Source organism: Cynocephalus volans, chromosome 2, assembly GCF_027409185.1.
Source record: "Cynocephalus volans isolate mCynVol1 chromosome 2, mCynVol1.pri, whole genome shotgun sequence".
NCBI lineage: Eukaryota > Metazoa > Chordata > Mammalia > Dermoptera > Cynocephalidae > Cynocephalus > Cynocephalus volans.
This window is the reverse complement of record NC_084461.1, coordinates 1187907-1329076: the sequence shown is the minus strand read 5'-3', so window position 1 is coordinate 1329076 and position 141170 is coordinate 1187907. Positions and strand designations below refer to the sequence as shown.

The 141170-nt window shown below is 53.6% G+C and overlaps 2 protein-coding genes across 2 annotated transcripts; both read left to right on the top strand.

Annotated features, from left to right (window-relative positions):
• Positions 1-23147: 23147 nt before the first annotated feature.
• Positions 23148-84641, top strand: LPCAT1 (lysophosphatidylcholine acyltransferase 1). The gene is made up of 14 exons (XM_063086583.1): positions 23148-23282; positions 41700-41842; positions 53115-53329; positions 60453-60565; positions 61920-61980; positions 66167-66225; positions 68439-68473; positions 69672-69726; positions 71573-71655; positions 75350-75475; positions 75883-76036; positions 78197-78295; positions 80597-80738; positions 82353-84641. Exons 1-14 carry the CDS (start codon positions 23148-23150, stop codon positions 82535-82537), a joined length of 1605 nt encoding a protein of 534 aa, XP_062942653.1. The 3' UTR covers positions 82538-84641.
• Positions 84642-103993: 19352 nt separating this feature from the next.
• SLC6A3 (solute carrier family 6 member 3) lies at positions 103994-139121 on the top strand. The gene is made up of 14 exons (XM_063087175.1): positions 103994-104279; positions 105703-105834; positions 112125-112356; positions 118202-118340; positions 119302-119436; positions 121555-121658; positions 122872-122996; positions 126118-126230; positions 127302-127430; positions 127938-128037; positions 130488-130588; positions 132545-132712; positions 134833-134904; positions 139098-139121. The coding sequence occupies exons 1-14, from the start codon at positions 103994-103996 to the stop codon at positions 139119-139121; spliced, it is 1860 nt and encodes a 619-aa protein (XP_062943245.1).
• Positions 139122-141170: the final 2049 nt, after the last annotated feature.

Sequence of the window (141170 nt, the reverse complement as noted above, 5' to 3'; positions counted from 1 at the left end):
GAAGGCAGAGGTAGCCGGGCCAGGGCTGAGAGGCCCTTTGTGGGCTCCGGGACCCGGACTCCTTCTTCCTTCTCCCTGGCTGCTCTGCTGGTGTGGTTTTCATTCCCAAAGTTGTTTCGCAGCCCATGGTGGATGCTACAGCTCCAGCCATTCCATCCACCTTCCATCCAGCAGGAAGTCACTCTCCCTTTAAGGGCACTTTCTGACAGCTCCACAAATTTCATATCGTATCCCATTTGCTGCCAGAACTTGGTCACCTAACCACACCTGGATGCTGGGCAGGCTGGGAAACACGGTCGTGATCCTGAGTGGCCACACTTTCAGCTTGAACAGGCAGCTCGTGTCACTAAGAAGGCAGTGAAGACGAATGTTGCAAGATGCCAGCAGGCTCTGCAGTGCCTGGCCCCTGACTCCCCTCGGTGAATCTCCTCCTTTGGAAACAAAATGAGGTCTCTGTCTTTGCAAAAATATCTTTCACACTGAATTCCTCACAAATGACAGGGGTATACGATAAGAAACCATATTTGGTTTTTAGAAAATACAAGATTAAACATGCTTTTAAAATAGGAGACAAATCTCCCTCAGTCGATGACCGGATGCTGGTGCCTATGCAGGAGGTCAGGACACGGAGATGCCCCGCGCTGAAACACTCCTGAGCAACGAGGCCGCAGAGCCAACGTTATGCCCCTCTCCCCAAGTGTGACAAAGTACACAACAGCATTTTCCAAAGCCAAGTGTAAAGAGTTACTGTAAGCAATCTTTTCGTACGAGAGCACTTTTTGAGACTATTTGTTTTCATATTGGTGCTTTTTTTTGACATTTTAGGAAGCAGAATTGCATGCAAACACTTGTTCTGCAAACCCAAAGTGGGAAGAAAGATGCAGTCAAATACTAAAAATGTTCCGTGCCTCCGCATTCCATAATCTTTTAATTTGCTTAATGACCCACTGAAGAGATCATCATTCCAGCTCATGCTAAAGCGAGGATCATGTATTTAACACCGAGGAAAATCGGACAGACACAGCACTGCGGGAGCCACTGTGTTGATTACACGAATTTTTTAAACCGCTAGGAACATTTAAACCTGTGTCTCCATGAAAGTGGCTGCAGATGGCTGACTTTGTGGTCAGCATCACCACCACGGATGTTTTAAATGCATATTTGAATATTAACTAAAGGCAAAATTTCCCAAAATAGTGTCAAGTATCTAGATGCTTATGTGGTGTCAATTGTCCTGTCATTGAGGAAAATGCTTTTCTCTCGAAACCAAGTATCATAAAACTAAGATCCCCTCTAAAAGTAAATAAATAAATAAGACCCCTCTGGAAGTGGTCTACAGAAATGGGCGACCTCAGGTCAGTGTCCATTGGGGAATCATGACCAGTGAACAGAAGGAAAGAACCCTGAACGAAGGTGACAACACTGAAGAGGAGGTCACAGCCGTCCTTTACTGGCCCTGGTTATGGCCTTGGTCACAGTCTCTGGTGCCTCAATTTTCGCATCTATAAGATGGTCCAACTTCGCTTGTTCCAGGTACCTCGGAAACTGTTCCATACCAAACAAACAGAACTTCACAGAGACTGCGCATAGCACGCAAGGGTGCAATGGAGGGTCTCATCAGCATGACTTTGGGTCAAGACTTAGAGGAAGTGGCAGAGGGAACAGCAGGGTGAGAGCCCTGAGGCCAGAGCACACCCGCCTGAGGGGTTAGGATGGGACAAGGTCAGAGGGAGCCGCAGGGCAGCCAGGTCCTGGGAGCCTTCCTGCTGGTGGGCCGGCGCTGTGCCAGTCCTCCCACCTGCATTTAGGAGGGTCCCTCTGGCCACAGAGGTGAAAACACGCTGCGACAGAACAGGGTGGACCAGCCGAGGAGCCAGAACTGAGGTGGTGATGCGGGACCAGGTGGGGACGAGTGCTGGACAAGCTGAGGGCCTGCGTCAGGCTTGTCTCTGTGTTCTGGTGCTCTGACACGGGGCCTTCCTCATCTGGAGGGACTGTCCCTCCTGGTGTTAGCCACTTCCTGGAGACAGCCAACGGCTCGCCTGTGAGCACACCTTTCCTGTGGAAACCGACCAGTCCAGAGCCCATACCCACCTCCCCTGGGGCTCACACTCCAGGCCACTAAGTGTCCATCTGCCTAGTAGCCCCAGGGCTGGAACCCACAACCAGGGATGGCTCCTGCGTGTGCCTGGAGTCCATTGAAGCCGTTTGCACAGGCTGGTCCCACACCTGCTCACCCTGCCCGGCCCATCGGCTCCCGAGGGAACCACAGGTAAGGCTCTTGCCCACATCTCCCCCTCTGCCCTCTGCCTGCTGACCGGGTGCTGCCCCACGTGGCCCTGTAGGGTGTACTGCGCCGCCTCCTCTTGGGAACTGGGAGGAGCAGGCCATCTTTCCCAGCGGCCGTCCCAGGTCTACTGGACTCACCATACCTGAACAATAAGACTCACACTTTAAAACAAGGCCCAGCCTTCAGGAAATGCAACTGGGCGTGAAGGAGGGAAGGGGGGTCAGAAGGCACCGAGTCTCGGCCTGAGCAACCAGCACGTGGACTGGCCCACCGTGCCCCATGTGCAGGGGTGCCGGCTTGGGGAGGACGTCAGGGGTTCAGCCATGGGTATGACAGATGTGAAATGCTTGCTGGACCCTGCTACGGACTGAACTGTGTCCTCTAAACTCACCCGTTGACGTGATCACTCCCAAGGCATTGATCTTGGGAGACGGGGCACCTGGGAGGTGGTTGGGTCACAGGGATGGAATCCTCATGAGTGGGATTAGCTCCCTTATGGAAGGGACCCCGGACAGCTGCCTGTCCCTTCCCGCATCTAAGGACAGTGAGAAGACACCACCTATGACCAGGAAACAGGTGCTCACCAGACAGCATATCTGCCATGCCTTGATCCACGTCCAGCGGTGACTTCCCGTGACCACTTAGGGGTCTGTCTCGGTCCGTGCGGGCTGCGGTGACAGAAGGCCACAGACCGTTCCTCAAACAACAGACGTTTGTTTCTGACAGTCGGAGGCTCTCGCAGTTCTGAAAGTCCAAACTCAAGGCGTGGCAGATTCCGTGTCTGGTGGGGACCCGTTTCCTGGTTCACAGACAGTGTCTTCTCACTGTGTCCTCACGTGGCGGAAGGGGCAGGGGGTTCTCTGGGGTCTGAGCTCAGGAAGGACGTCAGTCGCCAAAATAGGGACGGCACGTACGAGACTGGCTGGGAGTGCCCAGGGTGTGAGTGTGCAGAGAAGGGGCAGGGACAGGAAGGGCCACGAGGGAGCCCTGGAGAATGCCCCACACAGAGGCGGGCAGGTGAGAGGAGCCCTCGGCCATGACGAGGAAGAGGGGCCGGGAAGGTGGACGGTTTGCTAGGACGCTGTGTTCTCTTCCCCTGAAGTCCAGGGGAGAAAGGCCTTGGAGGAGAGGTCGGCGGGGGAAATGCCGTGACAGCCCAGATGACGATGAACCGGAGGTGACTGCGTGAACTCCCGGCCACGGTGCGCTCAGGAGGACGGGACACAGAGGACTCTGCCTGGCAGCCTCTGCTCTGACAAAAGGTGTCCCGGTGGTCATCGCTCCTGAGCTCACACCGGAGAGCGCTGTGTTCTCCTGAGCCTCATGTGACAACTCAGCAGTCTCCAGACACTTATGCCAGAGAAAAGTCCTGTGCTCACCTAGACAGACATGGAGTGACGTGCTGCAGGCTGACGTGCTATTGAGACGGCAGGGACAACGGGCGTCACTGGAGCAGCGTGGGAACATCAGATAGAACCTGACATCGGCAGCAAAGACGTTTTAATGCAATAAGGTCCTTCCCTCTACTAAGTCCAGGAAGAAGGAGGAGGCTTCTGAAAGTAATTCCAAACACTCTAAAATAGCTCTTTGGTATTCTATTAGCCAAGACACGTCCGGGCACTCAAACCCGAAGGCAAATCTGGTTCAAGTGTGCTGATTTGTGTGCTCCGCACGCAGAACCGCAAGCGTGGAGCCCGTCCAGGAGAGCGCACGAAGTCCTAAGCGATTCAAGTCTTATTTATTTTAAGGAGCCGCATAGTGTAAATTCCCGAGTGTATGAAAACAATCTTTTCTTGGGTTTTCTAGATTTGTGTACCTGCAATTGAGCCAAGTACAGAGAGTGACTTTCTGTGCACTCAAAAGACTGCTGGGTGCCATCCTCATATGCGTCAGAATTGTCACTTTCCATGGCTGACACGTATTTCCACATGTTGAAGTTCCAAAATGGGTCATGTTTTCTTTCTTTTCTCTGAGTGTGCCAGCACTAGGTGGAATGAAAAAGCAGGATGGGGTGGGTGACGCGGCGGCTCAGTTCTGTTTTTCCTTGGAAGCAGGGTGCTCTTCTGCTCATGCTGGGCGTCGTCTCCCGGAGCTGTAGAGTGACCTTGGGGAGTGTGCAGCCATGGCAGCCCCGGTCCCCACCATCACCCGCAACATCACAGCCCAGGAACCTCCCTCCTCGGTGCATCTGGAGATTCCACGGGCCGCGAGTGGCCGGGGCCTGCCAGGAGCTCACCTCTGCTTCCTCGGGGCATTGCTCCCGCCATCAGCATGACAGAATCGCGAAGGGGCAGGAACAGGCCCTGGGCATCGTCGCCCCAAACTCTCCTAAACCCTCAATGTGGCAGAAGAGGAACAAGATCCAAAGAATCTGCAGCAAACAGTTTGGGCCTTTTATGGCTAAATTTGTACAGAACACTTTGATAAAGAGATTACCAGGCAAAAGTAGCAAGGATGGTGGGGAACTCGTCGTAGACATGGGCCCAGGCATAAGTGGGGCTGCCACACTGAACAAGAACCTGCTAGGACGATCACGGGGAGACACCTTGTTTCTCAGTCGCCGTTCACAGAGCTGGGCGTCTGCCACGCTGCTTTCTGGGTGCGGGCGTTCAGCTCAGCTTCTCGTCAGAACGATCAGAGAGCTGTTCCCACCAAAGCGGTGACAGCTGGCACGGCTGGAGGGAAGCCTGAGCACGGCCCTCAATGGTGCAGGGGAGTGGACAGCAAGAGGGGCCGCTGGGAGCTGATGAGGAACATAATTTATCTTTAACACCTATTCATGGGTTTCGCCTACACACTTCAAGGTTAGATGCTATCGTGGGTTGGATAGTGTCCCAGAAAAGACATGTCCAAGTCCTGACCCCTGGTACCTGTGAATGGGACCTCATTTGGAAACAGGGTGTTTGCAGATGTAACTAAGGTAAGGATCTTGGGATGACACCCTCCTGGATGCGTGGTAAGCCTTAAATGCAGTGACTGGTGTCCTTATAGAGAAAGAAGAAAGCAGCTATAGACGCAGACAAGAGAAAGAGGCCTGTGACCGCGGAGACAGAGATGGAGCGATGCCTCTACAGGCCGAGGAATGCCCAGGGCTGAGAGGGAAGCCTGGAACGAACCAGCCCAGCTGGCACCTGGATGGCGGGCCTGTGGCCTCCGGATTGTGAGACAGCCAGTGCCTGCTGTTCTAAGCCACCCACTTTGTGGCAATCTGTACGAAAGGCGTACACCGGCCAGTGCACAATTCTGTTGTTAGTTAATCCAAATGCCAGCGAAAACCCCTCCCACGAGTCCAGACTGCTGAATCGCAAACCTCTGCGGCTGACTCAGCGGCAGACGCCAGAGCCGCACCCCGTGGACACGCCCGTCCTCCACTCCGAGTCAGAGGGGACAGTAGCGTCACAGGCTTCAGTAAGTCAGCTTTTTCTTTCCTCTTTGCCGCCTTGTCTGTTTTTTAAGTCCACCGTTACAATTGCCCCGCAGTGAACGTTCAGGAGGGAGCCCCTGCGCTGGGACGGGCACTGGGTTTTGAGGCATAACCTGGTTTCTGACCTCTGTGCTGCTCCTGCCTGCTCCGATGCTCCAGGCTACTTGCACAACCTGCAGAAATTGCGATTCCTCTGCTGAGAGATGGGCTCACAGCTCTGCGTGGAGTCTAGTGAACACTTAATAACATGGCTCTCCTGAAAGCACCCAGGCCACCATCGATGCGAGAACACTGATCCTGCACGCACAGGGCCAAGGGGACCAGATGCACCTCATTCCCATTATCTTACCACAAAGTCAAGGTCTCAGCTCATTTGCAGTCTTTCCAGAGATGAGAAAAAGCCTAAATGGTAGGCGACTACCTGGTGTTTCCCTGTTCGGTAATTTATTGCAGTGTGAATTTTTAACTAAATTTGAATACTAATTTATCTTATATGAGAAATAACAAGAGAAGTTTACAGGGCTACAACTGATTCTATTTTTAAAAATTGGATAAATGCATAAGATATACGGGGAGAGAAGAGCACTAATCTGCCCTCAACTACAGGATCTCTGGGCTTCCCCTCTGCGTGCAGCCGTGTCAGCTGCTAGCTTGCAGACCAGGCCACAGGGATTCATTTTAATTTTAATAACCTGAGTATCCTTGAGAATGAACAGAAGCCGGCAAATTATGGAAGGAGGCAGAACTTGGAAGAAGAAACCCACAGCCTAGCTTTCTCATTTTGCAGCTTTGAGCCCGAGATTAGTACCACAGGGAGTGGCTAAAACTACGATAGAACATCCAGTCGTTCTGCTTAAAAAGCAGAGGATGGAGTGTGGGGCAGCCACAGGCATAAGGAAGTAAGGGGGAAGCCCAGAAAGAGGGGAGTCTGTAGGGGGAACCCCGAATTTTACACATAAGCCCTGTCCAAGTCACTGGGTAACACCAGAGCCCGCAGGTGTGGGGTGACCCAAGGCTGCTCAGCTGAGGAGGGAAGAACTGACCCAAAATTCAGGCTTCCATCCAGGAGACAGTTCACGTTTGAGTCAGACCAAGGTACATCCCTGCAGGGAAATCACCAGCACTCACTGGGAGAATGAACATGAAAAACAGAGAGGCGCGACCCCGTCTCCACAGGAACAACAACCCGCTGAGAAAAGTTGAGAGCAGCCAGGTGTGCACATCAGCAGATCAGGGCTTCGAGGCAGCCTTTCCACTGTGCTTGCAGCAAAGGAAAACATGCCCACAATGAATGAAAAGGTGAAAAATACGAGCAGGGAAAAAACTTAAAAGTGAAAAACGCAATATCTGAAAATAAAAACGTACTGGGTTGACTTAGCAGAATGGCAATGACAGAGAAATGAAAACTGAAGACAGATTATTAGAAATTGTCCAATATGGAAAAAAAGAGAGAGAGAAAAGTTGGGAAAAAATAAACAGAACCTTAAGGACCTGTGGCACAATATCCAAAGGTTTAACATGTGTGTAATGAAAGCTACAGAAAAAAAGAAAAGAAAGAAAATATAGCAGAAAAAATACATGAACACATAGTAGTAGATAACTCCTCAAATTTGGTGAAAGTTACACATTTTCAAATTCAAAAACTCAGAAACTACATAAGCAGGACACACTCTCAGAAAACCACAGTTATGAAAATTAAAGTCACACTGCCAAAGACCAAAGATAAAGAAAAAAGAGCCAGAGGAAAACAGCATGGCATGTGCACAGAAATAGTGACTTCAGTCACCGCTGTTTCTCTTCAGAACTTGTGGATGCTGAACTTGCATTACAACAACACTCTTCAAGGTTCAAGTGCTGAAAACAACTGTTGGCCTAGAATTTTAAAACCATCAAAATATCCTTCAAAAATGAAGGCAAAGCAAAGATAGTTTTAGAAAAATAGAAGAAAACTAAGATAATTCATTTGCAGCAGACATGCACTACAAGAAATGTTACAGAAAACCCGTTAGGATAATTTTACCTTATCAAAACAGGGAACTTCAGAAAAGAATGGAGCCTTCAGAAAAAGTAAATAAGGTGATTACTGACTTACTATTGATTTCTTTAAAACATATAGGGCCGTTAAAAACAAAAATTATTACATTCTTTTGTAGGATAAATAATAAATGCAGATGTAGTACACGTGAAAACACAATAAGTTTGAAGATTTGAGCCACGCAAAATATGTTCTCTGACCACAATGGAATTAAATGAGCAATCAGGAACATACACCTGGAAAATTTCCAAATATCTGTAAACTAAAAAACACTCACCTAAGCAACCCATGGGTCAAACAATAGGTCAAAGTTGACATTAGGAGGTATTTTGAACCAAACAAAAATAAAAACACAACATATTACCATGTGTGGGATGCAGTTAAACTACAACTCACAGGAAAAATTATAGCACTAAACACCAATATTATAAAAAGAAGAAAGTTCTCAAATAAATGACCTCAGCTCCATCTTAATAAACTAGAGGAAGAGCAAATTAAACCCAAAGTGATCAGAAGGAAGGAAATCATAAAAATCAGAGAAGAGATGAGTGAAATAGCAAGCAGAGAAATAATAGAGAAAATCAGTGAAACCAACGCCACTTCTTTGAGATCAACAAAATTGGAAAACCTCTAACCTGATGATCAGGGGAAAACATCAGGAATTTTTGCGAGTGGTAACATCAACACATATTCTAAAAATATCCTTTTAAATTAATAACACGAATTATGACAAGCTTTGTGCCAATACATTTGACAACTTACAGGCAATGGACAAATTCCTGGAAAGAAACACTAAAGCTCACTCATGAATTGATAACCTGAATAGCCTTATATGTATTACAGAATTGAATTTTAAGTTAAAATATTTCTACAAAGAAAACTGCATGCCTAGATGGCTTCACTGGGAAATTCTAACTAACATTTAAACCAGAAATACCAATTCTACACAAACTCTCCAAGAAATTAAAAATGAAGGAAGTCTCCCCAGCTCATTCCATGAAACAAACATTACTCTAATGCCAAAGCAAGATACCAACCTTTTTTTTAGAAAATATAATTTTATTAATATTATTTTTTACATCCTAGGATATTGCGGAGCAGTTGGGAGGGAGGGGGAAGGAAATGGGATGGGAAGGAGGAGGAAGCAGGTGGGGCGGGATTGAGGGTGGTGGCACCCCTCTCATTCCCACAGGGGAGACCAGGGGGCTTCCAGCAGTCATTGACAGGCTGGGGGCTTCTTGGTCATTGACAGGCTGGGTGCAGATGTCAGGGGGTGTGGCAAAAGCCCTCACCCCCCACCACCACTTCTGCTCAGGAACCCAGGGCCCTTCTTGCTGAGGTTTGGTGGTTGTCACTGGGCTGGCTGCACCTGTCGGTGATATGGCCATGGCCCCCCACCGCCCTGGCTCAGGAGAGCCCAGGGTGCTTCCTGTGGTGGCTCACTGGTCACCACTGGGCTGACTGCACATGTTGGGGGGCAGGCCTGGCCAAGGCCTGAGGTCCCCCACCGCCCTGGCTCAGGAAAGCCCAGGGCACTTCCTGCAGCAACTCAATGGTCACTGCTGGGCTGGTTGTGGGTGTCTGGGGGGGGCATGGCTGAGCCTTTGGCCCCCCCACCGCCCTGGTTCAGGAGAGTCCAGGGCACTTCCTGCGGCAGCTCGGTGGTTGCCGCTGGGCTGGCTGTGGGTGTCAGGTGTGACCAAGGCCTTAGAACCCCACTGCCCAGGAGAGCCTGGGGTGCTTCTTTCAGCTCTTCAGTGGTTTCTGCTGGGCTGGCTGCAGGTATCTGGGGGACATGGCCAAGGCCCAAGGCACCCCACTTCCCTGGCTCAGGAGAGCCCGGGGCACTTCCTGCAGTGGCTCAGTGGTCACTACTGGGCTGGTTGCATGTGTCAGGGGGTGGGGTGTAGCCAAGGCCCTTGTCCCCCACCCTCGGGACTGGTTGCAGGTGTTGGGGGGCATTGCTGAAGCCCCCAGACCTTCTCCATTTCTGGCTTGGTAGCCCAGGGGACTTCCAGTACTTTTAGGTGTTATAGGTGTTCTTTGGTGAAATGAGACCTTTGCTAGTTAATATCAAACTTTATTTCTGGCTATGGGTACTTTGATTTTTCTTCCAGTTCTTTGTTGGATTATTTGCTGTTCCCACCACTTAAATTCTCCACTGGAACTAATTTGTTGTCCTTTGCTTACTTCTAAAATGGGGGAACTTCCTGTGGGAACCAGTACTTGAGCTGTGTGGTTTAGCTAAATTGCTGTTTTCCTGCTGATTTCGTAGGGATGGCTTTTTGTGCAGCTCAGGTTTTAATGGCTGACTTTATAGGTACTTTCGGCTCTCAAGAGATCCAGTGCACCTGGGTTGTGCTGAAACTCTGGTCTAGGCCCTAGTCTTCTCAGAAAACTGCACCCCATGCGATTCTATATTCCTGACCAGTCTCCTCTGAGTGGTCCTGTGCTGATTGGGAGGCAGATCAGCTGTCCTTGCTGTGCCCCAGTGTTCCCCAAGTGGACCCGTCTCCCCCACTGCCTGTGCTGCAAACACTTCCCATGCGACAAGCCGTGCGCTGGTCCCTTGCAATGACTCACTGGCCTCTGAGTGGCTCCCTTTTTTCAGTTGTTGTGGCCCCTCACTCCTATGTGGGTTCATGGGAACCCTATTAGTGGTCTCACTGGCCTGGGGGCCACCAAGGCCCTCTTCTCCCCTGCCACCTCCAAGCAACTTCATCTGAAGGGCACAGCTGTGGCTTTTGCCAGCTCCTGCTCCAAGCACTCAGCAGCTCCAGTCTGGAAGCATCCAGGGCTCAAAATGGTCAGAGTGTTTTTTTCTTTCTCTCATCGTGGCTTCTCCTGCCTTCATGCACTCTGTAGGTCTCTCTTCCTCTTCCCCTGAGCTCTAGTGGCCCCATCTTGGCTGTCATTGTTTTTTTATAGTTGTAAATTGGTTGATCTGTGGAAGAGAGTCAATACAAACATTCTAAGAAGAGAAACTACCGAGCAATGTCCCTCAATGTTATAGATACAAATATTCTCAGGAAAATATTTGCAAATAGATTCCAACATGTGAAAAAGGATAAGACATCATGCCCGAGTGGGAAGGATGAGGGCATTCATTCTCACCACGTCCACTGAAAACACTACTAGAGATTCTAGCCAATAGAATCACACAAGAAAAAGAAGTGAAAGGCATCCAGATTAGAAAGGAAGAAGTTAAACTGCTTTTATCTGCAGACAACACGATTTTCTATCTAGAAAATTTTAAAAACAATGAGAAAGTGACTAGAACACACAAGTGAATCTAGTACAGTTTTAGAACACAAAGTCAATATACAGAAATAAATTATACTTCTAAATACTGGTGATAAACAGTCAAAAAAATTTTTTAAGTATTATTTACAATAAGACAAAAATATTAAATACTTGGTGATGAATCGGACAAAAGGTGTGCAAGATTTGTACACTAAAAACTACAAAACGTTGCTGAAATTGAAGAAAACCTAGACAAACTAAGAGATTGCCATGTCAACAAATCAAAAGACTGAGTATTGTTAAGATTCTATTTCTCTTAAAATTTGTGTGTACAGTCGATATAATTCCAATCAAAATTACAGGATTTTCCTGTGGAAATTGACAAAGTGATTCTAGGATGCATACAGAAGTGGAAAGGATCTAAAATAGCTGAAACAACTTTCCAAAAGAAAAACTAAGCCTGAGGACTAACACAATCTGATCTCAAGACATATTACAAAGCTGTAATCATCAAGATGGTGTGGAATTTGCATCAGAATGGATAAGTAGATCAATGGGACAGAATAGACAGTTGAGAAATAGAAGCACACATCTGTGGTCAACCAATTTTTCATCAAGGTGCAAAGGCAATTCTGTGAAGAAAGGATAGTGTTTACAACAAATACTGTGAAGCAATTGTCTATCCATATGCAAAAATAAAAAATAAAAGACCTTATATTTACACCTCATATCATACAAAAATTAGCTTATAATGCATTATCAACTTAAATGTAAAATATAAACTATAAAACTTCTTGAGGAAATCATAGGAGAAAATATTTGTGATCTCAGGTTAAACAAAGATTATTTTAAGATACAACACCAAAAGCATTATTCATTTCTAAAAAGATAAATTGAACTTCATAAAATTAAAAACTACTTTTCTTTGAAAAATACTCTGAGAGTGAGAAAGCAGCCACAGATGGTAGAAAGCAATTGCAAATCACATGCACTATAGAGAAATTACATGCAGAATACATAAAAACTCTCTAGACCTATTAATAATAAAACAAACAATAAAAAGTTTTAATGATCAAAATGTTTAGACAGATCATTGAAGATTTATGAATGGCAAATGAGCACATGCAAAGATGCTCTATATCACTACCGTTAGGGAATGCAAATTAAAGTCATCATGCAATGCCACTACATATAAATTAAAATGTCTGAAACTTAAAAACCTAACCACACCAAGTGTTGGAAAGGGTATGAAAAATTGAAACTCTCACACGCAGTAGGAGGGAATGTTCAATGACCCAACAACAGTGGAAATTAGTGGGATGGCCTCCTTAAAAGTTACGGCCCAGCCTTCCCACTTAGATCTACCCAAGACAGGCGAAAGCACGCACTTCATACAAAGACATGTACATACACGTTCATAGCACTTTTGTTTGTAATAGCCCCAAACTGGAAGCAGCCCGAGTATCTATCAACAGGAGAGTGGATGAACGAATTGTGATATATTTGTACAATGGAGCACTATTCATTAGTAAAAAGAAATAAATGATCCACAAACAGGAGAAAATGGGTGAATCCCAAGGAGTTGCACCCCATGAAATAGCTGAGCAAAACAACTGTATGATTTGCATAAAATTCCAGAAAAATGCAAACTAACCTACAGCGACAGAAAGCAGAACAGAGGTTGCCTAGGATGGGAGGGGCAGGGGTAGAAGGAAGGGACTGCAGAAGAGCTCGAGGAAACCGGGAATGACGAACACGTTCCCTGTCTCGACTGCGGTGATGGTTTCACAGGTATATACATATGTCAAACAGAAGAACGTAAGCTCTAGTTTTATGTAGGTTATTATATACCAACTGCACTTTAATAAAGTCATAATAAAAATAGTCATGAGCATAAATTTTCTAAAGTTCATTAAAAGTATAAACCCAAAAATCCAAGAAGCTTAATGATTTCTCACACATACAGGTACATCACAATTGATTTGCTGAAAATCAGTGATAAAGACAAAAATCTTAAAAGTGGTGAGAGTCAAGTCAGATTCTGTATAGAAGAATGAACAGAAGAACCACTACATACTGTCATCAGAAACCGAGCGAGTCAGAGGAAAATAAAACAGCATCCCCAGCTTGCTGAAGCAAACAGAAATACAAACAAAATAAAAACATGAGTTAGAATTCTATATTCATCAGGGAAAAAAACCCTACAAAAATGAAGCTAAAATAAAAATATTTCCAGACAACCAAAACCTGAAAGATTGGTTGCAAGCAGCTCTGAATTTAAAAAAAAAAAAAAAAATAGTAAAATTTCTTCAGGAGGAAGAAACCAATACAAGAAGTAAATTCAGATCTAAACAGAGCGATAAAAGTGCTTCGAATGGCAAATATATAGATAAATATGAACGCCTTTTTTTAAAAAAAAATTAATCCCTTGAAACAGTAATTGTGTTCAAAGCAACAATAATAAGTGTATCTTGGGGCTTGTAGCATATATAAAATTAAAGTATATGAAAGCATTAGCACAAAACATGGAGGCAGGAAATGGAAGTATAACAGTGTAAAGGTCTTTATATGTGAAGTGGTCAATATTATTTGATATGTCTCCAAATAATACACATATTGTGAGCCCTAAAGCACATACTAAAAATTAAAGCAAAGAAGTATAGTTGACAAGCTAATGGTGGAGATAAAATTACGAAATACTAAATTAATTCAAAAGAATACAGTAAAAGAGAAAAGTGTAAAGCAAGACCATATAAGACAAATAGAAAATAAATAACATTGTATATTTAAACCGAACCGTATTGATCCATCAAGTGCATCATTCCTATTAAGACTCCTATATGATCTAAACACTCCCATTAAAGGACAAAGATTTTAAGATTGGATAACAAAGCAAGACCCAAATCTATGCTGTCTACAAGAAATCCTCTTTAAACATGAAGTGACAGAAAGATGAATATAAGAGGATGGAAAAATACTCTATACAAACACTAAATTTGAGAAAGCTGGAGCTGCCATACTAATATCAGAAAAGTTGGATTCAGAACAAGAAATGTTACCAGGGTAAAAGAGAGACATTACCTAATGATAAAAAAGTTGATTCACTAAGAAGACATAACAATTCTAAATACATGTGTACTCAGTAACACGGCTTCAAAATACAAGCATGTAAAGCAAAAACTAACAGTATTGGAAGATAAAATAAACAAATTCACAATTATATTTGGTCTCTCAGTTATTAAAACAGAAAGTAACAAGAAAGCAGTAAGGATATCCAAGGCTTGAACAAAATTGTCAATCTATCGGACCCAGCTGAATTTATAGAACACTCCACCCACCCACAGAGTACATGTTTTTATCGTATAGACAAGAACATTCATAATTATAGACAATGAAAGGATTGAAATCATACAGAGTATGTGCTGTGACCCAAAGGAATTATACTAAAAATTAATATCGGAAATATATCTGGAAATTCTCCAAATATTTGGAGATTAACACCCAGCTAAAAAAAACATGGGTCAAAGAAGAAATCACATGGGAATATAGACAGCAAATTGAAAACTGAATGAAAATGTAAAAATCAGCACACTAAATATGAAAATCAGCACTACCAACATTTGTGGAAAGCAGATAAAGTATTATTGAGAAGGAAATTTATGGCATTAAATAAGAAAGGTCCAAAACCAATGATCCACACTTTCATGTTGAAAAAGTAGAAAGAGAAGAGCAAGTTAAACCTGAAAGAAGGAGAGGAAAGGAAATTTAAAAAGTAAGGATGGAAATTAATGAAATTGAAACAGAAAAATAGTAGAAAACAATCATGAATTCAAAAGGTAGTCGTTTTTAAAGATCAACGACATTGATAAACATCTAGCCAGAGTGGTCAAGAAAAAGAGAGAAGACACTAATTACTAATATCAGACATGCAAACAAGGACATCAATCCAGATCCTACAGATATTAAAAGAGATAATAAGAGATTATGCGAACAATTTTATGCCAATAAATGCAACAACTTAGACGAAATGAATAGATTCCTTGAAATACCTAAATTACCAGAACTGATTCAAAAAGAAATAAAAAAGATTAATAATGTCATATCTATTGAGTAATTCAAATCCATAACTTAAAACTTTCCTAAAAAAGAAAGCTCTAGTTCCAAATAGCTCCACTGATGAACTCCAACAAACATTTGAGGGAGACGTAACGCTAACCCTGCTTCCTTTCTGTTCAGCCGTAGAGAATTTGGAAAACTTCCTAACTCACCTCACGAAGTCAGCATTACGCCCTTTGGAAAACTAGACAAAGACGTTATGAGAAAAGAAAACTTGGGCCAGTATTTCTCATGAACATAGACATGAACATCCTTAACATACATATATCACATTAAATCCAGTGATATATAAATGGATGGTGCACTATGATCGAGCAGGGCTTATCCCGGGAAACAAGGTTGATTTAAAATGGGAATATCAACTAATTTAATTTACCATATTCACAGAATAAAGGGGGAAAAATATATAATAATCTCAATAGATGCAAAAAAGGTTTTTGACAAAATGGTAAAAACTCTCAGCAAACCAGAAGTAGAAAGGAACTTCCTCAAAGTTTTTAAGGGCATCTGTGTAAAACCTATAGCTGACATCAGGAGTGAACACTTTTCCCCTAAGGCTGTTAACAAGACAAGAAGCCCAGCCTCACCACACTGTTGAGCATTCTGTAGAGGAGGTCATAGTTAGTGAAACAAGAGAAAATACAAACAAAAGGCATATATTTTGGTGAAGAAAGAAATAGAACTCTTTACTCATGGTGGCATGATTGTGAATGGGGAAAATCCTAAGGAATCTTCAAAAAAGCTACCAGAACTAATAAAGGCATTTTGCAAGGTTAAAGCATACAAGTAAACATACAAAATTCATTTGTATTTCTACATACTAGCAACAAATTTTCAGAAGTTAAAAGAAACAAACAAAAAAATAGTATCCTTTGCAACAGCATTAATACATGAAACACTTAGAGACATTAATAAAAACCTATGTAAGGTCTATACAGAGAAAATTAAAAAACATTGCTGACAGAAATTAAAGAAAACCTAAATAAACAAGTTATATACCATGCTCATGGATAGATAACTCAATATTACTAAGATGGCAATTTTCCCAAATTGATCAGGAGATTCAACACAATCTCATTAAAAATATCAGCAAACTTTTTGTGGATATTGACAAACTGATTCTAAAATTTACATGGGAAATGAAACAATCTACGATAGTAAAAAAAATTTTGAAAAAGAGGAACAAAGTTGGGGACTTCCATTATTTAATTTCAAGACTTAATATAGAGCTTCAGTAATCACATCAGCGTGATGCTGGCATAGTTGACGTCTACATCACTGGGACACTGAATACAGAGTCCAGAAACAGACCCACGTATGTATGATGACTTGATTTCTCACGAAGCTGCCAATGTCCTTCAATGGGGAAAGGATATTCTCTTCAACAAATGGTACTGAAACAGTTGGATATCCAGACCAAAAAGTAAAAGAAAAAAAAAATTAAAAAGCCCCTGCCTCCACCTTCACAGTATGCCATATACAAATGTTGACTTGAAAGGGGATGTAGACCTAAATAGTAAAGCTAAAACTATAAAACCTCTGAAATAAGAAAATCTTAATGACCTTGATGTAGGCAAACATTTCTAAAAGAGGACACCAAAAGCATGATCCATGAAAGAAAAATGCTGATAAATGGGACCTCATCAAAATTTGAAATATCTGGTCTTTGAAAAACACTGGCACTGCTTAACAAACCGTCTCAACCTGTAGTGACTGAAAACCACCACAATACACTGTCTCCCTTGATTCTAGCGTTGTCTGGGAGACTCACCTGTTGCCCGGGTGGGGGCCCCTCCCTCCAGGATGCCTCCACCTGGCCTCCGGTCCCCTGGTGTCTGTCTTTATACAACCTCTGCAAGACCAGCACAATCGATAGCGTTTATTCATATGAGCCATGAATAAGTAGAAAAAGTCATGAGAAAATAAGATTATTTTACTACTGCAGAAGTATAATGGATCCAGGAATTAACCTAATACAAATGTGGAATCTTTACGTAGAAAAATTGTAGATGCTATCAAAGGACATAGAAGAAGACCTAAACAAATGAAAGAATAACCATGTTGGTAAAAAATAATACTTAGAGTTGCAAACTGCCCACTCGGCGTTATTCATTTTTTCTCTGTATTTTCTGATATTTTGATGTTTGAGGGCCCTGCTGACCCTGGAGGGAAGGCTCCTCCCAGGACTGGCCAATTCCTGAATGGTAAGCGCTCACTGGGAGAGCAGAGCACGCCCTTCAAGGCAAACCCACGCCTCCTCCGACAGCCTCACACTCAGGGCCCCGATCCCCTGCCCTGATGGCCCCGGGGTGGGTACCAGACAACTAGAGACAGCCTCTATGCCCCAGAGCCCACCGGAGTTGTTCGCACCAGCCAGTTCTAGGGCTGTCTGCCCTTCCTTGCCCAGGCTCTTGCTCCCTCTGCCTCCTCACCGAGGAGCTGCTTCCCGTGTGTCTCCCGTGCCTTGGCCCCTGTTTCTAGGGTCTGTGAGTATAATGTAGGGGCCAAGGGAAGACTTCCTCTTTACCCCTGTAGGTTTGCTAAAAGTGAACTGACAACAGATTAATAGGAAAAAGAGTCATAACAGATTTTAACATGCATAGCACGAGGGAATCGCAGAAGCTGGCCTGATAACTCAACAGGGTGCAGAGCTTACACATCCATCTTCAAAGAGAAAAGGGAGCTGGGGGTGAAGGAGTCGATGATTCTTAGGGACACAATGGGCCTGGAGAACACACAATGGCCTGGGACAAAGTCTATTTGGCTGCAGAGCAGACAGTGACTGGTAATGATTCTCTTTGAAATACTGAATGGGACCGAAACAGAAGACAATGGTCTGTGACAAAAGTCCGTCCAGGTGTATTGACTCCACTCTTTTTTTCTGTGATATGAGTTAAGTTAAGGAAGACTCAGGAAAAGAACCAGAGGTCATTGTCTTCTTGGTCTGGACTTTGGGCAGATGAGGGAAAATCTTCATACTGTGCTTTGGAGAGAGACAGAGAACTGAGAGATAGGAGGAGGGTCAGACAGACCTCGAGGCTGCATCTTTTTTCCAGCACGTCAAAGTGCCATATTTGGGGGTAACAACCTCTGAGCCCCAACAATAACAAACTTCTTTCTCACAATAGTCATTTCTGTGTCTGTGTGTCTTACCACACCTGATTAAAACAAATCCCCAGTACCCTGAACACAGTCTTACCAAAGTAACCTGCACAGTCAATGTGACTCAAAACAAAACTTCCAGTGGGAATCGTGAGCAACCATACAAGCCAATTGCAGCGTTTGGATGGAAGAACAAAGTTCTGTAAATTGCTGACATGATTCTTGGAAAGGAGCACCAGCAGGGAGGAGTTCACCCCACTCAAAAGTGAGGTCATTAAAACGGTGGAATAAAATGGAGCTTCCAGAAACAGCTTCACAAAGACTCTGCTCATGCTGGACGTGTGCCCACAAGGGGGACAGAGAGACCGAGAAGTGGTGTCGAGAGTACTGGGTCACCATGTAGAGAAAAAATTTCAGATGGGTTAAAATACAACCACGAAAGATAGAACTAAAAAAGTATTAGAAGAAACTCTGACCCCACCCCTCACCCTCAGTCCGCAAGAGAAAGCTGACTCCTGCACACAGGAAGGAGCCCAGCTTTCCACCTTTATCTCCCATCGGAGCCCCGCCCTGTGAACCACCCTTCCTCTTTCCAGCTGTAGCAGAGGAGGGGTCTCCACTCCTGGTCCCAATCCATCCCTTCCCCTGAGTTCTGGCTCCTTCCCAGCTGAGATGGGCCCATCACAACCCAGCTTAGTGGGTTTCGACTTCTCCTGTGGGGCTGTCTCATTGCCTTTGACCGGAGAACATGCTCTGAGTCCCTTGCTGGAGTGTCTGCCCTGGGGCCTGACCCTCCCCTCCAAGCCTTAGTTCTCTCTCCTGTCTCCCCAATCCCTCCCTTCTCAGTTACCTCCAGGGAAAGGGACACACTTCAGGGTGGTCTCCACCACTGGCTACTACCACTGGTTGGCCTTTCCAGTTCTCTCCTGGTTGGTCCTCCCTGACGGGGCCACTGCAGGACTCAGCCCCTCTAGGTCCCTTGGCCTGCTCTCCTGGCTGCCTTCCGGCCTCCACTGCCACCTGCTTGCAAGATCCTCCATGGGTTCTGGAGACCCCAGCACCCGCCCTGAGCCACAAACCCTGTGTCCCCTTGGACTGTGCTGTCTCTTATCCTACATCAAATCCTTCTTTGAAACCTTTTGGTTTTGCTGAGTGGACACGTTTCAATCCGTCACAACTTGTTCCCAGGGTGCTGGTATGATTCAGACCCTTGGCCTCTCTCCCCAGGACAATAACTGGCCCGGCCCACTTTTGCCCTGGGCAGCAAGGTGACGGAGCAGTTAGGTGCAGAAGCCAGATCCTACCCAGTGGCCTAGCTCCACAGTCCATGAACCTGCAGTGCCCACAGTGGCAGACTGCATAGTGACAAGGGGCTTTCAGCTGGGAGCCGAGAGCAGGGTGACCACCGTGTGCACCAGGCCTGCCAACCTCAGGCCACAGAGCCCACCCACCTGCCTGCCTGCAGGGCACTCCCGGGGAGTCAAGGGCACCATTCCTTCTCTCCCCTCCTCCACTGGCCTTCAAAAAGCACATGCTGTTCATCCCTCTAATGACCACCTTATCCAGCCTCAGCCTCTTTCTGCAAAACCCTCATCAGATCTGAACTTATCAGTAAGCATTTCATTCCCCTGGGACTGAGAGGTATATTTGGGAAGCCCTCCTTTGGGTTCATGAGTTTTGCACGGGTTCTTTGCTTACTGGACTGGGCGCATGCCTCTGCAAACAACAGAAAAGCAGCCCATGTGGGTTAAACACCGGAGGGTTTATTCTTGATGCAAGAAGTCCAGAGAGACCATTACCAGTGTTGGTCCGGAGGCTCGGGGGAGTCCTGGGAGTCACGCTCTGTGCATGTTCCCACCCCCCATTCTTAGGATGCCAGCTTTATCACCCTGCTTGCCAACCCCTGGTCACAGATGACCTCCCCTCTCTTAGGGACTGTGTGTACATTCTAGCCAGTAAGGAGGGTCAGGGCCAAGGGCCAGAGGACACAGCCGCTGAGCCTGTCCCTTTAGGAATAACTTCTCAGGAGGCCCTCCCCAGCAACTCCCACTCAAATCTCATCGCCTGAGACTGGCTCCCCAGCCCCCACTGGACCAGCCACTGGACAGCAGTGGGGGAGGGGGGAGGGGTGGGACGGGGTGGGCTGGGTGGGCTGCCTAGCTGATCAGCTGCCGTCTCTATCCGCAGTTGCTGATTGGTGCTGTTTGGTGGCTTCTCCTGGCACCTGGACCCATCTACCTCCCTGTCCTCCAGGCACAGGGTTTGTGCCTCCAGGCCTCCCCCGAATTGACCCGAGGATCCACTGTATGTTAACACCCAACCACGCGTCCCACAGCGGCTCCGGCTGTGACTGAGTGGGGTGGGGATGCTAAGGCAGGCCCTTTCCAGGGAGACAGGGTTCCCCTGACCACCAGCCCCAGCTGGGGGACACCCCACCGGCCTGCCCTCCATTAACTGCAGGGCAGTGTGGTGCTTCCCAGCCTCCCCTCCCTCACTCCTTCCCTCAGGTCGGACTGGGGATGCCCTAACAAATGACCACAAACTGTTTTAAAACATCAGAAATTTATTCTCTCGCAGTTCTGGAGACCAGAAGTCTGAGATGAAGGTGTTGGCAGGACCTCACTCCCTCTGGAGGTTCTGGGGAGGGATCTACTCCAGGGCCCTCTCCAGCTTGGCTTGGAGCAGCAAAATCCCAGTCTTCACATGGTGTTCTCCCTCTGTATGTGTCTCTGTGCCCAAATTCCCACCTTATAAGGACACCAGTCACACTGGATTAGGGCCACCCTAATGACCTCATCTTCACTCGATCATCTACAAAGACCCTATTTCCAAATAAGGTCACATCCGCAGGTACCAGAGGTTAGGACTTCAGCATCTTTTGGGTTGCACAATCCAGCCCATAACACACTCTGACAGCTCCCCCAGGCGAATCCAGCTCTTGGCCCATCTCCGACAGGCATTCCCGCTAATACACAGCTGAGCAGACTTAACCCTGCCCTGGCATCTGCCTCTGGGAGGACCCCACGATCGCAGCTGCACCTCCTTTCCATAGTTCTCCAAGGCCCAGTTCTGAGGCTGCACAAATCCCATGACTAGGACACCCTCAGGCGTCCCAGCCTTCAGAGACCCCAGGCAGCATTGGGGCAGGCCGTGGCATCTGAGGGGAGATGCTGCCTGCAGGGCTGGAAGGCTTTTGTGCCTGGGGCTTTTCTTGACTTCCAGGTTCCCTGGGACGGCTCCAGATGCTGGGCTCTTGTGTCTGAGACTATAGCAAGTGGCAGCTAAAAGCCCAGGGGGTCCACAGAACGTGATGGCCAGGCCACACAGGCAACTGAAACAGAGCCTACCGATGCCCACCAGCAAATAAGGCCCGTCACAGTCCCCGGGGCTTCCACGTCTCCCCCGGCACAGAGGGAAGATGGGTACTGGTGCCAGCTGCATTTTACAGGTGGACGACAAGGCTGCGAGGTGAGGCTATGCTCCAGGGGCAAGAGCAAGGCTTTCACGCGCCGGGACCCATCAGGCCTTTCTCTGTCAACACTGGGCAGGATGCCGTGGACCCCACCGCCCTCGCTTTGGTCCGCTCTGTCTCTCTCCCCATCCACGTCTGAAAACCCAGAAGTCCCCTTGGCGTGCTGCTCCTCACTGCTGCCCAGCGAGGGGACGGGCCTGGTTTTCACAGGGGCAGCATCACTCCCTGACCCTCTGCCGAGGACAGGACAAGGCTGCGGAGCCTCAGAGCACTGACGTCCCCCCACAGGACTCTGGAGGTCAGCCAGGAAGCCCCAGGCGGGCTCCGGCCCAGAGTGGCGCGGGAGGAGCCAGTGACAGGCTGGAGTGTGTCTGAGTCTGTCCCTCCGCGCCGCCACCACTGATCGTGGGCCTAAGGCGCGCGCAGAGTTTAGCTATTATTGTTACAAAAGCCTTGTGATGAGTTTTTGAAATTTACAAATATCCACCCGAAAAAAATGGTGCTTTTGCCCCAGTCAATAACGTGCTGTAAATTAGGCCCCGGCTGCTCCCCCTCACCCGCGGGGGACACCCCATGACTCGGAGGGGACGAGAAGGCACGATTGACTCGCATCGGCGGTGCCGGTGACCGGTGCGACCGGGCTCCACGCGTCCGCTGCGGGCCTGTCCCCGAGCTCTGGTGCAGCGACGGGCGGCGGCGGGGCCTGGGCGCGCTGCAAGAACCCCTTCCCCTGGGGGCGGCCCTGCAGGGCTGCCCAGCCCGAGAGAGGGGACGCCCACAGGAGGAAGAGCAGCGGGCAGGGGGCCGGGGCACGGTCCCACCCGGGACCTCGAGTCCGCGCCAGCCGCTCACGTGGGGCCCGCTCGGGCCCTGCTCCCGGCGCCCTGCGCGATTTGGGCGGGCTCGGCTGCGGGGGCTCCGCACCCACGGCCCCAGGGCGCGCGTGCTGCGCGACTGCCCGGCCCCGGCCTCTCTCCCCGCGTGGGCCAGCGCGGGCCACCCCCGGCCGCACCCTCCGTCCGTGCGTCGGGGCTTGAGAGCGGGAAGGGGGCTGCGCGGGGGCCTCGGGATCCCGGGGACGGAGACCCCACACTGTCCCGGGAGCAGTCCCCGCGGTGCGTCCCCGTGGTCCGGCCACTGCGTCTCCGCGCGGCCCGAGACCAGCGGCCCCAGACCCCCGCACGGTCCCCGCGAGCCTCCGGGCTCAGGGCGCTGGCCGGGCGGCTCTCCCTGGCGGCGGAGGCGGGGCTTGCAGGGACGCCCCGCCCCTGCCCGGCCCCGCCCGCGTACGTCACGCCGCCCCTCCCGCGCCTGCGCCGCCGCGCGCCCGCGCGCCCGCCCGCCCGCCTGCTCCGGCCGCCGCGCATCTTCGGCCCGCGCCCGGCGCTCAGCCAGCTCCGGCCCCGCTGCGGCCCCGCTCCGGCCCCGGCCCGCCCGGCTGCCCTCGCGGCGGGGCGGCGCGGCCATGAGGCTGCGGGGACGCGGTCCCCGGGCCGCCCCCGCCTCCGGCGCAGGGGCCGGCGACGCGCCGCGGCTGGCGCCCCCGGGGCGGAACCCCTTCGTGCACGAGCTGCGCCTCAGCGCCCTGCAGAAGGCCCAGGTGGGTGCCCTCGGACGCCGGCCTGCGCGGAGCCCGGGGCCGGCGCGCACGGGGCGGGGATGCTGGGCCGGGGATGCGCTGGCGGGAGCGGCCCAGCCCGGCGGGCCCCCTGCCGCCGCCTCTCTGCCCCCGCGGCCCGCGGTCCCCACGCTCGCCTGCGGTCCGCCGCCCGTGCCCGCATCCGCGCCTCCTTCCCTCCCCTCCCGTATCCCGATCGCGCTCCCTGCACCCGGCCCCACACCCCTTTCCCTGGGCTCCGCACCCCGATCGCGGCCCCGCACCCCGGGTCCCCCCGCGGGGACTGCCGGAGCGGGCTTCCCCTATGTGCGGCTCGGCGGGCGGGGCCGACTTTGTCACTGGATGCGTCTCGTGAACGGGGACCGCGCTGGTCGTTTAGCCAGTGCCGGAGACCGGGGCTGGCTGTGCGGGGTTCCCCGAAGACCGCCGGCAGCGGATTTCCACCTCCGTGTCTGCACGTCGTTTTCTGGGGCGTGCGCACCGTTCCTGCTGCAGGGGACACTCCTGGGGGTTAGTCTGCGACCAGAAACAACTTTACACAACCTGCCTTCCCACGTGTGGGGGGGGGGCTGCGGTCCCCTCTGGTCACGTTTTATTCGTGGGGTTGGGATAGTGGCCGGTGGAGGTTTGAGTCCCAGTGGCTGGACATGCCGGCCCCTTTCTCCGTATGGCTTCTCACCGGGTGGAGAACGCGTCCCTTGCCACGTGGGGCCTCAGCGCTGACAGCTGTGGCTGCAGTTCTGTGAGGTCACTCCCGCCGACCTTTCTTTAGACTCCAAAACAGTGCCCAGGAGAAGCGCAGCTGGGGGCTTCCGTGGCTGTCCAGCTTACGGGGATGTATTTCCAACTGGGAGAAAACTTCCAAGATTGAGGTTTCTAATGTGTAAAGTAATTTATCTGAAATAACAGTGAAGTGAAAAGTTCTTGAAGTCAGCTTAAAGTTGTCATTTTCCCGGGATGCCTGCTTTTTCTCAAAGTCCCTGAACAGGATGGTTGTCCTCTGAGGCGGACGGAGTGGAGGAGATGGAGAAGGAGGTGGTACCAACCCTCCTGCCACATGCAAGGGCAAGGCTTTCCCCACTTTGGCTCCCAGGCCATGTCCCTGTGTCTGGTCACCCTGCCCCCTCCCCGCAAGCTCAGCGTGTGCTCTCTCTCCCTGTCCTTTCCCACTCTCTCCTGGTCTCTGCTTCTCTCTCGGGTCTTGGGTTTAGCCACCTCCTCCAGAAAGAAAGCTTCTTCCTCTCTCCGGGTCCCTGGAGGCTGCCTCTGCAGCGTTGCAGCCCCCATTAGCACAGACTCCCAGGCGCCAGGTCTGTTCTGCCCAGAAGTGTGTGCCCATGCCCTGGGGGAAGCAGGGCAGAGACTCATCTGAGTTGGGTGCAGATGGCAGGGCAAAGTTAGAAATGCCCAGACCCCTGGGCCTGCTTTCTGTCCCTGGAGCTCAGGGTGCGAGATGTTCCCAGCTGCTCGCGGGCAGGGGCCCACTGAGGCTCCTATCACACGATTGCAGGTTGGAGGCCGGGGCCAGCTTTTCTCCTGCAGACTGTTCTTCAGGGAACCGCTGTGAGTCCGAGATCCTGCTTTTAGGTGTTGGCAGGAGCACACAGATGACATTCAGAGAAAGGACAGGTAGATGGGATATTTTGCCTGCCAGAAAGTGAGGGATACTTTGCATACATTTTGTTGCCATGTTTCAGGGGCCCTTATCAAAGTAATCAACTGTGTCTGTGACAAAGTCGTTACTGCTTGGATGGCCACAGTGTTTAACCAAGGAGGATAACTTGTAAACGCTCTCAAAGCTCTCCTCCGCAGAAACGTCGCCTTGCGAAGCTGTTACCTTGATGCGGTGTGTTATTGTGCAGTTTCCACAGAGTGAAATAGTCTGTCTTTCAAGCGAGGAAAGCCTGCTTCCAAAAAGAGAGAGAGAGAAGAAATTAAGGAAGAGAGAGAGAGATCCGCTAATGACTGGAACACCCAGGGCTGCTCAGAAACCCACCCACCTCAAGTCCAAGTTGAGATAAGCTGGCGAGGACCGCATTTACCTGTTAGCGTCTGCTGCCTGGGGGGGGGGCTGCTGTGTGTGTTGGGATTAACACAGGCAGGGCCACCTTGACCCCCGGCCAGTCCATCTGTCATTGAACTACAGATTTAGTGAGGAGCTTAAGTATCTCTTTGGACAGAAAACAGTAGTTGAGACCTGAAAAGAAGTATCAAAATCATCCATATCTATAAAACACGCTATTTTCTACCCTTTGGCTAAAGCAAGGATACAGATTTAAGAACAGAACCGTGAATAGTGTGATATTGGATTTTGGTGCTGTCAGCTACGGTTCTTCACAGTCACATGTTAATTTGTTGCTTTTAGAGTCATGACATGGTTTGCTGTCACCCAGGGTTTTCTGGGACTTCCCTTCAACCCGTGGGTGTGAGTGCGCTGCACCCCCAGCTCTGACATGTTTTCTTCCTTTCTGAAGTCCCTGCTGCTCCTAACCAGTCAGGGGACTTTACACCCTGGAGAACGGAACCGCTTTTCGTACACCTTGGAACCGAGTCCTCTGACGACGGTGTTGTGGGCTCAGGGCGGAGGAGGCTTCCGAGCACCCCCGCCTGCCCGGCCTAATCCACAGAGAGGATTATGATGAGGGCTGAATCCAGGGACAGATCCTGCCCCCCTCCATGGAATTTACCCCAAAGTGGACGGTCTGTGTTCCAAGTTTTTATCCAAATGCCTGAGTTATGATTTTTTTTTTTAAGGAAGAGCAGGACTGTCCATCTCAGCCTTGCTCCTGCGTCAGGAGTGGCCATTCTGGAGCAGGAGCTGCACTCCCCGGACATTTCCCCGGGCCGCTCCTGTGGATGGCTGCTGTCTGCAGCATGGTCTTGGCCCTCAGTGCCCCTGCCCCACTGCCCCCAGGCATGTGCACACACAAGGACTCCTTGTGCTTCTCTGACCTGCTCCTGCTGCTGACTGGAGTCTGGACGCTCCATGCATGAGACTTAGTAAGGAGCAGCTTGTTACTCAGCCCTCCTGCAACCCCAGCACACTGCAGGGGGTGCGGAGGAATAAACAGGATGGGATGTGGGGCAGGAGAGCGTGTGTCCCTCAGGCATGGTGGAGAAGGCTGGAGCTTCACAGGGTCCATCCCCTCCCTGGTGGTCTGTTTGTGGCCCAGTAGAGGCCTGGGGTCATTTCCCCAGTGTCCTCATCTCTGGTGGCTGTCAGCTGCACCCCTGGGAGACAGATGGAGGCAGATGACATGGTGCGGCCCCAGACTGTGCACTCCAGCCCCAGTCTCCCGGGCACAGTGGGCTGGCTCTGTATGGACATCTGCCCTGACCTCACAAGGAGCTCAGGCCCTTAGGGAACTAGCCTCCTCCTCTAACCCACTGGGAGCTTTTCTGTAATCTCTTCTAATTTCCTGGAAGGATGCACACATAAAACGTAGTTATGGTTAACTTTGAAAAGTGGGAAGGGGGATTCGAGGTTGGAAAAGACTTTATATTTTTTATAGCCTTCTGTCCTAAGGAATTTTTAACAGGAATGTGTGTATGTGTGTATTTTACATGCACACACTCAGTTTTGTTTTACAACTGACTGATCAAAGCACAGTCACTTTTCTCCAGAAACCTGTAATTATGGCACAGGGCGTGTCTGAAACTAACATTGACTCTTTGAAATTAACTTATCAAAGATACTTCTGTAAATGTCCTTGCACTAATATTCTATTATGAGTAAGAGCAGTTCGCCTTTATACTGTCAACACTGATCTTGGGCTGATTCTGAAAACCAGCTCTGCAGATTATCACGTGTGTGTGTGTCGCCTGAGGCTCGCACCTCTGTGGTCTCTGGCGTTAGCCCTAGATCTGTGCCCTGCGCCCCACCTGCACGCACGGTTCTGTTCTCCCGTCAGGCCCACATGAGGCATCTCACAGACGTCTGGAGAGCCGACCCTACTCACTCTGGCCACGGCACCCGGAATTCAAAAGGAGTACCTATGTTTACAAATTTAGGAACGATTCTGGCCTCTTGCCTGGGCTGCATCCAGGTTGCTGTTGGTTTTCAGGATCCATTCTTTCTTCCCTCGGAACACGGGGCCACCCCGGTTCCTCTCCTGCCTCTGCCTGGTGCTCATGGACCCAGTGCCAAGGTGGCGGTGGCAGGTGCACCCTGAGCTCCCTTAGCACTTGCTTGGCGTTCGTGTGCTGGGAGGGGGAGCCACCAGCTCGTGTCTTATATTCCCCTCTTTTTTCAGCTGTATTTCTTTTTACGCATGTTCCTTCTTCAGGCTTTTTGGTTTAAACTGATGTCACCTTTTCTCTGTGCATAGCACCATCGCATGGCTGGCCCAAGCTCTTCGAGGGGCATTGGCCCATCCCTCACCTTGTGTGACTCGTGGTCAGGTGTGGGTGGACTCCAAGGACACTGCAGAGCCTGGCTCTGAAAGCAGCTGGGAAGCAGGAGTCATGTGTCGACCCTGCAGTCCATGTTGGTGTCTCACTGATGCCTCTGACCTCTGGTCCCTCTGCCCGCTTGCTACCACCAACCTCAGGCTGAAACCTGAAATATCTCAAATGGGAAGCTCATTTCCTTTCTCATGTCCATTTTCATTAGCAAGAGGCGATCTGAGGCTGTTTTGGGGCCTCCAGATGCCAGCCCCTCTTGCAGTTGTCTGTCCCTGTGCAGACCTTAGCCTCCAGAAGATGTCGCACCATTCCCGCTGCTTGCTTCGTTTCTTTAAACATTTTCTGCCTGACATTGATGCATTATAGTTTCTGCATTTGAATTATCTGTTTCTTATTTTAAAAATTCAGGGATTTGGGGCCGGCCCTGTGGCTCACTCAGGAGAGTGCGGTGCTGGGAGCGCAGTGGCCCTGCCACCGCAGGTTCGGATCCTATATAGGGATGGCCAGTGTGCTCACTGGCTGAGCGCGGTGCGGGCGACACCAAGCCAAGGGTTGCGATCCCCTTACCAGTCACAAAAAAGCAAAAAAAAAAAAAAAAAAAAAATTCAGGGATTTTGTGCCTGCAATGGTGGCTGCTCCAGAGCCCACTGAGGGTGCCGAGTGTGGGACTCGCCTGCTGCACCTGCTGGGTACCTACCTGCGCTCTCACCTCCCCGCTGCACTTGCCGCAGAGTGCCCTCCAGGGCAGGAGGGCACACCCAGCCAGTGGAGAGCGCCGCACCCTTCCGAGGCTTGCCTTGAGAACGTGCTCTGGGCTCTACCGCCTGGGCACGTCTGCCTGGGAGTGTCCAGGCAGGGATTCCACAAGATCATCTGCCTCAAGAAGCCATGTCCGTGCCCCAGAGACTCCAGGGAGGAGCCTCCTGACCACTTTCTCCTTCATCTTCCTGTTTCCGGGGCCCTTCGCCAGGTCACAGCTGAGGATGAGAGTGCCACTGCCCCCAGAATGGCCAGAGTTAGTGGCTGCCCCTCAGCCTGCTCTCAGGGACTTGGTGGTGCGGGAGTGATGTGTTCTCTGCCGTTCCTGAGTTAGTGTTTCTGACATTTCCATAAACTCTTCATCTCACTGTGAATTGTTTTGGAAATGAGTCCAGAGGAAAAAGGACAACACGGAGTGTGTGTTTGGAGATGACATTATTTTTAATGTGATCGCAGTGTTTGTCCTTCTAAAACCCGAGTCACTTTGCAGCCATCACTGCTACTTTTTGTGGTACTAGAAGTGATTAGCATGTTCCTCGGCTTTTTTAGCCACATTCCAGCAGTGTGAGCTCAGGTGCTCTAGCCGTAGTCAAGGGCTGTCCTTAACCTCACGTGGCAGGCAGCGTTGGGTGGCCCTGCAAAATGCTGCCAAGGACAAGGACTGTCCTGGCAAGGTGCTGCATACTGTGCGGTGTGGGGATGTGCTGTGGGGATTAGGGGGCTGGTGCCTGGGGACAGCAGCCCTTTCCAGGCCTGGATTTTACTCTTGAAAGTCATATGCCCATCTTAGAGCTGGAGGAGTGATTTCTTTTCCTTGAAAAGTCATTTGCCACGTACAAGTTTTCAAAATATGAAACAAAACAACATCACTCGCAATTTTAAATATTTTAAACCCGTAAGGTGGACACGAGCTAGGCTGAGCCAGGTCTAGTGCAGTGTCCCTGAAGTCTGGGAACACGAGGACCCCACATTTGCACAGAGCAGTGTCCTGAGTTCCATGCCGTGCCCTGCCATGCAGTGGAGGCTGAAGGCTCGTGCTGGCCGGAGCACAGAAGTGACCTTGGTGCCCCTGAGACAGCGGGGAATGCCGAAGGGCTGGGGCCTGGTTTGGATCAGGTGCTGAATGGCCACCCTGGGGGGTTGGCTCATATTGGAGCCCATTTGCTCTCCCAGTGCAGCCATTTGCTCTCCTCGTCACTGCCCACTCCACCCCAGGCTGTCCTCCTTCTGCTGGTCAGTGGCCTGAGACCACCCAGCACCCGTGGCAAGTAGAGAGTGAGCCCTCCCTCACCCAAGGCCACTGGGCCACCTCTACTCCCGTCCGCCCAGGAGCAGTGGTCTCCAACTGGCCACCTGCCCCCACACACCCTCCCACTTAGTCATCAGCTACAGTTGGATAGGTCACCTCTGTCCTTCCCCTGTACTCAGGAGTGACCACACTCTCCAGGGGACATGCAACTCATGTCCACTCCCACTGCACCCCACTGACCAACACCGGGAGTCTCTTGCCAGGTACACCAGTGTGACTAGTGGGCCAGGGGCTCCCTGCATCTCAGGGAGCAGGATGTGCTTTGGGGGGAAATCCCATAGCTGGGAGCAGAGCCAGGATGTATGCGGGGGACTTCTTGCAACTTGGGGGGGTGATGGAGGCAGGATGTTCCCTGGGGGCTCCCCAAAGATGGTGAGGGGGGGCTTCTGTAGATAGAGACAGGGGTTGAGCCAGGATGTCCTGGGGTGCCCCCTATATCTGCAGATGGCATGGGCAGGATGTGCTGGGTGGTGGGGGGCCCAGGGCTTGCCAGGGGCAAGGCACCCAGGGCACAGGACTTGGGATCTTAACCCAATGCCCTGCTGTGTTTCTGCAGATATTTGCTAAGAAAGTAGAAGCAGCTGGAAAATGTCACATATCTTGAATTTCAGGATTCTTTTCACTCAGAAGGTCTGGGAGATAAGGAGTTTCCTTGGGCCACAAAGCTAGGGCGGGTCTTTCTCATGGCCTGAGCTGGGCAAGGAAGGGTGCTGCCTTGGGGAGGGGCTTGGGGAGTGATGGCCTGTCTGCTGCTGGGAGGAGCTGGGCAGCCAGAGTGGGAGCAGGTGGGGTCCTTGCCAAGCTCCCTGGACTGTCCTTCAGGCAGTTGGACCTTTCCTGTTGGCACCGTGGCAGCATGCTGCTTCTCTGTGAGGCCCCTCCCTGCTTTGCTGTCCTCTGCATACACACCCCCACACACACATTTCCTAGCTTCCATGACCCCTGGCTCACAGGACACCAGCAGAGCAAAGTACTGCCACCAGACCTCAACCTGCCTAGTTGCGGGGTGGTCCCGGCTTTGGAGGAGTTAGAGTGTGAAAGGCACACCCTGCCATCAGGGCATGGGGCCTTGGGTTTCCTTTGTTATCTGGGGCCCCATCTGGACTCAGTACCCCGAGAGCAGGGATTCTGCTGTGTCCTGGGCTCAGCCTGGTACTCAGGAGTGGCCTGGGGAAGGACCAAGAGTTAACCATCAGGGAAATGCACATCAAAACCACATGAGATGTCCTGTCAACCCAGCTTGACCGGCCATTATCAAAAAGACCAAGAATAACAAATGCTGGCGGGGAAAGGGGAACTCTTCTACACTGTAGGTGGGGCTGTAAACTAGCACAGCCACTGTGGAAAACAGTACAGAGGTTCCTCAAACAACTACAGATAGAGCTGCCATATGATCCAGCAATCCCACCTCTGGGTATATACCCAGAGGAATGGAAATCGTCATGTCAAAGGGGTACCTGCACTCCCACGTCGATTGCAGCTCTGTTTACAATGGCCAAGATATGGAGCCAGCCTAAGTGTCCATCAGTGGACAACTGGATAAGGAAAATGTGGTGTATATACACCACGGAATACTACTCAGCCATAAAAGAGAAAGAAATTCTGCCATTTACAGCAACATGGATGAGTCTGGAGAAAATATGTTAAGTGAGATAAGCCAGACATAGAAAGGTAAATACTGCATGTTCTCACTCTTAACTAGTGCTCAGAAAGTAGGAAAGAGAGAGAGAGAAAGGAAAGGAAGGACGGACGGACAGAAGGACCAAAGGATACTAGAGATGGGGAAGGGGATTTGGGGAGTGATAGATTGGGTAAAAGGCATAAAGAAAAGTCGCAATTTGTAATAATGAATATGCTAATAATAAAAAATAAATAAAATATCTCTCAAGATAAAAAAAAAACACAAGCGCCGGCCCCTGGCTCACTTGGGAGAGTGTGGTGCCGACAACATCAAGTCAAGGGTTAAGGTCCCCCTACCGGTCATCTTTTAAAAACAGACACACAAACACAAACCAGTTCATCAACGGCTCCTTTCCTGCCAACAGGTGCTTAAACAGCACTTGTTCGGGAGAGCCACGCACCCTCAACGTCAGTGCCCCCACCCTGCTGGTGCCCGCTGGCACCTCTGCTGTTCTGACCATTAGCTGTTTGTTGTTTGGGCGTCGCTCGCTCAGGGGACAGTGGGGGCCCTCTGTGCTGGCCCGTGCCCAGTAGCGCAGTGTAAGTGGGCCCCTCACAGCTGCGGGCGCGGCCCTGCCCCCCGGGGCTGCTCCTCCACCCGCCCGTGGTGCGCCACCTCCAGGCCTGTTTCTGCAGTGGGGCTCAGGGCTGTGAGAGCTCCTTCTGAGGAGGTGTCATTACAGGGCGTCCCCCACGGTGTGATGCCCGTGGAAGTCGGGGCTAGCCAGGTCCCTGGGGCCTCTGCGTGGGGCTTTGGAGCGGCATCTGCTGCTGAAGCCGAGCCTTGTTCCCAGAGTGGAGAGCATCCGGCCCAGAAGCCTGCCCTCTTCCTGGGTCCCCGCGTGTCCCTCCGTGCTTCTCCTGAGCACCCGCTGGGAGCCAGGCCCTGCTGGGCGTGGAGTCCTCAGGATGACCGGGTGGCCACGGAAGGGCCATGTTTGGTTTGTTGTGGAATTTCACATACGGAGCTGCAGGGACTGCAGGTCTTAAGTCATGGGGACCACTGGGACAAAGCCCTAGTCACCAGCTGGGGGTGTCCCGAGAACCCCAGGCAAAGGAGACATTGCACAGAGCTTGGTGAGTTAGAGGAGTGAGAGAGGGTCAGGAGAGCGTGCGGAGACCCAAGGCCAGCCGGGGCCAGGGGCGGCTCCCGCGTATGCCAGCCATCGTTGTGCTGAAGCAGGGACTGGGGCACCAGCTGCAGCTGCCCACGTGTGTCCGCCCTCCCTGTGCCCACCCCACCCCCCACACCTCCTTCAGTCTGTGCTTAAATGCCACCGGCTGTTACAGAGACCCACCCGCCCCCACCCCCCCTGCGCTTTTCACTGGCCACTGGCGAGCTCCATCTGCCCACAGGTCAGAGCCGGGCAGCGCTGGGTCCTCAGTGTGTCTCGGTCTCCGCTGTGTCCTTGTGTCCACAGCAGTGCCCGGCACATCGCAGGCCCTCAGTAGCACCTGCTGGACGAACAAACTTATTTTCTGTCGCAAACCTTTTTATTTAGCTACTCACAAACAGCACCAGCATGCAAGCATGGAGAGGTTTTCTAGGCAGTGCCCTGTGCCAGCGTCACAGATGTGATCATGACTTTAGGGAACCCATGGTCCAGACAGCAGTGACCCCTGATATGGGGAGGACAGCAAGTAACTGCGCAGATCACAGCTCGGAGGCCATGAGAAGCCAGCCCACCTGAGGGGCTTCAGGGGCAGCCTTATTCCAAAGGTCAGGATGCCTGGCAATCTGCATCTGTAGTGCACAGGGTTAAAGATCGGAGATGTGGCCCTCCGTGGACACTCGACAAGCCGTGCCTTCTCCAGTGACCGTGAGAGTTCTTGATTCCGAGTGTATGGGGCTCCGGGGACCTTTGGTGCTGGGTTTGAGATGGAGGAAGATAGGGGGCATCTCCTGTGAGCATTGTGTTTCTTGCACTCCCACCCCATCTGTATGCAGCCCTGGGCACCTCTGTGGGGATGATGGCAGCTGAGCTGACCACGCCACATCTGGAGGCAGGTGGCACCTGCCCAACAGCCTCCATCTCTCCTGATTAAACCCCACACACCCAGGCCCTCTGTGTGAAGCACCTTCTGGGTGTGCTCACTGAGCCTTCCATCCCCACATGGAGCCCAGCAGAAGTGCATCCACCAATCCCAGTTGTGGTGGCCACCTGGCTGCTTTACCAGAAAATGAGCAAAACCTTAATGGCAGTATGGCATCTGCCTCGGGGCAGCTCCCCGTGGTGATGCGCAGGTGCCAGCTGAAGCCTCCTCACCTGGCCGCAGCAGGGCCCTGGCCCCCCAAGTGCACATGCAGAGAGAGTAGGAAATGACATTCCATTCCCAAGCCACAGAGTGGGACATCTGTCACTGCAGCATATCACAGCCCGCCCTGAGTGACCAGTCCGTTTTACCAGGTTTTGTTTGCTGAGCAGCAGGCAGGAGGGTATTGGCCACTTGGGAACAAACAAGACAACAGGCTTCGCTGTGCAGGTGCGTGAGCCTGGGGCCAGAGGCAGGTGGGTGAGCCTCCCTCCTGGAGGGGGCCCAGTTCTTGGCCGACCCACACTGGGGCAGGGAGCTCCCTGCGGTCTCTGACCCTGTCTGCAGGAAGCAGCTCTGTGGTCAAGCCAGGAAGTCAGGTGGCGTCCCCACGGCAGAGGGAGTGAGGCTTGTGGGGTCCCTCCTGTCTCCACCCTCTGTCAACACCCCGATCCTTGGCATTCTCCCTGTACCTCTGATTTATGAGGCCTGGACATGGCACTCTGCACTTTGAGGCCTTGTCTCTGGGGCCCAGCCTTGGCAGGCAGGTACTGTTTTCACCGTCTCAGTGGTAATTTTCTCTGGAACCTAGTCAGTGGTTCCAGATGTCCCTCAGAGGGTTCTGCTCTGATGCCCTCAAGTACCCTGGGGTGACTCTGGTGGCCCTCACGGGCAGGCTGGTGAGCTCTGTGTGCCACATGGAACCTTCCTGACCACAGAGGCCACCTTTGCTTCATGAGCGAGCTGTTGAGTGTCCCCAGACCTGCAGATACTCTCCTGCAAGTCCAGCTGTCATGCTGCTTCCCTGCTGAAGGCTGAGTCTGCAATTGGTTGTGTATCTCATCTGTGTGACGATATGACACTTAGGGACAAATGTGGGGCCCTCCCTGCCAGGGGACAGGCTGTGCAGGGCACAGGGCCACGTGGGTCCAGTCCACCCAGCTACACACAGCTAACACTGGTGATCATCCCTGACATCCCACCTGTCCTCTGAGGGGACACAGCCATGTGGTCTCCGAGGCCACGTCTCCTGCAGGACCTGGGTAAACTGGACCCATGAACAGCTGCTTAGTGGGGTTCAAACCCCAACAGAGTCAACCGCAGGAGCCCCGCTGCAAGTGCAGAGCTGCCACATAGTGGTTGGAAGCGGATTCAGAGCCACAGAGAGGCGCATGTGGGCCTGAGTGTGTGGCTGCAGTGACTGTCCCAGAGTCTGTGCTGACTCAGTTATGGGGCTTTCCCAGCCCCTGGTGGGGTCAGAGCTGTCTTAGGGGCCTGAGGCTTTCTGGAAGCCAGTGCCCTTCAGACACTAGTAGGGATGTCCCCAGTGAGGAATGTGCCCTCATTCTGCATCCAGAAAGTGATTCGAACCACAGGGAGACAGGTTCCACCAGCATCAAGGCACACCAGCCCCCTTGCACCCAACTGCACCATGCACCCTCCCTAGCCTCCCACCACAGTCATGCTCCAGTGTCCTGAGGACACAGCACAGGTGCCCAGGCACAGGCACCTGCCCAGGCCATGTCAGTCACCCAAGGACACGGCACAGGTGCCCAGGCAGCGTTGGCATCACTCACCCGAGGTAAGGACTATTGCAGATGCTCTGGTGTCTTGGCCACAGAGTGGCAACCCAGTTAGGAGGAAGGTCTGAGCCACAGGGAGCGCTGCTGCCCACTTGTCTGCCTGACTCTCCTGCGCTCGCACTCTCACTCCACCTGTAGGATTTGGCCCCTTGCTTCCGGGAGGCCCTGCTCTCCCAGCTGTCCCAGCCTTCCTCCACCCCCACCACTCTCCACTGATGAGTGTCTCGGTACCTTCGAGCTTGGACTGAGTGTGCTCGACCCCTCCTGCCCCATCCCCAGCACTGCAACCTCTGCTGCGTTGGCTAGAGGCCCCGGTGCTGTCCTTGCACACTGACAGCCACCTTGGCCAGCTGGACCGTGGGCCAAGCATGAGGTGCCTGGGGGTCCTAGCACCAGGGCCTGCAGGGGGTTTCCCTCGGCGATGCCATCATGTCTCAGTGACCGAGGAGCTGGACACTGACCTGAGCCGGACAGTTTCGCACCCATGCCAGAGTCTCTGCAGCATCAGGGAAAGAGTGGTGTGGTGTTGGCAGGTGTTCCTGGAGGGTTTCCGTAGTTGTAGGGTCTCATGGTTTAGGGTTGCTTTAGACCACAGTGGCTTTGATTCCATAAAAGACTGTGTAGCTGACTCATAAGACAATGCCCGTTGGCTGGTGTGTTGAAAATTGTAAATAGAGTCATCTAGGAAAATGACTCTGCTGTTGGACTGTAGGACAGATTTGAAAATTCAGAGTGAATTAGCAAAGGCATTCTCAGTTTGCAGGTCAGAAGCCTCCAGATGGGGCAGTATGTGCTACGATTTCAGTTAGGGCTCTTGGGTGGAGGTGGCAGGGATCAGGGGGTGTTGGGGTGGGTGAGGGCATGAAAGAAAACAGCTCAGTTTTAGAAAAGCTATATTTAATTTTAGATTTGAGTGGGAGAGCTAAGAAGAAATAGCTTATACATAGCAGCAGGCACGGGCTCTGGGGAGGTTCTCCCTGAGTGGAGGTGTGGGTCGTCCCCGTCACACAGCTGTGTAAAAGCTGCAGAGTGACTGACATTCACATTAGTGAGAAAAAGACAAATGAATCCGTGTAAATTAGGGCAAAAGATGTGTATAAATGGGCAGATCACAGAAAAAAGAAGTGGAAATACCCAGATAACAGACGGCGCTGTCCTGCCGCACTGGCCTCCTGGGCCGTGGCCGCACCCCCAGGCTGCCCAGGGTTTGTGGCGCATCGAGGAGGGGCCACCCTCTGGGTTTTTTCTCTTCATAAACAGGCTGGATCCCCAGGCTCCTTTTTGATAAGAGCAGCCGCGTGTGTGTGTGCGTGTGCGTGTGCGTGTGCATGTGTGTGTGCGTGTGCGCGTGTGTGTGTGTGCGCGTGTGCGTGTGTGTGTGTGTGGAGAGCTGATGGCCACCGTTTAGAACGCCCGTCTCTCCTGTTTTCTTTGTGCTTTCAGTGTTGCAACTGTGAGAATTAGTCGTGAATGCCACAGTTTGCTCCTTTCTTGGACGCGGCACGTGCTTTGGGTTGGAAGTGTTTTCTGTTTAGTGGAGGTGACCTGGTGGCGGGGAGCAGCGAGCCTGCATGTCCTCGGGCTGGTCTGCAGGGCGCGGGGCTGGGTGGGCTTCTGAGGCCCCGCCAGCCGTCGGTGGCAGGCGTTCTGTGCCTGGTGGGGTTTCCTAAGGAAAGCGTGATCGTTCCTGCTGATGGCATGCCCCTGAGAATTACTGTGCTGCTTACAGTTGTTCTTTCTTTAAAAGGAAGAAGTAAATGATCATTGGGTGTGTCTGTTTCTTCTGCCTGTGTTGGGGAAGGTGGCCCTGGTGGGTAGGACACATCCACGTGCGCTGCCTCCGTGTGGGACACCAGTTGTCCGTTCCCGGTGTTAGAGTGTCGTGTCTAGTCTAGATCTCAAAAATAGCCTGCTTTACGTTTGTTTGTAAGTAACAGACAAAAAATACGTTTAAAAGGCCGGTCCCCACGCAGGGCTGTCCTCTGTCCCCCTCCTGCTGGAGATCTCTCTGCAGAGTTCCGCATTTCATCTTTTTTTTTTTTTACTCTTTTTATTGAAGCATAATTGATTATACATGTTTACAGGGTACAAAGTTGACTATCAGTAGTTGTGTCCAATGTGTGATGGTCAAATCAGGACAGTTAACTTATTCGTCATTACAGTCCGTGATCGTTGTTTGTGTCTTTGTGTCCGATAACCACTTTCTCATTAATTTCTCCTTAACCCCTTCCGTGGGTTAACCCCTCTCCCCTCTCTGTTCTCTCCTTCTAAGAGTTCAACGTGTTGCTGTGATTGTTGTTTCTGTCTCTCTCCTTATGGTTTATTTGTTTATTCGTTAATTCAGCTCCCACTTACGAATGAGGACGTGTGGCATTTCTCTCTCTGCGCCGGGGTTGTTCCACTTGACATAATTTTCTCAGGCTCAGCACATGCCACCCCGTGCTCGGCCCTCCCTGGTGGCATTTGAGGAACGCCCGAGACCCAGCCCAGAGCTGCTGCCCCTCCACTTCCAGACCCGAACGCACGCTTCGTTTCAGAAGATGCCCGTGCCCGAGCGGGACTGCCCGTGCCGGGCGGTCGAGGCTCCTCACATGTGGGTGCCCCTCTCCCCAGTTGCTCCATCATCCCCTGCCTCTCTGGGGGTCGTACGGACCAGGGCTGAGTGAAGGTTCCTCTCCGCTGTGGGACCCATCACGCCATAGCTCTTCCTAGTGGTCCTAGATGCAAAAAGCTACAGGGAGCATCTGTGGGACTTGGATTCTAGGTTTATTCTGCAGGTGGAGGCAACGATGACCCAGCATGTTTGTCTCCTGGGACCTGAGGGATGGCTGAGCCCTACTGAGACAGGAAGGCCAGGACACAGGTGGAGCCGGGGCAGGGGCTCTGTTTAGGATGGCGGTTACGGGTCCTGCTCTGACCAGCCGGCCACCTTGGGAAGCCGCCCGCAGTTCAGAAGCACTGGCCTGTCCTTGTGGCATGTGGGATCATTGAACTTGCTAGGAGCAGTTTGCACCAGGGTGTGGGGACACAGTGGCTGAGCCTGAGACTGGATGCAGGTGACAGAGCCTGGGGGGAAGACAGGCCCCTTGAGTCCTGCCCTTCCTGGAGAGGACATTGGCTCCTTAGCAGGGCTGCGCCTGGCAGAAAGCTGGCACACGGGCCCAGTGGTTGGGCCAAGGTGAAGGCAGAGCTGCCCGTGAGAGCACCAGAACAGCAGGTCCCTCCTCATGCCCTGGGGCTCCCAGAGGCACCAGCCTCTCCCAGCAATTGCACGGTGCTTTAAGGGGGAGCCCTTTCTCCTGTCTTCCAGGTAGGGCCAGGATGGTGCACCGCGGGCCTGTGGAGCTCTGTCCCTGGCTATAACCCTTCTCCACCCTCTGACTCACCTCCGCCTACCCCCACTTTGCTGAGGGTCAGAGTGTGTCATCAAGGCTCACAAGGGCTTTTCCTACTGCTGCAAACTCAGAAACCAGGACTGTGTTCTCCATGATACACACAAGAGCAGGTGCCCAGACGCGTTAACCAAGGTTCAGATGTGGTCACTCATCAGGTCCCCGTGGACCCCGTGTGCTAATTGAATAGCGCTCTGTGTCCTGACTCCCTGGGGTGCTGGTGAGGCCTCACCCTCAGATCTCATCAGCACCTCCCCCATCGTTTGGGGAGGGGCACCGCCTCCCAGGCCCCTCAGAGCCTCTTTCCCCATCAGCAGTTCCCAGGTGCCTGGGGAGGGGTGGCCCGGCTGTCGGCTGCTCCTCCTGGAACACGTTGAGAACTGTTATTTGGTTCCATTATCTGTAGTGGAAACATCCTGGTAGGAGAATGTGGCTGCCGCACAGGTGTGTGCTATGAAAGCACGTCTGTGAGCACAGGCTTTCGTGGTGGCAGTGTGAGTACACCGAACTTTCTGAGACTTTCTGCCGTTATCCTGTGCTGCCTCTTCATGTGTCTGCAGGTGCAGGAAGCAGCCTTTAAGAACGATTTATGGCAGTAAACAGTACACCTGCCCGGTAACTTACTTCCTCTGCACGTCGGGAAGAGACAGCCGGCTATCGATTGTAACAGCAGTGCCTCCATCGTGAGCTCTTAAGAATGGTCGCTTTTGAGCCAAGAGCCCTGGAAAGCGGATTGGCAGCCCTGAGAGGCGTGGGGGCCGTGCCAGGGCTGGGGGCTGAGGGACAGAGCGGGGACAGCATCTCAGAATGGGAAAGAAGCCTCATCGACAGGCTGTGTTCTTTTTTCCCTCTGCAACAAATTACGAAACACAGTCGTGCACCACAGAGAGACGTTTAGGTCAACATTGGACTGCGTGTACCACGGTGGTCCAGTAAGATTATCATGGAGCTGAAAGATCCCCTCACTGGTGGTGATGTAGCCGCCGTAGCTGTGTCGTAGCACAGTTGCTTTACTGTTTTCTTGGTCTAGTGCAGCTTAAGTGTGCGGTGGTCGTAAAGCCTGCGGTAGCATGCAGGACTGTCCCAGACCTTCACACTCACTCACCGGCCCACCCAGAGCGACTCCCAGGCTGGCAGGCTCCATTCGTGGTACGTGCTCTGTACAGGTGCACCATTTTTATCCTTCAATCCTTCCTTTTCCTGTACCTTTTCAATGTCTAGGCATGTTCAGATACACAGATGTCACCGTTGTGTTACAATTGCCCACAGTGTTCAGTCCAGGAGCAGGCCCTGCGTGTTGGTAGCACTCTGTGGTGTCCACACAACAACAAAATCACGTAAGAACACATTCCCCAGAGCAGATCCACATCAAGTGATGCGCGACTGTGATAACAAAGGATGGAAAAGGGCACAATGTTTAGAGCCAAATTTTAAAAAGAAAGAAAAGGCAACCTTTTAAACTTGCAGGATTACATTAACGTGGTACTTAGAAGAAGCGCTGAATGTGAATACTAGGAAAAAAGTATTTCTGAAAATAATGATGCAGGCTTTTTGTTTTTACCTCAAGAAGTTAAAAAGAATATTAGTGTAAACTCAAAGAAGAAGAAAGAATCTTGTGAAAGCCACAATTAATATCATTAAACAGGTCACATTAGACAGAAAGAACAAAGCCCAGACTGGCTCTGTAAACCGATTAATAACATACAAAAATATCTGGTGACATGGCTTGAAAGCTTCAGAAGACACAAGTAATATTAGAGATGAAACTATAGATCAGCACTGATGTAAATTCGCAGGAGAGAGTGATAGACAACTTCACTCAGTTATCTGGAGAAAAGACTTGAGGGGAACTTTGGTAGAAGGAGGGAAAAATCTGCCCCGGGCCTTTGTATTTTTTAAAATGTGGCTAGTAGAAAATTTAAAATCATGCATGTGCCTTGCGTTATATTTCTAATGGGCCTTGCTGGTCTTGACTGAAAACCTACAGAGAAACCGAGGGAGCAATCAACGCTCCCGTTGCAGGTGACTCAAAACCTAGCAAGACGGGGCAGGGGCCAGGGGCACCACTTGGAACTGACCTACATCTATTTGTCCTCTGGACACAAAACTCTACCTATTTGAAGTTTGTATTATTGCCAGTAACCAAAAAAATGCGTCTATTGATCATAAATCCTCTACAATTTTAGAACTGCTCATCCATTTCCCCCACATTTTCCAGTTGATCCCCTAAGGTCATTTGTCACAAAAGGCACCATTCCTGAGCATCCACCCAGGGGGAGAACGAGACACCATTCTGTGCACCACCAGGACCTGTGTCTTACTTGTCACTGACCCTCCCCTGTAATGCTCCTGGCTCTGCCATTGTCCTGACTGCATGTCCCTCCAGGTGTCCATCCTCACTCCCAAGCTGTAAGCAGCAGCGCTGGCCCCTGCCCACAGAGCCCTGACTTAGACCCATGGGCGGCAGCTGGTCCTGCAGCCTTGGCCCTGCCCTGGGTGAAACCTGGGCTGGGCTGATATTCTGCCCTTTCACCAGCCCAGGTCTCCTGGGGCTGGAAGGTCACCCCTGAATCCGTCTTCTCTGTGGTCCCAGGTCCAGCCTTGCAAGCTCCATACCAACCACCCCACCACTTTGCAGATGGCTGGGGCAGCGTAAGCTCTCAGGCCCACGTCAGCGATCTCAGAGGGGGCAGGGAGGGCAGGATGACAGCACCGGGGAGGCTGGCAGTGGGGGGCCACGGCTCTGCATCTCAGGTGCAGTGCTGCCTAGTGGGGTGCACTGTCTGGGTCAGAGCCATATTGAATTTGCCTGTCATCCCCAGGCTGTCCTCTCAGTGTCTCTGGTAAGGTGGCAGCTCCCCTAGCTCTCTGCCCTGCAGGACACGCAGGATTCAGGGAGGTCTGGGGTGCCCAGCGCCGTCTCCCAGGGCTGCTTCCCCGAGAGGTGTCCACGCAGAGAGTGGAGCGGAGCTGGTGCCTGGACACAGAACCCTGGGATGACGCCACCCTGTCTCCCCAGGTGGCCTTCATGACGCTGACACTGTTCCCCATCCGGCTCCTGTTTGCCGCCTTCATGATGCTGCTCGCCTGGCCCTTCGCACTAGTCGCCTCGCTGGGACCTGCCGACAAGGAACCTGAGCAGCCCCTGGCCTTGTGGCGGAAGTAAGTCACTCATTTGTGGGTGTTCTGCGTGAGTGGGGGTGTCACACAGCCAAACGGCTGATTTCATCCTCATGGTGTCTTCGTGTCTGTCCAGCATGGACCTGCCCATCTTGCCCTTCCCAGCCCGGTGTCACTGGGGCTGCACTCTCCCAGTGGGGACACTGCTGTCCTCCTGTTTCCACATCCTGAGCACAGAGACCCCCCCACCATGGCCTCCTCTGCTCCAGAACCTGCTGTGGCTGCTCGTTGCCTGGGACTGAAGTCAAAGCTTCCCAGACCACCCTCCTTTGGCTCTGTGACCTGTCCAGCCCTGTTAGCCCTCCCACCTCAAACCCTCGGCTCTAGCTCTGCCGATGGGAGTCCACCCCCACCCCGGAGCCCCTGGGCCGTGATGACTGAGCTCAGGTGGGTCCCACCCCAGCAGCCCCCATACAGAGTACCTGGATCTCGTATGGGTGCTGGGGGAAGGCGGCGTCTTCCAGCTGTAAGTGCAGCAGCTCTGTTGGGAACCACCTCTGGGGCAGATGGCCACCGGGCATCACCTGCTGGCCTGGTTTAATTAAAAGTGGGCTAAGTGTGAACTGCTTCCCACACCTTAAAAGTCCAGTGACTTTACATAAAAATCCGTGTCTGGCCAGTCTTGGCAAAGAGGTGCTTCTGGGTCCAATTGGCTGGAGCCAGGCACGGCCCAGCCCTCGGAAGCTGCGTGTTGCCCACTGGCGCCGTCCCTGCAGGGCTGAGTTTCCTCCTTGCTCTGTAGACCTAATCTGTTCGTTGCTTTTAAGCACTGACTACAAATAAGCCACGGCTATCTGTAGGTGGATATGTTGTGAATATCTCCAAACTAAAAGTCCAGCACAGACCACAGAAAATTAAATCAAATCACAGAATTTCCTTGTTTCATTTAAATCCCTAAAGCTGTACCTTAACTTAAAGTACATGCCGTGAGTAAGTGCAGATATTGGGATGTCAGGTATTTCGATGAGCGTTCCCAGTGTCCTAGAAGTCATTGTTCACGTCATGAGAGCAAGGCTCTAGCAACCCTCGGTGTGGTGTTAATGTCTCTGATCAGTCCTAAGGGTCCTGGAATAGCTTACTCAGAAGCAGAAATATTAATAGTTTAATGGAAACATCAGCAAAAAGGCCCACAGGCCGAATCTGGCTGCTGCCTGCTTTTGTAAATAAAGCTTTATCAGCACAGCCATGCCCCTGTCCTCATGTAATGTTTAGGGTTGCTTTCACAGAGAGCAGAGGAGTGGTGTGACCTGAGCCGTGTGGCCCACAACACCGGGAATGCTCACTGCAGGTTTAGTGGATGTGTCTGACGTGCAGAGTTTATGGATAGGGACAGTGATCCCGGCAGGAGGCACGTGGGAGCCCGTACCTGCCTCTGAGTTTCAGCTCCCACTGACCCCACGGTCACGGTCAGATGCAGGAAACCAGCAAGGGTCAGGGTTTGCTGTGCTGCTGCGAGCAGGCAGCGCCTGGTCATGCTGGATGAGCGTCCGGGTGCTGGGCCCTCGTGCCGGGTCTTGGACATCGAGCTGCCGGCTGCCAGCGCTGACCGTGGTTGCTGGGGGAGTCAGGTCATGGCCAAATTTGGGTCTCCGTTTTCCCTTTCTGGGTTTCCTGAGCTCTCCTGGAAAAGCACGCTTTATCTTCAGTTCTTTTTTTTTTTTTTTTTTAATGTTTTAACCATAAAATATGAGTTTGGTATCAAATATATAACCTAGCAAAATAAATCTAGAGCAAATCAGAATCAGACTTTGAGTTTTGCTAGGTCAAGAACCCATAGCTAGAAAAGCAGAGATTTTGTAGTTTTAAACAGATTGCAGGTGATTTAGTTAAATCAGCACTTTTTGGTCTTAACTCCCCATTTCTTCCCCTGAGCTTCCCCTCCTCCTCTGATCCCTCCCACCACAGACATAAGAATCCTCACACACGTGCAAACTCTGTCTTTCCAAAGTAGATGACCTGGGGCTATTTTCCATTTTCCCCAGGCTAACTCCTGGTGGCTTTTCTTGTGTATGAATAATTTATTTGGCTTTGTCAGGTAATAAATAGTCCACAGCACACTTTAGTTCTAACAGCCCCACTTCAAAGATGCTTTTATGTGTACCTGAGGGGCATCCGTGAAGTGTTCAAGGACAGTGAAACTGTGAGATTTCTCATGGCCGCGGTTTCATGAGCACATTGGGTGCCTGGGTCTGCAGAGACTAGCTGTGTAGCATTCTGTGTGTATGTGTGTACGTGTGTGTGTCTCTGTGTGTGCATGTGTGTGTTTGTGCGAGAGCACATGTGTGTGTTTGGATGTATGTTTGTACATGCCTGTGTGTGTGCATGCACATCATGTGCATGTGAGTGTGCACATGTGTATGCATGAATGTGTGTGTGAGAATGTGCATGCGTGTGCATGTATGCCTGTATGTTTACGTGTGTGCATGTATGAGTGTGTCTGTGCATGTGTGTGTACATGCCTGAGAATGTGCATGTGTGTGAACATGTGAGTGCATGTGTGTGCACATTCGTGGTTGTGCATGTGTGTACATGCATGAGTGTGTGCATCTGTGTGCATGCGTGTGAACATGTGTTGGAGCATGCCTGTGTGCGTGTGTATGCACGTGTGTTTGTGAGAGCGTGCATGTGCATGTGTGTGTATACACATGAGTGTGTGCATCTGTGTGTGTGAGTGCGTGTGTGTGAGTGCATGTGTTGGAGCGTGCATGTGTGCGTGTGTATGCACGTGTGTTTGTGAGAGCGTGCATGTGTGTGTATACACATGTGTGCGTCTCTGTGTGTGAGTGCGTGTGTGCATGTGCGTGTGTTGGAGCGTGCATGTGTGAGTGTGTGTATACACATGAATGTGTGCATCTGTGTGTGAGTGTGCGTGTGTGTGTGCATGTGTATGCACGTGTGTTTGTGAGAGCGTGCATGTGCATGTGTGTGTATACACATGAGTGTGTGCATCTGTGTGTGTGAGTGCATGTGTGTGAGTGCGTGTGTGTGAGTGCGTGTGTTGGAGCGTGCATGTGTGCGTGTGTATGCACGTGTGTTTGTGAGCGTGCATGTGTGTGTATACACATGAGTGTGTGCATCTCTGTGTGTGAGTGTGTGTGTGCATGTGCGTGTGTTGGAGCGTGCATGTGTGAGTGTGTGTATACACATGAATGTGTGCATCTGTGTGTGTGAGTGCGTGTGTGTGTGCATGTGTATGCACGTGTGTTTGTGAGAGCGTGCATGTGCATGTGTGTGTATACACATGAGTGTGTGCATCTGTGTGTGTGAGTGCATGTGTGTGAGTGCGTGTGTGTGAGTGCGTGTGTTGGAGCGTGCATGTGTGCGTGTGTATGCACGTGTGTTTGTGAGCGTGCATGTGTGTGTATACACATGAGTGTGTGCATCTCTGTGTGTGAGTGTGTGTGTGCATGTGCGTGTGTTGGAGCGTGCATGTGTGAGTGTGTGTATACACATGAATGTGTGCATCTGTGTGTGTGAGTGCGTGTGTGTGTGCATGTGTATGCACGTGTGTTTGTGAGAGCGTGCATGTGCATGTGTGTGTATACACATGAGTGTGTGCATCTCTGTGTGAGTACGTGTGTGTGCGCGCGTGTGTTGGAGCGTGCATGTGCATGTGTATGTATACACATGAGTGTGTGCATCTGTGTGTGTGTGTGCGTGCACGTGTGTTGGAGAGTGCATGTGCATGTGTGTGTATACACATGAGTGTGTGCATCTGTGTGTGTGTGTACGTGCACGTGTGTTGGAGAGTGCATGTGCATGTGTGTGTATACACATGAGTGTGTGCATCCGTGTGTGTGTGTGTGCACGTGTTTGTGAGAGCGTGCATGTGCATGTGTGTGTATACACATGAGTGTGTGCATCTGTGTGTGTGTGTGCGCGTGTGTTGGAGCATGCATGTGCATGTGTGTGTATACACATGAGTGTGTGCATCTCTGTGTGAGTACGTGTGTGTGTGCGCGTGTGTTGGAGCATGCATGTGCATGTGTGTGTATACACATGAGTGTGTGCATCTGTGTGTGTGTGTGCACGTGTGTTGGAGCGTGCATGTGTGCGTGTGTGTACTTGAGCTGCACATGCTGCCCCACATTGAGTCCCAGCTGTGCAACCCTCGTTGTCTCCATTCAGCAGCATTATCGAAAATTCGCTGGGTGCCCATCCCTGGGCTTGGTTGGGTGCTGGAAGGGAACCTCCGCAGAGGGAAACACAGTATATTAAATCACCTTAGTCAGGGACACAGGTACTAGGAAAAAACAGGTTTCAAAATAACGGGATTCCAAGTGTACAGCATCCTGCCGAGTAGTAATTACACAGTCAGTGGGGACTGAACGTTGCTTCGTGCTGTGCACGGCTACACAGTTTTGAATAGACTGATGTTAGATTAAAGAGGATTTTTGCTAAAGGTTAAGTTCGTGTCATTCCAACCTTCCTAAAATAAAAACTTAAGCTTTCGATGAAAAAATGACCCAATTTTGCAAAAGTCACTTACTTTAAGTTACTTTCAAAATGCAGTGTTGTAAAAACTGTAGCATCCTTTTGCAAAACCCACTGTCTGCTGCTGCCTCTTTGACTACCCCGCTGAGTCCTGAGCCAGGTGGGCACTGGAGATGCTCGGCTTACTGGACAAACTGAAGGAGGGTCCATGTCCCAAGCGCTCCGTGTAGGGTCTCTGTACACATCAGCCTGGAGGTCACAGCTTGAACTTCTCTGCTCTCCTGGAAGCCGGCATCTCCTCCCCGCCTGTGCCTCAGCCTGGGACTGCCCCCACCAAGGAGGGGGCCCCACACACACCCCTCAGAGTCGGGGCCCAGCACGTCTGTCCTGCGCAGGGACCATCTGGCTGAGCCAGTCCCGCGTGCAGCACAGGGGCTGCTCTCTGTCCTCGGTGCCAACTCCAGCAGGCATCCCTCAGCACACAGGCAGGCTGTCCCCTCCCACTGCGGCTCCATGCCATCTGTGATCACCCTTTCATAGCAGAACCACGTGAAATGGATATATACGTGGTCTCCATAAGTTCTTCAAAACTCAGGTGAATCGGGCTCTTGCCCCCCCGACACACACACCTGCGTGTTCAGGGGACACAGGGCCTCCGTGGTCTCACCCCGGGGTTCGGTGTTAGGCTCAGGCTGTTTGTCCGTCAGCAGCACTGGGCGCTGCCATGCTCCCTCCTCCTGGACGCACCGTCTCCCTGCCTCTGGGGGCCTCCTCACCCCATGGTGGCCCCCTCCTTGGGGTGGGCCCCTCTCGGCCCTGTTCATTTTGTCTCTCTCTTCGCCTGACCTCTGACACCATGTGTCCTTCTTGGCTCTGTCCTGGTGACCTCAGCTGGTTCTGATTCAATGACCATCCACAAGTCAGCCGCTCGCAGACCTCTCCTCCAGCCCCAAAGCTAGACCTTAGCTGTCTGTGATGATCCCAAACCCAACATATCCAAAGCGGAACTTCCAGGCTCCCAACTCGCCACCTGTTTGTTCTAGCTACAGCCCCCCATCACCATCTGTGGAGACTCCATTGTCCTTCGAGGCCCAGCCAGACCCCAGGCATCGTGGCACCCTCTCCCTCTCAGGCCTTCCGTGCACACCATGCCAGTGTGTCAGCGCCACATTCAGAGCACACCTGGCGCTGGACCTCTGCGCCCTGGTGTCACGCTGGTCCACCTAGCACTGTTGTTTACCTGGTCCTGGAGGAGCCTGTCACCTGCTCTCCTGCGTCCCCATCTCAACAGCCATGGGGGTCCTTCACAGATAGAGACAGAGCACAGCTCTCCCCTGTGCTCGCACCTAAGTAGCCCCTGGTCCCTGTCCCCCAGAGGAAAAGTCGCATCCTCCAATGCCTACAAAGCCCTCGTGGTCTGTCCTGCTCTCTCCCCTCCCTCCCCACACTGTTTCTCTAGCACCCATCAGGATGGTCTGCCCCAGGACCCTTGCCCGGGCCGTGTCCTCTCCCTGGAATGTTCTTTGCCCAGACACCTGCAGGGTCCACTCCTTGTTCCTTTCTCCCTGCTATTCCTGACCCCCTCCCTCTTACTCTGCTCTCCTTTTTATTTCTTTTTTTCCTGGATGCTATCTTCTGCTGTGTATTCCATATTTCACATATTTTCTTAATTCTTCTGCCAGTAGAAAGTAAACTCCATTAGGGCAGAGCTTTCTGTCTGTCTGTGTTCTCGGTGCTGAAATACTGCCTGGTGGGGAGTAGGTGCTCAGAACACATGGCACGAGTGAGTACTTTTCCCTTTTTTTTGTTTCCTTATTTTTATAAGAGTGATGTATGTCTGTGGCTACGATAAAATCGAGTGGGCGAGTGCAGACGGTGGCAGAAGGCCCATCTGGGGACTGTGCCCCACTGGTCCTGCTGCACGGCACGCATGTCTGCTTTTCGGTTTTTCTGCTGTTGCCTCCGTCAGCCTGAGTGGCAAGCTTGCAGCACTGGGTCTGCTTGGTGGGTGGACCCCACCATGAAAGGCTGTGTGAGAACGTCCCTCCCAGGAGAACATTCCCAGGTCACAGGCATGGGTGTTTTCCCCTCATATCCCCTGACTCCTCAGAATCATATGCACATCCGCCTGTTTTGCATTTGGACTATACCTCCGTGTGTGTGTACGCGCGCGCGTGCATGCATGCGTTACAGAATTTCAATATACCTTTCACTTGCTTGCTACTGTAAAAAATAACAAACTCTTGGCTTAGCCTCAAACTTCTTCAGCCTGTGGACATGTGCTGCTTCTGGAATTGGGCTTTCTTGAAGGAGGGTCCTGGAGCCCCCAGAACCTCCCCCCATGCCCGTGCTGTCCCCTGGTGGCTCCTGTCTGCTGTTGGAAATGCCTTTTGCACTCTCCTGGGATTGATCTATCTGCTGGGCCTGGTTTTTCTTTTCTTTTTCTTATTCAAGCTTTTCTAGAGTTCCAGATTCTTTTCCCCAACAGAGGACTGCAGGAGGACTAAGGGCTCCTTTTCAGGTCTGCAGGGGCTTTATTCGCAGTTTGACAAGTGGAGAATCATAGGTTCGAAATCATGAGTCCTCAGAGCTTTGAGGGTTATAGTTCTACTGTCTCCTAACGCCTGTAACTCTGGGGCTCAAGTGGCCTGTTTTTTCTTCTCTGGGAGGTTTTAGAAGCTTCTCTTTGTCCAGCCTGAAGAACTTCCCCTTGTAACCTGAAGAACTCATGGAGGAAATTCCCAGGTGTGAGTCTATTATTTTTAGTTCATTCTCCTTGATGTGGGCTGAAGGTCCGCGTCTTTTGTGACCTCAAAGAAACGGTTTCTTCAGTGTGTCCCTGTCTTTCCTTTTCCCTGCATGTTTGAGATTTCCCTCTCCTTGTTTCCCAGCCTTTCTTGTGAACTGGGCGTCCCTGCAGTGGGACACATTTGATTTCCAGGAGTGGTTTTGGCCTCTGTCCCTCCTGCAGCACCCCATCCTCCTTCACTCTGCCAGTACTCGTGTGTGTGGCGGACGTTTTTAGGCCCGTCTTCTGATGCTGACACTGTCTCCTTGGGGTCAGTCCCCTGCTCTCCTCTCTGCCATGTGGCTGGTTCAGCTCACACCTCTCAGGATTTCTGGGTGTCCACCTGTGTGGGGAATGTCGGATGGAGAGTATTTTCCAGGATGTTGACGGAGGCCCCTGCCCTGTGGATGGAACACAGGAATTCTGGGCACCACGGGGCTGTTGCTGCTGCCTTGGCCTTGGGATGAGCAGGTGCTGGCCCAACGCTCCACGGCAAACAGAGCTTTCCTCCAGGGCCATCATTGATGCCAGCCATCCAGCTGTTCCCCGGGGATAGTTTGACTGGGTATAAAATCCCACCAAGCTCTTTAGAGAAGAGCTGTCGGGGCTACCTGCCCATCCCCAGTCCACTTCTGCTGAGTCCTGTCTGGCCTTCTGATCTGAGGGGTGGTGGGTGTGTCTCTAATAGAGTGACATGTGTTTCCCACTTTTTCCCAGCTCTCCCCTCCCCCCGCCGCCTCTAAATCTGCCTTCCTGGGACTGGCTCCTGTTCCTGCAGACTCCCCCGCAGCCTCGTTTGTTTCTCCCTCCTTATGCATCACTTGTTATCCATTGTCTTATTTATTTACATGCTTTTATTGTGAAAAATAATGTTCATACAGAAAAGTACATTTAAAAGTGTTTAGTTGAACAAGTAATTAAAAAGCGCATGCCTGTGCCATCACACCCAGCTTCAGAAACAGAGCATCAGTGTCGGGTCCCCAGAGTCCCAGTGTGTAGCCCACACAGTACTTGTTTACCATGGGGACAGGTGAAGGTCTTTTCACGGTGGCTCCTGGAGGGCTCTCTGCTCTTCCAGTGATTGGCCGCTGCTCAGATCCGCCTCTCGAGAGGACTTTTAAGCCCCTTGGGAAAATCAGTTGAGTAAGGCTTTAGTCTCTTGTTTTTATGTGCAGTGATTTTTCCCAATTTGGTCACCCACTTAACCTGGTGGCAGAATGGGACTTGGCTCTTTTTGTTTTGTAGGAAAACAAAATTTATTGCTTACAGGTTCTGAGGTTGGAAGTCCAAAGTCCGGGGAACACGTCTGGTGAAGGCCTTGGTGGTGGTGAAAGTGACCCAGAAGTTTCATATGGCAGATGGCAGAGCAGAGAGAGAGACTCTCACATGCTGTCTTTTGAAAGCCCTCAAAACCACACCCCTGACCACCATTATTAATCCGTTCACTATGGCAAGTTCCTACAATCTAATCACCTCTTCAAGGCTCCACATTTCATTACTGTAATAAGACTTCCCACCCTCTTTACACTGTCACAGTGGGGACTAAGTTTTAGGGGGATATTCAACCCAAGGTGTTCTGCCCCAGCCCCCCTAAACTCATGTCCTTTTCACATACAAATATATTCATTTTGTCCCCAAAGTCTTAACATGTTCCAACTCAAAAGTCCAAAGTTCAGAGTCCCATCTGTGAAATCAAAACAAGTTATTTACTTCCATGATACAATGGTGGGACAAACATAGAGTATATATTTCTGTTTGAAAAGGGAGAAGTAGGCCAAAAGAAAGGTATAACAGGTCCTACGCAAGTCCAAAACCCAGCAGGGCAGGCATTAAATCTTAAAGCTGGCAAATCATGTACCGTGACACCATGATCCATGTCTTCTGCATGCTGGTGTGGGGGTTGGGTCCCCAAGTCCTCAGACAGCTCTGCTCCTGTGACTTTCCTGGTCTCAGGTGATGCTTCAGCTCTTGCAGGCTGGTGTCGCTGGCTGGTAGCTCCACAGGTCTGGGTCTCCATGGCAGTCCCAGTTCCATGGCTCCACTAGGCATGGTGCTGATGGGGTTTATCTGCTTCAACTCTGACCCCATGTTTCCTCTCGGCATCGCTGTAGTGAAGATTGTATATGGTGAATCCGCCTCTGTGACAAATCTCTTCCTGGGCCCTCAGACTTTTCCATACGTCCTTTGAAAACGGGGTGGAGGCTCCCAAGCCTCTACAGCTCTAGCATTCTTCAAGCCTGCAGACCTAACGTCACATGGATGCCACCAAGGCTTCGGCTTGTATTTTTCAAAGCTTTGGGTTCAGCCACACCCGGGGCCAATTTAGCCACAGCTGGAGCAGCCAGAGCAGCTGGGGTGCCAGTGCAGGGACCAGCATTCTGAGGTGGCCCTGGGCAGCGAGCCCATGGAGGGTGCCTCGGGCCTATTCCCCAAGCCCATGCTCTCTCCCTAGGCCTCTGGGCCTGCAATGGAAGAGGCAGCCTCGAAGGTCTCTGAAATGCCTTCACGGTCTTGTTTCCCTTCTCTTGGTAAAAGGGTGACAGGGCTGCACCATCGCAGGCTTTTGGCTTCTCTCCCACATGGCCAGGCTGATGGTTTCCAGATTGTTTGCCCTCTGCTTTCTTTTGAATGAACATCTTTTAAGTAAATTCCTGCTTCATGCTATGCCTTTGCACAGTGCAGGCTGTTACAGGCAGCTGCGTGACTTCCTGAGTGCTTGATGCTTAGAAGTTTCTTCTGCCAAACACCCGGATTCAGCACCTTGAAGTTCCATGTCCCGTGACTTTGGAGCATGAACAGAGTGTGGCCAAGTTCCTGGGCGGTTTATAGCAAGGGCGATCTTTGCCCCGGTTTCCGGAAATCTCCTTATTTCTATCTGAGGTCTTCTCAGAATGGCCTTTATTGTCCATACTTCTATTGGCATCTGCTCACCACCGTTTAACCAGCAGCTACACTTTTTCTAGCCTTTTCTTCCAAATTCCTCCAGCCTCTCCTCCACACCCAGCTCCAAAGCCACTTCCACATTTCCAAGTGTTTGTTATAAGTAACACCCCAGCTCTCTAGTACCAGTTTTCAATATTAGTCCACTTCTGTTGCTTTTAACAAAATTACTTGGAATGGGTAATTTATAAAGAAAAGGAAATTTATTGCTTACAGTTTTCAGTGGCTGGGAAGTCCAAAGTCCAGGGAACACGTCTGGGGAGGGTCTTGGTGGTGACAGCAACCCAGGGTCTCACAGGGCAGTTTGGCAGAGCAGAGAGAGAGAGAGTTGTCTCTTGGTAAGGGTGGATTTTCCCCTCTGTGCACTCAGGTGTGAGCAACCTATGGCTTCTTGCTCTCCGAGGGCCACTTGCCATGTGCCACTTCAGTGACATGTTGAATCGAGGCCTTTTGTAGTTTGTTAGAGATTATTATAAAAGGGATAAAAGTGCCTAAATTCTCATATATTTAAAAAGGAAATAAATAGGAAACAAATTCAGTAAATCTAGGCTAATTTTTACTTTATTTTCTGTATTTACTGTCCATCAATTTCATCCAGAAGAATCTCACTTCAGTAGCGTGATGCCTGGTTCGGGAACCTTGGTGTCCTGTAGGAAATGACACCAGGGAGGCCTACACACTGGCCTCTGCGCCTGTTCTCCTTCTGGGCTTTCCTCTTATTTTAATGTGCACTGCGGAGGTCTTAATGATTGTTTCCATGTAAAAGCGATAGGATTCTGGTAGGTAAGTTGCTAACATTTAAGGTGTAGGGGTCTTTAGTTCTGGCACGTGGCTTATTCTGTGCATGCTCAGAATCGCATGTCATTTGAATGCTGGTGTGCACTGTAGCAGAGACCAGGACACGGAGCCCTTCCACATCCCTGAGCAAACCTGAGTGGAGAAGCCTCCAGCTGAGCACGGGACGCAAGGGAGAGAAGCGCAGCGTCCCTCCTGCCCGCGGCCGGGCGTTGCAGCCTGGGCTTCCTGTGTTGTGTGTGGTTGCGTGTGCCTCCCGCAGCCCCTGCACCGTGTGATCCAGCTCCTCTTTTGCAGGGTGGTGGACTTTCTGCTCAAGGCCATCATGCGCACCATGTGGTTTGTTGGCGGCTTCCACCGCGTGGCCGTGAAGGGGCGGCAGGCACTGCCCACGGAGGCGGCCATCCTCACGCTGGCACCGCATTCCTCCTACTTTGACGCCATCCCTGTCACCATGACAATGTCCTCCATCGTGATGAAGGCGGAGAGCAGAGACATCCCAATATGGGGAAGTGAGTGAGCCCCTCGCCCCGCTGGGAGTGAGCCCCCCTACTGGGAGTGGGTGAGACCCCTGCTGGGAGTGGGTGAGCCCCCTACTGGGAGTGGGTGAGCCCCCCTGCTGGGAGTGGGTGAGCGCCCCCTGCTGGGAGTGGGTGAGCCCCCTACTGGGAGTGGGTGAGACCCCTGCTGGGAGTGGGTGAGCGCCCCCTGCTGGGAGTGGGTGAGCGCCCCCTGCTGGGAGTGGGTGAGACCCCTGCTGGGAGTGGGTGAGCCCCCCCTACTGGGAGTGGGTGAGACCCCTGCTGGGAGTGGGTGAGCCCCCCCTGCTGGGAGTGGGTGAGCGCCCCCTACTGGGAGTGGGTGAGCCCCCTGCTGGGAGTGGGTGAGCCCCCCTGCTGGGAGTGGGTGAGCCCCCCTGCTGGGAGTGTGTGAGCGCCCCCTACTGGGAGTGGGTGAGCCCCCTGCTGGGAGTGGGTGAGCCCCCTACTGGGAGTGGGTGAGACCCCTGCTGGGAGTGGGTGAGACCCCCCTGCTGGGAGTGGGTGAGCGCCCTGCTGGGAGTGGGTGAGCCCCCTGCTGGGAGTCGGTGAGACCCCCCTGCTGGGAGTGGGTGAGCGCCCCCTGCTGGGAGTGGGTGAGCCCCCTGCTGGGAGTGGGTGAGGCCCCCCTGCTGGAAGTGGGTGAGCCCCCCCTACTGGGAGTGGGTGAGACCCCTGCTGGGAGTGGGTGAGCCCCCCCTGCTGGGAGTGGGTGAGCCCCCCTGCTGGGAGTGGGTGAGCCCCCCCTGCTGGGAGTGGGTGAGCCCCCCCTGCTGGGAGTGGGTGAGCCGCCCCTGCTGGGAGTGGGTGAGCCCCCTGCTGGGAGTGGGTGAGCCCCCCCTGCTGGGAGTGGGTGAGCCCCCCCTGCTGGGAGTGGGTGAGCCCCCTGCTGGGAGTGGGTGAGCCCCCCCCCACTGGGAGTGGGTGAGTCCCCTGCTGGGAGTGGGTGAGCCCCCCTGCTGGGAGTGGGTGAGCCCCCTGCTGGGAGTGGGTGAGCCACCCACCGTGTGGCAGAGCCTGTCCACGCAGGTCACATGAGAACACCAGGCTGGTCCACACAGGCTGCACCCACACAACACAGGCACCTAGCCTTGCGCCCCTCTTCTTCTCCTCGTGGTTTTCCTCTGTAGCAGTGACGGTTGTGATTTTCATTAGCACCCGGGTGCCCTCAGATATCATGACAAGTTCAAGTGCTTATTCTAGTTCCGTTTGGCAAGGATGGCTAACCTTTATCAGACAGACGTCCTAGACGTCTTTAGGAGCAGCTCAGGAGGGTGTCCCGATGCACTAGTGACTGCACTGTGAGTCCAGGTGTGTGAGCGTCCTGCCGTAACACATAACCAAAGCTGTTGGCTTAATAAGGCAGAAATCCATCCCCTCACATTCTGGAGAGCAGAAGTCTGAAATCAAGGCGTGGCAGGGCCACACTCCCTCCAGAGGCTCCAGGGGAGGACCCTTCTTGCCTCTTCCTGCTCCTGGAGGCCTCAGGTACTCGGGGCTTGTGGCCCTGTGGCTCCAGCCTCCACCTCCGCAGGCACACAGCCTCACAGCCTCTTCCCTCTGTGTCTCTCTCTTCCATGTGTCTTGTAAGGACACTGGTCACCGGAGAATCCAGGATGATCTTGGCTTAAGATTCTCAACCAGTTACATCCGCAAAGACCTTTTGTCTAAATAAGGCCACGTTCACAAGTTCTGGGGATTGGGACATGGGCACACTTTGGGAGCCACTGTTGAGCCCACAGCACCATTGCTCGGTGCGAGCTGCCGGGAGCCCTGGACCAGCTAGCTGCGCTGTCCCCTGACATCGCAGATGAAGACACCTGCCCCCCCGCCCACAGCAAGTGTCTGTCCTCACGGTACCTTCACAGGATCTGCTGGCCCTGCCTGGCCCCACGTCCCCGACTCCGCCTCCATCGCTGTCTCTGCTGCCTTTGAGCACTGTGGTCGGGACAGGTCCTGGGCAGGGCTGGCAGTGAGTGCTGCGTGGGCAGAGGGGCCTCACCCTGAGCCACCTGCTCCAACCGCCTCCTCTGAGTTTCTGTGTCACCTAACACCATTCACGTTCATGTGACACTTACATAGAGAAGACTGTGTATGTTTTATTTTGTCTTTCTAATAAAAGGAGTATTGGGGGGGTCTGATTTACAAAACAGATGCTGAACAATGTTCATTTGATTGAGCGTGGACTGGGTTGTTTCTGGTCTAGCAAGGAGCAGTTTTTCTTGCTGTGGGATGAAGTCGAGTAGCTCACGCGTCTGGTGTCGAGGGTGCGTCTCCTGGCGTGGCCCCTGGCCCCTCGGCCAGCTCCTCCTTCCCTCCCTGCGTGCAAGGCTCGAGCAGCGCTCGCCTGATTCTTCTTTCCTGTCCCCCTCGAACCACCTAGAGCCTAAGAGGAAGCATGAGTTTTTTAACAAACGTCTTGCCACCAAGAGCCCCACATCTCCTTCCTGGCTGTCGCAGTCCGTTCGAGCTGCTGTAAGAGAATGTCATAGCCTGGCTGGCTTGTAGACAACGGAAATTTATTTCCCTCAGTTCTGGAAGCCGGAGCTCCAAGGTCAAGGCGTGGCAGACCGGGTGTCTGGTGAGGACCCGCTTCCTGGTTGGCAGAGGGCGCCTTCTCCCTGCGTCCTCCCACGGTGGCAGGGAGCGGGAGCTCTTGGGGCCTCTTTTAGGAGGACACTGATCCCACTCATGAGGCTCCACCCTCCTGACCTCATCACCTCCCAGAGGCCCCACCTCCTAACACCATCACCTGAGGGGTTAGAACTTCAATGAGGGACTTTGGGCAGGACACATCCAGTCCATCACACTGTCCACTGAGGGTTGCAGCCATGGGTGGGACAGGAAAACTGGACGTGAGCCAAGGAAGCCCCCAGCATGGCACACTGGGCACAAACCCTCGGGAGCCAGCGGACATGTCGACCGTGGCCAGCGCTGGTGGAGGTAGGAGGCTGGTGCCAGGCAGCGACTCGGGTGGTCTGTCTGCACGCGGTAGGACTGGAGGTCTGTGTGGCCCCCATGAGGGCTGCAGGTTCAAGGTCTGGACTCATAGCTCTGACCGTTCTCCTGCCCCCAACCAGGCAGGGAAGCTTGAAGGAGCCTGGGCAAGCCCACCACAGACACGCTGCCGTCCCGGCTGCTCTCCTACCCCCAGGAAGGCCATGTTTGTGCCACCTCAGGGAAGCACCTGCTGCTCACCAGGGCCCACCGAAGAGACTGCGGAGCCTTGAGGACACTGTCGGCAGCAAGGGCAGGCCGAACACAGGGTTTGAACCTGGTCTTCCAAGCCGGCTCCTGCACTTCTGCTGGCTATTGCACTGACGGAGCTGCCATGGCTTGTCTGTCTCCTGGAGGATAAACCAGACGCTGATGCCGACACACTTCCTGATCACGAGGAACATTTGTAACAGCCGAGTAGGGGACACTCCCCTGCTGTGGGTACCAGGATGACTCAAGACCTCCTGTTTGTTACTTCACCCCCTCCCTTCTCTGGAGGCAGGTGCCCTTCTCTGTGCATATGGGCGGTTGATCGGTTGAGGAGCTAGCCACACCAACCCATGGCCGCAGCACAGGCAGGTGGCCAAGGATGGGTTCGAACCCAAGCAGACAGCAGCAGAGTCCCCACCCCTGTCCACAACATGCATAGCCACTCTGGTAGCATTCCAGATGCCTCCGCATCTCCGCCCAGGTCTACTGCAAACCCAGCTTCTGTAGCACAGGTCCCCTCTGCACCTGCTCCCGCCCGAAGAGTGCCAGCCTCCAGGTCTTTCTCAAGGGAGGCACGTGTCCTCCTCACACAGTGGATTTGGGGAAGTGGTGTGGCCAAAGTGTCACAACGAGGTGTTTGGAGGTTGGATGGGTCAAGGGTGAGCTCTGTTTGTCCAAGACACTGGGCACGTAGAGCTGGCTTCCTCGGCTGGGAAGTCGTCTCTGCTGCTGCGGATGACCACTTTGAGGCTCGTCCTGAGCATGAAATAAGAGTCTCCAGCTCACAGTTCCAGGCAGCGGGGTCCAGCTGAGAGGCCAGCATGGAGGTGGACAGTGCAAACCACGTGTCGTCTTGACCCTGTGAGTGATGTCACAGGTCCTCTGGGGCTGTGGGTTACGAAATGAAAGCGAGAAGGCACAGCACCTGAGACCCGGGCCCCGAGCAGGCGGGGGCAGCCCCTTCCTGACGGAGCTTCCTGGAGGGGGTTTGAGATCGAGACCGTGAGGCCAGGAACCGAGAGCCTAGTCTTCCAAAGAAAGGTTATCTACCATGCGCCTGGAAAGCCGAGGCGAGTTCCAGGAATTTTCTGAAAGCCAGGCAGAGGCATGATAACGAGGAACTTTGTGTTCACGTTAGTGATCTGAAGCGCTGGCACAAATCCTGGGACGTGCGGGAGCGTGGTCCCTGGTCAGAGGGGACTTGGGATTTGCAGAGATCGTGCCTGTTCTGTGTCCTTCCTGTGCAGTTTTAAGGCTTCAGGCTGTGAGTGTCAGCATTTCTGGGACCTTCTGGGGCGGGAAGCTGTGGTCACCATCGTTCACACACACCTTGGCTTTGACCACCAGGTAGAGTCCTCGCAGATCTTGCGGTACCCGTCCACGCCCCAAGGCCAGGGTGTGGGACGCCAGCCCTGCTAGCTGCACCTGCCTGGCCTCTGGGTCACAGCTGGGTGCCAGCGGCCCCACCGCCGTCAGGAGGGACAGTCACTGCTGTGTGTGCTGTGTGCAAGGCGCTCTGTCAAGGCTTTGTGTTTCTGGTCATAGTGTGGACAATTTGCAGACCTGAGTGAAGGGACAGTGACAAGCAAGTCTACTAGAAATTCAAGCTAGGCTTCAAATGCAGCACACCCCACCTCCTGTTCCCCACCTCCCCGGGCTTAAGCACGCCTGGCGGGGTGCTGTCCTCGGAGTGCTGCTGGCGTCCCCTCCCCGCCACCGTGAGCCTGGGATGCGTGCTGATACCGGAGCCCAGCGCCATCTTCCAGCCTGTCGCAGCTTCCAGCTCCTCTTTGGAGATGTAGACAGTTCACAACTTCGCTGAAGAGATGAATGTTGAAAATATTCAAAATATTTTTATTTTTAAATTTATGAATGCCGACTAGAGCAATCAGCCCTGTGAATTTTTTAATTTTTACACTACCATTTTCTTGCAGTCGCCTTTATTCTATACACGCCCATCTACTTATGAAAAGTGAGTCTGCTGCTCACACAGCAGAAAGGTGAAGGAATGCTGTCACTGTCCCACTGCAGGACAGCCGTCCAGCTCCTGCCACACGCGGCATGCCAAGGCCCTTCCCGCCGCAGGACCCACGGGGGCCGGGGCTCCTTCTGCCCTGGGAAGCAGCTGCCCAGGTGTCAGGTCCTGGGCTGGGAACACTCATCGGGTGGCCCATCTGAGACGTGCAGCCTGGGGTTTCGCTCAGAGGGTCGGTTTTGCCACCGTGGGCCCCGAGAGCTGCTTCCTGTCTCCTGCGTTCATCCTGGGACCCCCTGAGAACTGTGGCGTGCCTTCCACGTCGATTTTCTGTTCTTTGCCGTCATGGACAGAAAAGGGAAACTTCGGAAACCTCACCTCTTCAGAGACACAGACCAGCGATGAGACTACGAAGGTGAAGCTCCAGGCCCCTGTACGCTGCCCCGGAAGACAGGCCGGCTCCGGGCAGACCAGTGAGGAACGTGACAGGCCGAGCGGTCGCGCCGTCAGTCCCCCCGTCAGTCCCCCCACGTCCCTGCTTCCCTCCCCTCCTGTCAGGCATTTCTAGCGGCATCAGGATAATGAGAGAGTAAGGACAAGATCGTTGCTAGAAGGTGGAGTAGCAAAGTGACTGAAAGCCTAGGAAAAATAAGATCACCAAGACCCACATGTATCTTCAGGTTTACAAAAGGGTCTCGTGGACCCACCGGGTAATTGGAAGATAGAAGGAATGTTCTTCTTTTTAAAATAGATTTTCTCTCTGCTCTTCGGCGGACCTCTAAGGAAGAGTGAGTCATGAAAGATTCTTCACAAGCAGTCAGAGCACTAAGACACAACACCTGAAGCTAGGCCTGGGCCCCTGGAGGACTGACCCACACAGCCCAGCGAGTGCACGGGTGGAGCAGGTGGTGACACGCCCTCGCTGGGCCTGAGGTGGCCGCGCCGGGGCACCCTTCACCTCCAGAAAGGCAGCTCTGCCGAGGACGGTTCCATGTGGAAGTCTGTTCAGCGTTTTCTAAGTGTCTCTCCACTTTTGAGTCCTCTTGTAAGAAGAGGCCTGTGCTCTGGCTGTCACCGTCATTTTGGTTGTGGAGCTCTGGCCTTCACAACAGGTGTGTCTTGTACCCCTGACCCCCAACACCTGACGGGGGTACCACATGGTGCAGTGGTTGGAATCGGGGCTGAGCATCCTGGGACTCTGCAGAGGCACCATCCCGTGGCTCCTCCGGTGGCTGGTGGTGGCCATAGTCCTGACGTTCCTTGGCTGTGGCACATGGCTCCAGTCTCTGCCTCTGCTGTCACATGGCCTTCTCTCCCCCATCTCTCCATCTCCTCGCCTCTTCTTGTGAGGACACCAGTCACTGGATCAGGGTCCACCCTACCCCAGGATGACCTCCTCTGAACTTGGTCATCTGCAAACACCCTATTTCCGAATGAGGTCACATTCACGGGTACCAGGACTTAGGACTTCAGCTTATCTGTTAGGGAACACAGTTCAACCCACAACGGGGCTGGAGGGGTCCGAGCCATGTGACCTGGGGCCATTGACCCCCCCTTACCCCTCCTCCTCCTCCGTTAATACGTGTAACCAAAAGTGGGCTGCTTCCTGGCGGGCCAGGCGTTCGTTCTGTGCGCTTCATCTGATTTATGGTCGCGTGAACTCTCGTTTGTCACTTCTGGCCTTGCAGGTTTTGGTGCTTCCTGCTGTCATGAGAGTTCATGGGAAGGTTAGTGATTTTCCGATTCCCTCGCTATAGGCCTTGACTCAGAGCCCGTCCTGCAGCACAGCCCAGGGCGTGTGTCTGGGGGTCCCACACCTCACTGGGAGCCGTGGGGCAGCCCCCCACTGCAACCCCAGTCCTGCCACAGGCTCCCCACATTCCAACACGATCTGCCCCAACCCCTGTCTTTCAGCTCTGATCAAGTACATCCGGCCGGTGTTTGTGTCCCGCTCAGACCAGGATTCCCGCAGGAAGACCGTGGAGGAAATCAGGAGACGGGCGCAGTCCAACGGAAGGTGGCCGCAGGTAGCGCCGTCCTGCCTGCGTTCTGGTGGCTTTATTCCAAAAGATGTGAACTTTGAGAAGGCGGAGGGAAAAAAGAAACAAAGAGGCCAGAACTCACTTCCTCTGGGTGCTGGGTTTTGTTTCATTTCATTTTGGGTGAATGTGCAAATCCAAAAATCAGGTAAAATCAGATGCTTTTGGTTTTGGTGTCCGGAACTTAAAATGGAAAGAGATAAGAAAAAACAATTCTGAAATGCACCTCAAGTTCCTGAACATCTTGTTTGAAAGTAAGTTCTAACTCAGAGCATTGTAATCCGCCCTCCTGGGTGCGGTCTCATTTCTGAGTTAACGTGTTAGTTAGCCTGAGGTGTGTTGACTCACTTCGAAAAACCCTGGCTGACCTACCCCGGCCGCGCGCTGGTCCCCGGCCACATCTGGAAGGCCTGGCACCCGCTGCGGCTCAAGTGCACTGTGTTTGGCCCACACTTCATTTTTTTTTTCTTTTCAGTTGAGCCAGCATTCAGAAGCTGGAAATGTCACAGGGCGCCCTGGGTTCTGGTTGCTTAGGAAACATTGCAGGGTCTGAGTTATGGGCACCTGCACCCACAGGCAGCCATTTGGGCGGCTGTGACCTCTGGGGAGCCCCAAGTGCGGCTGCTCCCACGAGTGCAGGTCATCCCACTTCTCCATCCAGTTGATCTGTCCGCCCCTCAGCCTTGCTCAGGTCCGCATGCCGGCGCACCTGAGGAGTGACTTTTGGGGGCCGGAATTGAAAGCAGCTACGCGGGCGGTGCCTTCCCTCGTGGGGGAGTTCCAGTTGCGTTTGCATTGCTGCAAGTCAGTGTGAATCAGTGACTGAACGTGCCAACGGGGGCGTTCTTCACTGCTGATTCCATGGGGCTTTCCGCTGGCTGGCACGCGCGCGGTCTCTGCCCCCACTCCTCAGGGTCCCGGCCCCTCGTCGGATCCCCTCAGCGGGGGGCACGCTCCTATTGTCTGCCGCTGTTCCTGTGCTTTCTTCTTCGTGGGAGGATTATGACTTTCCGTGGGGGGCTTGTTTTGTGCTAATGGTGCAGCACATTTAGTTGCACCAGATTCTCCCAGCACCTGTGGGGTGGGTACCACGATTACCCCATTTTCCAAGAGCCATGCTCTAGGAAGACACATGCTGTTTGTATATTTGCGTTGCTTCCAGGTTTTAATAAAACCAGTCGTTAATGGAAATCAGTATGTGCTTCCATAATGCATTTTAACTTTTTCAACTGAGATGATTAAAGTATCTAAATTATGTCAGTAGCAGTGAAGATTGGCACCTGTGTTCTCTGAATTATAATTGTGCTCGGTTTAATGCTTGCCTTTTTTCCCCCATTTCAAGATCATGATTTTTCCAGAAGGAACTTGTACAAATAGGACCTGCCTAATTACCTTCAAACCTGGTATGTAATTTTCTCAATTATTTATTTTTCTCCTGAAGAAAGGGAAAATATTAATGTGATGTTTTAAAATCATATTGCGTTAGTAATAAAAATTTCTGCTTTTCTTGTGTATGCTAGGGTTAGAAATATTCCCCAAAACAGACAAAATAAATTTGGGGATTTGAGTTGAGGACTGTAGTGTATGCGGGAGGAGGAAGCAGCGAGATGTCAAGCGTTTATAGTGAGGTGGAGATGTTCAGCTTTGCTCTGAGGTCCAGGTTAGTGCATGTCCTCGTCTAGAAGAGGGAGCACTCTTCACCTTTTGAAAGGGCTCAAGGTGACCCGGGGTCTGGCCGATTCCCACTCCTCTGCGTGATGCCTTCCTGGTCTGCAGTTTGCTCCCCACGGGGTCCTGGGAATCCCAGGTGCAGAGCCCTGCAAGCCGTCCTCAGAGCCCCTGGCAGACGGTGCTTTTTCTCCCTGGAGGGAGACACAAAACATATGTGAACTGGGATCTGTCCTGCAGCAGCTGCCAGGTGACTTTGGAAGCGTTGCGTTGGGTAGGGTGGGGCAGATCCACTGTTCTGAACTTCTGTGCTGGATTTGCTTGGAATTCTCACACCCTTGGACATTTGGTAGAGGGTTTACCCTCCATCCTGTAGTATCTCTGTGTACTTGTAGATGGCGGGTGGTTCTTGTAAACTGTGTTTACACTGGGGCGTGTATACCAGTTCCCACAAGAGGTGTCACGCCATGACCTGGGCAGTGTGGTCTGCCCTGCCTTGGGGTTGCACAGCTCAAGGTGTCTCTAGGCTCTCTGGAGAGCTGGATGGAGGAAGTCCAGAGTCGGTTGCCCACCATTGCCACACGTGGTTTCTTCCACACGTGGCTGTACCACGGCTGTGCCCTTACACCGCCTGCTGGTGCAGAGGGTGGGTGGCAGGCTTCACAAGCAAAGACTGACACATGGTGAAGTGGAAAGCATTGGATCTTAAACGTGTCATTGTCTTCACAACATGTTGTTCTGAGTTCTCATCACATGCAGAGACACAGCCAGCTATGGAGGGTCTGGTGACCAAGAGGAGGAGCCCGTGCCCACAATGGGACAGCCTCAGTGAGGGCCAACAGCAGGCCACGTCCCCACGCCTCGGGCAGAGGACATCCCACAACTGAGTTCCAGGTCTCACTCCACAGTGGGCATGCGTGAAGGGACAGTTGCTGGCTGGCCCCTTCTCAGGGGCAGGCGGGCCTGGGTCACGGAAACCTTGTGGCTGAGTCAAGGCTCCTTGGGGAGCGGCCATCAGCCCCAGTCCTGGAGACAGCTGGTCCTCAAGAGCCGAACAAGAAGGAATTTAGGATGAAGAGGGACGTGTAGGGCAGCACCTTCAGGAAGATCACGTGCAGCACGTAGAGGGGTGGAAAGCCACGTGTAGTGAGCCCCGTGCACAGGCACCTGGCGAGAACATAACACATGGCTCTCAGTGAGGATGGCACGCTTGTCCCCCAGACGGAGTGGAACAGGGTCCAGGGAGATGGTGGGCTCTGATCCCATCCCCCAAGGGGCTCAAGGTCCGGGACAAGGCTCTATTTTTAGCAAGTCCAGCCGTGAGTATCCGCAGTGAGTCACCATTAGAGATGAGGCTCGGCGCCATCGAGAACACGTGTTTTCATGCTGCACCAGCTCCCTTGCCTTGGGTCACATGTTCCAAGATGGGTCAGGACACTAACCTTTGCAGGGTTGAGTGAGTCACACCTGAGACAGGCCCGTGCAAGGTGCTGCCCCCTCTGACCAAAGGACCCAATCCCAGCCTGGCCCCAGCTGGTGGCCCCAGGCTAGGCCATGCCAGCCTCATGGCTGACCGCATGGCTCGAAGGCCACCTCGCGCGGACAAACTCATGGCGGACATGGCTCTCCTCGGAGTGACGGGCCCTGGGCCTCTTCGAGCCCCTCACCCCTCACCCCTCACCTGCCCACTGTAGCCAGCCCTGCGGAAGGCGACTCTGAGCCCTGAGAGCTGAAGAAAGTGAGGAGGCGTGAGTGCTCTGGGACGCCGCCTGGGCCTGGGAGAGGCGCTGCTGGGGTGTGGAGAAAGATGCTGCCGTGGGGACATGGCTCTTCTGGGGTGACAGGTGGACTATTCCTCCCAGCAGGGAGAGCTGTGGGACTGTCTGGTGAGAAAAGGGGTGAAGGACTTCTGGGGGCTGCCAGGGGCTCTGCTCAGCATCTTGTCCCACCTTGGTTGTTGTGACTGGTGAGATTAGACCTTCACCCAGTATAGGGCATCCGAGCAAATGAACATGAGGGTCTCTGTGGGGTTAACAACGTTCTTGCCCCACCCCTCATCTGTGGACCCCACCCAGAGGCCCCGGGTTTGGGCTCCCTCCCCACCGGTCTTTCCCTGCTCGACCTTCCGTGTGTGTCAGAGCACGCCATGGCCCACCCTGGTGTGCAGGGCTGGCGGGGTCCGGGTGCCATGGCCCTCCTGGGACCCCCCCAGAGAGAGCTCAGACTGGGGCTTCCCGAGGGGAATTCCGTGGGGTCTCTGGTCCCTGTGTTGGGTCACCCAGGGACTCAGGGTGGGGACCTGCCCCTTACCAGGGGTGCTTCTCATGGGGAGGCAGAGCCGGCTGAGGAGGCGGGCTCACTCTCTGCATCTCTCGTGCCTTCACGTGATGCACACGTTCAGAGCATGTGGTGCCTCCAAGTCCCCAGGCTGGAAACGCGTGGAAGGCTCTTTCTTGGTTACTACTGAGTTTTGATGATGTTGCTGTGAGAAGTGGTCAAGGGGGTCAGCCGAGCTGTGGTGGAAAACACTGCTGCTGCCTACAGCTGGTTGTGGCGCCTCACACGAGGTCCCACGCCCAGCGCCGTCAGGTGAGGACTGAGGCCAGTATAGCAAGTCCGAGGCAGCCGGCCTCAGCGCCAGGTGTGGTTGCAGGGGTCTGCACCAACCCTGCCCATCCCCCACCTCTCCTGGCACATGGCCACCCCTCCACCAAGGCATGCAGAAGTGCCTCGTGCCGCCGAGCCCACGGTGAGAAAGAGGCAGTGTTGACGCAGAGGGAAGCCGGTTCACGGGCCCACGGAGGTCATGTCTGGACACGGGGGCTGCAGGTGGACGTCCTGACTGAGGCGAAATCTGAGCGGGTTGGGCTGTCACTCAGAGAGGCAGTCCTGATGCCACTCCCTGGCCTTGGGCCACCAGGGAAGGAGAAGGCCTTAGGGACAGGAGTCGCTGGCGGCCCCACCTGCAGATTTGGACCTAATTCTCCCAGAGAAGTGCGGAAGCCCCAAGCCAGAACCAACCCCAAATTCCTGACCTGATGAATGGAAGACCCCATGGAGGCAACCAGAAAACTGCACTTGAGGACCCCTCCCCAGCCCAGGTGGGTGCAGACCCCCCAGGCGGGCACCACAGCCCAGGGAGAAGGCTGCTCCACGGCCGTACTGTGTCCCCCTTGAAACATGCGTCCATGCTGTAAAATCTGGGCACTCCTGACACCTACGTTTTCCAGTTAAATTTTTGTGAAAGCCTTTAAATAGAACTTAAAACAGAAGTAGAACTCCACAAAACAACCCTGGGCCTTTGCTGCCAGCCCACAGCAGCACGACGTCTGGCCCATGTAGAAGCAGAGCGTGACCTGCAGTAGCGTCCTCCATTCCAGCGGGGACTGGGAAGTTCCTGAGGCCCCTTGGCTGGTGGTTCTAATGTGGTGGGGGCTTCTCCCGATTCCTCAGGAGCCGTCAGATGGCAGCTGCTCAGAGGGAGAGGTGTGTCCAGCCCTGGGCAACCGAGGCGTTGGGTGGAGGCCGATGTATGTGCCCTGCGGGATCAGACCTTATCCTTGCCAGATGGACAGTGTGGCAGGTGATGGGGACCCCCGAGGTGCAGACGTGCAGGGTGACCCTCACCTCCCATACATGCCTTGCAGCTGGCACACGTGTTTAGAAAGTGCTCCTCAGTCCGGAAGCACTTCTGCGCCCGTGTCTCATGCCCAGTTGGTGCTGACACTGGAGTTTTATCTGAGGGTCTATAGTCGGTCAGGTGTGAAGATCAGGCATCGAGGGACTTTGTAGGCCAGCGAGGCCCAGGCAGAAAAGCTCGCTCATTCCGAGACCAGCAGCAGAAACGCAGGCAAGGACTTGCCTTCACTGCGTTCAGTCCCCGCTGCCACAGACATAACACTTCTGTTCCTTTTGTCGTAGGTGCATTTATCCCTGGAGTTCCTGTCCAGCCTGTGGTTTTACGATATCCAAATAAACTGGTAAGTTGTGCCTTCCTGGGGTCAGTATTAAGGCGGGTCAGCTGGGAGTGAGAACCAGGTTGTTTTAATGCAGCCTTGCCATTGCTCTGCATCTCTTGACTACACCATGGCAGTGGCCGAGTGTGCTGGGTCTGTCACACCAGCCTCAGCCCTGGAGACAAGAGGACGAGCCCAGCCCCTGGGCTTGGCACATGAATGTGGGTCTGTTCTACGTGAGTTTCTCATAAACCCCACAATTCCAGAATAGTCCACAATATGTGCACACATAAATCTGGCTTTCATGGGTCAGGAAGCAGTGCTTCCTGGGGCTGACGTTTTTGGTGACAGACACCCCGCATGTCCTCAGCAGCTCGTCATGTGCAGTTCACACTCCAGGCAACTTAAAACGAAAACATACACGCTCTGGAGGGTTGGAGGCAGCAGAAGGGAAGGATGTAGGTGACATGGTGGCCTGCCTTTTCTGTGCTCCACCTGCTGCAGATCTTTACAATTTTAAGAGAAGGAAATGAAGGGGCAGCAGGAGCTCAGGGCTCCCAGGGTGATTTCGGGGGACCCCAGCCCGGGACTGAGCCTGGATGAGGTTCTGGCGCACTCTGAGGCTGCCCGCCCAGCCTGCATTCCCCATGGTGTGGCCACCGGTGCTGCCCTCCCCGCAGCCGTGCTCACCCTCTGCTGTCATCACTGTGGGAGAGGGACTCTGGCAGCAGAAAGACATGCCTGGGTCCCTTGGCCCTGACTCAGCGCCAGGCACAGTGTTGCATCCCTGGTGGAGCTGACTTCAGGATTGCAGTGGGCCAGGTCTGTTTGTTACAGCGAACTGTCCCTCCGTTCATAGCGTTTGCTCTTTATGGCAGCAAAGGGCAGTTTACTGGAAGGAAAAGCACAAGGGTCACGACCCGGTGGGGTGCACGTGTGGCAGGAACGTAGGTGGCGGCAGTGGGCATGCAGTGCAGGGCCAGGCTTGCGGGATGGCGCGGTTCGTACACAGCCCCTGTGCCTGTGGGGTCTGCTCCACCGAGAGCGCAGCGGCTGTGGGGAGCGCAGCCAGGCTGTCTAAGCGGCCAGGCAGTGAGCCGTGGTCATGGCCTGTAGCCAAGGCCACTGCCAGCAGGGACCTCTGGCCACTGCGCAGGACTGAGCGCACTTGCTAGCCCATGTCCTGACACAGTGCCCTCCCTGCCTCTGCCACAAAAACCACTCTGAGTGCATCTCCCTGAGTGCCAAGAGTGGGAGGCTCTGTCATGTGGTGTGGAGTCCTAGGTGGTCACTTAAGCCAGCAGTCGTTTGAAGCAGGTGCCTCTGCTGTGCCCTCCCGGGAGCACACAGCGTGGTTGTTGGAGGCAGGATGTGTGTCCCATGTGCATCTCATGAGTGCCGGGTCCCCTTAGCTGTGGAGCTGCAGGAAGAGCCTCCCGTGCCCCCAGGCTGGAGCACAGACCTGCACACCGGAGCTCCAGGCTGCAGCGGGGCAGGGACATCAGCTCTGCCGGCTTCAGAAGAATAAAGCCTCGTGTGAGGAGACTGGAGTCAGGGCAGTACCGGGCATCTGTCGTCTTGTGTCCCCAGTCAGGTGGCTGGTGTGGTGCTGAGGCTGAGGATGGAGAGCTTCCAGAACATTCCCCTGGGTGGACGTGGGAGGGAGGGAGCTGAGGCCCTGAAGTGGGAGGGGGTGGTCAGCAGCAGAGATCTCTTCTGCGCCCTCCCACGCCTGGGGCTGACCTGGTGGGAGCGTGTCCACAGTGGAGAGCTGTGGCTTGGCTGTTTGGGGCACAGGCGGGTGGCAGTTGAAAGGCTGCCAACAGCGTTGCATGGTCAGGTGACAGGGCAGGACAGGTGTCACAAGCTCTGCCCATGGCAGCTGCATGAGTGCATCTGAGGGTGCAGGCGGACACAGCAGGCTCCTGTGTCACTGATGAAGTTCACCAGGGACACCTCGAGAAAGTGGAGGACAGAAAAAGGTACCAGGGCTGCTCTCAGGTGGACGTGGGAATTGGAGACCTCGTGGCTGTGATGGAGGGGAGGAGTGTGTCTTGGTGGGGGTCTGGGTCCTCGGGCTCCGGGGACCTGAGCACCCTCCTTGTGCCTACCCCAGAGTCGACTTGGGAGGAAGCAAGAGGCCCGGCTCCTATGCAGGGCCTGAGGGGGCAGGGCGAGGGCGGCACGCGTGTCCCCTGACCCCTCCGTGCTCAGCCCCGCTCCCTTCTCACCCCCAGGACACCATCACATGGACATGGCAAGGACCCGGAGCGTAAGTCGGACACCGTGCAGTCTTGTGTTTGTCCTGTCATTCATGAAGGCGCAGGGGCTACAGGGACAGCTGTGTACTCTAGTCACTTTACAAATGTGAAACTGCCGTTAGGTCCAGCCCATTGTGAAACTAAACGTGCAAACGTGGGCCTGTCCACATGCTCCTGGATTCCGGGCCTTGTGCGCATTGTCTTCAACGCCAGCAGGAAGGTAACCACGAGGTCCCCTCTTCCCGTCTCATGTTTGCCAGCTCAGTAACCACCCTGTCTACCTGCTGGCCTCTGGTAAAGAAAGAGATTCAGTGTTCGGGGGCAGCCCCTGCTGTGGTTAGCATCCCCACACTCAAGATCAGTTATGCCGTGATGAATAACCCCACGGGACAGGAAAGGAGCTGCCAGGGAGAAGCACAGGGCATCGGGCACGTCGGGGCCTCCCGGGTGCTGGTGTTTGAGCTGATATTTGGAGGTCAGAGGGTGGGAGGCAGGGGTGAGGACTGTGAGGGAACAGGTCTGTCCCAGTGACTTCAGGAGGAAGTGGGTCTGGACACTGGGAGCCCCCCAGGCCTTGCTGAGGTGTCTGGAGAGGGACCCTGGCAGCTGCCATGAGGGGCAGCACTGGGCTGGGTGTGGAGGGTGGTGGGCTGTGAGCAGCGAGGTGAGCACTGGGAAGGGCTCCTGGGCATCCTGGTGGCCCGCACTTGGGGCAGACAGGGCAGGAGAGAGTCAGGAGGTGGACCGTCCTGCACAGGGGGCAAATGTGGGCCCAAGGACAGGGGATTCTGCATGGCTCCCCAGATCTGACTCCTGCAGGTGAGAGGGTTGTGATGCTGGTTCTAAGGTTGGGAAGTCCAGGAGCGAGGTTAGGGAGCGGGGTCCTGTAGACAAGGTTTTCTGAGCTGGGAGGCAAACTTGGGAGACGAGGGCTTGCTGGACCAACCAGAGACACAAGCAGGCACTTAGGAAAAGCGAAAACTGCTACTTCATAAAAGTCACCTGTTCATCATCCTTGGGTTGCAGCATTTCGATTTGGGCCGAGGAAGGCTCAGAGTCCCCTCCTGAAGGACGACAACTGAGAAGTGCCCTCTAGAGGGGGAGGGCCTGGAGACTTTGCTCCGGAATTGGAAGTAATTTAACTAAGAGGAACTAAGCATCTGACTTTTTCACCTGCGCTGTAAACTGACTCGTTGTGTCGCTTTCCAGGTTGGAAATCCTGTGGCTCACGCTGTGTCAGTTTAACAATCAAGTGGAGATTGAGGTTTGTATGGGTTCTGTGCTGTACAGTGTTATGGTCAGGTCGTCCAGGTACAGTGCTTTACTGTGGTTTGCAGAGACACAATGTTATAAAATGTCGTGCTGAGTTCTGTACAGACACATTACAGTGTTACCGTCATCTGTCTTGCTTTGGAAATCTTTCCCTTTCTCAGGGCTCCTTAGAGGGGCTCCTTAGAGGGGCTTCGCAGTCATTTGCATCAGTGACTATGTCTCTTGTGTGATTTTGAAAGACTTGGATAGGATTTTTAAAAATCAACAAGGAAGCTAAACCTGTCATTCTTTTATTATGGTTTGTGTAGCTTCAAGGCACTTTAAGTTGGCCTCTATGCAACAGCTTTTTTTTCTTTTTTTGGCTTTTATTTTTACCTGATACTAATACTGCTGAATTCACACTGCTAAATTTGTCATATCGGCCGCCTCTGTGTAATACTTGGCCAGATCATGTAACCTGCCGCCCAGTGTTCAGCCTGTCTGTGGTCTCCAGAGTCACGACACCAGCCTCTTGGCTGAAGTAAACACAGTCACGTACGTGTAGCCTGTGCAATTTTATATGAGTGGATATGGAAGAGTTTCTTTTCTTAAAAAGGGAATTAATGCACTATTTCTGCATCTGAAAATTAAAGTGAGTCCTGTGCAACTTAAGTGTTTAATGAAACGATTTGATGCCTTCCAGTCAGTACTGCAGAGTGTCACTGAACGTGCCAGTGCGCCCAGCGCTCGGCCGCGTGGTTCGCCGCTGCAGACGATCACCGCTCTGCCTGCAGAGGACTGAGCTGGAAGGGCCTTGGCCCGAGTCCGAGGTGGCAGTCCCTCCTGCGCATGTGGCTCATTCTGTTGGTAGCCGGGAGGCAGCACCGCAGGCAGGCTCTGGGGGCCAGGCCTTGAGGACAGGGCGTAGGGACTCGCACTCCAATGCTGGGGCCTCCCCGGTCTACATCGGTTCTATTTCGAGCCTGGTTTCTAATTTTAAGAGTTGAAAAAAAGCTGAATGTCTTTGCAAAATCACTCTCAATGTCTTTAGTCGTGTTATTCATACGAGCTGCTAATGTTAACGTGAGGAACCATTATAGTTTACAAAATTCTTTTAAATATAGCGGTGAGCAAAAGATTGCAATTAAACGGTGAGAATCGTAGGCTTTCAGGATGTTCCTGTATTCTACACCGTCTGTGTTAAAGAAAAGCGGGTCAGTGGTGGGCTCTTGTCTTCTCACGCGTGGTGTGGGTTGGCGGCAGCATGTGGGACTTACCTAAAAGGCAGTATAAGCATCGCTCAGGAAAAGACTTATTTATGGGCCTAGTTATTTAAATTTGCAAATGCCATAGAGGGGAAACGGCCACCAATAGTCTATTTCAAATGTAGAAATAACTTGTTCCATTCCCAATACAAAACTGAGAACTTTAGAAATGGTAACATACACGTAATTCTTTTGCATCTGAAAACCAAACCCCTGTGTGAGATTAGAAACACAGCACAATGGTGAGCAAGACGTTCCGACACAGGGTAGCAGGCGCGCCTGGGGATCCGTGCTGGGTTGTGAGTTTTCAGATGCAGGTGTGTGCAGGTGTGTGTGCACGTGCATCTGCGTGTGCAGTGCATGCGCTGTGGGTGTGTGCGTGTGCGTCTGTGTGTGTGTGTGCGTCTGTGTGTGCGGTGCACGCACTGTGGGTGTGTGTGCGTGCGTGTGTGCATGCATGTGCACACATGTGCTTCGAAGGCGGCTCTGATGGACAGTATGTCGGCAGAGCCTCACGGTGGTCCTCTGCAGGGCGCTGGTGAGGGCTGTGTCCTGTGACATCCGTGGAGTGACGCAGCTTCTCTGTGTGTGCAGTTCCTGCCTGTGTACAGCCCGTCCGAGGAGGAGAAGAGGAACCCCGCGCTGTACGCCAGCAACGTGCGGTGTGTCATGGCAGAGTGAGTGACATCTTGTCTCCCCTCCCTGAGGGGAGGCGTCTCTTACAGCATTACTATAAAAATACCCAGTAGCCTTAGGCTTTCTGCAGAAGTGAATGAATGGGCACTGTCCACATCGGCAAGAGTGTGCTTGACCTTATGCTTTAGGTCCCTTTTTTATCTGATGACGTTATGATGTGTCCAGATTTGGGAATGGCTGACCACTCATTCATTCACAAGTTTCAAACATGCACAGCCATCAGTCACCCAGGTGCCGTGCTCTCTGTGCACCCGAGTGATCCAACAAGAGTGCTGGCCTGGGCAGCTTTAGGACCCGGGAGGAGGACCCTCGAAGCGTGGCTTGTTCGTCGGCCCTGCAGTGTTGACCAGCGACCTGGCTGCATCTTGCCGGGTTGAGCGTGGTGCTGCACACTTCATCCTGCGAGATAACTTGAGCTAGTTCTCTGACTTCTGCGCATGCCGTTGGGAGTACGGGGGAGACCCCCTCTGCACATTCACATGCAGCCCCCGCTTGTGTGGACAGCGGGGCGTCAGCTCACTTCCCTTCCTCTCTGACCATCTTTCATCCCTCTGTGTCCCCAGACACACATCCTTAAAATGTGCATTCTGTCCCCCTCACTGCCGCAGCCAGAGCGGTCATCCCGCACCTGCCAGCCCCACCTGGGCGCCCGTCCTGCTGCTCCCCTGCAAAGCTCTCATCAGGTGGAGCTGAGGTCCCCCTCTGCAGGACACTCAAACCCAGGCTACAGGGAGGCGTCGGGAAGCCTCTTCCACCCGGGGCTGCCGGCTCCACCCTGGAGTCCCCAATGCGGCAGTTCTGGGCGGGCTGGGGACGTGCCTCTCCAGAGGCAAGTTCCAAGAGATGATGACGCAGGCTGGCAGGCTTCAGCACGTGCTGGTGACCCTGCCTGATTCCTGAGTCACCTTGTGCACGCTCAGCTCAAGTTCCCAAATTCAGTCTGGATCGCTCTCTTCCCTCTCCCTCCCGGGCACATGCAGAGGGCAGAAATGGGTACACACAGTCTCTGTGCCCCACAGGCCCACGCAGCCTCCAGCACAGACAGCTCCAAGCGGGAGTAGGTGCCAGGCAGGGCGGGCACAGGCAGGGCAGGTGCACTCACACTTCCACCAAACCCACACTCAGGGCTTCCGCTGTGGTACTGTCCATGTTTGGGCACGTGAGAGGAAGGGGACAGACTTTACAAAACTCAGTGGAAGATGGCTCATGGGCCTCACTGATTATTTTAGAGCCACCTGTTTAAAACAGATTTTGAGGAACTCACACATATCTTCAGGGTTATTGGAGAGTGCTGTCATTTCCTTTGTGGCAATTCTGAATGCTCTTAAAATCCTACTACAATTCCTTGAGAACCATGTTCTGTCATCACATCAGGGCTGCTGGAGGGTCTGCTGCGGTCACTAACCCACGCCTCCCATGCTGGCCGGGAGAACGGTCGGGAGGGGCCGCACCAGCATGGGCTGGGTGGGCGAGGCAGGGATGGGCCCCAGCCAGGTGCCCTGGAAGGGCCTCCCTGGTCCCCAGCCCCACCTGAGATCATACCTGGGAGGAGCCAGGAGAGCTGAGGGCTCTTGGATGGCCCTCAGCTGGACCTGTCCCTTTTTCCTGGGGGTCACCTGAGGGGCTGCTCCCCCACAGTGGTCGTGCCTCAACTGGCCAAGGCAGTTTTAACAGCCATCAAATAAAGATTTGAAAGGCAGTTTGCTTATGGCATGATTGCACAGTGTTGCCAGGGCACAAGGAGCTCTTGTGGAAATTATTAACAGCCCCGTTCAGTTATGGAGATTCTGGGGGATGGGGGGGGGGTTGTTTTGTTTCCTATGTTTGGCACATTTTCTACCATGAGTGTGTTTTCTTTAATAGTCAAGAAAAGGTTATTTTTCATGACACCTGATGCAGCTCTGCTGGATGGCTCAGTCTTGACTTCAGGGCAGCGCTGAAGACAGAAACGTGATAGAAACGACCCCAGTCACCACGGAGATGGGTCGGGATTCCCCACCCATCGCCCCTGTGGGGGTGTCTTCTCTTTAAGACGCCCTCACCTCTCCCAGGATTTTAGGGCGTGATGCGCTGATTTTCAGCATAGATGTGGACACAGGATAAAACCAAATGAGTGACTGTACAGACACCACACACGTGCGTGTTTAGTGGGACGGAAACCGCAAGAACGTCGTGCTAACTGTGGAGCTTGGGGCAGCCCCATGTTCGAAGTCATTGAAATTTGGAATCAGTTATTAAGCATCTGTGTTTAGTGCTAAATATGGACTTTGCACATTGCTCTTCTGTTCAGGGTACCCACCACCCCGTGCTGTGGTTGAAGGCTTGCTTGTGTGGGCTCACGGCCAGGGCCCCGTCCCCCCAGGGCTCTGGGAAGGGTGCCCAGGTGCACGGGCGGCAGGCTCAGGTGCTGCATCTCCCACTCGCACCCTCCTCTGGGTTCCCAGTGCCAGGGAGGAGCAGGAGGAGACCCCATTGACATGGGGACCGCGGAGGGGGCAGGCCACAAGGCCCCCGTCCTCTGCTTCCACCGGAGAGGGAAGACGCTTTTCCTGTCTATCAGCCACTGGCTGAATAGCTCAGGGAAGGTGAGCCTGACGCTGGTCCCCAAGTCCAGCCCATGTAAAGAGGAGGGGGCTGCACATGTCCCTAGCCCCGGGGGAGTGTGAAAGGGAGATTTAAGCCCATGTTTCCAGCAAGTTCTTTTCATCAGCTTTTCCCAGCTTCGTTTGAGTAAGCGTGAGCTTCCTCTACCACCTGTAACTTCTTCTGTTGGAATTGCTAGAAGTTGCCTTTGAGGTGCCACTGGAAGGGAGAAGGGCAGAGTGCCGGTGTCCGGCTGGTGGCACACCCAGAAGTCGGGACATACAAGGACTTGCTGCTGGCCACGTGTCTGCACACACTGTGCTTCCGGCCCGTGTTTAAAGGTCTTTGTGTTAGTTTCTCTGACACTTGGACGACGGACTCTGCTTCCTCCCGCTGTTTCGGAGTCGAGGGCTGACGGGGCTCACCCTGGGGCTTTTCCACGCCAAGTCGGCCTGTTCTCTAGCAGCCGGAGCGGCCGCTGTGCTTGGACACCTGTTCTGTTCATGACTTCCTCTGTCACCATGGCCTCTGCCTGCATTTATAGATATTTCTTTTTTAATCTTTAATAACATTTCGCATAGGCTACAAAATAGATACACTGAGACCTCGGTGAAAGCATCGCTTCCTGTGCAGATAAAGCTGCGCTGCCTTGATCCCACTGGGGGAGGAGACACCTGGCAGGACGGGCACGTTCTCTTGGGCAGATGACTCCATGGTGTAGATGCCTGGTGGTCTCAGAGCAAGACGTGCGATGTGTTGTCACAGGGCACCACCGCCTGTGTTTCTATCAGAGCTGATTCAGGAGAGACCCACAGGGAACCAGTGCCCTGTGAGGCGGGTGCCCACATCGTTGAGGCCCTTGCCGACTTCTTCTGTCACCGTGAGCTTTTCTTCGGGCAGGTAGTTAGCGGTCCCCCTCTTCTGTGCAGAGCATGAAGATCACTCCCAGTGAGCCCTCAGGAGACAATTTACCCTGGAGGCCCTCAGATGCCCCAGGCCCTGGTGGCCCCTCGACCCCGTTACTCTGAGGGGACGGCAGGGACGGGCTGCTGTGGGGACAGGCTGACACAGGTGTCCTCCTCTCTTGCATAGGGCCTTGGGCGTCTCCGTGACTGACTACACATTTGAAGACTGCCAGCTCGCCCTGGCGGAGGGACAGCTCCGCCTCCCTGCCGACACTTGCCTTTTGGAATTTGCCCGGCTTGTGCGGGGCCTCGGGTGAGTCCCCTGGTGCTACTTGAGTGACGGGTCCAGCCAGAGCCACATGAGGCCACAGGCCCAGTGATTAAGGAAATGATTGTTAATAATGCTTATTCTGGTTTGGTTTGGTTTTGTTTCAAATATCAATTTCAATCCACACAGAAGTGTCTGAAATACCCCTGATGCTTGGCACCAGCCATCTGCTCGGGTGCCACCGAGGGGGGTGTCCACAACCACCTGCCTAGACCCTCAGACAAGATGTATTACACACCTCCAAATTACTAGAATGCCTTTGCTTGAGAACTAACTTGCTTATGATATAAATAACTTTAATACTTTGATGAGTCTTGTAACAGTGAATCTCCTGTTTTTAGCATTCAGTAATTTTATTGATAAAGAAATTTTTCCCTCTTCTTTTTGTTTAGGCTGAAACCGGAAAATCTTGAAAAAGATCTGGACAAATATTCAGAAAGTGCTAAGGTGAAGAGGGGAGAAAAGATTGGTCTTTCAGAGTTTGCAGCGTACCTGGAGGTCCCCGTCTCTAGCGTGCTAGAAGACATGTTTTCACTGTTCGATGAGGTAGGGACTGTCACCTGGGGAGGGGGGCATCTTGGAAGCAAAACCTCTGACTTTTCAAAATATAAGTTGTTCTTATTATAATATAAACACATTTTAGACCATTTTGAAAGCAGAAAAAGGAAACCACCCCTTATTACCCCAGATGTCCTTCCATGCTTTTAAATGCATGTAGAAATTTGACTTTTAAGTTATCCTTTGCTGATAAACGTGCCTGTGGTTTTGGGGTGTGGTAAATCAGCTTACTAAGAGGCCTAATGGCGGCGATGCCCAGCCCGTGCTCTCCGAGGGATTCCCTTCTCAGAACTTCCACTAGGCAGCTCCGCCGGAGCTCCTCTTGGCCACGGCAGAGTTTCGGAATAATGTGCCTCATTCTCGATGACTGGTTTAGAGGTTCTCCACCAGCCTTCTGTCACTGAGTGAGGGTGTCTTCCCGGTACGACAGCTGCCCCACGCCCTGCACGTCATCATTAGGTCACACATCGTAGCTGAGTGAGGCATCGACGTTCACACTATTGTGGCGCTGAACAGGTGGGGTGGCCGTACAGGTTTGGGAAGGCGTGGGACCTTGCATGCAGCAGGGCAGGAGGCCACACTTACCCAGAAATCTGCCAGGCCTGGTCTTTTCTGGGTGTTTGTGTCACATTATTGACGCTTGTGCTGTCAACACTCGTCACAGGACAGGGTAAGTGCTGAGGCCTCCTTCAGAATGGTGTGTTCTGTGTGACAACACGGTGTGCTGCACGTGAACGACACCGAGCAGCCGCAGCACGGCCTTCGGTTGGACCGAGGGGGAGCAAGTGTGTGGCGTGGACACACGAAGGCGCCTCTGGGAGTTTGTGGATCATGTCAGTCCCTGCTCTTCTGTCCACTGGCGAAGCAACACGGCGTATGATCCAGCATGTTCTTCCACCTCGCAGCACGACGAAGTTCTGGCAGCAGCCCCTCTGGTAGAAAGGCAGAGGTCGCTGCACCTCGCGTGCAAATGTCTGCTGCTGTCAGAGCCACAGCTGTGGCTGTGTTCTCGGTGCTTCCAACAGTGTCGGGTGTGAAACAGGAAACGGCAAAGTATTGGCTCAGCGTCTAACAGTATGAGGTCACTATGGCAGTGAGTGGCTTCTTCGTTTTCCATTATCTACTATTTCAAATGCACAGTGTTCTTATGAGGTGGGAGTAGTCTCGACTTCACACACAGGACCTCAGACCGTGACGCGCAGGTGCTGGTTCTGATGTGAAGCCCACCTGCCTGGAGCCCCACCTCCTGAGACCACCGTCCTGGGCCTCATGTAGCGAGAGCCGGGTCTGGGGCTCCTGCAAAAGACGCTGTCATTTTCTCTCACAGTATACCAGGGACGTTTGTGCCTCACCTCTGAGACCTGCAGCCTATGGTCTACACAGGGGTGGGAGGCAGTGACTGTGTCAGAGGTGCTCCCTCTGCCCCCAGGTCCTCCTCACCTCCTCCTTCTGCTGCTGACCAGGGAGTCCCCCCTCTGCCCCTACTTCCTCCTCATCTCCTCGTCCCCTCACATGGCTCAGGAGGTCCTTTCCTCCAACCAAGGTGTGCCCTTCAGTCATGTCCAGACCATTTTCTTCCTCATCAGAAGAGGGGTCCCCAGTGTCCCTGTGGGCACCCAGCTCGCCCCTCTCTCTGCGTCCACCTGCTCACTCAAAGCAGCTGACAGTCCCGTGGAGACAAGAGTGTGTTGCTGACACAGTCTGTGCGGGGCACAGGCTGAATTCCAGTGACCTGGTGCTCGTGTCCACACTGCGTCGTTGGCTCTAGATCCACTTATCTGGCAGCTTATATCTCGTCATAAAGAGAGTGAATTCTCAGAGGCTAAAATGAGCATTGGTGTTCGCTGGGTTTTTTCCCTAAAACGTGAGTCTTTGCAAGTGACAGTCATTGTTTCACATGTGCTTTGCTGAGACCACTTCATGGGGCAGTTTCATAGAGTTTAACAGTTAATTGTAATGGCCTAAGGAAGTGTACACAGTGCAGTTACCCAGGAGAACCCAGCTGGTTAGGAATGTTCTTGAAAAACGCCCTTCTTTGGGGGCTGGTGTCGTCAGCCAGACTGGGACTGGCATCGGGGCCGTGAGAAACACTGGTTCTACTCATGTGCTCGGGGGCTGAGCCGTCACCCGAGCCCGTCTCTCCCACAGGGCGGGGGCGGCGAGATGGACCTGCGGGAGTACGTGGTCGCCTTGTCCGTCGTCTGCAGGCCGTCCCAGACCCTGGACACCATACAGCTGGCGTTCAAGGCAAGTACAGATTCTACGTGTGTCTGATTTGTAGGGACCTGAGCATGGTCTTGTGACATAGTTTATCGTCCATTATCATATTGGCAAATTTCTTATTTGCCTAACTGCTATTTTTACAGAAGTTTGTGCTAGCCATTGTAAAATTCCAAAAAAACTCTTGACTGTTTTCTCCCAGAGTTAGCAATCCACACCCACAGGAAAGGCAGGAAGAGGGCTTCCCATGTCCCAGGGCGCCTGGACGGACTGGTGTGCATGTCACCAGCAGGTCTTCTCAGGTGGACTCGTGCCATGGGTAACAGCACATGCTGCTCCTCGGCAGCCACCTTGGGGACAGCTGTGTGATCGCCTCTGGGAGCTACCAGCGGAGCAGATGCAGCTGGTGCCAAATCCACACAGCACTACCGGGTCCTGCCCTGCGTCAGCCTGCAGTGGCTCCGGGTGCCCTGCAGATGTCCGCATGGTCCTGGCCGGCAGTTCTAACTCTCCAGGTTACCCGCCTTACTGCACCTTCCTGCAGGCCTCCCTCGTGTCCCCGCCTGCAGCCCACGCCTTTCACAGCATCTCCGTTTGCTAAATATGCTGCACTGTCCTCATCTGCTGCCTCTGGGGCACCTCCCCTGGGCCCCTCAGCACCTTCCAGTGGGGCTTGCCGGTGACAGGAAGGCCCTGGAGCACTCCTGCCTCAAGGGTGTGTGGGTGACCACATCACAGGCTGCACTTTAGATGCAGAGATAGTCGTGCCTCCCTGGCTTTACAGGCAAATTTCCTCCTGGGCTCACTGTCGAGATACAAAGTTGTATTATGATAGCGCTGACAATCCCAGACACAGATGCTGCTAGCGCTTGGGACTTTCCAGAAGGAGAACCCGAAATCATTTTCAACGCACTGTTGGGGTCCCGCGTTTTGCTTTCTCTTGTATCATTATTCCTGTGGTAAAAATGCTACGGGCTCAGAAAGGGGGAAAATGCAAGCCCGAGGTCTCTGCCCAGCGTGGGCCCAGGCCTGCCTCCCAGCGTTTTCTCGTATAATTTTTTCTAATAAATTTCTAAGTAATTTTCTGAATGTAGAAATGCGTGCTGCAGCCGCTTGCAGTGTCGCGCTCGATCACCATGCGGTGTCCCCCCGAAGCCGCTGCTGTTCACTGCATGACCGCTAGGTGGGGCGGGAGGCGCACTGCTGTGCCCGCGGCGGGAGCTGGCGTTGGGGACCAGAGGGAGGCGCGTGGGAAGCCACATGGCTTGGGTCCGGCTTTGCTTAATTGTGAGGTTCCAGCAGCACCAAGGTGGATTTAGTCTGCAGAATTTGATCTGACAAATCTAAAAGCAGCAGAGAAATCTAGGACAAAGATGAGGATGCAGGAGCTGTCAGCAGGCACAGGTGCTGTTTGAAGCCAGGTGTAGATGGGGGCGCCCAGGGGTAGCCGCAGGCCTTGAGAGACGGGGCGGGCCCAGCTGCCAGGCCCACACTGCCTCCAGCACGGACCACAAAGTGCTTCCACTGGGGCAGAAGGAAGATGGGCACTGAGTGGGCGGATCTGGGTTCCCGGGTCATGGGGTCCGTGTGGAGCTGCGGAAGGGGAAGGGTGGGTCCTGCAGACTCTGGGAGCCCAGTGTTTGTAGGCGCCCGGCAGGCGCGGGCACAGGCCCTTGACCCTCCTGCAGCCCTGGTCTAGGCACCGAGCAGGCAGGGAGCCGCTGCCTCCAGAATCAGAGCAGGAGGAGGGGAAGGTAGGCCTGTAGGAGTGTAAGGTTAATGGTGGACCATGGTGTCCTGTTCCTACTCTGACTCCGTGGTCCCTGTGTCCCCAACGTAAAACCCTCATCTCCTTCCTTGGGCTCCGAGCACAGTCTCCCTCCCAGCAGGAAGCATTTCTGTCCATCTGTAAGGGTCTGATCCAGCTGTCACAGGCAAAAGTGCTATCAAGGAAATCCTGAAACCTGGGCGTTGCCCCACGGCACATCCAAGGCCCAGCCCCAGGGTGCACCGAGTCTTTGCATCTGTCTGGCTGTGCCTGAGTTGTCCAGTCAGTTATCCCAGGCGGGGATCCACAGCGTTGACTCCTTGGGCCCAGCGGTGTTTGCTGAGTGTCCACGAGGCACCCAGAGGTGCTGGGAGTTGAGGTCAGATGGCCTAGGACGCAGCTCCACTCATGCTCAGCGTCCACTCGTGCCAGGCACAGCCTGGACCCAAGGGTGCCCAGAGTTCTGTGAAGGTGGAAAGCCGGGACGTCCAAGGGATGAGGAGCAGCCCGGCGGGGCAGCAGGAGGAGGCTGCGAGGTCACGCCGCACCTTGCCTTGCAGATGTACGGGTCGCAGGAGGACAGCAGCATAGACGAGGCCGACCTGTCCTGCATCCTCAGGACAGCCTTGGGGGTGGCGGAGCTTCCTGTGGCCGACCTCTTCCAGGCCATCGACGGGGAGGAGAAGGGAAGGATCACATTTGGTGAGTGCCGGGGGTGGGGGGTGTCAGCTGGGCATGGTCCATTTTATGCCTGCCTCAGCTGTGCAAGGCAGGTGTGCCCACGAGACTAGGGACACCAGTGGAGTCCCTGCCCCACCTCCGTCCACCAGGCTGCCCCTGCAACACAGGAATTCCACAGAAGGAAGGTCCTTCTGGACACCAGGCAGGGGAGGGGAGGGAGGGTTTGAAGCTGATTTCTGCAGGCAGCAAATAGAACCAAACTCTGAGCCTGGCTCAGAGCCCCCACTCTAGACGCTGCCCACGGAGGCTGCAGTTGAGGGACATCCACACCCGACCACCCAAGGCCAACTCACCAGGGGTCTCCTCGGGGACAGCCTCGGCTCCGGGTGTCACCCCTCTCGCCTGGGAGCAGTCTGTCTGGAGAGCACAGCGTGGCTGGTGCTCAGAACCATCGCAGGTGGGCTGCACGCGATGCTTTTCTCCCAAGTCACTCACCTTTCCAGTGATGTCCAATTACGTAACTAGTAAAGGGCCTGCCCTTCTGGAGCACAAGCCGTCAGCTCCCTTCCCCGGCTGCATTCCCAGAAACGGCCGGGTCAGTATTCTTAAATTGCTGTGTGAAGTTAGCAAACCCACCCTGAAGTGACTCCCTCCCCTGGAGTATGAGTGAACGACGTTGTGTCCACTGGGGCCGCAGTGGCCTCAGCGTCCAGCCCGTGTCCTCACAGGCCCCCAGGTCCTTGCCGTGGAATTTTCTCAACTTCTCTTCCCTTGTCTCCTAAAACGGGCGAGGCAGTCCCAGCCTTGCAGGACAGCCTTAGAGCAAACAAGAAAACATGCAGGAGAGTCACCAGTGCAGCAGGGCCATGGGGCAGGAGATGGGACGTGCCACGCGGCAATGGCAGAGCCAGAGTCCCAGGAAAACTCTCCTGTATCATGAGGCCGCAGAGCTGAGCAGGAAAGGTGCTTGGGGGCATGTCTCGTTGGGGCGTGTGTTTCGCTTGTTGGGGGGCTGCTGCTCTCTGGTGAGTGCTGGCCGACTGCTCACCTTTCCTCGTAAAGACTTCTGCGGCTCCCAAGGTGTCGTGGCTCTGAGTGTTTGCTGCTCGGAGTCCGTCTCGGTCCCCTGACACCTCTCCGTAGTGCCCTCAGTGCAAGGCAGGGGCCTCCACCCCTCTGTGGGGACATACAGCGACTGGGAAATGCACGCTTACCGGGGCTGTGGGGAAGACCCTCTGCCCCTCCAGTCTCCCCAGGGCCGAACCGTGTGACCAAGAGCACCTTCCTCACAGAGTGTCAGATTATTGTCCCTAAACCAGCTCCTTCCACCAACGGGGCCTCGCAGGTGCTCGGTACCCAGGACTGGCTGCTGAATTCACAGTCGTTAGACTTCCTTAGAGTTTCCCAAAAGCAGGACATGGTAGAGAACCGCTCCCAGTTCTCAGAATGATTTTGCTCACAGCAGAGGGAAAGCAGAGTGCGGGTTCTCCTCGGCCCTGAAAGCACCCACACGCGACTGCGACCGTCCCCAGCAGGGCGTGAGGTGGACGCCCACGGGGCTCCCGGAAAGAGCCCCAGTTCCAGGCATTTGTTCCTCTGAGGTCCCAGTAACCAAAAGTGCCTTTGTCCTTCCAGCTGACTTCGACAGGTTTGCAGAAATGTACCCCGACTTTGCGGAGGAATACCTGTATCCCGATCTGACGTGTCCCCAACACCGTGCACAGACCCCAGCGGCGCCCACCCCGAACGGCTTCTGTACTGACTTCAGCCCTGAAAACTCGGACGCTGGGAGGAAGCCTTTGTGTAAGAAACTGGACTAGGATGGAAGGTTCCAGAGACAAGGCCTGTCCCCGCTGTCAGCACCACCTCCACGCGGCCATGCGCCCTGTTGGCGAGTGACATCTGGGTTTCCCTCCCCCACTCAGCTGGACAGCCACCATCTTCAGGCCTGAGTCCCAGAAGACCTGGGGGGTTCGTTTTTATTTTGTTTCTCTGTGAAGTGTCTCGATTCCAGAGCCCGGCGTGCCTAATGCTGGGTGCTGAGTGCTCGGAGGGAAGCTGCCTGCCAGTCCCGGGCGGGTCTCCCTTTGGGTCAGGTCCCCACAGGGCGAGTGGGCACCAGGTGTTGCAGTGTCCTGGTTTGAGTTTCCATCGCGATCTCTTCTAACGTCCCTTTTTCATCAGCTGGTGGCAGCGGGCACAGGCGGGGCCTCACATGCACACTCCACACACTTGAAGCACGGAACGTGCCGCCTGCGTTTGATTCCAGCACAAAGTCTCTGCCCACCCCTGTGGGTTCACCACTTGGCAGAGCCGCTGTCTGATTTTTAAACATTTCTATATTTGTGCAGGAGCTCATGAGTATTTTATAAACTTCATTTAGGTACTTCAGGAAGCATTCAGCATTTTTTTTAAAAAAGAAAATTGTTTTTCTACTTCATTTTTTCCTTTTAGGGTCAACAAATATTTATTTATAGGCCCTTTTTTGATAGAATCTGAGGCTGTTTGGGGCTTTGACTTAAATTTCCAGCAGGCCTCTCTCTACCAGGTAAATTCCTCACCTCCTGTCTGGGCCCATAGGGGGAGGTTTGACCACAAGGGCTCAGCCCCAGAATGCGTTTTCTGCTTTCCTTAATCCTTTCAAATCCCCTCTTTTTTATAAACATTACCAGTTTGGTATTTCTGTTTCATTTCAACATAATCGACTTTGTGTAGCTTAAACTCCAATCAAAGCAACGAGTATTGGTAAAATCGGTGAGGCAGAAGGTAGGACTGGAGTGGGCAGCCTGCCTGGGTATGCGGATCGCCGGGCTCGGCGCCCCCATCCACGGGCCGGGTGCCTGTGGGAAGCGGCCGCTGCTCCTCTGTGCTCCGGTTTCTACGGCACCTTAGGGTAAAGCGGCCACCCCTCTGTGGGTGGCCAAAGTCTTTCACTGTGGAGGACGCGAGGTGGAGCGCGGCGTGGGGCTGCGAGGGTGTCTGGCGACGGCCGCGTGGCACAGCTCGTCCCCAGCGGCGCTGCCTCCTGACCTCGCGGCCGAGCAGCGCATCTCACCGGGCCGTGCGGTTCAGCCCCTCTTGGGCCCAGGGATGACTGGAGCAGGACTGGCCAAAGGGGATGTTTGGGTATCACCTTTGGTCTCTGTGACATCCCCGTGTTTCATCCTTCTATCTTATGACAATTAGAAATCTGTCCTTAAAGCACAATAACAACCATAGACTTTAGTTTGTTTCCTAAAGAAAAGCTGCTGGGTTTGTTTGGGGAAAAAAGAGTTTTTTTTAATTTCGAAGATAAGTGTGATTTTATATTTGGGGCATCTCTGTAGAGGCCAGTAAGTACGGGAAAAAATGTTTACGAACCCCCTCAAAGAGACCGGTGATGTGCGTTTCTCCACCCGCAGACGTTAAGAGAAGAAAACACCCCAGCCTTGCCTCGGTTTCAGTCACCTCGACATGTCCCTAGCGTGTACACTGCCAGCCAGGACAGAGACAGGGGATGCCAGCAGCTGAAGTCAGTCGGGCTCTGGGCTTATTGGACACAGAAGAAATCTGAATGTAGCCTTGGTAGCAGACAGCGGTCGACTTTATAGTTACAGAATGCGTAAAGATTCATTCTTTAAAGAGAAAAGCCTCAAGTGCCCGATGAAGGAGGTTAGTAAACTGAGATATTCTGAGGCAGGGACTCAGGAGCGTGGCCTCCCTCCCTGCAGGTCTGCAGATGAAGGGTTTTTTGAATGGAACGCCACTGTGCGTTTTCAGAAAAAAAATCTCTGATAAACAGACTTGGAATGGATGTTTCTCCTCCTGATTGTCTTCCCTTGTGCAGGACTGAGTCCGCGGGCATTCAGACCTGAGTGTATGTGGCGTCGGAGCCAAGTCCCTCTTGTGGGAGATGCGGCGCCGGCCCTCGCCGCTCTGTAAAGAACTTGGGATTTTCAGTGGTATAAATAAAACGTGAAGTCCTATGTACTGGGGTGTATTTGTTACACGTGCTGTTTTTAAATCAGAAAGACAACAGCAGATGTTTCGTAGATTGGGACAGAAGCAGTCAAGATGAGATTTCTCATAGTGCATTTCTGGCATGTTTAGAGAACACAATAATTTAATTTCTACCGAAAAAGCTTTCTTGGGGACGCTCTGAAGGGTTTCAATGTTAGATGGACAGTGGTGAAGAGTTTACAGAAGTCAGGCTTGTGGGGCTGCTCGCCTGCCTGGTGAGTCGATTTCTATCGTTTCTCCACATTAAGCACACACACCTTAAACACGCTTTGTGAAGCAGAGAGAAAAGTGGATCTTGCGCTTAGTCCTATTAAGTCACTAAAGGTTTAGAAGTAGAAGTAAAAGAAATAAATCAACTGTACGGCACTCCCGGAAACTATACGAAAAATCAAGGTTACACAGCCACCAGATTAAAAGATAAGATAATACTTAATGATACTGTTCAGGAAAGTAAGTGGAAGAAACAGGCGGCAGTGAGAGCGCATGGTCTGACCCCGTCTGGTAGGAGAGAAGTGCACGCACCCAAGGGACATGATCTCAAGAGACAGCAGTTTTTCTTTACTTCTTTGCACTTTTATGCATTCGCCATTTTTAATGTAAAGATTGGGCACCACCTTTGAAATTGCTTAGACATGTTTAAGTTTTTTTGATCAAAGGAAGGGTTATAGCAAAGACAAGACCTGCAACCAAGGGCAAGTCTTCACACTCAAAGCCGGGCAGAAGCCAGGCTCAGGGCCAGATGGAGCAAGAGCGCAGGGAGAGCAGCAGCTGGCCGCAGGCGCGTGCAGGATGCGGGCAGAGTGGCCATGCGTGCACACACGGGCCAGCAAGACGCTCACAGGATGGCTTGTGTTGCTGGGCTGTGCGTGCTTGACATGGGATAGGGAGTGCTCAGCTCTTCTGTATGCAGTGCTAGGATGGCCACGCTGAAGGTGGTGCTCGGCTGTCACACACAGGAGTGGACACGGTGACACTCTGCTGCTCTGGCAATTCCATCGGAAACCAGGAGCAGGGGGGGTCATCTCAGTCCTCCACCCCAGGCCAGTCTTCAGCTGCCCCGGCCCCTGCCCCCCCCCCAACTTTGCTGAACCCAACCAGAAGCCAGCTGGGAGGACAGCGCCAGCCCCCGGCCCCTGGGTCACAGAGCCTGGCTCAGAACGCTGGAAACGGGTTCCAAGAGCACACGGGCCACCCCTTTAGCAACTCAGTATCCACATGTCAGTCAGACCGCGTGTCCTAACGCAATTGTGATCACACCTCCAAACACAAAAAGTGAGGTTCGTGAATGTTCACATCCATCTCTGGGGGATGTTAAATCATCTGCTGCAGTCGCGGGTCCATCTGGACATTCTCTAACATGAAATACCTAAGTTACAAAGCTCACTATTTGCCGGCACGGATATTCCCTATTGAAAATAATGGGGTGCTGAGAAGTGGGGAAAACGAGCAGTCAACGAACAAAGTGACGTGCACGCGCACACACGCACGCCCGCACGCGCACACGCACACGCGCACGCCTCAGCTGGGCAAGGAGGACACTGCATGGTTGCTGCCCTCTTCTCTGTGGCTGGTCGTGGCACTGTGATCAGTAGTTACAACTTCCTCCTTCCACGACCCATTCCACGTCTCCTTGGCCCTACCCAGTACCTTGGGTGGTCAGGGCTTTTTTTCCTGGTGAGAGGATTCAAATTTTCATTCCCCAGTGTCTGAAGCCTCTATTTTCCTGCCTTTAATGGTCACAGTATCATCCATGAAAGTACCAAGAAGTACCCAGAGAATCCGCGGGGCTCTGAAGACGGTGACAGCAGCTGCATCTGGGGTTAGTCGTCCCGTCCAGTATGGAGCACTTCTCTTGCCCTGTCCGCTCAGACACATGGGGAGCCCCCCAGCTGACGGCCATGTGGCCTTCCAGCACAACAGATGGACTGTTGGAGTCCCACGCAGGAGTATCCCATCCTGGGGAACTGAGACCTTCCAAGGAAAAGAGCCCAAAGTTGTGTCCACATGTAAATGGGTTTACCAGCCAGTTGGGATACCGCACGCCACAGTAACAAAGGCGGAGCACTGAGGTTGGGGTCAGCAGCACGGATTGATTTCTCACATCTTCTCAGGCAGGTCATCGCAGCTCAGCTCAGTGTCGTCACTGTCCAGTCCGGCAGAGCAGCCCCTACCCCCACCTGGGACTGTGCCGGTCACATGGTGAAGAGCATGTTGGATTTTCTGTGCAGAAGTAAATGCACCAAGCCCGCTCATTTTTCACTGGCCGGGGTGAATCCCATGGCCACATGGAACCCAGCAAGCAGGGTATACGATCCTGCAGAGAAGGGCACTGACGCTGCGGGATGTTGTGGATGGTAACGCGCCAGCCACCGCACAGCAATCACTCGGGGTGAAGCCACAAGAGCCATTCCTAATTCCACCCGTTGGTGTCACTGACGTCATCTGGCTGTGAAATGGCACCGTGTATCAGTCCACAGTTCACAGCATGTCACGTCCATTGGGACAGCAGCCCAGCGTTGCAGGTCCCATGTCCCAGCTGGCAGCACGACGGGAGCTCCAAGGAGTCACCCCTGTGTTCCCCCAGGCCCGCTGCTGCTGGGTGACAGGGAACTTGGTAAAAGCAGTTCCAAGTGTGTGCCTGTCACCACACTGCTGTTGCGGTAACATAAATCCCTAGCAGCAGCATAAGTGAGGAAGACGGCGCTGGCAGAAATGCTGAGGTCAGAGCAGACCCACACCCAGGGTAAGCGTGTGTTAAAACAATGCGACATCCCTGGGTGATGGGAGGGGCCAGTGTCATCAACCTGCCTCCAGGGGACAGAAATTTGGCTCTGCACAAGGATTACTATTATTCAAAGGCAGACTGCGGTAAGTTAAAAATGTGTAAGCCCCCAAAGAAAACAAAACCAAAGAGATATAATTGATATCCAAACTAAGCAGAAGAGTAGCAAGAAAAGAGCAAAGGACAGATAATACAAATATAAAACAAATAAGAAAATGGCAAACTTAAATACAACCATATGAGTTCTCACATTAAACAGACTAAGAACTCCCTGAATAGCAGTCGTTAGACCGAATAAAAAATAAAACACCTAACTGTGTGCTGTTTAAACATAGATTGAAGGTGAAAGAATGGGAAATGTATTTATAACACGCAAATACAACCATAAGAAGGTTGATTTGGTAAGATTAATAACATACTAAGTGTACTTTAAGACAAGGATGTATTTGCCAGAGTTAAATTTCACAGGTATTTCATGGTGATAAAGGGTTCGATCCAACAGGAAGACACACTAATTTTAAGTGTGCACGTACCTAAGAGCATAGCTTCAAAGACATTAAGCAACACTGACAGGATTAGAAGGAGAATGAATCAGCAAACACAGTTGGGTATTTCAATGCGGTTCTCTCAGTCATTGACAGGTCATAAGGGGAGAAATGAAATAACGTAGAAAATTGGAACAACTCTACTTACCAAGTTGACTTGCTATTTCAAGTGCACGTGAAGGAGGTAACACAGATCATGTGCTTGGCCGTCGAGTAAACCTCAGTAAATTTCAAAATATTTAAGTCACCCAGAGCACATTCCCTCATCTCAGTGGAGGGGAGTGACATGGACTCTGCCCGTGTCCCACAGGAAGAGCTGAGCCCTACCTAGTCCATGCAACTGCAAGAGAAGCTTGGAGACCTCGGCTGTGGAATGACAGCAGAGACATCGGTGCCGACGAGAAGGGCCAGTCTCTGCTGTATGACATTGTCGAGAGCTTGTAAGGCGCTGATTAACTCTTTTAACGCTAATAAAAGTGAACGAGTCCACAATGTTTGCTTCCAGTGAAGACAGAGTAACAGAGTCTGGATTTAACCTCCCTCCTGAAACAGGCTGTCAGGTGTAAAACTCAAATGGGTTTGCCTCAGTTGTAAGGAAATACTAATCCTAGACAAAATACTTCTCTGGTCCCACTGAACAAAGCTTGAAAGCAAAACTTGAAAGAATGACCAAACTATAAGTAACTCACCTGCAGCCAAAAACAAAGTTCCAGAATATTCACAGAAATACAATATTATCCATCACACAGCAGGGAAAAACCACAATGTCAGGCATCCAATCAGAAATTACTAGGATGCAAGAAGGTGGGAAAATATGACCTTTAGTCAACACAAACAGACCCAGAAATGCCCCAGAGGACAGAACTGGTGGGTGCATTGACGTCACTGTAAATGCATTACATCGTTCAAAGATGGGCTAGAGACGCGTGAACAAGTTTGGTAGAGACAGCGAAGATATTGTTTAAAAGACTCAAATCTAAATTCTAGAGATGAAAACTACAATGTCTGAGATGCAAAATATACTGGTTGGGATTGAAGGTGGACTTAACATCCCAGAAAAAAAGGTAAATGAACTTGAAGACAAACTGTTCAAAATAAAAGAGAAAAAAACAAAAAACTGAGCCGAACCTCGGTGAGCTGTGGGACTTCAAGCTGCCTGATATGCATGCTCTTGGAGTCCCCAAAGGAGAGGGCAAAACGAAAAAAGCTTGAAGAAATCATTTCCCAAATTTGGTGTAAACTATAAACCCACAGATCCAAGGAGCTCAATGAACTCCAATCATAAAAACATGAAGGAAACCACCCCAAGGCACATCATAATGATAATCTTAAATCTATTGATAATTTAAAGAAGCAACCAGAGGAAAAAAAGACATATTTCGCACAGTGGAACAAAGTGATGGATAAAAGCAGGTTTGTCATTAGAAACAATATGAGCTGGAAAACAGCAGCATAACATCTACAAAGTACAGGAAGCAAAAGAAAACTGTCCGTCAAGAATTCCTTACTCAGAAAAAAATATGTTTCAAAACAAAAAAATAAAGACTTTTCCAGACATATAAAAGCTGAAATATTTTATCACCAGCAGACCCTCAATACAAGAAATGTTAAAGCAAGCCCTTAAAGCAGATGGAAAATGACACCATTTTGAAATCTGGGTCTACACAGAGGCATGAGGAGCAGCAGAAATGGTAATCACGTGGGTAAATGGAAGTCCTTTTTTTCTCGTTATTTAAATCTCTTTAAAGGATGATTGAATATCTAAAGCAAAATTGGTCATGCATTCTGGGGCTCATATGTGTGTTTGACAGCAGTGTCACAAAAGCCGGGAGAGGGAAATAGAAACATGCTGGGACACAGTTCTCACACCGTGTGTGAAGTGGTGTCACACTTCTCGAAGGTCGACGGTGCAAGGTACATGCTATAAGCACTAAAATAGCACAACAAAGAGATACAGCTAGTAATCCAACAAAGGAGGTGGAGAATGGAATCAAATAAATGCCACACAATCAGAGAGAAGGCAGAAATGGAGCATGAGACAAAAGGACACATTTAAAAAATAGAAAATGACAGCAAGATGGTAGGCTTAACCCTAACTGTGTCCACATTCCCATTAAGTGTAAATGGTCTAAGCACCCCAATTAAAAAGCAGAAACTGTCAAACTGGATATGAAGGCAAGACCCACCCATATGGCTCCTATGAGAAACACTTTAAATATAAAAAGACAAGTGGGTTACAAGGAAAGGGAAGAGAAAGATACGCTGTTATGACACTAACCACAAGCTGAACGGCTCTTTTAACCTCAGACAACATCCGTTGCAGAGCAGGGATGTTAGCAGGTCTAAACAAGGCCATTCACGATAAAAGAGTCAGTTCGCCAGGAAGACATAACAGTCCAAATGTTTATATACCTCATAACAGAGATTCACAGAAACTCAGCAAAGGCAGTGCCCCTGCAGGGAGAAACACACCAGGCCACACGGTCGCAAGTGGAGATTTCAGCTCCTCTCCCCCAGTGATAGAATAAATGTACAGAAACTTTTAAATTTTTATAGAAGACTTGAAAAACAGCATGAGGGCCGGCCCATGGCTCACTCGGGAGAGTGTGGTGCTGATGACACCAAGGCCACGGGTTCGGATCCCATGTAGGGACGGCCGGTTAGCTCACTGGGTGAGCCTGGTGCTGACAACACCAAGTCAAGGGTTATGATCCCCTTATCGGTCATCTTTTTTTAAAAAAAAAAAAAAGAAAAGAAAAACAGCATGAACTCACATGACCTAGTTGATGTTTACACAGTAGTTCACCCAGTGATAGCAGAGTACACGTTCTTTCCAAATGCATCTGAAAAACTTACCACAATAGACCACAGTCCAGACCACAAAATGAGTCTTAATAAATTTAAAAGGATTCAAGCGATACAAAGTATGTTTTCTAGCAAAAAGGCAAATAAATTAAATATCAATATGTGAAACATATCTGGAAGAAATAAAATAAGTATATCTATAAATTCCTCAAATATTTGGAAACTAATTACATATCTAAATAACAATGGCTCAAAGAGGAAATCATAAGGGAAATTAGAAAGAGTTGAATGAAACAAAAACACAACATATCAAGCTCTATGGGATTTGGCTAAAGCATAACTTAGAAGAGAATTTATATCATTGAACGGCTTTATTAGAAAAGAATTAAGGCCACAGATGAATGAGAGCCTTCACCTGAAGAAATCCCAGGAGGTGTTTTGTAGACATTGGAAAGTTGATTCTAAAATTCATATAAAAAAATCAAAGAACCTCGAATAGCCAAAGTCACTTTGGAAAAGAACAAAGTTAGAAATGTATCACAAAGCTGCAGCAACCAAGACAGTGTGGTCTTGGCTTGGGCTGTGCTGTGGACTGAATGTCCCCTCCAAAACTCATCAAAGCTTAAATTGTGTCCCCCAAAGTTCCAGGTGTTGGGAACTTGGCCCCCACTGTGAGTGCTGAGAGACTGGGAAATCCCACTGTGATGACTGAAAGGTGGGGCTTTGGGGAGGTGATTGGATTGTACGACCACACCATAGTTCATGGGCGTGGTTCTGAGGGCTCTAAAGGCGAGCCTGTGAGAGTGTGCGTGTGCGTGTGTGTGTGTGTGTGTCTCTCCCCCCTCCACACCCTCCCTCCCTCTCTCCCTTTCTCCTCAGCCATTTTCTGCCTTGTGAGACCCCTGCATTGCTGGAAAGCCACCGCCAAGATGACCCTCACCTGATGTGTTCCCTGGACTTTGGACTTCCCAGCCTCTGAAACTGTAAGCAATAAATTTCATTTTCTTACAAACGACCCAGTTCCGTGTATTTTCTTGTAAGCAACAGAAACGGACTGATACAGGCTGCCATAACAAAATACCCCAGACTGCGCAGCTTAAACAACAGAAATTTATTTTCTCACAGTTCTGGAGGTGGAAGTCCAACATCGCGGTGCGGGCTGATTCTGTTTCTGGTGAGGAGAGGCTTGCAGACGGTTCCTGGCTCGGAGCCAGCCACCTTTCACTATGTCCTCACATGCAGAGAGGCATCTCTTCCTCCTCTAAGATCACAATCCTATTGGGTTAGGGCCCCACCCTGATAACCTCGTTTAACCTTAATCATCTCCTAAAGACCCAAATCTTCATATGCAATCACATTGGGGGTTAGAGCTTCAAACTATGAATTTAGGAGAGACGTGATTCATTTCATAGCATGTGGCATTGACATCACAAAATAGATGAGCAGATTAAAGAAAGAGTCCAGAAATAAACCCATACGTGCATCTCAACTGATTTTTCAACAAAGATGCAAAAGCGATTCAGCAGAGAAAGGATTGTCTTTTCAACAAATGGCGCAATTGCATATTCAGATATAAAGTAATGACCAGAAGCTGAATGGCTGTTCTAACCTCAGACAACGTCCGTTGCAGAGCAGCGATGTTAGCAGGTCTAAACAAGGTCATTCACGGTAAACGAGTCAGTTCACCACAGGGTCATAACAGTCCAAATGTTTATATGCCTCACAACAGAGGCAGATACCTTATACCATATTAACTTAAAATGGGTCATATACATAAATGTACAATCTACAATTTTTTTTTAAATTAGAAGAAAACTTAGGAAAATAATCTTTGTGATCTTGGGTTAAGTAAAGATTTCTTAAGTACAACACTAAAAGCAGGAGCCATGAAAGAAAACATAGACAAAATAGACTTCGTCAAAATTAGTAACTTCTGCTCTTTGAAAGACTCTATCAAGAAAATGAAAAGACAATCCAAGATTGGGAAAACTATTGGGAAAAATAGTAAAATACTCTCGAAACTCAATAGTAAGAATAACAAACAACCCAAATGTGCAAAAGATTTGAACAGACACTTGACAACAAATTATACTGATGGCAAATAAACACATAAAAAGTTGCTCAAACATCTTAGTCACTGGAGAAATGCACATTTAAGCCATAATGAGATATTACTACAAACGTGTCAGAATGTCTAAATTAAAAAAGACTAGGGCTGGCCCGTGGCTCACTCGGGAGAGTGCGGTGCTGACAACACCAAGGCCATGGGTTCGGATACCTGTACAGGGCTGGCCTGTGGCTCACTTGGGAGAGTGCGGTGCTGATAACACCAAGGCCATGGGTTCAGATCCCTGTACAGGGCTGGCCGGCCAGTGGCTCATTTGGGAGAGTGCGGTGCTGACAACACCAAGGCCATGGGTTCGGATCCCTGTACAGGGCTGGCCTGTGGCTCACTTGGGAGAGCGCGGTGCTGACAACACCAAGGCCATGGGTTCGGATCCCTGTACAGGCCTGGCCTGTGGCTCACTTGGGAGAGCGCGGTGCTGACAACACCAAGGCCATGGGTTCGGATCCCTGTACAGGCCTGGCCTGTGGCTCACTTGGGAGAGTGCGGTGCTGACAACACCAAGGCCATGGGTTCGGATCCCTGTACAGGGCTGGCCCGTGGCTCACTTGGGAGAGTGCAGTGCTGACAACACCAAGGCCATGGGTTCGGATCCCTATACAGGGCTGGCCTGTGGCTCACTTGGGAGAGCACTGTGCTGACAACACCAAGCCAATGGTTAAGATCCCCTTACTGGTCATCTTTTAAAAAATAATAATAATAATAATAATAAAATAAAATAAAAAAGACTGACTACACCGGTGTCGATGAGGGTATGGAGCATCTGAAATTGTCATGCACCGTTCATGGAAATGCAGCATGGCATTACTACTTTGCAAAACGATTTAAGTTTTTAAAAAACAGTTAAACACACATGTACCAAATGACCCCGACATTCCACAACAAAGAACTCACCCAAGAGGAGTGAAAACACATGTGCGCACAAAGCTCGCAGATTTCTTAGTAGCTTTATCTGTAAGAGCCAAGCGTCCCTCAGGAGGTGAGTGGACCCGTGCGTCACACTGTGTCCGCACAGTGGAACACCACTCAGAAACAAAAGGAAGTTAACCATCGACGCATGCGGCAACACGGATGCGTCTCAAATGCACTGAGTGCAAGAGGACAGGCCCCCGAACAGTACCTGCTGTGTAATTCCATTTATATAAAATTGTAAGAAAAGCAAGTTGATCATAGAAAGAAAATGAGTGGTTGCCGGGACGGGGGTGGTGTCCAGACAGACACAGGGGCAGGTGGAGGATTCCAGAGCCACGAACGCATCCCTCACCTTGATCTTGTCATGTTTCCATGGCCATATGGTAACTCGCCAAACTGTACTCTTGATATATTGTATTCAGTCTACCTCAATAAAGCTGTTTTTAAAAAGAGGACACGAATGGCGAGATAATTATAGAAAGAAATAAAATTAGTTCTGTTGGGGTGGGGGTTGGGGGCTGTGTTTCCTGTGTCCTCAACCTTTGCTCTTTTTCAAGATATTTTTGGCTACTGTAGGTCCCTTGCATTTCCAGATACATTTAAGAACTAGCTGGTCAATTTATTCAAAAAAGCAAGTTAGAATTTTGATTGGGATTGAGTTGAACCTACATATCAATTTAGGGGAGAATTAGCACCCTGATAATATTGAGCCTTTTCATTACAAACAGGGTATCTCTCTCTACTTATTTAGGCCTTTTATGAGCTGCCCTCAGCTAGGATTCTAGTTTTTCAGTGTACACATCTTACAGATATTTTATGCCTAAGCATTTTGTTCTAGATGCTACTGTAAACAAAATTACTTTAGATTTTATTTCACAATTGTCTGCTGCTAGTATATAGAAATACAATTGATTTTTACCATTTCCTATGACCTTGCAAAATTTACTTATTAATTCCAGTACTTATTTTGCAGATTCTTTAAGATTTTCTACATAAATAGTCATGAAATCTGCCAAGAAAGATCTTGTTATCAGTTTCTCGATTTTCTCTGAAGTCTCTTCGTACGCAGCCAAACGCTTAGCCAATGTCGATGCGTCCATTTGCGGCCACGCCTCTGACCTCTCTCCTTGTCTAAATGAACAGCCTCGTGCACTGGTTGCGTGCCCACCAGGCAGGTTTCTTTCACCAGGCCCCTTAAGTGTGGCTATAATGATGCAGGCTTCCACTTTCTAGTGGGGTCAGTGTGTCCTGTACAAGCATACGTAATCCAGGCTCAGTTTTTTTTCATTTCCTTGGACAGATGGTCATAAGAAACTCCCATGAAGCCATACAGAAGGGTTAAGGGAGCGGTCTCAATACAACTCTTTGTGTCTTCAGGACCTGCTCCAGCCTGATATCATGCAGATTCCATTGATGGCAGGTTGCTGTCTATACCAAACTGTATGGGTTTGCAGATTAGACAAAACAGTCTCTGATGGACTGCTCAGGTCATAGGTAACTTGGAGTTCCATGAGTTTCAACCACGGCTCAGCAGCACACTTATTCAAAAGGAGAATACGTATTCTCAGAAGAATGTTTAGCAATTATCCAAAACTCGGTGTCTGCACGCTCAATACATCTCCATGTGCCAGAGATCTTTTTGGCCCCATGGGTTCTGCTAGATCAGTGTTTCTCAGGTGGGTCCTGAACCAGCACATCAGCATCCCCTGAGAACTTGGTAGAAATGCACGTTCTCAGGTCCCCCCTCAGATCCACGGAGTCTGAATCTCTGGGAGTGAGGCCCAGCAATCTGTGCTGCTTATGCGTGTGAAAGTTTCTTAGGTGATTCTGACGCATGCTAAAGTTTGAGAACTGCACTAGATCACGTGGTCCTCTTGGGACAGTAGCTTGCTCAGTAATCCAGACCTGTTGCAGAACGTTTCCCTACTCCAAACTGAATACTTGATGAATAACATAGCAAATGGGCCAGAGAAACGTTCCCAATTCTGCTGTATGTTGCCTCAAAAATCCAAAGAGGCTCCCCAGGTATGGTATTTCTCTCTTAGGAGTAGGAACACCAGGGGTAGCAAGTCATCTTTCATTTTGGATATATGTCTTTACCAATCCCAAACCACCGGACCCGTAGAAACTTCACCAAGGTGGCAAGCTTTGAGATTTTCATTTTTTCTTTTGTCCAACGTTTGGCAAGCATGTGCCTTATCTAGGCACCTTGATATTTTTTATTTCTTGCTCGCCAGGTTGACTCAGCATGATGCTGTTGATTTGTCAAGGCACTAAGACATCTGTGACTCCAAAGAGCAAATGGAGCTCTGGGAGAAGACGTCAAAAGTGCCCTGCTATCCCTGCCACATGAGAGAAGACTGTTGTTTACAGTCACTTCCCACAAGTGCAGGGAGGGAAAGGCATTCACCCCATCAACAGCTCTGCAGACCAGGATCTGTGTTGACTTACCCAGGAAGGAAACCAGCCCCCAAATCAGAGTCTCCTCCTCTTGATAAGGTTTGGGATAATCCCATCAGTCTCCAAAATCTAAAGCCAAACAGCCGAGCTGGATGGGGAGGTGATAGAAATTACAACCCCTGCTCGTTCGAGCCTTTGATGCTGGTGTCGATCGTGATGACGGCCACAGAGATGCCGTAATGTGTTCAGCTGAATATCTTGGTGGGGAGAGGAAGATCCAAGGACTTTCACTTCACTGGACCGTCATGGAACAGGAAATGAACGTGTGGATTCTGCCAGACACTGAGCTCATCCAGTTACACAACGCATTCCAGAGCACAGAATGACAAAGGGTAATGAGCCAGGCCAAATCGCGTTTGTCCCCGGACCACACACGACCCTACTCTGAAAGGATCACATGGCAGGTGGATCCCAGGGATTAGCATCATGTTAGAGTCAGTGTCTGGTGTTCCCTGCAAAGTCTGGGTTTTCTTTTTCTCCAGTACACAGTCACCCTGGTAAATGGTGCAGGTCCCTTTGGTAAATGACAGGAGACACAATCAACATTGAGATTTTGTCTGTGCAGCGGGGTCTCTCCTCAATATCCCTGAGTCCTCCTTTCACCCCAGGGGCTCTGGGGCATGAACTGGCTTAGAGCTGTGGCTTGGATGAGGGGCCACATCCCTATTGTGGTGACAAATTAGAGGTTCATCAGATATGTTCATTTATGCAGATCAAGAAAGACTTTACAGACACCATGCTTAAATAACCACGAAATAATAACAACAATAAAAAGTGACATATTGCCTCCCGTGTTTTAATGTATCTAGAGGAGATTTACATTTCTGTTGGAGAGTTTGGAGATGAATTCATGACAGGAGCATATAAAATTAGTCAGTGAAAAGACAAGCGATTATTAACTCAAGGGAAAACAAAAAATTTCCAAGAAAGAAAATGAAATCTTAGGACACTATAGCTCAGTTTAAATAATATAAACATCTCAGCCTGGAACATAAGCCACTGTGCAAATTACAAACAAAGAGGGCTTTAGTACAGAGAATTAGGTCAAAATTGTTTGAAGGTTTGGAGGGGTGGCATTGCCCAGGGCTGAGGACCTACAGGGAGCCCCCAGTTCCTGGGCTGTCTCCACAGGTGCTGAGCCTCCTCTGCAGCGACATGGGCTGCCAGGGCCAAAAAGGAACTTCCTCCTTCTTCCCCTTTGGGCTCATCAGGTGCGCCCCATGGGCAGGTCCTAAGTGAACCCTGCTGGTGAGGGCATTTGGGCAATGCGGTTTCCAGCTTCCAGGCGCTGCACTCTGGAGGAGTGTGGTGTTGTAGATGCCGGCATCAATCTCGACAGCTGTAATAACAAAACGGAGCAGGGCTGCCGGGGTCGGGATCACACTGGACCCCAAAGAGCCTGCAGTCCACTCCGCACTCACAGAGCAGCCGGGTGGGTCTCCCTGGTCTGCCGGCAGCTGTTCTGCACGAGGCTCCCGAGGCACAGTCCACCCTGGGCCTTCGCTGTTCCTGGGGCCTCAACCTCACCAACGCCTACAGCCAGCAGAGGAAACCAGCTTCTCAAAGTCTTGGCTCGAAAGTGACGTAGTTGGTTCCAAAGAGCGAGTCACATGGGTGCATCCATGGGAGAAACAGGGTAAGGGGGACTTGGCTTCAAGGATTCCCCTCCCCAGAGGAAGAGCTGGGAGGGTGGCCTGGCCGGTCTTCACTGTTCCAGACGTCGTTGGGAATGAACTGAGGCCTCCCGGGGAGGGCGCAGGGGGGCAGCGGGGAGCAGATGGGACCGGGCCGCCCGCGTGGGCCAGCTCTACCCATCATCTCAGAGCCGCTGACCACCCAGGGCCTGGGACCTGACCTCACGGAGCCTGTGTCCACCCCTGCCTGGGCACTCCCCACACACCTGGATGGAAGCCACGCCCACCTCCTGGCCTGGCCAGGCCACCGCACCTCCCTACCACCCTCCCGCACACCTGGAGCACCACGGAGAGGTGAGCGTTCGCAGAGTCTGAGCCAGGCTCCCTTGGACATCCTCTGAGAGCACACGGGACCCTTCAATCCAGGAACGCATCAGGGGCATACACACAGCAAGGCTTTGGTGCTGGCTCAGGACCACAGGTATCACCTGCACCATCTCCTTTCCCCGAGGCTGAGGAGCCAGGCTGAAGGGTGCGAGACTCGTAAGCGGCCGTGCGGGATGCGAGCTTGAGCCTCGTGGTTTGCAAAACCATGTCCTGCCGGTAGGGACGGTTATTCCGTCCTTTTCACACAGCGTGAAGGTGTCTGCCGATGAAGACAGATGGCCGACATGGTGGCCAGGACAAGACACCCGCGAGTGTCGCATGACCCGTGAACTTGAAGTTGGGTCTCACTTGCTCCGGGCGCCCTGGCAGCCCCGCTGTTTCCCGCGACTCCACGGCACTGGCTAATGTCCAAAGAGGCTGGCAGAGGGTCAAGAGGGGCATGGAAGGTGGTAACAGAGGTGTCCCCACATGGTCCTGGAGTGTCCAGCGGGGCACAGACACCACAGCTGCCTTCAGTGCAGAGAGGGAGCCGAGAACTTGGGGTTCTTCTGGGCTGCTTGCCGCCCTGCATCTGAGGAGAGGTGGCTCCCTCGGCAGGTGCGTGGACCTCAGCCCCCCGTGCTCTGTGTCTTGGGCAGTGCACCAGGTCCTCCTTGGTCCCTCAGGCATGGCCACCAAGGCTCCCTTTGTCCCTTGAAGGTCTCAGGACATCTGAAGCCAGCTCTCCTATACACTCTCTGTCCCCTCCAAGTCTCTGCATGTCCAGGTTAAACGCCCCGAGTTGCTGCGGCTCCATGTCAAATGGCGTGGTTTTAAGGCACCACCACGTGCTAGGCTGCCTCCCTGGAAGAAGCTTGTAAAGGTTCCTCTTTGTTACGGGTTGAACTGTGTCCCCCAAAATTCATCTGTTAGAGTTCTAACCCCCAGAACCTCAGATGTGACCTTATTTGAAGACAGGGCCTCTACGGAAGTAATCAAGTTAAATGAGGTCCTTTGGTGGGTCCTAATCCAATATACTGGTGTCCTCAGAAAAAGGGGAAATTTGGACACAGACACACACAGGGAGAACGCCGTGTGAAGGTGAAGGCTGAGGTCGTGGTGATGCTTCTACAAGCCGAGAAACACCAAGGACTGCCCGCAGCCACCACAAGCTGGAGAGAGGCCTGGGACATGCTCTGCCTCAGCCTCAGAAGGAACCAACCTTGCTGACACCTTGATCTTGAACTTCTGGCCTCCAGAATGTGAGCAAATAAATGTCTGTTAAGCTGCTCAGTCTGGCAGCCTTAGCAAACTTATATGCTCCTAACATTTGTCCCGGGACCAAGCACATCACCAACATGGTGAGACACACGAGCTCTCAGGTGCTTTCCTAATAAAGCCTGAGGACAGAGTTTAAGTCTCTTTGCAGCCACAGCATCCTGTGAATCTCATGGTGACCTCGGTCATGGGACACACCTCCACGTTGTTTTGTGTGAATGTGTGTGTGTTTTCATTTGAGCTGCTGTAAAGTTAGGGTCTGTCATCCCATCTCACTTGTCCAGCCTAACCCTGCAGATCATTTCCTGAAGCTCAGAATTGCACATTGACCCACCAAGCCTCAGCCTCTCAGAATTCTGCAGCCACAACCCTGGTGCCAGTGCACGGTCCTTGGACCCACTGAGATGTGGGGGGACCTCCCACGCTGCCTTCCAGGTCGGGGGTGAAGCAAGCTGCCCAGACAGGAAGCAGGCAGTGAGTGGCACCCGAGGTTGGGGGTGGCTGTCGTCACACTGGAGGCAGCAGTTGGCGACAGGGGGGTTCCCCAGGGGCTCTGTAGCTGCTACTGGTCCACAGCAGATGGGGAGAGATCACTCTGCAGGTTGGCAGGGAGCGGACGCTGCTCTGTGGCCCTACCTGCCTCCACCCCGTGCCCTGAGCCAACAGCAGCCACAGCGTCAACAACCAGCGCCGTAACACAGCGGCTTGGCATTCAGAGCAAAGCTCCCAGCGCGCGAAGGTCGGCAGCTCCTAACCACACTGGTGCTACCTGCGCAGTTCCAGAGAGTGTTCCTGTCGTGGCAGGATGGAGAGGTGGGATCTGGGTAGCTCTGCTTTCTCTCTGTCCTACGGGGCCAGGCTGCAGCCCCAGCACTCGTGGTGATTTTGCTCTGAGAACACCCAAAGCTCCTTTATCCTAACTCCTGCAGTTAGAAGTCAGGGGAGTGGCAGGGCGCAGGGCTTGTGGATGCAGAAATGTTTCTTTTTGACGCAGGGGCGGTTACCCGAGTGTGATCACCACGAGGTATTTCGCTGAGCTGCACACTGGTGACTGGTGCTTCTGTCTGTGTGTTACGTGTCCCTGCCACCCTGCTGGGCTTGGCTCACAGACTTGCTGTCCTGCAGGGCAGTTCCCTCCCAAATGCTTTTTGTTTGTGTGTGTGTTTCATAACTGTCCCAACATCAGCTCCGCTCTCTGTCCTTTACTTAAATGGCCTCCCTTGGGTATTTGCAAATCCTTTCCTTGAGTGGCTGTTTTCTTGACCCCATCTTGGGCTCTCTCTTTTCTATTGAAGCGTGTGTTGCTGGGCTTATGCCAGGAGAGAGATGCCTTCTGCAACAGCCGTGGGCACATCATAGATTTGAGGTGGCATGTCACCGTCTCCTGAGTGTAATGGACTGAACTGTGTCCCCCCAAAATTCATGTGGTGGTACTGGGAGGTGGGCCTTTGGGAGGTGATGAAGTCAGGGGAGCCCCACCCTCAGGGACGGGATCGGGGCCCTCACAGAGGGGCCCGAGAGCTCCCGCATCGGTGACCTGACCCTGAATCTGCCCGTGCCTGGATCTTGGACTTCCAGCCTCTGGAACTGTGAGAAATACACGTCTGCTGTTTGCGCCAGTCCGTCTATGGTTACTTTGTTACGGTAACCCGAGCAGACAGCTCGTCCCTCTTGATTCTAATTCAGCCTGGAAGAGCGGCGCCTGAGAGCTCTGCCCGCGCACCGCCCGTGGTTAGTGGCCGTGGGGAGCGCGGCCGCCGCAGGGGCGGGGGGATGGGGACGCGAGGAGCCAGGGACGCGGTGAGCAGGGTCGGGCGGGCTGCGGTGGCGGGGAGGGCCGCGTGGCTTGAGCGGGCGACCCAGCCCAGGGCAGCACTCGGGAAACGGAAGGACGCAGGGGAGCCAAGCCCGGGTGGGGGTGCGGCGCGGTGCGCACAGCCGGGGCAAGGCCACTCACCGCCGGCCTTGCTGGGTGACCTCGGGGCTCCACTCCTCCTCCGACGCAAAATCTTGCTGGGGTCACCTCCTCGAGGAAGACCCTGTCCGGTCGGTCCTGTCGCAGGAGATCGCTCTCCGATGCGCGTGGCATTCGAGCCCCTCCGTCCCGGTCCACGCGCGTGCGGTGCAGGCACAGGGCGGCCAGGCTCGGCTCCGCGCCCCGACGCCGCCGCCGCAGCCCGGGGGGACCTGCGTCTCCGCAGCCGCGGCCGCCCGAGGCGGGAGGAAGAGGGGCCCGGGCGGGGTCCGGAGCACGCAGGTCGGAGCCGGGCGGGGCCGGGCCGGGGTGGCCGCGGCGGGGCTTCCCGCGCGCCCGCTGCTCGGCTCCCTCCCTGGGGGTCCCCGCCCCTGCTGGGCCCCTGAGAGCCCCCGAAGATGGCGAAGGTCGGCGGGTTCGCGGGGCAGCCCCGGGGGGCGAGGCGAGGTCGGGACGGGGACCCGCACTGTGCCCTCCTAGAAGCCGCCCGCGTAGGTCCCCGACGCCTAGGACCCAGTGTCCCCGCTCCGCTGCGTCCGGGGCTCGGGGCGGCCGCCTCCGGGGGCGGCGTGCGGGGCGCGGCCCCTGCTCGTTCCCCGCCCAGCCGGGGCGGAGCCACCGCGGGCCGGCGCCCCCGACGGCGGGCGGGGCGGGGCGGCCGCGGCGACAGGATAAGAGCCCGGAGGCCGCGGCCGCCCAGCGCGGCGCAGCCGGAGCGGGAGCCGCTGAGCACCGAGACCGCGCGCAGAGCCGAGGCCCGGGCGGCGGGTAAGGCCGGGGCGCCGCCCGCACGCGCGCCCGCAGGTCCCCGCTCCGCAGGCCCCGCAGGCAGCGCGGTCTCGGAAGGGCGCCCAGAGTCGGGGGTGCGGAGCGCGGTCCGACGGCGCCGACGCCGAGGGGCGTGTGCACGAGGGGGGCGCGGGGCTCCCGGCTTCCAGGCTACTTGTGGGAAGGACAGAGCAAATGACAGTCCCCAGCCAGCTCCGTTCACTGCTCCGGGCGCGGGAGGAACGACGCTTCCCGAGAGGCCACGTTTTGCTGTCTGTACCCAGCCCTGGCTCCGAGGGGCCCTGTGCCCACACGCTGGGCGGGGGTGCCTGGGCGGGGGTCCCTGATGCGCCCGCGGCGGCCCTTGTCGGAGCAGGAAGGCCGGGTTTGCCTCTCCTCCCCTCGGCCCTGTCCCCGCGGAGCAGGCAGGCCTGTCCCCCGGCTCCCCCGGCACCCACCGTTCCTTACAGTCGCAGGAACGTGCGGTCTGGGTTTGTCACTGGGGCGAGGATGCCACACAGCAGTGTCGCGTGAATAACTTAGTCTGAGGTTTGTGGGCGGCTGGTGGATGCCGGGACCTGGCCTGAGTTTTTGGTCAAACTTGGATGCAGAGAAAAGTTAACCCGCTGGAGCTGCCGTCTGCTGTCCTTGTGCACGTGTGTGCATGAGTTTGCGTGTGTTTGTGCGCGCGAGTGTGCGCGTGTGCGTGTGAGCGCGTGTGTGCATGTGTTTGCGTGTATGTGCATGTGTGCACATGAGTGTGCATGTGTTTGCCTGTGTGCGCGAGTGTGCATGTGTTTGCGTGTATGCGCGAGTGTGCACGCACCATTTTAACGGTGCTGAGGGATGAAGATGCAGGAGAAATCGGTCTTGGCCGTGGCCGTGTGTAGATGCTGCTCTCTCCACCCCCTTGCCCAGGGCTCCGTGAAACTTGAAAACGTTTTACCTGGTGAAGCTGCTAGTGTAGGAGCTGGTCACGTCCCCGGCCCCTTGTCCCTCGGGTGAAGTCCTGCCACAGTCCTCCCTCCAGCTCTCTCAGGCGGGGCCATGAAACCCCTAGCCACAGGCAGCGGTGGACTGTGCAGCATTCTTTGAAGAAACTGGTGTATTGGTTATTTTTAAACTTTCAGTTACTGTAGCTGATTTGAGTTATATAAATTTTGCTCTTTGTTTTATCACCAAGTATAAAGAATACACTTGTACTGCTATAAACACTTACCATTGAATACTATTTGAAGACATGGGGGTAGAGGTAAGGCCTGTGCACTGTCAGTGGAAAGCAAGATTAGAGATCAGAGGATGGCTGCACTTTGACAGGCATGAGGAGGGGCGGGGCAGAGGCAGTGCCAGAGCGTCCATCTCAAGGTCACCAGGGCTTGTCTCCCAACAGCCCCCAATGAGGACTGGCGGCTCCCAGCTCTTCTCACGGTGGCTGCATCATCGCGGGTGCGTGGAGTGTGTTTGCTCCTTCCCAAAGGGAGACTATCAAAGCCTCAGATCTCTGCTGTTGACACAGGCGCACCCGTAGCCCAGCTGCTAACTCACTGCATTCCTGTGTGTGTATTTTCCATGTTGGCTGAAGACTGAGAGGGAGGAAGTGCAGAATTCCTAGAGTCCAAGTCTGTCCATGAGTAAAAGCAGATGCCCAGTGGGACCGATGCCTTCCTCGGTGGCCCCAGCTAAGGAGCCCAACGCCATGGGCCCGAAGGAAGTGGAGCTCATCCTGGTGAAGGAGCAGAACGGGGTCCAGCTCACCAACTCTACCCTCGTCAACCCAGCACAGACGCCCACAGAGACACAAGAGCGGGAGACCTGGAGCAAGAAAATTGACTTTCTCCTCTCGGTCATCGGCTTTGCAGTGGACCTGGCCAACGTCTGGCGATTCCCCTACCTGTGCTACAAAAACGGCGGTGGTAAGTCCCCTCTCAGCCCGCTGGGCTCGCTCCTGCTGGGCGGGGGCTGCAGGGGCAGCTGGGGCGGTGCCTTCAAGAGATGCCCCCACACTGGCAAGGTGGCACTGCTCTCTCAGAGGGCATGCCGTGGGTACAGATCTTCCCAGATGGATGTCACAGAGCCTTAGGGTAGAGCTCCAAGCAGTCTGGCTCCATACCTGCCTCTCGCAGTGAGGAAAGCGAGGCCAGGGGGAAGAATGGGCAGGAAGCAGGTGGGGACACCAGGGCTCTGCTTGCTGTTCCCAAAGGTCATCTTCACTTTGGGAAGAAAATTCTGAAAGGCCTGAAGAACGGTCTTTTTGACCAACTTAAGCAGTATGTACAAAGTAGTGGAGCCCTTGAACTTGAAGTAGCAGAACATATCCGTGAAAATGCGCCCGTCTCCACCACCCCCAGCCCCCACTTCCCGAACTCAGCCAGTCACAGAAACACGGCTGTTTCCACACGTGGGTCAGAAAGCCAGGATCGGGGTGGCGTCGCCTGGAACGCGCAGGTGCAGAAGCCGGGTAAACGGCTGCTCACTCCCCTCCAACCTCCCTTCCTGGCCCCTCTGGTTGGCCCCCTATGCAGACACATGAGGGGATTCAGAAGAATTCCGTGGGGGAGGCCTCACAGCAGGCCCATGAGTGAGTTGGCATGATGACGCCCACCTTGAAGACCCGAAGACTGAGGCCTAAGCAGGTCCAGCAAGTTGTGCAAACACAGAGCTGAGGCATCTCCCTGCCTCCTACCCATCCCCAGAAGAGAGCCATGCAAAGCTCCCCTTCACTCGAGGTCAGATTAGGGGAGAGCAAGGAAAATCTAGGAGCCAGGGCCATGGCCCTGACTTTGTGCTGGGGTGGGGGAAGAGTGCAGGTGTAAGAGGAGCAGGCACCGCCCTGGAGGGACACCGGCCCTTGGGCAGCACCTGTCAGCAGGGAGCTTCAGCCCCTAAACAGAGGCAGGCTCAGAATGCTGTGAAGCCTGGAATGGGGTGACGGAACCCACTTGGGGTCGGGGGAAGAGCTGGGATCCCAGACCCCAGAGGATTGACAAGTCAAGAGGTAAATAGGATCAGGAAGGCAGCACCAGAGCAAAGAGGAGGAGTGGGCGGGCCTCACTGCTCTGCTCAGGGGCTGGACTTCACAACCTGGAGTGGGGGGCGACTAGGAGTTTCGGGAGGGACGTGTCAGAGCTCTGACAACAGTGGGGGACGGGCATGGAAGTGGACTTCCCCTTGGAGGGTGGCCCTGCAGGGAGCCTCCTGCCTGAAACAGACGGGAGACTGGTTGGAAAGGGCCGTGCCCAAGACGCAGTGGTCAGCTGGGACAGCGGAGCCTGAGCTCTGAGGCTGAAGGGCGGCCCTTCTACAGCCCCCACGCCTGACGAGCTGTCTGTCCCACAGGTGCCTTCCTGGTCCCCTACCTGCTCTTCATGGTCATTGCCGGGATGCCGCTTTTCTACATGGAGCTAGCCCTCGGGCAGTTCAACAGGGAAGGGGCTGCCGGCGTCTGGAAGATCTGCCCCATCCTGAAAGGTAATGCTTGGGAGAGCTCCTCTGCCTGGCGTAGACCACGGCAGTGGCTCTGGAGCTTCCAGAGCAAGACGGCCACATAGGTGCATGGGGCCCTGCTTTGCTGAGACACGGGCACGTGCACACGCCGTTTCAAGTTAGGTCCTACTTCAAAGATCTGAAGTGACCATGATTCAAGAGTGAGGCTGTCCTGCGACTCTCAGTGGTTGCGTTTTGTCACAGCTTTAGAGCGGTGGATAAAACGTCCATCTGTCTGCTGCTCTGCTGTCTGTCTATGAGCCATCCATCCACCTATCAGTCACCTACATATCCATCATCTATATCTGTCTGTCTGTCACTTACATCATTATCTGTCTGTCTGTACTAGTTTGCTAGGGCTGCTGTGACAGTACCACAGACTGGGTGACTTCAACAACAGAAATTTATTGTCTCATGGTTCTGGAGGCTGGACGTCCAAAGTCAAGACGCTGGCAGGCTTGGTCCCTTCAGAAGGCTGTGGCGACTCTGCTGCGGGCCTGTCTCGCTGCGTCGCAGGCCGTCTTCTCCCTGCCCTCTTGTGCTGCCTTTCCTCCATGCGAGCCTCTGTACGCAGATCCCCTTTATAAGGACACCAGTGACACGGGATTAGACCCCATCCTAATAACCTCATGTTAACTCGATCACCTCTGTGAAGACCCTAACTCCAAATAAGGTCCCACTCTGAGTTACTGTGTGTTAGGACTTCAACGGATGACTGGGGGGTGGGGAGGGACACAATTCCACCCATAACTCTATTACCTGTTACCTATCAGTTGTGTATCCACCGTCTGCCACCCGTCTCTTCATGCGCGTGTCCAGCCATCCACCCATCATGTCAATCATCTGTCCATCACCTGGGTATCCACCCATCCAGCTGTCTGTCTCCCATCAATCTGTCTAGCTAGTTATTTGCTGAGCTTCAAGGCTGCTGGTACAGTGCCTCGGCCCCGTGAAGCTGACGCCAGGCCGAGCCCAGGGGCCTGCCCAGGCTCGGTGAGGGCGTGAGCTGCGTTGTCTCACACTGGACATGCAGACACCAAGGACTGAGGGCTTCGTAATTTGCCCGTCACCTCATCAGGAGCAGAGCAGATCTAATCCCGGACCTGATAGACTCCCCAGTCCAGCCTCTGTCATGCTTGTTCCCTGAGTCAATGCCGCCTCTCAGGAGCTGGTGGTCCGGGGGGATTCAGGGCGTTTCCCCACAGAGACACATGGGAGGTGGCCACTCGGACAAGCAGTGCTCATTAAGAAAATGTCCATTAAAAGATCAGCCTTTGATTTTCTCAGAAGCTCTTGTGAAGCTGGTGTGTTTGGGAGAGGGCAGAAGCCTCAGGACACACTGCGGATGGGTCAGTGGTTGATGGTCAGAGACTGGCCACTGACCTGCTCTCAGTGGTAGAGACGACATCAGCAGCCACTGAGCTTGGCTCCAGGAGGAGACTGTCGCCCTCGCAGAAACGCTGAGACCTCCCAGGCATCAGGGTGTTATCTGTTCTTAATGGCCTGTTTGGTGAACCCTACGACTTTAGCAACTTTTTACTGGGCTAAATGATCCACTGGCCCACCCTAAAATGGCACGACATAGACAGAGACCTCCTTCCCTGCCCCACGTGCATCTCCAGGCTGACAGTCGCTCTGGGCACATGTGCTGGTGCCAGGCGTCCCCCCGGGTGGGACCTGACATGGAACTCAGAGCTTCAAAGAATGGCCTGAAATGCATCTCTATCCCCATCATCAGAGGTCAACCAAGGACACCGGGAAGCTCTTTAGAGATGGATGCATGTGTCAGATCGGACAGTTCATTGCCAATTGATCAGCACAACAGAGATTCGGTCAAGGTTAGTGAACCCCAGCTAACAACAGTTCAAGACACATGAATCACCCATGTCCTCCCAGGCCTGCCCAGCAGCGCCAACATGTCTTGGGAGCAGACGTCACTGCTGAGTCTGAGCCGTGAGCTTGGAGATCTTAAGCTGTGGTCCCATTTACACGGCCTGTGAGTGTGTGGGGCTGGAAGGTGCTGGAGACCACACCTGGGTGCAGAGAGGAGGCCTGGCGGAATGAGGACCTCGTGCTGTGACAGAGACTGCAGCCATGGCGAATTTTCCTCGCTGGATTTCAAGAATCCCCCACTTCAGTCTGAAGTATGTCATAAGCTTCTGACACAACACAACCCTGTGCCCCATTTCCTGCGTGGGAGCCCACGGTTGAATCAGATTGAATCTGCCTCTTCACATGCAGCGACTGGGCAAGGGACAGCTCTTGGGTGGAGTGACCCCCAGGGCCTGCGGGCCAGTAAGTGGAAGAATGTTCTCAGCGAGGCCACCGACGCGAATTTCTATATTGCAGTTTATCAGAGCCAGTAAGCGATTTCCAAGAAGTTCGGGTGCTGCTTACCGCTCACAGACGTGGGTCCTAAAGAACACGGGACGTGAGCAGGCGTGAGTTTCGACACCCAAGAGACTGGCACATGGGCGTGGGCACTTCCGTGCACCCGCACTGCCAGCCTGGAGGAGTCGCTCCAATATCTAACCCTGCGTCACAGCCCCTGCCTTCACGCGTGCACCCCGAGCCGCTTGTGTCCAGTTCTAAGAACGAGTCCACGGGAGGCTGTGCTGGGCCCGGCCCAGGCCTCGCAGGCGGCGTCTTGGCCAGAGCTGCCTCGCTCCCATCTCAGAACCGGTGACCGTGAGAAATCGCAGAAGGCAAACCACTCAACTTTGGTGTCTTTGTGTGACCACTGAGAGATCATTGAGTAATGCGCAAAAACTGGACTTTTAAAAAAAGAAAAAAAGAAGAGATACCTTGAATAGTTTAATACCAAGAAAGCTGCAGTTCTTAACAGATAATTTCCTACGTGGGTTGTATGTTGTCCATAGGGTGCCAGTGTGGTAGGAGACTGTGACAGGTGGGGCAAAACCGTGTCCTCCTGGTTACCCTCGTACATGTGCCTTCTCTTTCCTTCTTTGTCTAAAGAGACAAAAAACTTAGTTACTAAAATTGTATGTATTTTCACATCCCATCAAATAGGAGCACCGCGTGGGGAATGAAGGCTTCAGTTCGAATGCTCAGAATTAAAATTCCAGAGCTTAAGTTCCATCCAGTTTCTCAGTGGGCAACTGGCACGTCTGCGCCCCTGTAAAAGGTTTCTCTGGGGAAACAGGGAGCCTGTTTCTCCCCTCCTGTCCCCTCCCGTAGACCCGGGAGCCACTCCCTGCTAACCAGGAGCTGAGATCCACCTTCAAAAGCCAGACAGTGAAGTTCATGGTGAGGGCCGGCCGCACGGTGGGACCACGACTCCTCTCGGTTTCCCTGCAGTCTCTCCAGAGCCCCTCAGGGTGGGCCTCGCGCTGGAGAGGCGTCGGGGGCCTTCAGCACATGATCCTGGAGAGGAGGATGCTCAAAACTCGGCCCCTCTGCCTGCCCCACCGCCCTGCCGGCCTCCTGTCCCCCTCCGTCCTGCCGTCGTTTCTCTCTCTGTCTGTCTGTCTCTCTCTCTCTCACACACACACACAGCAAGCAGATACTGCAGACACTCAGACTGACAAGGGAGGGGTTGTCTCCTGTCCTTCAAAAGGACCTGCCCAGTGATTCCTGCGAGGAGTGAAGGGGCTGCTCCACCAGGGAGCGTTTTCTGAAGCTGGAATTCCTGGCATTATGCTGGTTTGTGGCACTGTCCCCTGAAGCCAGCCTTGGGGATGCTGCGGGGTGTGCTGGCTGTTGTGGGTGGTGGAGAAGGCGACGGTGTCTCTCGGGGGCGGGCACGCACTGTAGCAAGATGCTTGTTTTTAGGTTGTTTGTGTAACTGCCGAAGACAAACCCACTTTCCGTGTGCTGTGGAGACGCCACCGCACTGCTGCCCTGAGCAATATGGCAGCAAGGCTTTAAGGTGGCTTAAACTGAAACAAAACAAAAGACGTGCAAAGTCAATATAAAGAAATATTAAGAAAAATAGCAACTTAAGAAAACTGACCTTAAGAGCTATGATAGAAATTCACATTTATCCCTGAGCTTTTCGGGAGTCAGACAAAAGAGAAACATGATGTTTCATTAATATTTTCATTGGAACCTCTAGAAAGGAATACGCCTGCCACCTCCTTAGGGGAGACAGTGTCCCGTGGCACCAGCTGACGATGGAAACATGTCAGGTGGAGCTTTATTTAAAGCATGTGGTGACGTGAGGAACAGTAGTCACAAGAGCATTCTTGTAGCAAGCAGAAAAGCAGGTTTCCGGGGACGGGGTCTTGAGTGATGCGAAGGAGGGACGTGGTGACATTGGTTGGCTTGGTGAGGGGTTTCACTTCAGCTGCCGGGCTGGCAGCTTTCCAAGGCTCTGTCTTCCAGAAGGGCAGAGCTCAGAGTGACCAGACAGATGGCTGACACTCACGACCACCTTCCCAGGGAACCTCTTCCTCACCCAGGTGTGCGGGTCCCTGGGCGGTGGCGCGGGGGAGGGCGCTCTCAGGTGAGCGGGGCTGGCCTCCTGTGCTGCGTTGCTGATCGGGGCATTGGCTCTGGGAGCTCATCAGCCAGTCGTGGCCTTGTCACTCTGTTGCAAAGGCCGAAAAAGCCAGCCTGCCCAGAAGGAGGGCCCTCCACACAGTGGTGGCTCTGAAGGACAGGAGAAGAGTCAGCCCTTCCTCCAGATGCTGGATTTGTAAAATCTCCAGAGTTTGATCAAAGACTCCTTTGAGTTCCCAAAGTTTCCAGCTGAGGACTTGGTGTACAAAGTTTTAACCTTGAAAAAATTGCAAATTGGGCATCTACGGTCTATTGGCAGGAAAAACCTTCCATGATGTGCTTGGGAACAACACAGCTTCCCAACGGCATGGCCGCCTGGGCGGGTTCCCTGTGAATCACAACGAAGCCTCTCTCCTAAGGAACTCAGTGCACAGAGTTGCAATGCAGGTCATTGAACATCGATGAGTTGTGCATGGGAGAAACCCTCCCCCAGGAAAGGGCTTGGTTTTGTCATCCCTGCTGCTGAGCACATTTCTAAGAGGAATTACAGACACCCCAATCCTCAGTCTGCTTAAGACAGATAAATTATAGCACCTTCTTTTTGCTGTCAGGGTAGGAAGAGACCTTTAATGGGGTGTCCCAAGAATGAAAACAGCTTCTCCTAGGAGAAAAGACCATACGAAGCGACCCGATCACTCCCTGTAAAAGTCACCTTGAAGGCATGCCCCCCTCACCCCAACACCAGCCACGAGCAGACAGGACAGGCATGGCGCCTAACCAGGCTTAACGAACGAAGTTAAAGTCACAGCCTAGACTAGTTGTACCAGCAAAGCTGAGAGGGAAGGTTGGAATGAAGAGACTTCTTTCCGCATGGAGCTCAGTAAAGTGAACCACAGTGGCCAGAGCGTGACGGTGCTTGTCTAGCGTCCAGTAAGGAGAAGCTCCTTGAGCAGTGGGCGGAGGCTTCTAACCACCAGACCCATCTGCCCCCACTCGGGAAGACAGAGGAGCAAAGACGGCTTACTACTGTGTCTGCTCCGGTGCACCAGCAGCCACCAAATGACTGATCCCAAATTCCAGGTTTTGTGGTACTGGAAAGGGCACTCCAAAAGGCCCTGTGTGGCTCTGGGTGGCCCTGATCAGCCTGGGTGATCGTGGACGGTCTTGGGAGCCCTTGATGGTTCTGAATGAGCCTTCATGGCTATGGAGGAACCCATTTGCCCTTTAGTGACTATTGGTGGCCCCGGACGGCTCTGGGAGACAATGAGCATTCCTGAGTGACCCTGGGTGGCCATGGGTGGCTGTGGATAATCTGATGGTTTTGTATGGGCCTGGTAGTCCTAGATAACCCTGGGCTGGGTTGCCCTGGGTGACCCTAAATGATATCGAATAACCCTGACTGATCCTGAGCAGCTGTGATGGCTGCAGTTGGCCCTGGATGGCCCTTACCCTGCATGGCTATGGGTGACCTCGGTATACCTGGGTGGCTCTGGCTAACCCCCGGTGACTGTGATATCCAAGATGGTCCCTGATACCCTTCAGTGTCCCTGGATGGCCTTGTTGGCCCTGGCTGTCCCTTGGAAACACTCTGAGTGTCCCTGGGTGAACGTGGGTGGTTTTCGAAGGTGGCAGCCCCTTCTCTGTGGCCACAGCATAAAAGCTGGCACAGGCCTCTCACGAGCCTCTCCCGTGTGCTTCAAGGTGCCGCCTGGCACGAAGGTGTCGTGAGCCACCGGCTCCAGGGACGTGGCTGCTGCGGGAGGCGGGAGGCGGGAGGGCGTGCTGCTGACGCGGTCTGTGCCGGTGTCCGCCAGGTGTGGGCTTCACCGTCATCCTCATCTCGCTCTACGTGGGCTTCTTCTACAACGTCATCATCGCCTGGGCCCTGCACTACCTCTTCTCTTCCTTTGCCGCCGAGCTCCCGTGGACGCGCTGCAACAACACCTGGAACAGCCCCAGCTGCTCCGACGCCCACTCCGGCAACTCCAGTGGCGGCCTGGGCCTCAGCGACACCTTTGGGACCACGCCGGCTGCCGAGTACTTTGAGTAAGTGGGAAGCCAGCTCATCTGGTCGGCCTCGGGGCCTGGAGGACAGTGGGGCCGAGCACTCGATGGCAGCCCTGAGGTCAGCCACCCCCACCCTATGGCCACCTGGGGGTGAGGGAGGACCCGTTCCTTTCCCCTGCCCAGGCCTGTCCCCAGATTCTGTCCCTTCAGCGCTCTTGTGGGGCGTGTTCCTGAATCCCACGTTGGTGGTCTCCTCAGTGGGGATGGAAAATGGAACAGGCCCCTCCCGGCTCCGTCCTGCTCCCAGCGTCGGTTTTGGGTGGGAGGAGACTGTGGGGACGCTGCAGCCACTTCATCTGGGGAAGGCGAGCTCTGGAGTCCGGGGCTCCTGGCACCTCCAGCGCAAGCTCAGCTCCGCATTCTGGTTGTGCATCCTCCCCACCTGCTCCGCGTATGGCCCGGGCCCGAGCCCTCTCCCCCACGCCCTCTGCTCTCTCCAGAAAAGATGCCTGTGTGGGCGTCACTGCCAGGAACCTCCAGCCTCACTAGGCAGACCCTGGTGCCAGTCGGGTTGTGTTGGTGCACAGTGGTGTCAGGTCTCCCACATCCCTGCTGATTTTCTATGCACCTGCTCTATCAGCTACTGAGAAAGGGTATTGAAGTCTCGACCGTGGTTGTGGGTTTGGCCATTTCTCAAGAACAGCCCTATCAGTTCTTGCTCCGTGCATACGTTTTGAAGCTCTGTTGCGAAGTGCATTCATGTTTATGAATATCGAGTCTTTGAATTGACCCCTTTACCATTATGAAATGTCACTCCTGGTTGTTCCTCCTTCTGAAGTCTACTTTGATATTAATATGGCTTTCTTACAATTAGTGTTTGCATGATATATCTTTTCCTCCTTTTGTTTTTAACCAATATGTGTCATAATATTTAAGGTGGGTTTCTTGTAGAGAACATAGAGTTGGTTCTTGCTTTTTTATCCAGTGTGACAATCTTTGTCTTTTAATTAGTGTTTTCATTTAATAATTTTCAGTATGGTTGGGTTTAAGTCTTTCATTCTTACTATTTTTTTTTCTATTTTTCTCATCTCTTCTTTGTTCCTTTTTTCTCTTTTTATTACTTCTTTTGAATGAGTTAATTTTTAGGCTTTCATTTTATCTACACTATTGGCTAATGAGCTATAGCTCTGTCTTAATTTTTTAAGAGGATGTTACAGGGTTTACAATATGCACCTTTAGCTTATCACAATCCACTTCAGCTGGGATTAACCTCTTCGTACATAACTTCAGGACGTGCAGCATGCACTTCTGTTTCCTCATGTCCTTTGAGCCATTGTCACCGTAGATTTTGTCTCCACAATGTGATATCAACTCAACAATACATCGCCGTTATTTTTGCTTTAAACAGTGAATTCTATTTTCAATAAATTTAAAACAGAAGAGAAATGTTTTATATCCACGTACATATTCACCTCTCTGGTGCTCTCCTGTTCTTTAGGCAGTTGCGAGTTTCCATTTGACGTCATTTTCCTTCCATCTGAAGAATTGCCTTTAACATCTCCTGAAGTGTAGACTTACTGGCAATGAATTCTCTCAGCTTTGGTTCACCAAAAAATAGTTCACCTTCTCTGTGGGGGGAATTTTTTCTGTTGTGGTGAACTGCATGTGACATAAAATCTACCATGGTAGCCGTTTCTGAGTGCACAGTCCTGTGGCATGACGCACGTTCACGCTGCTGTGTCATCACCTCCGTCTGAACTTTCCCTTCCTCCCACACTGAAGCCCTGTCCCCTTCCAGCACTGACTCCCCATACCTCCTCCCCCAGCCCCTACTTTCTGTCTCTGTGAATTTGACTACTATAGACAGACAGCGTAAGTGAAATTATACAGTCTTTGACCTCATTTCACTTTGCGTATGTCTTCAAGGTTCATCCATTGTCAGAATTTTATTCCTTTTTAAGGCCAAATAATACTGCACTGAATGGATGTGCCACTCTGGCTCACCCATTTGTGGGCCGATGGCACGTGGGCTGCTGTCACCTTTGACTACTGCGAACAATGCTGCTGGGAGCACCGGTGTGAGAAGCATCTGTCCACGTGCCTGCTCTCTCTGCTTTTGAGTGTATTCCCAGAGGTGGACCGCTGCCCTGTGCGACAATTCTGTGTGCTTGTCTGAGGAGCCGCTGCTCTGTTTCCTGCAGTGGCTGCACCGTTTTACTTCCCTCCAGCGGTGCGCAGGGTTCCAAGTCTCCACACCCTTGACAACACTTGTTTTCTGCTTGTTTGTTTGGATTGTCGTCATCCTAATGGGTACGAAGGGGCATCTCACTGTGGTTTTGGCTTACACTTCCCTGATGACTAGTGAGTGAGCATCTTTGCCCGTGCTCAGGGCCGTCTGTATGCCTTCTGTACAGAAACATCTCTTCAATGTCCTTTGCCCATTTTTAAATTGGGTTGTTTGTTTTTATATTGTTTCTGAGTTTTAGGAGTTCTGTATATGTTCTGGATATTATTCTCTTATCAGATAGACATGTGATTTGCAAATATTTCCTCTCGTTCTGTGGTTTGCCTTTTTACTCTGTTGATAGTATTCTTTGATGCATGAAAGTTTTTAATTTTGACGAAGTCCGACCTATCTACTGTTTCTTTTGTGTCATGCCTAAGAATCCTGTGCTGCATCCAAGGTCATGAAGATTTACCCCTATATTATCTTCTAAGAGTTTTATAGTTTTCGTTCTTACATTTAGCTCTTTTATCCATTTTGTGTTGATTTCTGTACATTGCCACATATACATATATATGGTAATGCACAAAAATTAACACAAAAGAGTAACTATTGACTGACTTCTCTCCTGGCTATAGACCACGTTTTCTTGCTTCTTGTCATGTCTTGTAATTTTTTATTAGATGCTGGACTTGGTGGGTTTTACATTAGTGAGTATTTAAATCTCGTCCTGACGTGAAATGTGTCGGGTTGGTATTGGTGGAAGTGACGTTCCTGTGCTGCGTCGCATCCTTTTTAAGCTTGTTTTCGAGCTTTGTCAACGAGGCTCTGGGGCAGCCTTTACTTCAGGAGCAGTTTGACCCCGCTGCAGTGGGGCCCTTCTGGGGTCTCTGGTGAACTCCCGTGTGACCAGCAGGTGCTCTCCTCTGGCTGATGGGCAATGACCCCGCCCTGTGTTGAGCTCTGAGAACTGCTCAACTCCCAGCCCTGTCACTGTCCTGCCCGGTCCTGCAGAGTTCCACTCTGTGACTGAGTCTAGGTGCCCAGCAATGACCCAATGGCTTGTGTGCAGACTTATGCAGATCTTTCCAGCACAGCCCCTCCTTTCCAGGACTCTGCCCTGCCCTGCCCCTTCCAGCACCTCAGACCCCTGAACTGATCACTGTTTTCTGACCTCAGCAAGACCCTGAGCTGTGCTGAGGGTGCTGGGAGCTGCCTCCAAGCAGAAAGCCAGTGTAGCTGGGCACTCTGGTCACTTCCTCCTCTCGTGGACCACAGCCTGTGTTGCCTGAGGCCTGGCATCTGGAGACACTGGTGTGGTGGGCTTTGTCCAGCTTTCCGGGCACCCGGGATGCCACTCCATCATGGCCAGAGGTGGAAGTCCCCATGCCCCCTTCATGGCAGCAAGCTCCCCACGGACAGAGCAAGGGGTCTGCAGCTGGACTGCGTAGGTCCAAATCCCTCTCTGCTCCTTCTGACTTTGGGTTTGGGTAGGTGCCTACCCTCCCAGTGCCGTGACTCTCTCACCTGTGAAATGGGGTCAGGGGCTGCTGCGAGGACTCGGAGGGATGGTGCCTGTGACCGCTTCGCATGTCAAGCTCCTCTCAAATGCTCCAGCATCCTCCAGACGGAAGAATCATGGCCAGGAACTCACCTGAAAAAGGAGTCCCACGGGGAGCTGGAAGTGCTCCACCTTTCCCAAGCCTGGGACACCCAGGGCCATCGCTGTTCTGGTCCTCCAGAAATGTCTGCACGTCAGCCCCAAACCACCTTACCCAGACGTCCTTGCGCTGCCCCGCCAGCCCCCACACTCTGCTCTGGGAGGCTTCCTCCCTCTCTGGGCCACACAGCTTCCTGTCGTCACTGGTGTAGCTGGTCCCTGCCTGTGGCTGGCCCATGGGGACCCTGTGCTAGGGTTGACAGTACTCAGGAGTGTCCTTTTCTCTAAACTGTGGGATTTCAAATAACCTCAGAGAAAGGTGACTTTTAATCTGGGGAAGGAATCATAACAGTGCAGGCAAGGTGCTAATTCCAAAAGCGACTTAGAACGTGGGGTGGTGGAGGCTGCTGGAGCCAGTCGACACCAGCATGCATTTGGCTCAGTTTGCTTCTTTCTCCAGGCAAATGGACAAAAGGTTGTCGCCATCAGGTCCAGCTGTGTAATCCACGCACGTGCACATGTGTGTGTGCGGTGCCGAGGCAATGGATGGCATGTAGGTGGCCGGCTGCGCAGTGCACACCTGGGCTGCACACAGCTGCTGTGTGGTCTCAGGCTGGGCACGTGTGGCCCCAAGGAGACCTGCCTCTCATTGTGGGAAGAAGCCCGAGTTGGGAGACCTGGCAGGGAGGGAAGAGCGGGGCAGTGGGCAGCAGACCTGGGGCCAGGGGAGAGGAGGGGGAGACCTTGGGCATTCCCTGCTGCCCCAGGGAGGGCAGACGGGTGCTTTCAGCTGAGCAGGTGCCTGGGCTGTGACCTCACCTGCTCAGGTGACTTTTCCCACACGCCGAGGAGCTCCATCCCCAGACCTTGCATGGTGCAGGGCAGACAACCTCCTGGGTGAGCGACTTCTGCTCCAAAAGACAGAGGATGACAGTGACTGTGCTACGGTACAGCGGTCTGTCCACCAGCCAACGCAGCCTGGGCACCTGCGGCTGTGGTACAAGCGCTGGGCTGGCCCTCTCATCCTGTCCTGGTTTCCCTGCTGCTGCCAGTGGCTGGCACCTCTGTGGTGATTCTGGAGTTTGAAGATCCTGATTCCACCAACGTGGCACAGTGATGCTGTAGCTGATGGAGAGAAACCCCTGAGAAGCCAGGGTCAGCGGCTGGGGCCAGGCGTTACGTCCTGGGGACCTCAGCTGGCCTAGGACGTGAGTAAGTCTCAGTGGCAGCAGCTCCATTCGGAATGTGCTTCCTCCGCTTGCCGGTGCCAGAGGCACAGCCGTGAGAGTCTCCTGGACTCGAAGTCCAGCTGTGGGTGACATAGCTGCCACACACAGCCAGGTGTGCTGAGAGAACTGCAGTGCCACGGCCCTTCCGCAGGCTGTCACCAGGCTTTAATGGCAGGGAACGCACCGCCAGCTGTCAGTTCCATCCCCTCCCCACTTTGCCTTACACTCTGCCCTTGGGATGGGTCCCTCAAAAAGGCAGGTGCAGCCGCACGTGGGTCTCGATCAAACCTGGGCAGAATCACCCAGAGTCTGTTCCTCATAGGATCCTCCTGGAAGCAGCTGGAGCCTCCCCGAGGGAGCAGTGCAGGTGCCTGCACATCCCGCATCCCTGCTCACAGTCCACTTGGCCTCACCCCTCCAGAGGGACCTCAGGGCCATGCACGGGCAGCAGCGGGTGCTGGCACCTCTCGTGCCTCACTGCTGCTCCTGTGGCCCTTTTCCTTCCAAGACCTGAGGCACCTGCTCCCTCCCTGGCCCCAGCAGCAGGGGAGCTGGGGGTGGGGTGCGGAGGGGCATCCTGTGGGCCTCAGCTCCACGCAGCCTGTCGTCCCTCATTGCGAGGGCAGTCCCTGCGTCTCAGCTCAGGCTGGCGGGCAGGCCCTGCTGCAGGGGCCTCTGGACCGTGGTGCTGTCCGCCAGGCTGCAGTGAGAGTGCAGGGGCCTCTGGCGGGTTCCTCTGTGTGCCTGCAGCTCCCTGACTTTCCTGTCCAGGCGCGGCGTGCTGCACCTACACCAAAGCCACGGAATCGATGACCTGGGCCCTCCGCGGTGGCAGCTCACAGCCTGCCTGGTGCTAGTCATCCTGCTGCTCTATTTCAGCCTGTGGAAGGGGGTGAAGACCTCAGGCAAAGTAAGGCTCCAGGCCTTCACCAGCCGGCCATGGGCAGAGTAGACATGTGGCCTTGGCTGGGCTGGATGGACACATGGCCATGGCTGGGCTGGGGGTGGGCACGTAGCTGTGGTTGGGTTGTAGGTGGGCATGTGGCTGTGGCTGCATAGAGGTGGACACATGGCCATGGCCATGCTGGGGGTGGGCACGTAGCTGTGGTTGGGTTGTAGGTGGACATATGGCTGTGGCTGGGTTTGGGTGGGCACATGGCTGTGGCTGGGATGGGGGTGGGCATGTGTCTGTGGCTGGGTTGGGGTGGACACATGGTCATGGCCGGGTTGGGGGTGGGCATGTGGCCATCGCTGAGGAAGGGCATCAAGAGGGAAACCACCCAGAGCAGTGTTTACATCATGAAGACAGCACGACACACGGTTTCTTTGCAAATGGAAATGCTGTAGTTCTGTGGACACCCCAAGCAATTTTGCCCACAATGTGTCCCTCCCTTGGGGTGATGCATGCATTACGGTGCCAGCACCGAAGACTTTCAGTAGTGGCAGGTCCCTGTCCCCTCCCCCATGCTCCGGAATCCTCTCACACGTTGTCAAGGTGCACATTTGCAAAGTATATGTAAACTTACTCCCGTCTCAGGCACCAGAATTCAGCCACTCCTGCAAGACTCCGCAGACCAACAGAGAAAAGGAGTGTTTTGTTGGTTTTGTTTTTCGGATTATTCTTCCGATCTTAATCCCTGGGGAAGACGTATAGGACAGAGACATTTGACAGCCTCCTCCCATAAGCATTTTCAAAGTGGCGCCCTGTGCCATGTCAGGGCACTGGGCTTCCTGATCAGAGGCTGCCTCACTCTCAGCACGGCCATCGGGTGACACTGAGCATCTCCGGCTCATTTCCACCAGCATCTGCTCCTGCCACAGGCCCCACCGTGGGCAGCCCGTGAGGTGGGTCACACTGTCCTCTCCTCCAGGTCGTGTGGATCACGGCCACCATGCCGTATGTGGTTCTCACCGCCCTGCTGCTGCGTGGGGTCACCCTCCCTGGAGCCATCGACGGCATCAGAGCATACCTGAATGTGGACTTCTATCGGCTCTGCGAGGCATCCGTGAGTACATCCCACTCAGCGTTCCACATCCACAAGGCCAGCAGGTGCAGCAGGTCAGGGCTCCTGCATTCCAGGGCATTCCTCTCTCACCCTGCACATCTGGCAGGGGCAGGATGGCCTGCTCACCCGCACACCTGCCCGCCCTGAGGTCATAGTCTGATTGAGAATGGGGTCATGGGTGAGCAGCAGACCTCTGTGCATGCACAATAAGGGAGCCAGGGCTGGCGCCTGCGCACTCTCTGCAGGGGCAGAGGCTGCTGCCAGTCAGGACGTCTGGAGTCCCCTCGAACTCCTCCCCTTGGCCCACCCGCTTCCTGGAGGGATGCTCTTGGGTTCCTCAGATAGCCACAGACGGGACTGCCCAGCCTGCACCCATGGGCGCTTCTGCTCTGGGGGAGCAGCCGTGGGCTGCGGTTCTGTGTTCCCTGTCTGAGTTATGAGCCAGGGCTCTCTCAGGAAGCCAAAATCCTAGTGCCCACAGCAGAATAAGAGAGTGCTTGAAATTGGGTTATATCAAAAACTAAGTCTAGAGCCAGGCTGCAGATTTCTTTAGCAAAGGGAGAAATCGTTCTGGGTTAAAATGTAAGACCTCACAAAGAGAGGAGGCTTGGCCAGGCCGTGGGGATGGGTCCCCAAGAGGGAGAAGGGACAGCACCGTTTCCTGGGAAACAGACCCAGAGATGGCGGGAGGCTGACATGATGGGAACGGCAGCTTTCGTGGGGGATCGTTGGAAATTGAGGTGGACGAGGTGGAGCAGATGGTGGATCCGAATTGCTGGGAGAGGGTGGGGCAGGAAGGGAAGGACAGGTCCCAGCCGGGGTGGCAAGGCTGGGACAGGGGCGTTTGGAAGGTTGTTGCCCAAGCAGATGGGTTGTGTTGAGAGTCAGATTTGGGGTCATAAGGAAAACAGAAAGGGGAGGGGACTGGGAGCAGGGACAGGCAGGCATGGCCCCAAGCCCCCAGGAGGCCCAGGAGGGTAAGGAGCTCCCCCAGGACACCTGATTCTGCCTGCATCCACCAGGCCAGGTGAGCCAGCCAGTAACTGTCACAGGGCCCACACGGGACCGCAGAGCAGGGCCCCTTCACCTACTGCCCACCCAGCCACTCTGCACTTGGCCCCTCTGTGGCCCTGACCACTTGGCCTGGCCAGCTTCCCCCAAACACACTGTCCCTGATGCTGGGGTGGCCCTAAGGCTCAGGACATGCTGCTCAAAGGACAGAGGGCACAGCTCCCTGCAGCCCAAGGCCCCAGCCCCCTCTTCAGTGTCCAGCTCCCTTGCTCTGAGCTCAAGCGAGATACTAGGGACACCCAAGGTCCACCTGGTGCCCCAGCATGGGCTTCTGGTGTCACGGCCTCAGTGTCCCACTCACAGGCCTGACAGTGGCTGTGTGAACGCCGGGACAGACCAGCCCCCAAACGCTTCTGATAGTGGGTAGTGGGCCTGGCCCAGGCCCTCCAGGGACATCAGCTGCTCCTTCTGCCCCTCCTGCCCGAGGCCGTGCAGGGGACCGGCAGGTGTCCCATCACCGAGTGGTCTCTGCACTGCCCTGACTCCAGCGGGTCGGGGTTGGGTTTTAGGGGCCGGTTTCCGAGTGTCATGGGGAAGACCAAAGCAGATATCAGCCTGTGTCCGGTCAGGCGTCGACGTCACACACATGTGAACGAACCGATGCTATTAGAAGAGCCAAGGACCAGATCGGCTCCGGTTGTGCGGACAAACCGCACGGATATTCCAAGAGAAATCGCAAATTCACATACAAGGACACGGCCTCCTCTGATCACGCGCTTTCGGGCCAGTGACACAGGAAGCGTTTATTCCCTGAGATGGCATTTGCCACCAATCATGCTGTTGGTGACATTTGTCTGTGACAGTGATGCTGAGTTTGAACTCAAAGGGCTCTTGGAGGGAGGCACAGCAGCTGCACAAGCCAAGCCTGGCGTCGCACTGGAGACGGGTGCCAGCGGGGGCGGATGGGGAGCGGGCAGCGCTCATTTGCACAATTGCCTTGTGACCCGGTGACAGCCCCGCTCTCGCTCTCTCGCGCTGGGCTGAATGCGCTTCCTGCAATTATCTCTAATCGCCTGGCGCCTCTCTCCCCGCTCCGGCCCGCGGCAGGTGTGGATAGACGCTGCCACGCAGGTGTGCTTCTCCCTGGGCGTCGGCTTTGGCGTGCTGATCGCCTTCTCCAGCTACAATAAATTCACCAACAACTGCTACAGGTAAGCCCGAGCCCCCGCCGTGGAGCATCTGCACAGTCGAGTGGGGGCATGGCTGACACTGGGTTGCAAAACCTCTGGGACACGTGGCTTTTCAAATAGAAATCACAGTGGGGTAGCTTCAGCAAAGTTGAGATTCCTGCTTTAAGTAAGGCTCTGGAACATGTGAAGATGTGTATCACCTCCTGGGCGGAGCCTTCTTAGATCTCGTCTGCGACCAGACTCCCCACTGAGGCCTGTGAGCAGCGAGACCAGCCCCCCACACCCCTGCCGCTCCGTCCCCAGCAGCCCCAGTGTGCATCCTGTTCCCTCCTCGGGGTCAGGCTTCGCTACCACCTCAGTGTGTCCCCACTTGCTCTGCACGGCCAGTGTCCCCCCCACCCCCCCAGCCAGCACCTGCAGGCACAGGCTGGACCCAAATCCTCCTAAAAGCAGAAACAATTTAATCTGGGACCCGCCCCCTTGACCTTTGCTGGCTTGTTTATTTCTCCTTCATCGTGAGGATAGAAACTTGGTAAAGCACAAAGACAGTGCACAGCAAAGACCGCAGCCCGCCGCAGGAGGTCCAGAGGGTGGGCACTGAACAGCAGGCCAGGTGGCCTGCCCAGACCACCCTGTGTCCACCTGGGTCTGCACACGCAGCACGCGGTCCTTCCACAGCGGTGACCGGCCATGCAGGCCCTGGGAGGGAGGTACTGGTCTCCTGGCCTCTGGGACCCTCCTAGCCCTGTCCTTGCTTGCCTCTGGCCTCTGATTTCTGAGCCTCAGAGTGGGTCCCCAGCCCAGCAGCACCAGAACCCCCAGGAGTTCATGGGAAACAGAGCATCTGGTGACCCTACCAGACCCATCCAGTCAAAATCTGCATTTTACAGGGTCCCAGAGGTGTGTGCTCTAGGTTCCAGAATCCCTGCCCAACAGCCCCCTGGCAAGCTGGGTGGGGCTCCTGTGATGGGTACACGGGGCTGTCCTCTGTTCCACCCACTCTGAGCCCAGACAGCACCCAGGAGCCTTGGGCAGCCCAGCTAGGGGTCCAAGGTGGTCCGAGGACAGACCCCAGTAGCTGCAGAAGTGGCTGTCCGTGCACATCTGGGAAAAGCAGCTCCGCCAGGGCCTACCAGGCCCCTTCCCCTGACGTGGTGAATTTAGGATAATGACTGGGAAGTCGCAGCTGCTGCAGCTCGGCTGGGCACTGGCGTGGCCCATCTTGTTCTTGCAGAGACGCGATCGTCACCACCTCCATTAACTCCCTGACCAGCTTCTCCTCCGGCTTTGTTGTCTTCTCCTTCCTGGGGTACATGGCACACAAGCACAGCGTGCCCATCGGGGACGTAGCCAAGGACGGTGAGCCCTTCCCGCCACCCTGCAAGGCCCCCAGTCGCGCTCACAGAGCTGCTGACCAGCCCCCACCCCAGCACTCTGCCTGCTCCTGCCCCAAGGGTCCTCGCGCTGGGCCAGCGCTGCCAGTGACACCACAAGGCCAAATGCCACCAAACGGCACAGGCGTCCCCTCTGTCCCCCCACCATGTGCTCCCTGCAGACGTCACAGGGACTGTGGGGCCAGGCCTTGTCACCCGAGGGCCCCCTGTTGTCTGTTTACAGCATGGTGGGGGACGAACAGCTCAGGGAGGGGACACCGAGCTGTTCCAAGCAACACGTGGGGGCAGGACTGGGAAGCTCTGGACTTTGGCTCGGCCCACCAGATAGAAACGGATTGTTTTTGACATCAGCAGTTCATCTGCTCCAAACCTCTTCCTGACAAACATCCAGAGACCATGACGTACTCAGATGGGATTTGGGTGATAATCAGAGAACTCTCTAGAGTCCCGGGCACATGGTGCTCCCTACCTGCCCACTGGCCAGTCCTGGGACGCTGAATGTCTCTGCACACCTGGAGGTTGTCAGCCAAGGGAGTGGCAGGCACGGTGGGAGCAGGTGACGTGTGGGGTGGGGAGGGCCTCGGCCGCAGCAGGACGTGTGCCCTGAGCTGTAAGCCGGGCTCAGCCTTCGTGATTCCATTCGATGTTTGGAGGGTCGAGCACGAGGACCCTCACTTTGCAAGCAGGAAACAGCCTCCGGACCTGGGAGGGCCCCTTCAATCTTGCAGCCAGAAAGCAAGGGCTGGTTTTGAAGCCCAGGGGGTGTTTCCTAAGCCCGTATTCTTGACTTTAGGGGAAAAAATCCAATAAAGGAAGAAGAAAGAAAACATAATGCAAATAAACAGAGCAGGGAGACACTCACTGCAGCGCTTAGACATCTTCACCCTTCCTCTTGTCCTGATTATGATAAATAGCCGTAGCTTGCAAAGTCCTCTATTCACCCCTGAAAGCAAAGTTGAATGTCTTCTATGCATTCCCTGATGCGCAAAGCAAATGTCATGCATGGCCCTAATTCTCAAGAAAACAGGGCGAAATGTTAACTCGGGTATGGAAACAAAAGATGAGGGTATTGACATTAGCTTCAACCGAACTGTAGACATCCTCCCGGGGTCATGGCTTACGGCATTTAAACTTTGGAGCAACTCAAGCAAGCTGCTCCCCCACCTGCACTGGAAACTGCCCCGTCCATCAGGGCATCTTGGGAACCACAGAGAGCCCCCGCCTGACCCCACTGCTTGGCTGACAATAGGACCCCATAAAAGACTTTCAAGAGACTGACCCTGGCTATGGTATTTGATTCTTTAAAAAGATTGGTAAGTGCCCCTTTCCTATAGGCTGGTGTCAGACACATGCCCTGCTCAGAATCACGGGAATCAGAAACACTGACGTCACATCTCTGTAGGCACAGACGCAGGAGACCCCGCTGGTGGCTGAGAGTGCACATCCCTTAAAACTAGCCATGACAACGATCAGTTGTCAGTCACCTGGGAGGATGTTTTTTACTTTGGGATCACTTGAGAGCAAGTTGCACTGAGTCCTGGTCGAGGGCCTGCCACACCCTGAAACCTACACCTCCACCCGAGTCTTCACCTGCTGGTTGTGAGGAAGCCGCATTGTTCCCCAGATGAGCCACATTGCCCCAGCCTTTGCCAGTGCTGCCCTGGGGCTGGCACACCCTCCACCGCTGTAGAACAGGGTAACAGATTCACTTCCTATCTTTGAGCCTCGCTGTGGGCCCCTCTGGCCTGCAGCAGCAAACACCACCCCCATCCCAAAGGCTCAAGCCGCAAAGCCTTCTTCCTTTCTCGGCTGCAAGTCAGTGGGAGGGGGTGCCCTGCTCCTCCGAGACCCTCAGGACCCTGACTGGATGGGGGCCGTCTGCATGTGGGCTTCCGGATCCTGCAAAGAGGGCCACACAGCCTATAAAGCACTCACTTGGAAGTGACACGGCTCACGTCTGTTCACAGTGCATTGTCCAGAGCCAGTGCCTGCCACACATAACCCCAAAGGGGATGGGAGGAGTCCAATCATGTGAATGTGTGTTCTTGCATGTGTACATGCATGTGCATATGAGCATGTGATTGTTTCTGTATGTCTGTATGTGTGCGTGTGTGTATCTGTGCGTGTGTGTTTTGTGCATTGTGTCCATGTGTCTGTGTGCATGCATGTGCACATATGTGCTTGGTGTTGTATGAACTTGTGCATGTGTATGTGTGGCATATGGATACTCATGCACGTGTGTATACATGCATGTGTGAGTGAATGTGCACATGTAAGTGTGTGTGCATGCATGTGTGTGTTTGGGATATGCGTATTTGTGTGTGTGCATTTGCACATTATGTGCATGTGTGTATGTGTGTACATGCATGTGCATGTGTGTGGTATGTATGTGTGCGTGTGTATGTTCATGCATGTGCATATTGTACTTCTGTATGTGTTCTTGTGCATGCATGTGCATGTGTTTATTGGTGTATGGGTACTCATACATGTGCGTTCATACACGTGCAAGTGTTTGTATGTATGCATTGTGTGCTTGTATGTGCATGTGTGCTTGTATGTGTGCCATGTGTGTTCATGCGTGTGTGTATACATGTATGCATGTTTGTTATATGTGTGTTCATGTGTGAAAGTGCGTTGTGTGTTCTTGTGTGCGTGTGTGTGTGCTGTGTACATGTGTGTATCCCATCAGATGCACAAGAAAAACAAACTGGGCAGATGTCATGGGGCATCAACTGGGATGAGGGACAGTTCCGCTCTGGAAGCCCCATCCTGTCCTCTTCTGGTTTCTGTCCCCTCTTGATTTTTGCTCTCCGCTTTTCTTCTCCTGGCACCCCTAGTCCAGCCTGTGCACAAGTGACTGGGGACGAGGTTACAGGTTGTAGGGATGAGCAGAAGCCCTCCGATCACTCTGGTTTCCATGTTCCTGAGCCCTGGGCCAGGCTCTGGTGAGCCACCAGAGGAGGTTCCTCGCAGGAGGAAGGAAAGAGGGCGATGGGTAGGGTCTCCCGTCACTTGGGTCCCAGAGGCGCTGGGCGGGCTGTGCCGGCCTCTGGGGTGGGGTGAGCAGCGCGGTGCTGTGCTTGCAGGGCCAGGGCTGATCTTCGTCGTCTACCCGGAGGCGATCGCGGCACTGCCGCTGTCCTCAGCCTGGGCGGTCGTGTTCTTCATCATGCTGCTCACCCTGGGAATCGACAGCGCCGTGAGTAGCCCGCGCTTCGCCCGCCCACGCCTGCAGGCCTCCCTTGCGGCCTGCTCCTAGACCCTCGACGCTCACTGACGGTCCCCACCCACCCGTGCTCAGCAGGAGTGGGACCAGAGCAAGCCCAGGACTCTCCCGGAGACCTTTCCTGGGCTGGAGTTTAACTTCCCCTCCTCCTTCCCCTGCCGGGACACCCACCAGCCTGGCCCTGAGCCACCTGCAGATTCCAAACCCGCACACGCAGCGGGGCCCCTGGGCCGCGGAGAGTCCACAGCGGGCCCTTCCCATCTCTGGATCCCTGAACCCTCTTTGCTCCCCCATGAGGAACGGGAGCATTTTCAGGGTATGGCCACAGAAAGAGCCGCCCACAGCCCAACCTGGCCCTGGACGCTGCCTGTGCAGCCCCTGCGTGTCCAGGCCAGGCTCTCCAGGGTTGGCTGGGGACGCCTTGCAGTCCGCCCCACGCTATCTGTCCACGCTGACGGGGCTCAGGGCAGGCTTCCTGGAAAGCGGTGGACCGAGAATCCCTCTCTGTGTGGACCACCCAGCTTCCCCTCCCGCCCACTGGGCAGACCCCGGCGTCCGTGCTCCTGCGCCGGGGAGGCTGCGTCCCATGGGCAGCTCACTGGAGAAGGGGGCCAGGCCGCCTGGGCATCGTCCAGCCACGATGATAGTCAGGAGACTCCGTCAGTAAGGACGTGGCCAGTGACCCACAAGCTGTGCTTGTGGGAGGACACTTTGCTTGGGGGACTCACGGGGCTGAGCCTCTGGTGTGCGTGCCTGTCGCTCCCCGCGAGGCAGTGCACAGTGTTGTTTTAGCCGCCCAGGGACTTCAGAGAGGCTACAGATCATGGTCATGGATGGCGCGGCCCCTCCAGGTCCTCTCTCCCCCACGGTCCTGTCACCAGAGAAGCCCTCGCTGGGGGGTGCCTTTCCTCCAGGGCGTCCTGTACCCTGGGCTGCCATGGGGGTCCCTGTTCTATGCCCATGCGTGGGCTCATGCCGACAGAATGCAGGGACGTCTCGGCCAGGGCGCGCGTGCACTGCCCTGTGCTCTGTGTGTCGGTGCAGATGGGCGGGATGGAGTCGGTGATCACCGGGCTCGTCGACGAGTTCCAGCTGCTGCACCGGCACCGCGAGCTCTTCACGCTCCTCGTTGTCCTCGCCACCTTTCTCCTCTCACTCTTCTGCGTCACCAACGTACGTAGCACAGGCAGCGTGGTTGATGCTGTTGGGCCAGACAGACCTGCGGCATCGCTAAGAAGCTGCACCCCCGCCCTCAACACCTCATAGCCACACACAGGGAGGCTGTGCGTCCAGAAACAGGTCCCAGGGTTGCTTGGGCACCTGGACAGCTCCCCAGACACGCCCTGGGCTGAAGCCACCTCCGTTGGGTTTTGGGGGCTAGAGATGCAGGGGCCAGTCTGTGGGGGACGTGCCACCGCAGTTGGCGTGTGCTTGCTTCCATCTCTGATTGCACCTGCAGCCCTGGGAAAGGAAGAGAGGTTTTTATCTTTGCATCATAGACGTGTCCCTAAGAAGCTGCGTGTGGGATGCATTTTAGTGACTCAAATCAGACATTACAGGAGGGAAATCGCGTACATCTATGCAGTGACTCTGTGGGCCAGGCTTATCTTTCGGGGAAAGCACGCTTGTGGGTGAGGTGGGCAGCAGCGCCTGAGCTCACCGGGTGATCCCCACTTCCAGGGCGGCATCTACGTCTTCACGCTGCTGGACCACTTCGCAGCCAGCACGTCCATCCTCTTCGGGGTGCTCATCGAAGCCGTCGGGGTGGCCTGGTTCTACGGTGAGTCCTGCGCCTTGGGGCTGTGCTGCTTTCTCTCTGGCAAAGCCACCTTGAAAAGGGACACATTTTAGTATCCCTTAAAGCATGGTCAGCACAGCATCGCAGAGGGGGAGTCTGGCGACGGTCTGTGCAGCGGCGTCAGTGGAGACAGCCTGGGGCAGCCGGAACCCACACTGTGGTCAGAGATGTTCAGGGCAGCTGCACCCACGCTGTGCGGACACCAAGTGGTCTGCAGAAGGTGGGGTCTTCTGGGACTCGGGCAGAAGTGAGGCCCTCTGCCCAGCTGAGCAGCAGTCCTTGTGGACTGGCAGGCACCTCGGCTTCGTCCCCACTAGAGAAGCCAGCCAGCCTGTCCCTCACAGGGGAGCATGACCAGGTGCTGCTGGTTGAAGCCAGTAGCCTGAGATGACGGTCGAGTGGAAGGAGCCCTGGCTGACCAGGACCGCACACCTCCCTGAGGCCAGTCACTTATTCACAGATTAGCACTGTGAGCCCTGAGGCGGGGACCTGGCGATCAGCAGGTGGCTCTGGAGACGGGTCGCCCTTCCGCACCCAGTGTGCTGACCCGGCTGAGTTCCCACATCGCTTTCCCCGCTCTTCTCTTCTGTAAAATGGGGTCGAGGTGCCGGCTCCACTCACTGACCAGGTTTCCTTCAGGGACTTAGCAGGTGCATTCCTCTCCAACTGTGTCGTCCCACCACAAGCTAAACGTCTGTGGTTCTGCAGAAGCACCAGCTAGGACGACTCCTGGCTCACCTGCGTGCAAGAGGGCCACGTTCTCTGCCTCGGGCCTGGGAATGACAGCCTCGAAAACACCCCGGCTTCAAGAGGCTTAACCCGAAACATAGCTCATGTTCTAAGAACTGGTTTCAATTATATTGTTTTTTCTAGAGAAAAGGGAAATGTCAAACTCCTTATGCTTTCACTGGTACCTGGGATCGGTAGTTTTCTATCCCTTTAAAATGTAATCTCCTTCACCACGACCACCCCCAAAAAGAATGACCCTCACAGAGAAAGGGAGAGTGACCCAGACACACCCACCGCTGCCACGACCTCTGCCAGGATGCGGCCTGGGACAGCCGGCGGGAGGAGTCACTCCTAAGATCTGCTGGTCACTTGCTAAGAGGGGCTAGTGATGCCGCTGGGAGAAAACACGTTCCTAAGGGGCTCCTCTGGGACTTGGAGAGAAAATGCCAGTTTATTAAGTTTCTAGAAATAGATTTTTCTTCCCTCCTTCCTTCCTTCCTTCCTTCCTTCCTTCCTTTTCTCTCTCTCTCTCTCTCTCTCTCTCTCTCTCTTTCTTTCCTTCTTAGCACCAGTTACAAGTGAGAACTTGCAGTATTTCTCTTTCCTTGTCTGGCTTGTTTCACTATCATAATTTTCTCCAGACTCGCCCGTGTTGCTGTGAATGGCAGAATTTCATTCTTTTTTATGGCAGAGGAGCACTCCAGTGTGCGTACACCCCAGTTAGACCGGCCATTACTAAACAGACTGAGAACAACAAACGCTGGTGAGGATGTGGGGAAGGGGGGACCCTCCTGCACTGCTGGTGGGACTGTAGATTAGCACAGCCATTGTTATGGAGAGCAGTGTGGAGGTTCCTCAGACCACTAGAGGTAGAGCTGCCACATGACCCAGCAGTCCCACTGCTGGGGACATATCCAGAGGAATGGAAATCATCATGTTGAAGAGACACCTGCACTCCCATGTTCATCACAGATCTACCTACAATAGCTAAGATATGGAACCAACCTAAATGCCCACCGTGGACGACTAAATAAAGAAATAGTTTTTCCTTAAAAATGAATGACTGTATACATACCATGGCATATTCATCCTTAAAAAGAGAAAGAAACCCAGGCATGTGCTACAACTTGGATGAACCTCGAAGACGTTGTGTTCAGTGAAATAAGCCAGTCACGAAAGGACAAGCACTGTCTGACTCACTCACGAGAGGCACCTGCAGCAGACGAAACCCACAGACTCAGAGAGGGGAATGCACGTGCCAGGGCTGGGGACGGGGTGGGCAGCTGGGGTTTGAGGGCAAAGAGCCCAGCCTGGGGAGGTGAGGCGTTCTGGAGGTGGGCGGTGGGCACGGCTGCATGGCAGATGAGTGCACGTGACGCTACTGAATTGGACCCTCAGAAATGGCTGAGATGCTAAACTCTGTGTTCTGTATATTTACCACAATTTTTTAAAAGCGGAAGAAAATTTAACTGCAGAGGGAGACAGGGACCGCCCTGGGATGGGGAGGGGGCCCAAGGCGGAGGATGGGCGGGGAGTGTCGCCGGGCCCTCCAGCAGCTGCCTGGCCACGGGGCTGCCTCGGCCCATCAGCAGGGTCAGGTGTGCATGTGGGGTCCTCCAGTCAGCGAGGCCACGGGGTACGTGTTGGCATCACGGGAACATGCCCATCCTGACCGGCCCTGTGGCCGCTGCTTCCCCCATCAGGTGTCGAGCAGTTCAGCGATGACATCAGGCAGATGACCGGGCAGCGGCCCAACCTGTACTGGCGTCTGTGCTGGAAGCTGGTCAGCCCCTGCTTCCTCCTGGTAAGGGCCACGTGCCGTGTCCCTCCCCGCCTCCATCTTGCCCCCTGCCTGCCCCGAGGCCCAGCAAAGTGAAGGGACCCAAGGCCGGGCCCAGGGACACTAGATGCTGCTTCAAGACCATGACTGCTGCAGCTGGAGTCAGTGAGTCTCAGGAGGAATGCCAGCTGGTCCCTAAGGCCATCTCTGGTCTAAATGCATCTTCCACCCTTCCCTCTAGACCCACCGGGGAAAACTCAGCGTGATCCCACCCAGGTGGTCTTGGACCCCCAGAATAGCTCTGTGTTGAAGGAGAGGCCGGGGAGCAGCCAGGCCCCCCACTCCTGCTCTCTGAGTGGAGGGGTCGAAGGACACCAAGGACTGGAACCCTAAAACAGGCATGACCTAGACTGCCCATGACTCCCATGGGATCTCCCTCAGATGCGGGCACCACTGCTGTGTCCCATAATCGCCAGGCTTTTACCATCTGGGCTGGGAGTTGGCAAACAAGGGCCCTCCGGCCACCTGTATTTGTAAATAGCTTTATTGGAACGAGGCCACCGCATCCATTAGCTAATGGGTTGTCTGCGGCTGCTTCCACACAGCCCAAACTAACCGGCCTGGTCTGGACAGGCGCCTGCAGACGGCTACGAGGGCTGCCCGGCTTTAAGCAGAGTCCTGTGAGTTGCTCACAGAGACCAGTGCCCGCCCTCAGTCCAGCAGTCAGGGGCGCGGCCTGGACTGGGCAGGTGACTCAGGCCAGACCCCATTGTGTAGCAACCCGAGAGCTGGTCCCCTGCGTACATGAAGACCCCTTGTCACCCGTGCACTGCACAGCCCAGTAGATACCTGTGGAGGGCGCTGTGCTCCTGAGCGCACAGAAGGTGCCTGGGGTACAGGAAGGTAGCGAGAGACAACGGGATCCCCACCGCATCCTGTAGACATTGCACAGTGACTTAGGTCCAGGCCATGTGGCGTGACTGCTTGTGAGATAAGTACAGTCATGTGTTGCTTAACGACGGGGATGCGTTTGGAGACAAGTGTCAACAGGCGGTGTCATCGCAGTGCAGACATCAGCCTGAACGTACACAAACCTGGGTGGGGGCCTGCTGCACACCGGGCTGTGTGGTGCAGTCTATGGCGCTGGCCACTGTCGTGCACGCGGTCTGTCATTGACCGAAACGTCCTTACGTGGCACGTGGCCACACTCTGCACCCGGCTGACTGCTTCTGAAGCCCCAGCTGGATGCCCTGCATCCACGCAGCGTCCTCAAACAGGACACGGACGGATTGATGTCCAGAAGGAAAGCGAGGGAGACCCTCCTAGTGTTTGTCCCTGACTCCCCCTGCCCGACACAGCAGCTCTTGTCTTAACTGTTCAATATTGAGTCTAAAACAAGCTGTCCTCATAGGGTGGTAGGAATCCCCCTCTTGACACCCAAAGAGCTGACCTTTGACCGCAGGAGATAAAAATCTTCTCCCAATAATGAGACTAAATTCTTGAGCTTCAGACTGAAACATGCTTTGTAGAGTTTTAGATAAAACCTACAAACTATACTAAACGACTTCATTTTGTCAACTCGATAGAAATATGACAATTTCGTTGCTAGATATCATTTTATATTTAATTTTAGAACCCATTTCCTAGGAAGTTATGATTTTAGCAAAAAATAATAATAATAATAATTTCCCTATCGCCATATGTTTCTTTGAGCTGCGCGTGTCACCTTGTGACACCTGCCTTGTGCACGTGTGGAGAAGGGTGCACGCTCCAGGCTGGTTTTCAGGAGACTTGTGTAGCGGGTCAAACCATGACTCTTCTCAGAGGTGGATCGTAGCGGACCAGAATCAGCCCGCGGGTGGAGCCGTGGCCTCGGCACACACGTACTTCCAAGGCACGTGGTATCTAGTGAGAGGCCGAGCAACACTGTCCTCGCACCCAACCAGCGAGAGCCCGTGACTCTGTGTTCGTTGGTTTCAGTTTGTGGTCGTGGTCAGCATTGTGACCTTCAGGCCCCCCCACTACGGAGCCTACATCTTCCCCGGCTGGGCCAACGCGCTGGGCTGGGTCATCGCCACCTCCTCCATGGCAATGGTGCCCATCTACGCGGCCTACAAGTTCTGCACCTTGCCCGGGTCCTTTCGAGAGGTGGGTATGGGACGGGGCTCCCTCATGCTGGACTGTCACCAACCGTGAGGTACCAGAAAGGCTCGGGTGGGCATCCGCATCCCACGCTCTGCTCCTGCCCAGTTCATCTCTGACCAGGAGGAGGAGGTTGGAGGGGTCGGCAACCACGATGGGGAGACGAGGGACACTGACGACACAGGCTGTGGCCGGAGGGAGGGTGTGAGAGTGTGTGTGTTCATGGGTGTGTCTGTGTGTGCCCACGTGTGCATTCACGTGTATGCCTGTGTGTGCCTGTGCGTGTGTCCACATGTCTGTGTCTGTGTGTGGGTTCAAGTGGGTGTCCATGCTGGTGTGTCTACATGTGTGTGCCTGTGTGTGTCTGTGTTTCTGTGGTGTGTGTACTTGTGTGTCCATTGTGTGTATGTGTCTGTGTGTACTGTGTGTTTCCATGTGTCTGTGTGTCTACACGTGTGTGCCGGCGTGTGTCTGTGTTTCTGTGTGTGTGTGTGCCTGTATGTAAGTCCATTGTGTGTACGTGTCTGTGTACTGTGTGTGTCCCTGTGTCTGGGGTCTATGTGTATGTGCCTGCATATGTCTCTTTCCATGTGTGTGCGTCTATGTGTATGTCCACTGTGTCTACATGTGTCTGTACTGCGTGTGTTTGCATGTGTGTGTCCATGTGTATGTCCGGGTGTGTTTCTGTGTGTGTGTGTGTGTGTGTGTGTGTGTGCACAACTACGGTGTGTGGTGAGGGTGGAGAGGGCAGCTGTCTTGGGGTGGGGAGGTCAGGCGTGACCCGTGTTCCCTCCAGGGCCCGAGCAGGGGCAGCTGGGAGCCGCAGGCAGGGACTGCTGCAGTGCTGCGGTGGGTCTGGGGTCTCCTGCAAGCTGTGCTCCTTTGCTCTGCCTTGGCTTTGCCATCTGTATGAAAAGGAGGGGTCAGGGACCAGTCACAGGGGTGCCACTGTTTAAGGTCCTGGCGCTCAGATTCTTGGAAGCAATGAGGACACAGCCCACCTTGGAAGGAACACGCCTCCCCTGGGAGCCGCCACCGGGAGTTCCCAGAAGCCACTCTGCTCGAATCTGCAGTCTTTCTTGGAAACAGCTGCCCTGGCCCTGGGCAGTGAAGCCCCATTGCTGCACCCTGATGGGCCCCAGGACTCTGCCGTAGGGCCACATGGTGTTCAGTGGCTCAAACACATGGCAGGTGCCCCTCCTGTCCCCCAAAAGGCTGGCCCTCAGCCGATTCCTCCAGCAGTCAGAGCAGGCCAGGTCCTGGAGCAGGCAACACACAGTGTGATCAGGGCTGTTGGACCCCCGGACTGCCCGGGCCTCCCAGGAGGGGGAGGGAGCCCACAGGCTGCTGTGGCTGCAGGCAAAACTGATGCATCCTGCTACGGGCAACCTGTCCCACGGAACCCACCCGCTGACCTGCCGAGACCCAGCCCAGGAAGAGCAGCAGCGGGCAGACCCCGTGAGAGGATGGGCGGCCCCCCTGGGTGCCTAAGACTGACTCAGGACGGAGGAGGGGGCTCAAGCTAGCATGCGCCTGGAGAGGGGACGGTCTGCAGCCCAGGGAACCTGGAGAGCCATTTCCTAACCTGTCGCACGGCCCACCTCTGAACACAAACCAAGTAAAACCTCCGACAGGAGCAGGAGGGGCTGTGCTGATGTGGGATGGGGCCACACCCAGGTGACGCCCAAATGTGAGCTCCTGAAAGATGCCACCTGCCCTGGGAGGACCTGGGGTGCCTGGGCTCTGGGAACCAGCCGCTGACAGGTGCTGGCAGGGAGGCGGCTTGGTGCTGGCTTTCCAGGAGCTGCACGCGCTGCTGTGCATGAGCTGCAGGTGGCCAAGGCAGCCCCGGGCCTGAGCAAGGAGAAGGGCGCTGGCTGCCCTCCTAGTCGGAGCCTACCACGCCCTGACGTAGACACCAACGCCAGCCCCAGGACGGCTTCCCTTTGGGGTCAGGCTTGATCGCTGATCTAACGCTCACTCCAGAGTTTAAGGAGACCCTAGGACGGTCAGCTCCCGAGTCTCACCCTGTGTCAACCGAGGGGAGCCTGTCTGCCTCAGCGGGAGGCGCTGGTGGGTGGGCCTGGCAGGTGGGTGCTGGTGCCAATGGTCTCCTTCCCTCTTAGAAACTGGCCTACGCCATCACGCCCGAGAAGGATCACGAGCTCGTGGACAGAGGGGAGGTGCGCCAGTTCACGGTGAGTCCTCTGTCCCCGCTGGGCCTTTGCAGGAGAATGACTCGACAAGCGGTGCCCCTGCAGCCCTCAGAAGGCCACGAGGCCGCACACAGCAAGCCTTCGTGCCGCAGTCTACTTGCGCTCCGGAGCCCGCGGTCACCTGTATCCTCGGCATCCATTCTGTGTCAGCGAGTTCCTTGGATTAAAGTGCATGTGTGATCAGTTCCCGCACCTTCTGCCACATGCATCTCCCCCGGCAGGTCTTCTTGCTTTTCAGACAGCATCTCCAGATACTCCCTTAAGGAGCTCCCTCCCCAGGCTCCCTCGCTCTTGGGCACCTGTGCGCGTCCTTTCGCTGCCCTCATTCACAAAAGCGTTTGCCTGAGCTCACAGCCCTGGGTGGCGGTGATGGCCTCCCCCCGTCTTGAGGACATTGGCCCTCCCTGTGCCCGCATGCGCTGCTATCCTGAGACACATGTCCCACGAGCTGCTGTCACAGCGTGACCCATCCAGGCTCCTGGATGCTAGCCAACTCCCTGTGCTTTTGGTGTTGTGGTCTCTCCGGGGTGTGTCGCGGATTTCTTCTTATTCCTTCTCTCGGGATATGTGTGTGCCCAGGGTGGGACAAACATCGTCTGTCAGTCCTGGGAACTTAGCAGCCGCACTTTCAAATACTGCCCGTTGCCCTTCTGCATTGTCCCTTCTGGGGCCGGTGGGGTTGATTTGGCCCTGGGTCCTCGGGCCTCTCACCTCGCTTAGATTTTCAGAGCTTAGCTCTTCTCATTAGCGCACACGTGGCCATTTTAGATTACACTTTTGTCTTCGTAGCGAGACGAGCGCTGGTGAACCTACAGCTCAAAGCCCAACGTGGACGTAGCACCTGCCTCCCGTCCGCCCCCACCTGTCCCTGGAGTAAACGTCTCCGTCTGTGCTGACCTTTCTCGTGCCCTGTACACCATATAATTTTGCTGCATCTATCTGAATGTTTTTATGTTCCTAAAAAGTAGACTGCTTGGTTTCAGTTGTTTTAAACTTTATTTAAAAGGCACCGTGCTGATTTACTCTTTTAGATTTAGACTTTCCGCTTGTGCGTAGTTAGAGCGCATCCAACTCCTCTGCGTGGTTCTTGCACCCACAGCTCACAGAGCTTCTTGGGTCTGTGAGTCCATAGTTTTCATCAAATTTGGGAACGTCTCAGCCATCATTTCTTCAGGAACCGTCTCTGCCCCACCCCTGCAGGGCCTCCAGCTCCACGTACCTTTACCTCACAGAGCTGCGGTGTGTGCCGCGCCCTCTGTATAAATCCGTTTCTGTTGCTCATAACAAAGGACATAGACTTGGGTGATCAGTAAGAAGAGAAATGTACTGCTTACAGTTTCTGTGGCTGGAAAGTCCAGAGTCCAAGGAAGACATCTGGTGGCGGTCTTGGTGGTGGTGACAGTGACCCAGGGGTCTCACCTTGCAAGGCGGTGGAAGCAGAGAGAGACAGACACACTAACCGCCTCATTCACTCTCCTTTTAAAGCCCTCAGGGTCACACCCATGACCCCCATTTTTAATCGATTCATTAAGGCACAGTCCTGCAATCTAGTCACCTGTTCAAGGCCCCACCTTCAATTACTGTGACAGGATTTCCCACCCTCAACAGTTACAGTGGGGCTAAGTTTTGGGGGACATTCACAGGGCGCCCTCTCTGGGCTCCCTCTCCTCTGTGTGTTTTGTGTGGATGCCGCTGTCCGAGACCCGTGTGCCCGGAAGTCCTGGATGCTTTGAACCCTCGGAGGCTTTCTGTTGCTTCTTGTTTTCTTTTTTCCTTTAGTTTGCTGATTTTTCCTTCTGAAATGTCTAATCTTCTGTTACTCCCATCTGCACATTAATCTCTCTCACACGTTGTAGTTTCGTTCTCTAGACATTTATTTTGGGTCTCTTTATATCTTTCATGTCTCTACTTAACTTTCTGAGTTATAGTAACTGTTTTACGTCCCTGTCTGCTAATTTTAACTTTTGTGTCTGTTCTGAGAAGTTTCCGTGGATGGACTTTTCTCATCGGGAATTGGGTTTTGCTGCTGCTTTGTGTGCCTGGTCATTTCGCATCGTGTTCCAGATGTTGTGGGCGTTACCTCGTTAGATGCTGGACATTTTTGCATTTCTTTCAATACTCTTGAGCGTCATTCTGGGATGTAGTTAAGTTACTTGGAAACGGTTCAGTCCCAAAACGGGTCTCACTTTTTTTCCGCGCCTCAGTCCTTTCTAAATCTAAATGTCAGAAATTGAACATATGCCTACAAAATTCAAAGTAACTTCCTAAAGTGGTTTTACGATTGGCCAGTCACTGACGTCTTTGACAGTCTGCATCATCAAATACGTCTGAAGTGCGCTCTTGCAGCTGATCAGTAGCCGCACTGAGTGACGGGCTCGCTGCTGCCCCTGCAGCGGAGCTGCCGGGGTGCTCCACCCAATGCCCCTGAATCATGGCATCTTCCAGCCTGGCTGGTGGGAGCAGGCACGGTCCCAGCCCCCTGGCACACGCTGCTGAGGGAGCAGCGGTGCTCTCAGGCCATGCGGTTGAGCAGGGTCTTGTCTCTGGTGCTCTGTCCTGCTCACTGCAGCCACCCAGGTCTCCGCAGCTCAGGCGGTCCACGGGGTCCACCTGGCCTTCCCCTGCCTACGCTGCCATCTGAGGTGCCCTCAGGGCAGCGAGCTGGGCATCCTTGTTTGCTTCTCCCTTGGGGAACCGTGACCTTCGTTGTCTCGTGCCCGGTCGTGAGCACTGTTGGTACAAGTGTTTTGTTCATTTTGGGGTGATTCGGATGGCGGGGTGACCTCGGTTCCTCTGATCCCATCTTGGCAGAGACACCTCTGTGCGCAGCCGTGGCTCATTCCTTGACTGCTGCGTGGTGCTCCATTATGTGAACAGACGCAGCTCGGTCGCGGATTTTCCATCTCGTATCTCCCTTTACTGTGTTCCACTCGACGAGCAGTTAGTTTCTTTGTTCGTCTCTGGAAGTTGCGTTTGGTCTGCTCGTTTCTTATGAAATGCACGTCGTTGTGACTTGCGTATATGACTTTTTCAAGCCTCCCTAGATGGCTGTCCTGTAATCTGACTGTGGCAACGTCTCTGGCAGCTGGGGTCTAACTGAAGCTCTGGTCTCTGCTGACGCTCGCTCAGAGCGGGCTGCTCTCGTGTTTTGGGTCTTCTTCATTTACAAGTTTATGGCTTGATCTTACTCTGTGACAGTCTGGGAATCCCACGAGCATGCTTCCCTCCAGAGAGGGCCACCTTCTGCTTCTGTTGGTGGGCAGGACTGCTTCACCCAGGGGACTGGGGCTCGAGCTGGGGTCCCTCTCCTGGCTTTGTCCCTGGTCAGGCTCCCTGCCCGCCCGTCCCCATCACTGAGCCCCACCCACACGGCACCTGGATTCAGCCCCACGCTGGCGTCACGGTGGCTGCTTCAGGCCCCCTGCAGGCCCCAGCTGCAGTGTGATGTGTCCTAACCAGGGCTGAGGACGTCCCCCGCGGGCTGTCCCAGTGGAGCAGATGGAAGCCCGTCATGTGGTCAGTGGTTGCTTCAATTCCAGTGTGCGCTTTTGTTTTGAAAATGTTTTAAAAACACAGTTCTTGCTATTAAGTGTCATCAGATGGCTCGCGCTCTAAAGCAGACTAAACTAACAGCTGCATAAGGACAGGTGCTGGCATCCACCGGGGGTCTAAGCAGCCCTTCAGTCTGTCTCATCAGTGCCTGAGCAGTAAATGAGGCCTGTCCTGCACCGTGTTGGGGCCACAGGGAGCAAGACAGAGCTGCAGGGTGCATCTGCACTCGGGTGGGAAGCAGAGGCCCAAGACGGTGGCAGGGGCACGGGAGAGGGGACGTCACTAAGTCACACGAGTCAGCGGGAGCACAATGTAGGACCAGCCCCAGATTCACGGATGCCTGTGTCTCCCCGGCCCAGCCGCTGATCTTGCATAGCCCCTGGGGGCCGCCGCGGCCACTCCTTGCTGTGGCGACCTCCCACACTCTCCTTTATCAGGCGATGGTTTGTGTGTAGAAGTGTAAGTGAGGCACCGGTCCTTGTGCCCCTGGAGCCGCGTTGGTGCAGCCCCAGTGAGCCGCCCCGGGGCCACGGGTCCCCCACTGAGGCCGCTCTGAGCTGCTGGAGGGGGTCATGGGCCCGGGAGCTGCTCGCTTCCCTTCTGAACACCCCTTCCCCTTCCAGCTCCGTCACTGGCTCATGGTGTAGCACGGAGGAGCCCCGCGGAGGTTGTCTCACCGGGAGAGCCGCGGACCAAGAAGGAACCGGAGTTTGGAGAGAAAGGATCTGCTCCCACTTTAACCTCTGCTTCACCGAAGAAAGCAACAGTGCATAGGCTTTTCCCTTCTGACTGCTCACACCCCTTCTGTGCCACGGGTGCGGTGACGCTGTGTGTGTCCCGTGTCGCTGTGACAGCTGTACTTGTGTGGTGAGGTTCTCCCTGCCCCGTCCCCACAGGGCAGGACAACGTCTGAGTTCCTGCTCCATCCAAGGCCAGCTCCCTCCACCCTGCGTCTGTGGCCACCCTGGGAGTCACCCGTGTTCCGAGGAGAACTGTGTTAACTGTACATACACTGTGCCAAGGACCCCTGTGCTTGCGACCCTTCCTGGACCATTTATTTTGCTCATGTTAAAAACCAAGCGTCCTGTCTTGTCTACCTGTGCAGGTGAGGTGGGAGAAAGCGTCAGTGCGCAGGGCCCGTCCCGCTGCCTGGCCCCGCGCCGAGGGGGCACAGCGAGCGCTGAGTTTACGCGTCGAGCACAGGGAGCCTGTTCGGGGCCGCTGGGGGACGGGGTCCCGGTGTGTGGGGCTGAGAACCTCTTCGTTTCCTTGTAGATGAGAGAAAGCTCTGTGGAACCCGCCTGGGCTGCCACCACTCCTGTGCGTCCTGGGCAGCTCATGGCCAGCTCACCATGGGCGCCCAGGCCACGGGCCTGCATGCTCACCATAAGCTGGAGTGTGTCCCCACCCCTGGGCACCTGACACTTGCAGGGCCCGTGTAGGCAGCCTGGAGACCAGGCCCCGCTCTCCCTGAGCCATGACCTTCAGGGACCCACCAGAATTGTACTTCTCCCAGCATGCACTACATCAGCCATGACGCTTTTTATGTTAGAGAATGACCTTTTAAAACCATGTTTACCTGTAAATCAAAACTAGTTCTAGAATGCGAGGCTCGTCTCTGCAGATCTGTTTGCTGATGTTGCAGTTTTTATTTACAAGAATAATTAGCAATACCAAGTGGAGCTGCGTTCCCACGGCACACTGGCCCCTGCCCGAAGGAAAAGCGCACGTGGACATTCGGAGTCCACAGCTGCGTCCCAGCAGGGACACCTCACCGCGTCTGCTGCCCACGACAGGCTGGCACGCCTCATGGAGGCGGGGCACGTGGGCGCCAGAGACGACTTAATGCTCGATGGGAAACTTTAGGCTGTCATCTTTGAGAGCTTTGCAACAGGAATCAGGTTTACGGTCTCCTCTCTGAGAGACTCCATGTAGAAAGCCAGTGTCGTCAGTGTCTGCTTTTGTCTCCATAGTCAGGGCCTTGTGTGCGTCCCTGCAAACAATAAAAGAAATCCACGCTGGAAACGACCTCAGCTGCGAGCTGCACTCTTGCCTGGCCCTGTCGTTCTGCGCAGGCCCCAGCTCCCTGCTCACACCGAGGAGCGGGCCACCTCCCCTCCCTCAGCGGGTCCTCCTTCATCCGTTGCCTCCAGCCTGTCTGTCCTGGTGTCCCCCAGGGGAGGGCATCCCTGCTCCCAGGCGACTGTGCTGGGCATGACCTGGACCTACCTCCCGGGTTCACTTTCCTGCAGGTTTCCCTGCAGAAGCTCATGGCACCTGGCTTATGTTTCTCCCCCTCGCTCAGGCTGAACTGTGACGCCATCCTGTTCTGCATTCCCCTGGCCGTCATCTCCCTGTCAGCCTCCCCAGGCGTGGACTCCAGACCCTCTGCCTGACTGCTGCCACTGCCCGGCCCAAGAGTCTCTTCTAGAGACATGTCCCAGAGTCTCCTGAATGGCTCTCAGCCCTTGGCTTGAAAGTCTGCTGCTCACTCTCCGGCCAAAGGGATCCTTCTAGACACTCATAGATCAGTCCCTGACCCACAGCAAACCCCCATGATTATCTTCATGGTTGGAATAAATGCCACCACCAAGCCCTGCTGGGACCCCTGGTGGGACAGTGGTCTCTCCAGCCAGGCTGTGACCCCAAATAAGGCAGGGATCACTCCCACCAGCCCCACTGCAGCCCTGCCCCCG

What these genes read in the sequence shown, in the direction of transcription:
- SLC6A3 (XM_063087175.1), top strand. Translation starts at nt 103,994, where the DNA reads ATGAGTAAAAGCAGATGCCCAGTGGGACCGATGCCTTCCTCGGTGGCC. An exon ending in GATCTGCCCCATCCTGAAAG is followed by an intron (nt 105,835 to 112,124) that starts GTAATGCTTGGG and finishes GGTGTCCGCCAG; the next exon opens with GTGTGGGCTTCACCGTCATC. An exon ending in ATCGGCTCTGCGAGGCATCC is followed by an intron (nt 119,437 to 121,554) that starts GTGAGTACATCC and finishes GGCCCGCGGCAG; the next exon opens with GTGTGGATAGACGCTGCCAC.
- LPCAT1 (XM_063086583.1), top strand. Translation starts at nt 23,148, where the DNA reads ATGAGGCTGCGGGGACGCGGTCCCCGGGCCGCCCCCGCCTCCGGCGCA. An exon ending in CCCCTGGCCTTGTGGCGGAA is followed by an intron (nt 41,843 to 53,114) that starts GTAAGTCACTCA and finishes CCTCTTTTGCAG; the next exon opens with GGTGGTGGACTTTCTGCTCA. An exon ending in AGACATCCCAATATGGGGAA is followed by an intron (nt 53,330 to 60,452) that starts GTGAGTGAGCCC and finishes CCTGTCTTTCAG; the next exon opens with CTCTGATCAAGTACATCCGG.